Genomic DNA, 116,347 nt, shown 5'->3' with positions numbered 1-116,347 from the left:
TTTTGCATGAATGCCCCCGAAGCATTATCCAAGGCTTTCTCCGCATCCATCAAGATCAGGGCTGCCTTTTTATCTGGACTCATTTCTAGGTATTCTATTGTATCTACTACCAACCTTACGTTGCTGTGAATTTGTCTTCTGCGTAGGAAGCCTGACTGATCTTTCTTTATTAATCTTGCCAGGATCTTTTTTAATTTATTGGCTAAAACTTTTGCTGGTAAAATGCGGTCTTGACTATGCTACCACTCAGTGGATTTGTAACTGGCTGACTGACCGAACCCAAAGGGTGCTCATCAATGGTTCCTCTTCGTCCTGGAGAAGAGTGACTAGTGGGGTGCCACAGGGTTCTGTCTTGGGCCCCGTCTTATTCAACATCTTTATCAACGACTTGGATGATGGACTCAAGGGCATCCTGATCAAATTTGCAGATGACACCAAACTGGGGGGGTGGTGGCTAACACCCCAGAGGACAGGATCACACTTCAAAATGACCTTGACAGATTAGAGAACTGGGCCAAAACAAACAAGATTAATTTTAATAGGGAGAAATGTAAAGTATTGCACTTGGGCAAAAAAAATGAGAGGCACAAATACAAGATGGGTGACACCTGGCTTGAGAGCAGTACATGTGAAAAGGATCTAGGAGTCTTGGTTAACCACAAACTTGACATGAGGCAACAGTGTGACGCGGCAGCTAAAAAAGCCAATGCAATTCTGGGCTGCATCAATAGGAGTATAGCATCTAGATCAAGGGAAGTAATAGTGCCACTGTATTCTGCTCTGGTCAGACCTCACCTGGAGTACTGTGTCCAGTTCTGGGCACTACAGTTCAAGAAGGACACTGACAAACTGGAATGTGTCCAGAGGAGGGCAACCAAAATGGTCAAAGGCCTGGAAACGATGCCTTATGAGGAACGGCTAAGGGAGCTGGGCATGTTTAGCCTGGAGAAGAGGAGGTTAAGGGGTGATATGATAGCCATGTTCAAATATATAAAAGAATGTCACATAGAGGAGGGAGAAAGGTTGTTTTCTGCTGCTCCAGAGAAGCGGACACGGAGCAATGGTTCCAAACTACAAGAAAAAAGATTCCACCTAAACATTAGGAAGAACTTCCTGACAGTAAGAGCTGTTCGACAGTGGAATTTGCTGCCAAGGAGCGTGGTGGAGTCTCCTTCTTTGGAGGTCTTTAAGCAGAGGCTTGACAACCATATGTCAGGAGTGCTCTGATGGTGTTTCCTGCTTGGCAGGGGGTTGGACTTGATGGTCCTTGTGGTCTCTTCAAATTCTATGATTCTATGATTCTATAATTTTTAATTTACTCTAAATTGGATCCATATTTCAATACCAATGTAATTAGGGCCTCTTGCCATGATTCTGGCACTTGTCCTCCTAAAATTTTGTTCATTATTTTTTCTAACACCGGTAATATGGTCTCTTCCAATTTTTTGTAATTCATTATAGATATACCATCTGGACCAGGGACTTTACCATTCTTAGAAGTCACAATTCCTTCTTTTATTTCCTTAATATTAATAGAGGCATTTAAGTATTTCTATTCTTTCTCTTATTTTTGCCAGTCTATTGTTTATTTTAAAAAAATCCTATTTTTTCGTCAAGTTCTTCCAGCTCATTTCCATTTCTGTAGATACACTGGGGATTGTTCCATGAAAGTTCTCACTTGCTGACAATGCAGAAGGAGGCCACCTTGGTGCACCCAGAAGATACCAGATATTGGTTGTAGTTTGTTGTTGTTTAGTCGTTTAGTCGTTTCCGACTCTTTGTGAACCCATGGACCAGAGCACGCCAGGCACCCCTGTCTTCCACAGCCTCCTGCAGTTTGGTCAAACTCATGTTCGTAGCTTCGTGAACACTATCCAACCATCTCATCCTCTATCATCCCCTTCTCCTTGTGCCCTCCATCTTTCCCAACATGAGGGTCTTTTCCAGGGAGTCTTCTCTTCTCATGAGGTGGCCAAAGTATGGGAGCCTCAGTGTGATGGCCTGGGAATCTGATTCAGAAGCTGAACCGGAGGGATCCCAGCCTGCACAGGAGTCCCCGCCTCCAGGGCCGGCTGAGCTGGGGCAGGGCCTTGAATCTGAAGCACCTGCACCTGTGCCGGATCCTCAGGAGCAGACACCAGATGAATCCACTCTGGCTCCGGAGGTGATTGAGGACCCATTGCCTACAGGTGCGCCTCTCCCAGCCCTGTCAGGGGAAGGTGAGCCTCCCCCTGGGTCCAGTAGCCCTCCAGCCTCTCCTGAGCTGCAGAGGCTCAGGGCAGAGAGGCGGAGGGAACTGGGTTCTCTCAGGAGGAGTGCTTGCCTTAAGACCAGGAGAGGCAGGTCACCTGTGGGCCGGGACCGCACCTGGCCTCAGAGGAGATAAAGGCCAGTCAGCCTGGTCCCAAATTGTGGGAGCAAGGATGTTGGAAACCTGTTTCTGCCAGCACCCAGACCTGTCTTTCCGGAGTTCCCGACCACGCCCGGCTTTTTGCTTTGAACCCAGCTTCCCCCTTGGTGGACAATCTCCAGGCCCTCGACCCAGGACCGGACTTTGACCACGCCTCACGGTAACTCCTCCCCCCCCCGGGACCAGCACACTCAGCTTTATGATCTATCCTTCCAGTGAGCACTCAGGGCTGATTTCCTTAAGAATGGAGAGGTTTGATCTTCTTGCAGTCTATGGGAGTCTCAAGAGTCTCCTCCAGCACCATAATTCAAAAGCATCAATTCTTTGGCGATCAGCTTTCTTTATGGTCCAGCTTTCACTTCCATACATCACTACTGGGAAAACCATAGCTTTTACTATATGGACCTTTGTTGGCAAGGTCTTTGCTTTCTCTGCTTTTTAAGATGCTGTCTAGGTTTGTCATTGCTTTTCTCCCAAGAAGCAGGCGTCTTTTAATTTCATTGTTGCTGTCACCATCTGCAGTGATCATGGAGCCCAAGAAAGTAAAATCTCTCACTGCCTCCATTTCTTCCCCTTCTATTTGCCAGGAGGTGATGGGACCAGTGGCCATGATCTTCGTTTTTTGATGTTGAGCTTCAGACCATATTTTGCGCTCTCCTCTTTCACCCTCAATAAAAGGTTCTTTCATTCCTCCTCACTTTCTGCCATCAAGGTGGTGTCATCTGCATATCTGAGGTTGTTGATATTTCTTCCGGCAATTTTAATTCCGGCTTGGGATTCATCCAGTCCAGCCTTTCGCCTGATGAATTCTGCATATAAGTTAAATAAGCAGGGAGACAATATACAGCCTTGCCGTACTCCTTTCCCAATTTTGAACCAATCAGTTGTTCCATATCCAGTTCTAACTGTAGCTTCTTGTCCCACATAGAGATTTCTCAGGAGACAGATGAGGTGATCAGGCACTCCCATTTCTTTAAGAACTTGCCATAGTTTTCTGTGGTCGACACAAAGTGTTTGCATAGTCAATGAAGCAGAAGTAGATGTCTTTCTGGAACTCTCTAGCTTTCTCCATAATCCAGCACATGTTTGCAATTTGGTCTCTGGTTCCTCTGCCTCTTCTAAATCCAGCTTGCACTTCTGGGACTTCTCGGTCCACATACTGCTTGAGCCTACCTTGTAGAATTTTAAGCATAACCTTGCTAGCGTGTGAAATGAGTGCAATTGTGCGGTAGTTGGAGCATTCTTTGGCACTGCCCTTCTTTGGGATTGGGATGTAGACTGATCTTCTCCAATCCTCTGGCCACTGCTGAGTTTTCCAAACTAGCTGGCATATTGAGTGTAGCACCTTAACAGCATCATCTTTTAAAATTTTAAATAGTTCAGCTGGAATACCATCACTTCCACTGGCCTTGTTATTTACAGTGCTTTCTAAGGCCCATTTGACTTCACTCTCCAGGATGTCTGGCTCAAGGTCAGCAACCACACTACCTGGGGTTTGTGAGCCATCCATATATTTCTGGTATAATTCCTCTGTGTATTCTTGCCACCTCTTCTCAATGTCTTCTGCTTCTGTTAGGTCCTTTCCACTTTTGTCCTTTATTATGGTAATCTTTGAACGAAATGTTCCTTTCATATTTCCGATTTTCTTGAACAGATCTCTGGTTCTCCCCATTCTGTTGTTTTCCTCTATTTCTTTGCATTGCTCGTTTAAGAAGGCTTTCTTGTCTCGCCTTGCTATTTTTTGGAAATCTGCATTCAATTTCCTGTATGTTTCACTATCTCCCTCGCATTTTGCTTGCCTTCTCTCCCCCACTATTTGTAAGGCTTCGTTGGACAGCCACTTTGCTTTCTTGCATTTCTTTTTCATTGGGATGGTTTTCGTTGCTGCCTCCTGTATAATGTTGCGAGCCTCCACCCATAGTTCTTCAGGCACTCTGTCCAGCAAATCTAAATCCTTGAACCTGTTCCTCACTTCCACTGTGTATTCATAAGGGATTTGAAGCTGATGATCTGAGCCACAGTCAGCTCCAGGTCTTGTTTTTGTATAGAGCTTCTCCATCTTTGGCTGCAGAGAATATAATCAATCTGATTTCGATGCTTCCACCCAGTACGGCTTTCGCTACTCTTTTGTTAACTATAAGGGCCACTCCATTTCTTTTACAGGATTCTTGCCCACAGTAGTAGATATGATAGCCATGATAAATTCGCCCATTCCCGTCCATTTTAGTTCACTGATGCCCAGGATGTCAATATTTATTATTGCCATCTCATTTTTGACCACATCCAACTTACCCAGGTTCATGGTTCTTACATTCCAGGTTCCTATGCAATATTTTTCTTTACAGCATTGGACTTTCCTTTCGCTTCCAGGCATATCCGCAACTGAACGTCCTTTCGGCTTTGGCTCAGCCGCTTCATCAGCTCTGGATCTACTTGTACTTGTCCTCTGCTCTTCCCCAGTAGCATGTTGGACACCTTCCGACCTGAGGGGCTCATCTTCCAGTGTCATAACTTTTATATGCCTGTTGTCTTTGTCCATGGAGTTTTCCTGGCAGGGATACTGGAGTGGCTTGCCGGTTTCTCCTCCAGGTGGAACACGTTTGGTCAAAACTCTCCACTATGACCTGTCTATCTTGGGTGCCCTGCTCAGCATAGTTCATAGCTTCTCTGAGTTATTCAAGCCCCTTCACCACGGCAAGGCAGTGATCCATGAAGGAGTTGTAGTTACATCTATACAAAGTGCATAGCCTTTGACCCTCCATAGAGAAATGGGGAGGAATGAGGAGCCTGAATAGCTGAACAGAAGGAAATGTACTCTGGTAAGCTTCTGTCGATTCTTGAGGGGGCTTGATATCATTTAACTTCAAAATGTGGGAAATGTTTGTGGGGCCTCCCCCTCCCCCTGTTGCTGCTGCTGAGTGGGGCCCTGGATATGTGCCCCAAACGTTTGCCTTGATGGTAGCAGGATGGGAGAGGTCAAGTGCCCAGAATAAAAAAGAAAAAGTATTTTCTGCATCTTTATTGAACGAAATGGAAGGTCTGAAACCTCAGACTAAGTTCATGTTGACAGTATCAAAACTGTTATTCATAACCCAGTTAATATACTATATATATTTATTACTGCTGATACAAAGAGTCTATCCTTCAGAGAAATAAGGTGATTTTGCATACAATATAATGCTGTCCCAAACAAACACTTTAACCAGAAAAACCTGCCTTCTGGGAGGTGGGGTAAGATGCTGAAGGAATCTATTCTATCTGGGGGGGGGAGCTCAGTGTGAAGCAGGTTCTGGAGGAATTTTACCCTTTCATATAACCAGTTATCCAGTTAATCAGTTATTAATATATTCACATATAACCAGAGATTTTTACAGTGATTTTATAATCCATGTTTGAATCATGAAAGCTTCTGCTTAGCCTAACAGCAAATTGCCTAAATCTGCAAAGCTTAGATGAACTCTGTCCCACTGCTTTCTTGCTCTCTACGAGAGGGGAAGCGATAAATCAGGAGATGCTGGTACATCTCTCCCCCCCCCCCCCCGTCCAGACTAAGTCTGTACACGAAACAGGAAGGTGCTAACCGCAAATGTCCTTAAATGAACAGATGGTCGTTGGGGAGTAGCAATCAGAGTTCCTCCTTGCCTTAAGTTTCTATTCTGCACCGATAAAATCTGGGGGAAAGGTTGGCAGACGTACAGACTGAGAAAAGCAGAAGTTGGGAGAAGAACTCTTTGTACGGTCAGTTTTCACCCTGGCCACTCAGGTCCATGTCAGTCAATTTAGGCGGGAAACCCACGGTGGTTGTTGTTACAGTGTTGACAGCCAGCTGCCTATAAAAGCGTGCCGGCCAAGCTGTTTGCTGTTCAGTTCAGTTCCAGCTTACTATAAAGAACCACTTGGAGAAATCTCTGTGGCGTCTGCTATGTCCACCCACAATTTAATACTAAGTGAGATTGGAGTAGAACCATGTTTGCATGAACATGAGAAGGTAAAATATGTTCTCCATTTCAATATTTATTAAAATAATTTATTCAGTTACTCAGAAGAGTTATTAGGCTTTTTTGCTATAAGCTACTTCATACATTGTAAGAAGTGGGTCTAGAGAACCCTGGATCCCCTTCCTTAAAATACCATCTGAAGAATATTGGAGAAGCAAATAAAGAGTTTATTGAGGACAATAGGTAAAGGTAAAGGGACCCCTGACCGTGAGGTCCAGTCATGACCGACTCTGGGGTTGCGGCGCTCATCTCGCTTTACTGGCCGAGGGAGCCAGCGTGCAGCTTCCGGGTCATGTGGCCAGCATGACTAAGCCGCTTCTGGCGAACCAGAGCAGTGCACGGAAACGGCATTTACCTTCCCGCTGGAGTGGTATGTAATAAAAAAATTTAAGGTCTTATATATATAATAAATGTACCAACCAAGCACATACATAGATATGTGGACCACATGTCTGGAGCAGCACAGGAAAAGCAACAACATTCAAACTTCTGTTGTAGACCGCCTTTTCTGTGATGTATGTGATGTATGGAGGGGTGGTCTTGAGCTCCAGCGCAGGGAATTTAAAAGGGCTATATAAGGGCAGGCACACCTTTGTTCTGGGTCCCTCCTCTCTCCTGCGTGTGAGGGGAGCACCCTGTTGCAACAGTTCAATAAAGATCAGGCTTACTAGCTGCTTTGCTTCTCAATATTCTCTGGTTGGCCTCTGTTATTTTCTCCAACTGATGCAGAACCTACAAAGGACTCTACAACGGCTCTTGTGTCCCCCCCATAAGGGAATAAGGGCAGATTTTATGTTCTTGCACTTTGTACCTATTTATGTTCCTATTTATGTTCTTGCACTTTGTGCTTTCGAATTGCTAGGTTGGCAGGAGCAGAGACAGAGCAACGGGAGCTCACGTCATTGCAGGGATTCAAACTGCCAACCTTCTGATCGGCAAGCCCTAGGCTCTGTGGTTTAACCCACAGCGCCACCAGCGTCCCTTACTGAGAACAATATGGGGCTCCAAAACAGGCACAGTCCAGCTGGGGCAAAGAATGAGTTTATAATCCCTCTGCACACGTTCCTTCCCTCGTCTCCCCATTGGTTGGGTGCTGCAAGGTTTTCCTTCCCCCGATTATCAAATAACAGACAAGAGGCTGAGCGTGGAAACAAACTTCTTCCTCCTCCGAGTTGCCTCCACTTCCGGCTTCACCAGCAGAGATAAATTGGGGCTTGCAAAGGAGCGAGGGGAGGAGGCGGGAAGCGGGGCTGCATCCTGCGGAGGCGGAGGAGGGGGCTGCTTCCTAATCAAGGCTCCTAATTAAGCGCCCTCACTCCCTGCCTCCCACGCGGGGGCTCCCATTCCCGCCCCCGCTGCCCGGGATTTCGGGTGAGTGCAAAGCCAGTGGCGGGGAAGGAGGGAAGGGGCTTTGCGAGGGGGTCCAGGATGAGAAGCCCCCGGATGGGGAGAGGCGGCCCTGCACGAGATCCGGGCGGGGAGAAGAGAAGGGAGGGAAGGGAGCTGTTTTCTTGAAGGGGGCCTGGAGGGGAGGGGGGGGGAGAAGCTTCCTCCTGCAGGGATCTGGTGCAAAGGGAGTTGCAGGGAAGGAGGCGGGAAAGGGGAGAGGGGTGGGCATTGCTGGCCACGATTGCCTTAATAAAAGTATTAATTTTAATTTTAATAAAGGCCCCTCGGAGGAGGACCTTATCATTGGGCAACAGGCGAAAGCAGGGGTTTGGCTCATTAAACAATCTATGGACTTCACAACTGAATTGGGGGGGGCGGGAGGGTTGTCGTTTTTTATTTCTTATTCTGCTATGCATCTCTGTGTTTTTCTCTTGTAAGCCGCCCTGTGATTTTTGGAAGAAGGGCAGTATAGAAATGTGAAGAATAGCTGTAAAAATAGGAAGCCCTCTTGCGGTCAAGGGGGGTGGGTGGGACAAAGTCATTGATCAGCATGCATAACAGGATGGGCTTAGGAGGGAATAATACTAATAAGAATAACAATAAATAATTCATTACTTGCCCCCTGCCCATCTGACTGTGTTGCCTCAGCCAATCTGGGTGGCTTCCAACAAAAACACCCCAAAATTTAAAACATTGAAAACTTCTGCCAGCAGAAGACTTCCATTTTGTAGAAATGGCCTTTGAATTTAAAGAAACGCCCTCTTTAAGGAACCACGTGGTGTAAACGTGTATGTTGTCCTCTAGGTCCAAACACATAGTAAGAGCAAGCAGTGCTCCAAAGCGCTTCTCTGGTGAACTTGCCTTCTAAGTTCTTTACTCCTGACCAAAGTTCCTGTTTCCGAAAAGGACTGGAGGGGGGGTCTCCTCACCACTTTTAACCCCCCCCTCACACTCCCACCGCATGGAAGGCAGAGGACATGTTCATTCACAATCCCAGTAAACCATGTGTGTATCTGCAGTGAACCAGGCGCTGCAGCTCCTTCCCCTCTCACTGGGCTGCTGCAAGAAAAGACAGCAGAGGAGGAAAGGGATGGGTTTGAAGGCTCTTCCTGCCTCTCTCCCCTGAGGAACAAGAGCAAAGGGTGTTTGCAAGGCAGGAGGGCAGAGGAGGAGTCAGCGAGGGCAGAGGGAGCAGTGGGCAGATCCCCCGCCTCTCCCAGGGGGTCCAGATGCAAGCAAGGGGCTTCCTTCTTCTCCATGCAAGGGCCACCCATGTATTCAGAGCAGTCCTTTGCAGATTAACTCTTAAGTTCCATGGGATCTACTCTTAGGCCACTAATGTCATACCATCCCAGCCTTAGGAAGGGAGGTGGGACAGGCAGGTGAAAGAAATTGCCAAAGGTGTTTGAAAATGAGTGGGGGCTCCTGGGAATTGGTCTTTTTGTATGCAACAACTGCAGTAAGGATGCTGATTGGCAAGGGATAGAAAGGAGATAAAATTCCATCAGAAGAGGAGTGGCAAGTAAAAATCCTTCAATATATAGAAGTAGCATAGATGATGGAAAAGATAAGAAATCGATCGACCCAAAAGTCTAAAAGGGAATGAGAAAGCTATAGATAATATTTAAAACAACAGTGTCCTCTTATAAAAACTTTAGAATGCTTCAAATAACTCTCATAATTGAATAAGGTACAAAGAATTCAGACAAGATTTAACAAAGATAAAGTTTATTGAAAAATATAGGCAAGTAATTAAGAAAATTGCCAACCTACAGTTTGAAAGAACGTCAAAGTGCAAGTAGATAAATAGGTACCACTCTGGAAGGAGGGTAAATGGCGTTTCCATGCGGTACTTTAGTTCACCAGAAGCGGCTTAGTCATGCTGGCTACATGACCCGGAAGCTGAGTGCAGACAAACGCCGGCTCCCTCCGCCAGTAAAGCGAGATGAGCATTGCAACCCCAGAATCATGTGTGACTGGACCTAATGGTCAGGGGTTGTTGTTTAGTCGTTTAGTCGTGTCCGACTCTTCGTGACCCCATGGACCAGAGAACGCCAGGCACCTCTGTCCTCCACTGCCTCCCGCAGTTTGGTCAAACTCATGCTGGAAACCTCGAAAATGGTCAGGGGTACCTTTACCTAATTAAGAAAATAAATAACCTATATCAAAGAAGTCGGAAGTAGATGGCTGGAATAATTTTGTGCATTAGTGATGTATTGTTCTATTTCTTTTTGTAAAAAATGTATTGTGCTTTTTTGTTTTGTTTCTTTTCCTTTTTATAAGCTTTTGTTGTGTGTGTGTGTGTGTGTGTTGATTTTAAACCTATAAAGATTGAATAAACAAAATAAATAAAAAAGGAAGGGAGGTGATGAAAGGAATTGCCAAAGGTGATCGAAAATGGGTGGGGGCTCTTGCGAAGGGGGTGCCCAGTTGGGGCTTCTCCAGGGGCAGCAGAATGTCTTGGGCAGGAGAATCCCTGCAGGGGCTCTCAGACTCCCTTGGCTTCTTCTTCTTCCCTCCCTCCCAGGAAGCTGCAACTTGCTCTGGCTTCTGCGCTCCTCAGGAAGCTGAACCTGCAAACCTAGCTGAGACTGAACCTGCAAGCCTGGCCAGGATGGAAGGAGGAAGATGGACGGGTGACCTGGTCAGGCTGTCTCCCGTATCCCTCCCCACAACCTCTGAGCATTCCCTCCCAGGACCCTTCAAGAAATCTGGTGAGTTCCAAGGGAGAGGAGATGGGGACAGGGATAGATGGGTGGTGGAGGGAGGAAAAGGAAAAGATGGAGAGGAGACAAATGGAAGGAAGTTCCTGACATTAAGGAGGGGGGGGGGTGAGGCCTTCTGCAAAGCAGCTCCTTGTTTCTTGTATCCCTTTCATAAAGTGGTCGGGGCAGATTTTCTTCCTCCAGGATTTTAAATCTTAGGAGTTACAGTGGTTTTGGAACCACTGGTACCATTATGGTACTCAAGAATAATCGGTTCCGAAAGTCTTCCGAAACTAAAGTGTTCCAAAACCAAGGAGCGCTTTCCCATAGAAAGTAATGCAAAATGGATTAATCCGTTCCAGACTTTTAAAAACAACCCCTAAAACAGCAATTTAACATGAATTTTACTATCTAACAAGACCATCTTTAAATCTTAGGCGTTACAGTGGTACCTCGGTTCTCAAACTTAATCGGTTCCAGAAGTCTTCCAAACCCGAAGCGTTCCAAAACTAAGGCGTGCTTTCCCGTAGAAAGTAATGCAAAATGGATTAATCAATTTACTATCTAACAACCATTGATCCATAAAAAGAAAGCAATAATCAATGTTCTGTACCATAAAATAAATAAGGCAGCTTTGTAGATGATAAAAATTAAAACTAATTTTTTTTTTGTAACTGTACTGATGATAGTCAGTGTTTGAATGGGGAGCTTTTATCCCTTTCCACAGTCAATTAATCAATAAATCAATCATAAAACAAAAAAACAAGCCTCAGTCAAAAATGAAAAAGCCACAAAAACACAAAAAATAGGAAAAAAACTAAAGCAGCAAATGTCACCTCAGAACACTGCAACCAGAAACGGCTTTAATATTGATGGGGGGGGAGCTTAAATTAGCTGTGCAGGGGAACAAATGGGATGAAAAAAGCCTTGATTACGATGGAGACGACTTAAATTAGGTGCTCAAGGGTAAAAAGGAATGAAAAAAAGCCTTAATTAGGATGGGGGGCACTTAAATTTACTGCCCAACAGTAAAAATGGAGCTCAGGAGCACGTTCGGTTTCCGAGGCAAACCTCAAAAACAGGAGCACCTATTTCTGGGTTTGCAAATGATGAATCAACAGAAACATAGTGAATCTGTGGACTTCCCTTTTTTTGAAATATTTTTATTGGTTTTGACAAATACAAGTTTATATCAAAAGACATTTATATAATCATTTCATGAGATTCTCTGAATCACATGACTTCGCTCCATCCCTTTCATGGGTCCTTATATTAATTTTTCCAAAACTACATACAGTGGTACCTCCGGTTGCAAACAGGATCTGTTCCGGAGCTCCAGATGGATCCCAAGGTTTTTGCAAACCGGAGGACTGCTTCTGCACACGCACGCAGCGCAATAGAGTGCTTCTACGCATGTGAGTGGCAAAACGCGGAAAAATACCAGAGGGTTACGTAACACGAGGTACCACTGTATAGATACATCTCCACAGTTTTCATTTATCTAAATTGACCATAAACTTATTTACAAGAGATTCCTAAAGTCCAGCTAACGTTTTGATTTGCGTGCAGTAATCTCATAGGTCAATTATAAATTTTCCCCATTCTTTTTTAAAGTCCTTGTTTTCTTGATTCCTGAGTCTCACGGCTAATTTTGCCATTTCGGCAGAGTCCAGAAGTTTGGCTTGCGATTCTTCCCTAGTTGGGATTATTGCATCTTTCTATCGTTGGAATAATAACATCTGTGCAGCTGTTGCCGCATACATAGTCTTTCCTGGTCTTTTGGGATCTCAGTACCTGTACTTCCAAATAAATAAGCTTCTAGGTTCTTAACAACTTTTATTTTAAACATTTTTTAAAAATTCATTATATACCATTTCCCGAAATGATACTGTTATCTTACATAACCACCACATATAGCAAAAGGTACCCACTTCTTCTTTACATTTCCAGCATATATTTGAACTTATTAGGAGTCAAATACCACCAGTACATCATTTTCATGTAGTTTTCTTTCAATGTACAGCAAGCTGTGAATTTCAGATTTGTTTTCCAAAGCCTCTCCCAATCTGCCATTTGTATGTTATGTCCTAAGTCCCTTTCCCATTTCGTCATAACTGATTTGACCTGTTCATCCTTTGTATACCATTCTAGGAGCAAGTTATACATTTTAGACAGATCTTTTTATGTTACTTGCTAAGAGTTCTTTTTGAAATTGTGATGTCTCATAATTAAACCTTTCTTTTTGTCTATCTTAAAGATATCGTTTAGTTGATGGTACTGTAACCAGTCGGTTACAGCTTCCCTTATCTCTTCAAAATCTTTTAATTTCAGTTGGTTTTCAACTTCAGTTAACAGCTCTGTATAAGTCGGCCGATTACTTCTCATATTCAATTTTTTTCAGAGATATTGCTTCCAAGGGAGAAAGCCACCAGGGTTTTTTACTAAAGCAAATTTTTATACTTCTCTCATACCCTACAAATTGTTTTTCTTACTATATGGTTCTGAAAAGCTCTATACACCTTGGCCTTTTCCTACCATAAATATGCATGCTATCCATTATTTGTGTCCTTCCAGATCTAAAATACAGTATCTGTGTTTTCCAATGTAATCCATTCCTGGTTCTAGCAGATACAGGATGTTTCATAATAAAGTTTCAAACCCGGCAGGGCAAAATCTCCTCTGTCTCTTACATCTCTTAATAATTTATTTTTAATCCTTGATTTTGTCCCTTGGATAGCTTGAAAAAGAGGATTAGACTGATGTCTGTGCTCTGCCCTTGTGGTCCTAGGCAATAATTCTTCTTAATACTAGTTCCTGGAAAGCACAGGAAGGCAGAGGGCTCTTGTACTCAAATCCTGCTTGCTGGTGTCCCACAGGCATTTAGTTGACAACTGTGAGACCAGGATGCTGGACTAGGTGGGCCTTTGCCCAATTGAACAGGCTCTTCTTATGTTCTAATACAGACATCCCCAAACTTGGCCCTCCAGATGTTTTGGGACTACAACTCCCATCATCCATAGCTAACAGGACCAGTGGTCTGGGATGATGTGAATTGTAGTCCCAAAACATCTGGAGGGCCAAGTTTGGGGGTGCCTGTTCTAAGATATTGAAATATTTCTACAGTTACATGTGGCACAGTAATACGAAAATTTGACTTCTTAGTCATAGGAGAGACTGCTACTTGAGCCTCTGATCCTTTCCTCCCTGGACAAAGAGAAATACAGAGATGTGTCTAAGAAGCCAATTCCACCACAGATTATAAAATAATGTAGTTTATTAAGTGTGAATGATCATGTGTTTTTCTTGCCATTATCTCATCTGCATTCCTAAAAGTTTGGAACATAGAGAGGACAGTGGAGAAAGGGGACAGTGTTAAAATAAGAGAAGGTGCATACTGGGATTGAAATGTGTTCAGTTCCTTTCTTGTCTTTCCTGAAAGTCTTAACAGGATTCTCTTCCCCCTCCCCCACTCCCAAACAGGTGAGGAAGACGATGGCCAGAATTCTATGGAGCCATCTGTGACTTCATTGGGAAGAACAAAGAAACAGTTTAAATGCATGGAATGTGGGATGTGTTTTAGTCACAGTGGAAGACTGAGGACACATCAACGAATTCACATAGAGGAGAAACCATTTAAATGTAAGGACTATCAAAAGAGATTCAGGGAAAATGGAACTCTTAGAAAACATCAACAAACTCACACAGTGGATAAACCATTTGAATGTATTGAATGTGCAAAGTGCTTCAGTCGAAATGGAAAGCTTAGAATACACCAACGAACTCACACGGGGGAGAAACCATTTCAATGTATTGAATGTGGAAAGAGCTTCAGTGAAAGTAGAGCACTAAGAAAACATCAACGAACTCACACGGGGGAGAAACCATTTAAATGTATAGAGTGTGGAAAGAGCTTCAGTAGAAGTGAACACCTTAGAATACACCAACGAACTCACACGGGGGAGAAACCATTTGAATGTATTGAATGTGGAAAGCGCTTCAGTGTAAATGGAAACCTTATAAATCATCAACGAACTCACACGGGAGAGAAACCATTTGAATGTATTGAATGTGGAAAGTGCTTCAGTCGAGATGGAACACTTAGAATACACCAACTAACTCACACGGGGGAGAAACCATTTAAATGTATTGAATGTGGAAAGTGCTTCAGTCGATATGGAACACTTAGAATGCACCAACGAACTCACACAGGGGAGAAACCATTTAAATGTATTGAATGTGGAAAGAGCTTCAGTGAAAGTGGAGCACTAAGAAAACATCAACAAACTCACACGGGGGAGAAACCATTTAAATGTATTGAATGTGGAAAGAGGTTCAGTAGAAGTGAACATCTAAGAATACACCAACGAACTCACACAGGGGAGAAACCATTTAAATGTATTGAATGTGGAAAGAGCTTCAGTCACAATGGACACCTTAGAAGCCATCAACTAACTCACACGGGCGAGAAACCATTTAAATGTACTGAATGTGGAAAGAGCTTCAGTGAAAGTGGAGACCTTAGAGTACACCACCGAACTCACACGGGGGAGAAACCATTTGAATGTACTGAATGTGGAAAGAGCTTCAGTGAAAGTGGAAACCTTAGAAGACACCAACGAACTCACACGGGGGAGAAACCATTTGAATGTATTGAATGTGGAAAGAGCTTCAGTCGAAATGGAACACTTAGAATACACCAACAAACTCACACAGGGGAGACACCATTTAAATGTATTGAATGTGGAAAGAGCTTCAGTCAATATGGACACCTTAGAATACACCAACGAACTCACACAGGAGAGAAACCATTTAAATGTATTGAATGTGGAAAGAGCTTCAGTCAAAATGGACACCTTAGAAGCCATCAACTAACTCACACAGGGGAGAAACCATTTAAATGTACTGAATGTGGAAAGTGCTTCAGTCAAACTAGAACACTTAGAATGCACCAACGAACTCACATGCGGGAGAAACCATTTAAATGTATTGAATGTGGAAATAGCTTCAGTCGATATGGAAACCTTAGAATACACCAACGAACTCACACAGGGGAGAAACCATTTAAATGTATTCAATGTGGAAAGAGCTTCAGTCGATACGGAAACCTTAGAAGCCATCAACTAACTCACACGGGGGAGAAACCATTTGAATGTATTGAATGTGGAAAGTGCTTCAGTCAAAATGGACACCTTAGAAGCCATCAACTAACTCACATGGGGGAGAAACAATTTGAATGTATTGAATGTGGAACGAGCTTCAGTGAAAGTGGACACCTTAGAAAACACCAAAAAATTCACACGGTGAGAAACCATTTAAATGTATTGAATGTGGAAAGTGCTTCAGTCAAAATGGAACACTTAGAATACACCAACGAACTCACACAGGAAAGAAACCATTTAAATGCATTGAATGTGGAAAGAGCTTCAGTGAAAGTGGAGACCTTAGAGGACACCACCGAACTCACCCAGGGGAGACATCATTTAAATGTATTGAATGTGGAAAGAGCTTCAGTGAAAGTGGACACCTTAGAAGACACCAAAAAAATCACACGGTGAGAAACCATTTAAATGTATTGAATGTGGAAAGTGCTTCAGTCAAAATGGAACACTTAGAATACACCAACGAACTCACACAGGAAAGAAACCATTTAAATGCATTGAATGTGGAAAGAGCTTCAGTGAAAGTGGAGACCTTAGAGGACACCACCGAACTCACCCAGGGGAGACATCATTTAAATGTATTGAATGTGGAAAGAGCTTCAGTGAAAGTGGACACCTTAGAAGACACCAAAAAAATCACACGGTGAGAAACCATTTAAATGTATTGAATGTGGAAAGTGCTTCAGTCAAAATGGAATACTTAGAATACACCAACGAACTCACACAGGCAAGAAACCATTTAAATGCATTGAATGTGGAAAGAGCTCCAGTGAAAGTTGACACCTTAGAAGACACCAACGAACTCACACGCGGGAGAAACCATTTAAATGTACTGAATGTGGAAAGAGCTTCAGTCAAAATGGACACCTTAGGAAACATCAACGAACTCACACGGGAGAAACCATTTAAATGTAAAGAATGTGGAAAGAGCTTCTTTCCATATCGACACCTTATAAGACACCAACTAACACATGGGGAAGAAACCATTTTGTATGGCATGTGGAAGGAGCTGCAGCAAAAGTAGAGCACTTAGAACACACCAACTAACTCATACAGGGGAGAAACCATTGGAACGTATTGAATGTGGGAAGAGCTTCAACAGGGAGGATAAACTTACATTACACTGGCGAACTCCCAAAGGGGAGTAGCTTAAGTCAATATGGAACCTTAGGAAACATCCGCTGACTCACATAGGGAAAACTAGATTTATGGAACGTGGGAAAAGCTTCAGAGGGAGTGGAGAACTTAATATTCATAAGATAATTCACATAGGCGAGAAACCATTTAAAAAAAAGAGAGAGAAACCATAAAAATGTATGGAGTTTTCCACTCAGGTTTCCCAGATTTCCTGGAAAGTGAAGATGATTGTCAAGTCTCTGGATGTACGGAAAAGAATTTCAATAATAAAAAATAATTTCAATAATAATAATAATATTTTGTATTTGTACCACGCCCATCTGGCTGGATTTCCCCCGCCAATCTGGGTGGCTTTCAACAAAATATTGAAATACAATAGTCCTTCAGATATTAAAAGCTTCCCTAAACAGGACAGCCTTCAGATGTCTTTTAAAGTCTGGTGGCACATCTGGTGGGAAGGTATTCCACAGGGAGGGCACCACTACCGAGAAGACCCTCTGCCTGGTTCCCTGTAACTTCGCTTCTCACAGTGAGGGAACCGCCAGAAGGCTTTTGATACTGGACCTCCATGTCCAGGCAGATCGATGGGGGTGGAGACTCTCCTCCCGTCACCAGTCTAGCTGCCGCATTCTGGATTAGTTGTTGTTTCCGGACCACTTACAAAGGTAGCCCCACGTAGAGTGCATTGCAGTACTCCAAGTGGGAGATAACTGGAGCATGCACTACTCTGGCAAGACAGTCTGCGTGCAGATAGGGTCTCAGCCTGCGTACCAGATGGAGCTGGTAAACAGCTGCCCTGGACACAGAATTGACCTGTGCCTCCATGGACAGCTATGAGACCAAAATGACTCCCAGTCTGCGCACCTGGTCCTTTAGGGGCACAGTTACCCCATTCAGGACCAGGGAGTCCTCCACACCTGCCTGCCTCCTGTCCCTCCAAAACAGGACATCTGCCTTATCAGCATTCAACTTTAATATGTTAGCCGCCATCCATCCTCCAACCGCCTCCAGGAACTCACACAGGACTTCCACCATCTTCACTGGTTCTGATTTGAAAGAGAGGTTGAGCTGGGTATCCGCATACTGATGAACACCCAGCCCAAACCCCCTGATCTCTCCCAGTGGCTTCATATAGATGTTGAAAAGCATGTGGAGAGGACGGAACCCTGAGGCACCCCACAAGTGAGAGCTCAGGGGTCTGAACACTGAACCCCCAACACCACTTTCTGAACATGCCCCAGTGTATAACAGTGCCTCTAGCTCCCAGCCCCTCTAGACGGTCCAGAAGAATGTTATGGCCGATGGTGTCAAAAGCCTCTGAAAGATCCAGCAGAACTAGGAAACGGCTCTCACCTTTGTCCCTAGCCCGCCGGAGATCATCGACCAGCGTGCCCAGGTCTGTTTCAGTCGCATGATGAGGCCTGAATCCCAACTGGAAGGGATCCAAATGGTCCACATCTTCCAGGCTTCCCTGGAGTTGTTCAGCAACCACCCACTCAATCACCTTGCCAAAGAATGGAAGATTTGAGACTGGGCGATAGTTGGTCATATTGGCTGGGTCTAAAGATTTATTTTTTTTTAAGAAGCAATTTAATACAGTGGTTCCTCGGGTTAAATACGCTTCAGGTTACATACTCCGATAACCCAGAAATATTACCTTGGGTTAAGAACTTTCCTTCAGGATGAGAACAAAAATCGTACAGCGGCAGCAGGAGGCCCGATTAGCTAAAGTGGTGCTTCAGGTTAAGAACAGTTTCACGTTAAGAACAGACCTCCAGAATGAATTAAGTTCTTAACCAGAGGTACCACTGTAACTGCCTCTTTGAGTGTGTCTGGGAAGGCTCCCTCACAGAGAGAAGCATTCACCACCCCACAGAGCCCATCGCCCAGCCCTTCCCAGCTAGCTTTTATGAGCCAGGATGGGCAAGGATCAAGGAGACAGGTGGTTGGTTTCACTCGTCCAAGCAGCCTGTCCACATCCTCGGACGTAACAGATTGGCATTGATCCCACGCAACCTTACTAGACAGGACTCTAGCACTCCCCAGCCCCCGCCCTGCTCCCACGGGGGAGTCTACCTCTCTGAATCTGAGTGACTTTATCTGCAAAAAAACTTTGCAAAATCATTGCAGGAGATCATGTGCCCGTGCCAGGCCCCATTGCATCAGATGGTTCCATTAAATTGCAAACCACCTGAAAGAGTCTCCTGCTGCTGTTTTCTGCAGATGCAATAGAGGGGGTGAAGAAGGTTTTCTTCACCTTCGCTATCGCCATTTGGTAGGATCAACGTTGAGCTCTAACCCATGTCCGGTCAGATTCAGAATGAGGTTTCTGCCACTGGTGCTCTAGCCGTCTCGTTGCCCTCAGATCCATGGAAAACCATGGGGCTGTCCGGGCTCCATGCAATCGGAGAGGGCGCTTTGGAGCCAGACAGTCAATAGTCCTGGTTAACTGCACATTCCAATGTGCCACCAGGGAATCAGCTGAAAGGCCATCAGCATGGGATAAAACATCACCTACCACTCTCTGGAAACCATTTGGATCCATTAAGTGGCAGGGGCGGACCATCCAAATCGGTCCCATGTCCCTGCAGAGGGGAAGGGTTCTGGAGAAGTCCAGTTGCACCAGGAAGTGATCTGACCATGGCACTTCTTTAGATTCGCTTTTACTTAGTGTCAGATCACCAACATCCATAGAGGTGAACACCAGGTCTAAGGCATGTCCGCGGCTATGAGTTGGGCCAAACTTACTCAGGGACAGCCCCATGGAGGCCATGTTTTCCACAAAGTCCCAATCGGCCCCTTATAAGGTTGTGTCGGTGTGAATGTTATAATTCCCCTGGACAACCAAACTAGGTGTCTCCAGGAGAACATCTGCCACAACCTGAAGCAGTTCAGGCAGGGAATTCTTGGTGCAGCGGGGAGATCGGTACACCAAAAGGAATCCTGTACTGCCCCTATTGTCCAACTTCAAGAACATGCACTCAGAGAACTGGGTCTTCCCAATAGGATGCCTGGTGCAAATTAATGACTTCCTACAAATCACTGCAAACCACCACCCCCTCCCTGCCCACATGACTTGGGTTGCTGTGCGTAAGAGAAACCTGGTGGACAAGCAGCGGCAAGGACAGGTCCATTACTGCATACAAAAATATTCTTTTGGGATGTCTGTTAATAGCCCCCCAAAAAAATTTCTGGTTTTTTGGGGAAAGTATGTCATAACATTTTATTTAATTCTTCATTAATGGTATCCCAAATTTATTTAATTTTAGGGCACGTCCACCACTAATGGGAGAAATTCCTTTCTTTAAGTTTGCACCTCCAACACTTTCCACTGGTGTTTTGGTACATTTTAGCCAATTTCGAGGGTTTAAGATACCATCTGTACATCATTTTTTTTTAAAAAAATTATTTTATTGTATAACATGCTGTAAATCTTATGTCTCTTTTCCATAAGTTTTCCCATTTTTCTAAATCAATTGTATGACCAAAATCTTGAGCCCATTGACCATGACACCTTTAACCCCTTTGTCTTTTAGGTGCCAATTTAATAATAGTTTATACAATTTGGATAAATTTTTATCATCATTTATAATCAATTCTTTGTCTATTTCAAATAATTTTGTATCAAATCCATTTACTTTCTTGTCTCCCTCAAAAATTGCATTTAATTGATGGTATTGAAACCAGCCTATTCCTGTATGTCTTATTGTTTCAATTTTTTTTCATTTGTAATCTATTACACTGGTCAACAACAAATTTGTTGTCTGCATTTTTTCAGTTGATTTAAGACGAATCTGATGTGCTGAATCCAAAAATCACATTGGTTTTGCTGAATCAGATCAAGTTTTTGAGCTATGGCCACGTCATTTTTTTACGTTTTTGTTCACATGTACGCTTGTGTGGAGCATTTTAGAAGAAATTGGTGGGGGTAAAATGCCATGTCGAATAATTGTTTTGATTGGAAATGATTATTTTAATGACAAGAAGTTTTCAGGTCCAATAGTTCTTGGTGATTATGTTGAGAAGGGATCAGTTTGAAGTCATAAAACCTTGAAATCTTCCATAAATTGGTGCGGCAAAGCATAAAGTTGGGGGATCAAAACTAAGTTAATCCTGATATTCAATCAGCACGTTGTCCTGTAGCTCATTGTTATGAAATTCCAGTGCCTATCTTCTGAGAACTTCCTGACATTAGTGACAAAGATGCCTCCAGTGTTGAAGGACATGAAGAAGAAGTGGTTCTTGAAGATGATGCTCCACATCCATTTTCCCAAAAGGAGTTGAATGATCTAGTTCGCGACCTCAGCTTGTGAAAGGACTCTGCCGAACTGTTGGCATCCAGATTGAAGGGAAAAAAACCTCCTCTCTGACAGTGCTCACATCAGCTTCTTCCGCAACAGGCATCAAGAGTACCTCCGTTTTTTTCTCAGAAGAGAAGGACTTGGTGTACTGTGCAGAAATTGCGCAGCTTCTGCTCAAGCTTGGAGTGCCACAGTACGAACCCAAAGATTGGAGACTGTTCATTGACAGCAGCAAGCGATCACTGAAATTTGTTCTGCTACACAACGGCAACCAGTTTGCCTCTATACCCCTGGCTCACTCGAGTACACTGAAGGAGAACTATGAAGCGGTAAAGTATGTGCTGGAGAAAATTGGTTATGATCAGCATAAGTGGTTTATTTGTGTTGACCTGAAGATGGTGAACTTTTTGTTGGGACAACAGTCTGGCTTCACCAAGTACCCATGTTTTCTGTGCATGTGGGATAGTAGGGACCGTGCTCAGCATTACACGAAGAAGGACTGGCCTGTGCGGGAGGAATTGGTGCCTTGCAAAGAAAGGAACGTCATCAACGACCCTCTGGTGGACAGAGACAGAATACACTTCCCACCGCTGCACATCAAGCTCAGCTTAATCAAGCAGTTCACCAAGGCTCTGGACAAGGATGGTGACTACTTCACTTACTTGTGCCAGGCTTTTCCAGGATTGACCATGGAGAAGTTGAAAGTTGGCATCTTTGATGGTCCTCAGATCTGTCAGCTCATCAGAGATCCAGAGTTCGGAAACTCAATGAACGAAGTGGAACTGGAAGCGTGGAAGGCATTTTGTTCTGGTAGTGAAGAACTTTCTTGGCAACAATAAGGCCAGAAACTACGCAGAACTTGTCAACAACATGCTGACTGCTTTCAGGAACCTGGGCTGCAACATGAGGATCAAGATGTACCACCTATTTTCACATATGGACCGGTTTCCTGAGAACCTGGGTTCAATGAGTGACGAGCAGGGGGAGAGATTCCATCAGGACATGAAAGAGATGGAGACCAGGTATCAGGGTCGCTGGGACGCAGTCATGATGGCTGACTACTGTTGGACTCTGAAGAGAGACCTCCCTGCTGCTGAGCATTCCAGGAGTTCCAAGAAATGGAAGTTCAAGCCCTTAAGTTTGAAAAATATTGAAGCAACATGCAATTTACGTGCACTTACCTTTATCAATGCCCACCATTCAGTTTACAGTAAACCTGACCTGATGGAGAGAAACGGATGCCATTTCCTGATTCTGCAGTGCAAAAATACCCTAAATCAGTTGTAGAAATCTAGACAACATTCAAAAAGTAAAAAATTGTTGCCCAGTGTTATTTACTTCCTCTAAAAGATCTTTATACGTCAACCAATTTGAATCCATATTTTTTCTTTTTACTGCCTCTGCCTCCATTGGTGACAACCACCATGGGGTTTTTGGTTCTAATAATTTTTTGTTCCTTTTCCAAACTTCATATAAGACTTTCCTAATAATGTGATTTAGAAATCCTTTGTGGATTTTTGTTTTATTATAATCCAGGTAGCTGTGCCACCCCACTATATTATCCCAGCCCTCAATATCCAATAATTTAGTATTCTTCAAGATCATTCCTTAAGCCAGAACAGGCAGGCAGCTTCGTAGTAGATGCTAAAATCGGGCATTCCTAACCCTCCTTTGTTTTTGGTTTCTGTTAATTTAAATTTAATTCTGGTTTTTTTGCCCTGCCAAATGTATTTTGCCAAATAGCTGTGCCACTCCTTAAAACAATTTAAGCCATTAAGAACAAGAATTGATTGAAAAGGGAACAGCGTTTTTGGTAAAACTACCATCTTGATTGTAGAAATTTTCTCCACAATGTGAGTTTTAATTTACTCCAGGTTTCTAAGTCTTTCCTAATTTTGTTCCATACCTTAATATAAATGTCTTTCTATAAATTAATGTTTCTCATGGTTATCCAAATTCCTAAATACTTTGCTCTGTTAGTAATTTTAAGTCCTGTTTCTATTTCTAACTTTCCTTCTTGTTCTATTAGTAATTCTCTGTATGTTGGCCGTATTCCTTTCATTGTTGACATGTTAAGTGATAGTGCTTCAATGGGTGATAGCCACCATGGAGTTTGGGGTTCCAATAATTCTTTGTATTTTCCCCATACCTTTATTAAAAACTTATTATAGTATTGTCGAGTCCTTTGTGTACTTCCCCCCCCATACCACAAATATGCATGCCAACCAAATATGCTGTCATGTCCTTCCAGTTCTATTGCCTCTTCTTTCTCCAGTTTAATCCAATCCCAAATCCGAGTAAGACAAGCTGCTTCATAGTAAATTTTGAGATCTGGAAGGTAAAAGCCTCCCCTTTCTTTTAAGTCTGAGTTTTGTATTTTATTCTTGGCCTTGTTTTTTCCAATATTACTACAATACTCTAGAGCAGCCTTTTTCAACCTGTGGGCCCCCAGATGTTGCTGAACTACAACTCCCATCACCCCTAGCTAGCAAGGCCAGAGCTCAGGGATGATGGGAATTGTAGTCCAACAACATCTGGGGACCCACAGGTTGAGAACCGCTGCTCTAGAGGGTTTTCTGGTGTAAATATTAGATTGTCTGAAAAGGCTCTGACCTTATAGGCCCTTTGTCCAACTTTAATTCCTTCTATTCTAGGGCCTTCTCTTACTGCTTTCAAATATACTTCCAGAAGCGTGATAAAGAGGAGAGGAGAAAGAGGGCAGCCCTGTCTTGTTCCCTTAGAGATATTAAAACCTTCTGATGTTTCACCATTTATAATTAGTCTGACCTTTTGGGAATTATAAATCGCTTTTATACCACTACATATTTTCTCACCGAAACTCATCATTTCCAACGTTTTTTGCATGAATGCCCCCAAAACATCCAATGCTTTCTCCGCATCCACCAAGATCAGGGCTGCCTTTTTATTAGCTGGTATCATTTCTAGGTATTCTATTGTATCTACTACCAACCTTACGTTGCTGTAAATTTGTCTTCTGTGTAGGAAGCCTGACTGATCTTTCTTTATTAATCTTGCCAGGATCTTTTTCAATTTATTGGCTAATTTTTTTGCAAATAATTTATAATCTGAATTTAGAAATGAGATTGGTCTATAATTTTTAATTTACTCTAAATTGGATCCATATTTCAGTATCAATGTAATTAGAGCCTCTTGCCATGATTCTGGCCATTGTCCTCCTTCTAAAATTTTGTTCATTATTTTTTCTAACACCGGTAATATGGTCTCTTCCAATTTTTTGTAATTCTTTATAGAAATACCATCTGGACCAGGGACTTTACCATTCTTAGAAGTCATAATTCCTTCTTTTATTTCATTTATATTAATAGGGGTATTTAAGTATTCTTTCTCTTATTTTTGGCAATCTATTGTTTATTTTAAAAATTCCTATTTTTTCGTCAAGTTCTTCCAGCTCACTTCCATTTCTGTTGTTGTTTTGCAGCAGATTTAGTTAATGTGAAAGCACAAAACAACCACAAAGAATCTTGAGGCAGGTTACACATTTATTCCAGTTCAGTCTTTGGTTACTGACATTTCTATCCCACAACCCTATCCACCTAGCAGACCGCCTCTGTCCCCTGGCCCTACAAGCCCATCAGTAACATTTTCTGCAGAGACACTGGGGATTGTTCCATGACAGTTGTCACTTGCTGACAATGCAGAAGGAAGCCACCTTGATGCACCCAGAAGATACCAGGTGTTGGTTGTAGTTACGTCTATACAAAGTGCATAGCCTTTGACCCTCCATAGAGAAATGGGGAGGAATGAGGAGCCTGAATAGCTGAGCAGAAGGAAATGTACCCTGGTAAGCTTCTGTCGATTCTTGAGGGGGCTTTGTATCATTTAACTTCGAAATGTGGAAAATGTTTGTGGGGCCTCCTCCTCCCCCATGTTGACAGTATCAAAACTGCTATTCATAACCCAGTTAATATATTTATTATTTCTGATAATAAAGAATCTATCCTTCAGAGAAATAAGGTGATATTCCATACAATATAATGCCGTCCCAAACAAACACTTTAACCAGATAAATTTGTTTCTGGGAGGTGGGGCAAGATGCTGAAGGAATCTATTCTATCTGGGGGGTGGGGAGGAACCTCAGTGCACCCAGAAGATTCCAGTTGTGGGTTGTAGTTTCATCTATACAAAGTGCATAGCCTTTGCCCCTCCATAAAGAAAGAAATGGGGGGGGGGGGAGAAAAGCTGGAATAGCTGACCAGAAGGAAAGGTAACCTGGGAACTTCATGTAGATTGACCACTCCAGCTCCCTGACCCCAAGAAAAGACCAGTCCAGGGAGGCAGGTGAGCATTACAGCTAAACCCCACATTATGCTCTCCAGTACCTATTCCTTCAGACAGGCCTATTTCATTCAGTCTCCAGTGTGTCCATGGGTGGGTGTGTTTTACGTTTCATTTCCCCCCTTCCTTACAGTCTTGACAAAAATCAAACCTCCACGCCAATGCTTTCAGCCCCAGAAGAAGGGGTCCTCTTGGTGTCAAGGTAGGGGGAGGTTACGGAAAAATTCTGGGTGCGGAGTTACCCTTGCCACCCGGCTCGTCGGACGAAGTCCACGGGTCCTAGCGGAAGAAATGAGCTCAGCCGGAGACAGGAGCAATAAACGGAGATCCAAAGTTTATTGTGCAACAGGTTCAAAATGGAATTGAACCCTGAGAATGGGCGACATAAACTTTTAAAAGTTCCCTCCAAGTCCCAGAATACAGTGCAACAAACATCATGAATACATTATGGGAAGGTTGGGTTTCACAGATTACATCATGAATATATTACAGAAAGGTGGGGTTACATGGATTAGCATTTTAAGGAAGGGAGGGGGAAATATGCAGAGTAAGAGATATGCATAGATAAACATAGATAAATGCTTCCTGAGTACAGGTGATGGCAAGACAATGGTGTAGATATGCATCGTCTGCCACCTGGCATTGCCCGGAGGAAGGGTTTGGCAGAACGATCCGACAGGATTAGGGTCTTCCTGAGTACGTGACTCGCCGCTCTGGGGATCATGGAGGTAGGGGCAGCATCATGGAGTCCAGAGGGAGCCGAGTAGAATGACGTCAAGATGGAGAAAATCAGAGCTTTGGTTGATTTTATATCATTTTCCAAAGTTTCGGCACTTTGCCGGTCAAGTGTATGTTGTTGTTTAGTCGTTTAGTCGTGTCCGACTCTTCGTGACCCCATGGACCAGAGAAACGCCAGGCACCTCTGTCCTCCACTGCCTCCCGCAGTTTGGTCAAACTTATGCTGGTAACCTCGAAAACACTATCCAACCATCTCGTCCTCTGCCGTCCCCTTCTCCTTGTGCCCTCCATCTTTCCCAACATCAGGGTCTTCTCCAGGGAGTCTTCTCTTCTCATGAGGTGGCCAAAGTACTGGAGCCTCAGCTTCACAATCTGTCCTTCCAGAGTTCTCGGTCCACATACTGCTTGAGCCTTCCTTGTAGAATTTTAAGCATAACCTTGCTAGCGTGTGAAATGAGTGCAATTGTGCGGTAGTTGGAGCATTCTTTGGCACTGCCCTTCTTTGGGATTGGGATGTAGACTGATCTTCTCCAATCTTCTGGCCACTGCTGAGTTTTCCAAACTTGCTGGCATATTGAGTGTAGCACCTTAACAGCATCATCTTTTAAAATTTTAAATAGTTCAACTGGAATACCATCACTTCCACTGGCCTTGTTATTTGCAGTGCTTTCTAAGGCCCATTTGACTTCACTTTCCAGGATGTCTGGCTCAAGGTCAGCAACCACGCTACCTGGGGTATACGAGACATCCATTTCTTTCTGGTATAATTCCTCTGTGTATTCTTGCCACCTCTTCTTGATGTCGTCTGCTTCTGTTAGGTCCTTTCCACTTTTGTCCTTTATTATGGAAATCTTTGTACGAAATGTTCCTTTCATATCTCCAATTTTCTTGAACAGATCTCTGGTTCTTCCCGTTCTATTGCTTTCCTCTATTTCTTTGCATTGCTCGTTTAAGAAGGTCTTCTTGTCTCTCCTTGCTATTCTTTGGAAATCTGCATTCAATTTCCTTTATCTTTCACCATCTCCCTCGCATTTTGCTTGCCTTCTCTCCCCCGCTATTTGTAAGGCCTCATTGGACAGCCACTTTGCTTTCTTGCATTTCCTTTTCATTGGGATGGTTTTCGTTGCTGCCTCCTGTATAATGTTATGAGCCTCCATCCATAGTTCTTCAGGCATTCTGTCCACCAAATCTAAATCCTTAAACCTGTTCCTCACTTCCACTGTGTATTCATAAGGGATTTGACTTAGATTGTATCTTACCGGCCCAGTGGTTTTTCCTACTTTCTTCAGTTTAAGCTTGAATTTTGCTATAAGAAGATGATGATCTGAGCCACAGTCAGCTCCAGGTCTTGTTTTTGCTGACTGTATAGAGCTTCTCCATCTTTGGCTGCAGAGAATATAATCAATCTGATTTCGATGCTGCCCATCTGGTGATGTCCATGTGTAGAGTCGTCTCTTGTGTTGTTGGAAAAGCGTGTTTGTGATGTTGGGTTCTGTTGAGGTCATCGCCTTGGGCCCCTTCTCAGGAGGTGGAGGGGTGAGGAAGGGTACCCCCCCTCTCCTTCCGTATCAGTCCCCCATTCGGAGATAGATTTGCATTAAAGTTCTGTAAGAACTTGCAAATCTTTTCTCCGCACCCTATACCCCTGTGATTTCGTACTCTCCTTCCCCCAGGTGTCTCATTTGCACGTATTCGGGCAAGACGGGGGCGCTGTGGGAGCGGGAGTAGGCTCGGAGAGAAAGAGGGGTGGATTGAGCAGGACAGCGGAGAAGAGAGCAACAAGGAGAGACACAGTGTATAGTACAGGAGAGCACAGAGATGCAAAGGACAACAATAAGGGCAGTAAGCAATATCACCTTAAGCAACTGTCGGAGCCATCCGAGCTTGGGCAACCATCCCCACAAGTCTATGTCGGATAGTCCTTCATGTCGTATCTCATCTAGCTTCCCTGCCAGTTCATGAATATTGTTCAAGTGTCCGGTAATATTCAAAGTCTGATCAGTCACCCTCCTTGACTGGACAGGAGAAAGTCCGTTGCAATCCGGGTCTGTAAACTTAGTTGCCTTACCTTTGACAGCTCCAACATCAGAGAGTCTGTGATTTGGGTTGCCTCTTGCATGAATTTCAGAAGGATGTCGGTAAGTCGGAGGATGTCCACATGATTAGAGCCGGCCCCATAGGCAGGGAAGAGTGCTCGGCCGACAGTCTCTCCGTTGGCAGCGACATCGGACAGGTCTGACAGTCCCTTTTGTTCTCTTTTATTCCTCTGCCTCCCAGGGGGTAGATGTGGGACTACTCTTATGCCGGGGACAATGTACCCTACGAAGCAAGATCCTGACATATGTGGGCTCACCCAGGTATATGCGCGATGGCCACATACCCAAAACAAGCCGCTGAGGTAGGACTCCATTCTTCCGGAGGCAAAAGCTTGCAGCAACATGGAGTCAGCGGGCTGAGGCTGCCAGGCTGGAGGGTGTCCGATGACGGTGGCCCAAGCAAGGGTGAGATTTGGGAAAGTTCGGGACCCGGTCATATCGGTGACAGTGACATGGCCGGTGGGTAAAAGTTCTAAGTTGGAGGTGCAGGTACTGGACCCAATGAAAGTTCCTTCTCCAGTAAAAATGCGGCAGAGGGGTCCCTTTGTAGGGCCAGTAAGGTAGAGGTATTGGTGAGTCAAGTTCAAGGCAGTTAAATTCCAAGAAGCGACGTCTCCCGATCGGAACTGTTCAGTGGTCACGGGTACCGGAACAAGGGGAAGACTTTGTTGGAGGTGGCTGGGTGCATGTGCGCATATCCAGCATTCAGGATAGGGCGCCTCTTTAGCCACCTGGCCAAGGAGTTTGATGTAAAAGTTCTGTTCCCAAGAGGAGAGGAAATCCTCCCCCGGGAGGGAGGGATCAGTGCCGAGCTGGCAAGGTGCCGTGCCGAGTGGATGAAGTGGGTCGGTGGTATTGAGGAGTCGCCTGTCCTTGGCTATGCCCCCGCATCTCAAAGGTCCAACATTCTCCCAAGTGGGGGAGCGTGAGGGATGTGCCGGGTGATACCACCCTTCTAAATATTCTGCCCCTCTCCAGTCGTGGGTGACCCCAAGGTTCCAGAGGCAGCAAAACCCTCTCAGGCAAAGTCCTTGCAGTTGGGGTTTTCAGGGTTCCGGGGTCATGAGGAGACATTGGAATCCGAAAATCAAGTTGTCAGAGGGGTTTGTTGCGTCGGTGTAGGACAGTGTGGCCCCTCCCTTTTCGACTTCGGTCCAATTTGGGTTCCTCAAGAGTTCCCCATTGCCGTAAAGGAAATGAGTCCCGTTCTTACAGTTGAGGCGGTAGTAGGAATGGTCAAGGGTGACTGCTGCTGACCCAATTCGGTGTAGCTGCTTGTCTCGGATGAAAAGTTCCCAGTATTCGTTGTCAGTTAGTCGGGGCACGAGGGAATGGCGTAACAATGTTCGAGACTCAGGGAGGCAGAAGTCAAAGTCCCCCATTCGGGCAGGATTTGACTTTCCGCCGGTTTCGACTCGATGGTAGTCCAGGAAATGGTAATCCGTGGCTAATCCGGTGCAATGATCCGTTGGTGTGGCTGAAGATTGGGTCAAAGTCCTGTAGACAAGGATGAAGGAGAAATTCATAATCAGAGTCCGGGGATGGCAAGGCATTGTCAGACGGAAAGAGTTGTCAAACGTGCTGTTGAAGGAACTGTCAAAGGTGCGCTGTCAAAGGAGCTGTCAAGGCGCGCTATCAAAGGAGCTGTCAAAGCGCACTGTCAAAGGAGCTGTCAAAGGCGCGCTGTCAAAGGAGCTGTCAAAGGCGTTTCAAGCGTAGTTTGATAGTGTTGGGATCTGGGATGATCTTAGATGTCCAATTGGGTGGAACTGTGCCTGTTCCGGTCTGTTGGGCCCGATTCTGACCCTGATCTGGTCCGGTCTGTTGGGCCCGATTCCGACCCTGATCTGGTCCGGTCTGTTGGGCCCGATTTTGACCCCGATCTGGTCCGGTCTGTTGGTCGTTGTCGTTGTCGATGTACGAAGTTGGTGGAGTGGGGGGAGTCGAAAAGGTGATGTCGTCTCTGAGGTCTCCTCCCGTCTCTGGAGGGGGGGTGCCGACTTACACCTTGTGTGGTGTAACCATGAGTTCTTTTCACCTACTTTCACGGCGGTTGGCGATGTCAGGAGGATTTGGTAAGGACCTTCCCATGCAGGTTGAAGGGGTGCCCTCTGGTAGACCTTGACGAGGATCCAATTGCCTGGTTGGAAGGAGTGGGCTTGGACGTTGATGGGCAGGTTTTGTCCCTCGATGGCCGCGTAGTGGTGGAGGCGTTGCAGTTGTGTCTGGAGCTGAATGATATAGTTAGTAAGTTCTGTCTCCCCCACCTCAAGTTCTGAGAGGGGGAATAAGGTGTTATATACGGGAGGAGGTCTCCCAAATAGAAGTTCGAACGGAGAGAGTTTCAAACGTCCTGTTGGGGCACTCCGTATATTATGGAGAACCAGTGGGAGTGCGTTTACCCATTTTAGCCCTGAAAGGTTACAAAGTTTTCCCAGCTGTATTTTTATCTCTTGGTTCATGCGTTCTACTTGGCCAGAGGATTGTGGATGGTAGGGTGTGTGGAGGTCCCATTTTATTTGAAGAGCCTTGGCTACTAGTTGTACTATTTCATCAGTAAAATGGCTCCCTCGGTCACTGTCTAGTCGTCGGGGCATTCCATATCGGGGAATAATGTCTTGAGGAGAGCTCTAGCAACCACTGATGCAGTGGCCTTTCGACAAGGAAATCCCTCTACCCAGGAGGAAAATTGGTCTATTATGATCAGAACGTGTCTGAAGCCCTGACATGGGGGCAAGTCAATAAAATCTAGTTGTAAGCTCTCAAAGGGGACGAAAGCCCGTGGTCTAGCTCCTGGTGGTTTTCTGGGCTCACGTTTGGGATTGAAGTTGTGGCAGGTAATACAGTTCTTTGATGCCGCAGTGGCAGCGGCAGCGATCCCTGGAGCGTACCATGACCTTATAACATGCTCCATTAGCCTCCCCTTTCCCCAATGTGTTCGCTGGTGAAGGATTCTCACCAATTTTGGAATCCAGGCTTTTGGAAGGACAGGTCTACCATCGGGGAGAGTCCAAATACCATTCTGTTCAGTGGCGCCTATAGATTCCCACAAGGTTCTTCTTCTGGGGTGGATTTATATATTTGGGTAGGGTCTAGATCGGTAGGTATCTGTAGGGCTTGGAACTCAGACTCGTTGTTGGGGTGACGCAGGGCAGCTGCTTGGGCAGCTTTATCAGCTCGTCTATTACCCTTTGAGACTGGGTCTCTCCCTTTGGTGTGTGCTTTACAGTGGACGACTGCTATTGCGGTAGGTAGATGAATAGCTGTGAGGAGTCGCTCTACTAAGGCGGCATGTGAAATTTGGGAGCCAGCCGCAGATAGGAAGCCTCTCTGGAGCCAAATTTGGCCGGTTGTATGTACTAGTCCAAAGCAATATTTGCTGTCAGTGTAAATAGTGACCCTTTTCCCTTAACTAATCTCGCAGGCACGTATGAGCGCAATTAATTCTGCGGCCTGGGCGCTATATTGCGGATTAATTGGGTTTGACTCTAAAACTTCAAAGTCGGAGACAACTGCATACCCGGTTTTTCTTTCCCCTTCAATGACTATTGAACTGCCATCTGTGTAAAGTATCAGATCTGGATTTTCTAGGGGAAGGTGGTCTAAATCTTCCCGGGGTTTTTCTGCTTAGCGGACTATGGTCGCGCAGTCGTGGTGTGGGGTCCCATCGTCGGGGAGAGGCAGAAGGGTGGCTGGGTTGAGGAGTTGACTCGCTTTATGGTGACGTTTGATGGGGTTAATAGGAGGGCTTCGTACTTATTTAGTCGGGAGTTGGAGAAATGATGACAGCCTCTCAGAGTTAGGAGGGTGGAGACGGAGTGGGGAACGTGGATGGTGATTTCGTGTCCTAGGACGGTCTCTTGAGCTTTCTCAAGGAGGATCGCTGCGGCAGCTATAGCTCTGAGACAACTCACTGTGCCTTTTGCGGTAGTGTCTAGTTGTAGACTGTAGTATGCCATAGGTCTCTCTTGGTTTCGGAAAGGCTGAGTTAGTACCCCCGAGGCTACCCCCATTTGTTCGTGGATAAACAAGTTAAAGGGGATTCTGTAGTCCGGTAAGCCTAGGGCAGGAGCGGATCTTAGTTCTCGTTTTAATCGCTCAAAAGATTTGTATGCCTCTTCTTCCCAAACTAGGGTGTCTGGATGGTCTTGGCGGGTCATAGCAGACAGTGGTTTTGTTATTTCGCTGTAACCCGCGATCCAGGCTCTGCAGAAGCCAGCCATTCCTAAAAATCCCTGCAGTTGTCGCTTTGTTTTGGGAAGGGGAATTTTAGTTACTGCTTCTATTCTATCTGTAGCTAAGCTTCGGGTGCCTACTCCTAGGATATGCCCAAGGTATTTTACTTCTTGTTTGCAGTATTGGAGCTTTTTTGGTGACACCTTGTGTCGCTTTCTGGCTAGTTCCGTGAGGAGGTGTTTAGTGTCCGTTTTACATGCTTCCTCACTGGTGGAACAGAGGAGAAGATCATCTATGTAAAGCAAGAGGGCGGAGCTTGCAGGGAGATGGATATCCTGTAAATCTTGGTGTAAGATGGCTGAAAATATTGCAGTTGATTCCACGTATCCCTGGGGTAACCTTGTCCAAGTTAATTGACTGGGTCCCCAGGTAAAAGCGAAAAGGAATTGGCTAGCTGGGTCCAGAGGAATACTAAAGAAGGCGGAACACAGGTCTGCAGCAGTGTACCATTTGGTTTCTGCAGGTATGGCGTTTAAGAGGGAGTTTGGGTTGCCCACCACTGGGTGGCGGGGTATTACAAATTGATTCACTAGCCTCAAATCCTGGACAGAACGGTACCGGACTGGGGATCCTTCTGCCGATGGTTTCTTTACTGGGAGCACTGGAGTATTGCATGGGGATGCACAAGGGACCAGGATCCCTTTCTCGAGAAAGTCCTCTATTATAGGGGTTAGTCCGTCGATAGCTTCTTTCGGTAAGGGGTATTGTTTTGTACTTGGGAAGGGTAAATCAGTTCTGTAGGTAATTTTTACTGGGACTGCTGATATTAGGAGACCCACTGAGGTTGACTCCGTGCCCCATAGGGAAGGGGGTAAGTCGTTTTCCAGTTCAGGAGGTAGTTCCGGAAATTGCCTGTCTGTTTTTGCCTCCTCAATTATTCCCTGAAAGGTGGGGATGGATTCCTCAGGGATGTGTAAATAAATGCCTTCCTGAGAACACTTAATTGTCGCATTTAACTTACAGAGTAAATCCCTTCCCAAGAGATTTACCAGGCTGCTGGTCAGGAGGAAGGTATGCTCGGCCAGTAAGGGTCCAAGGGTAACTTTAGTAGGACGTGATAGTGGACAAGTACGGGGTATCCCATCCAGACCCATAACTTTCCTGGTCTCTGTGCCTGGCTCCAAGTGGCTATCGGTTAAAGTGGAGTAAGTGGCTCCGGTGTCTAATAGGCATTGGTATGGATGGCTGTCTATCTCTATGGTGCAAAATGGCTCTTCGGAGGATAACGTTAAGACTGGGCAGATGGTTTGGGTTCGGGCGGGATCCCCTTCTAATTGTCAATAGGCCTCTTGATCGTCCGGAGGGGGTTGGTTAGGGGGGTGTAAGGGAGGTGCTGTGGCGTTAGTCCATGGGTGGGTGGATGTGGTAACTGCGGGCATTTGAGTCCTCGGTCCTGGTAGGGGTCTTTGGTTTTGAATGGACGCATTCGAAGGCAGTTGCGGTTTGAAGGGGGCAGGGGCTGCTTGAGGGTTATATGTGTTGGGTGGAGGGTTTCCATACCCATGAGTTGCGTTGGGATGCGGTGCTCCGTAAGCCATGTTATTGAGGTAGGGGCAAAACCTCTTAATGTGTCCCTCCTCCTGACAGTAGAAACATCCAGTAGTGGTGGGCCCCCAAGGCCAGTGGGGATTGGGAGGTCCCCCTCCCCAGATCCCTTTCCCTCGATTGAAACCCCTGCCCCTGTTGGAGTTTAATTCCATGCTCAGGGCAAGGATCTGCTCAACTTCAGGTTTGGGGTCCTTTCTTTTTCTCTTGTCTCGTGAATTATAGACGGATTTTGCGATGGAGAGGATTTCACTAATGCTTTTTCCATCGTACCCTATTTGTAAGTTTAGCGCTTTTCTAATATCAGGGCAGGCTTGATCCTTAAAGAAGCCTTTCACTATGACTTCGTGCTGGGAGTTCTCTGGATCGATCCCTCCCCAGGTCTTGATGGCCGATACGAGTCTGGTATAATAGTCAGACGGGTGTTCATTTGCCCCCTGTAGCATAGTCTGGACTTTCGTCCAGTTGACGGTGCGTTGTCCGGCGGCCTTGATGCCGTCTAAGATTGCCTTTTTAAACAAATTTAGGCACCAGATCCCATTAGTGGTGTTATAATCCCATGTTGGTTCGGTGCGTAGGCATTGGGCCGTGAGTGCCGCTAACCCTGCCGGGCGACCTGCCTGGTAGTCTGGAAGTTCAATCGCTTCTCCGGCTTTGGCTAAAATATCTGCTTTCTCAGCCTCGTTGAAAAGTGCGTTCAGGAGAACGTGAACATCCGGCCAGGTCGGCTTATGAGTTGAAAATATTGCGCTGGCCTGACGGTGACATTTATCTGGATCATCTCTTAATGATGGCATTTGGTTCGACCAAGTTACCAGGTCTGCCATATAGAATGGTTGGTGGGTATATACCATTCGGGGGGGGGGTCCGTTTGGTTGCAACGGTGGGATTGGCAAAGCCCTTAAGGGCATCTGGATGGCTGTAGAGTCCGATTGCCTGGGCGTTTCTCGGGCCCCTTCGGGTCTTTCTAAGGAGTTCGTGCCTTCTAGGGTAGCACTCTGTACTTCCCTGGCTAAGGAGTTGATGTTCTCTGCAATAGCATTCTGTATCTCTCTTGCTCGTGCTAAGGGGCTAAGGTTCTCTGAGATAGCACCCTGCATCTCCCTGGCTCTTTGCCTGGTCATTCTTTGATTCGCCCCCCCCCGTGCCCCTTGTTCCTCTGTCTCTTCGCCGCTATCGTTATTTGGGTCATTGTTTGGGGCGGGTGGAGCAGTTTGTCTATAGTAGAAAGGAATGAGCGCTTGTTCCACGGAGTCATCTATAGGGTGCCCTTCGTAAGGGGGGGGCAGAGGCGGCCTTCCATGATTTAAGATAGGCAGTTGGTAGGTCGCAGCTCCTTTTGTTACTTGGAGCAGTCCTCTGACTGTTTCAAAAGCGGCTAGGTACTCTAATTGACGGGGTTTTTCCTCCATCAAGTATTTCCTCAGATGTTGCAGGCGGTCTTCGTTAAAAGAGCCTCCTGTTGGCCAACGTAACTCTGGTTTCGTGGAGGCAGTTCCAGCCGGCCAAGTTTCTCTTCAGAGATCTTCTAATTTCTGCCTCGATAGCAAGTTGTGCCCGGGAATAGACTTCCAATATGAGATGACAAATTCAAGAGGGGAGTCGGGGTCTCTCTGGGATTCAGATGGCTTTCTAGAAGCCTTCTTCCCAGAGCGAGCCCGCTCATGCTTGGAAGCTTGGGTACCCATTTTATTCACGCGTGTCTGGGTAAAGAGAAGGGAGAGGGAGGTCGTTAAGGTGATTAGGGTTCTTTCTGTCTTCAGCTGCTTGGCAACTTTCTAACGGGGTCTTTAGAGAGCTCTTCCTACCTATTTCCTTCCTTTCCTACTTTTCAATTTCCTGGGGTTTCCTTTCCACTCTGCCAAGTCCCGCCCAATCCTCCCTGGGCTATCCCTCCTGGCAACCTCCTACCTATCGTCACACTCTCAGGAAAAGGGGCCCTACGGAACGCCCGCGCCGTGCGGTGCCAGATCGGGTGATCCCTGGATAGAGTTTCGGGTCGAAAATCCCCCTTGCTTTCGGAAGCGGGCTCACGATACGTGTTGTTTGTGGCTCCGACCGGTGCGGCTGGGATTAGGATAGAAAGCAAGACCACTTCCTGCCCCCTAGAAAGGACACTCGGGAAGTTTGGAAAAAGAGCTCCAACCCCTTGCTTTCAACTGAGATACCCGTTGCGGGGAGTCGGCTATCTTTCAAGCCGGGTCTCTCCGTCTTACTTTCGGGCTCTCAATTGGTGCGGCTGGCCGGAGAATTATAGAGAAAGAGATAGAGCTCAGAACCCCCTTTTGGGTCGAGCGAAGGTCCACGATCTCTCTTGCTAAATGGACCGAGAGAAAGGTAAGAAGGATCGATAGAGAGGAGGGCAGAGAATTCAGTTGCCAGGAGATTTCCACCCCCTTTTCCCACGCGTCTTCAACGTTGATCCCGGGATCGATGAATGAGCCGGCCGGATTCCCTTTGCTCCCCGGCTGAACCCTTGGGACGTTTGATTACCGCCCGGAAGATGGCCGGAGGTCCTAAGGATCTTCCCAGGCAAATGGCCAGGAGCCGGCTGAAGATTTCGGGGCCCCCGGTCAGCAACACAGGAGAACCGCCCGCCCCACGTTGGGTGCCAAATATTATGGAAAAATTCTGGGTGCGGAGTTACCCTTGCCACCCGGCTCGTCGGACGAAGTCCACGGGTCCTAGCGGAAGAAATGAGCTCAGCCGGAGACAGGAGCAATAAACGGAGATCCAAAGTTTATTGCGCAACAGGTTCAAAATGGATTGAACCCCGAGAATGGGGCGACATAAACTTTTAAAAGTTCCCTCCAAGTCCCAGAATACAGTGCAACAAATGTCATGAATACATTATGGGAAGGTTGGGTTTCACAGATTACATCATGAATATATTACAGAAAGGTGGGGTTACATGGATTAGCATTTTAAGGAAGGGAGGGGGAAATATGCAGAGTAAGAGATATGCATAGATAAACATAGATAAACGCTTCCTGAGTACAGGTGATGGCAAGACAATGGCGTAGATATGCATCGTCTGCCTCCTGGCATTGCCCGGAGGAAGGGTTTGGCAGAACGATCCGACAGGATTAGGGTCTTCCTGAGTACGTGACTCGCCGCTCTGGGGATCATGGAGGTAGGGGCAGCATCATGGAGTCCAGAGGGAGCCGAGTAGAATGACGTCAAGATGGAGAAAATCGGAGCTTTGGTTGATTTTATATCATTTTCCAAAGTTTCGGCACTTTGCCGGTCAAGTGTATATTGAATATCAAAAGCGGAAACAAAATGGATACATTGTAACAAGACTTTGACAGTTTTACAAGGTCGCTGGTTTCGGTTCCATTGTTCTCGCAGCGGGGAGCTGTCAACAGCTTGCCAGGAGGTTAAATGAGCTCCCTGAGCTAGCTCCTGCAGGGGAATGCATGGTCCTGATTGGCCGAGCCGCGGCCATTATAGTCAATGGAGAATACAGTTCGATACGGTCTACCCATGTTAAAATAGGGCGAAAGGAAGGCTTAAGAAAGAAGGGCTTATTTCGCTCGTATATAGAAGGAAAAGGACATTAGTTTATAAGGCCAAGGGGTATAGTGTGGTGCTTGTGCAACAGTGTGGGGACTGAGGAGTCACGGCAGAGTTGGGCGCTGTCGTGGTCATCGCCTCGGGCCCCTTCTCACGAGGTGGAGGGGTGAGGAAGGGTACTCCCCTCCTTCCGTATCAGTCCCCCATTCGGAGATAGATTTGCATTAAAGTTCTGTAAGAACTTGCAAATCTTTTCTCCGCACCCGGAATTTTTCCGTAACAGGGGGTCCAAGGGAGCATCTGGAGCCCTGCCATTCCTTCTGTCGCTGGGCCCTTCCCCTCCTCTCTCTGCCATCCCTCGGCCACTCTTGACTCCCCAGCAGGAGACGGGATCTGTATGTGATGGTGAGATGTCCTGGGTGGTTGAAGGACCACTTCCTGTTTCCTGGAGCTCCTTCCTTCTTTCTCATGTAAGGTGGAGTTATGGAGCAGGTGAAGACTGAGCACACCTAAGGGCGACATGGGTGGGTTCTGCTTAACCTTTCCCCGTCTGCTCCTTTTCTGGATCAAAATCACCAGCTAATCTGTCTAGCTCCTGCTGCTGCTGCTGCTGCTGCTGCTGCTGCTGCTGCTGCTGCTGCTGCTGCTGCTGCTGCATGTCACTGTTCCTGTGTCTCTGGAGTGTTTCTTTGAGGAGAATACAGGACGCTGCAAAAGACATTGTGTGTAATGAGTGTGCAATAAGGTAGACAGAGGCTGAGCCCTCCCTGTAATGTAAACAGGGAGACTTATGCCCAGGAGATTTCTGTATAAAAAATTCTTTGCTGAGGTGGAAGTGGGGACTAAGTGTTATGTATTGAAGTTCTCACCCTGGCCACCAGGGGTATTGTGTGTATAGTTTTCACTCAGGTCCACGTCAGTTAATTTAGGTGGGAAACCCTGGGTTGTTGTTGTTACAATGTTGACAGCCAGCTGCCTATAAAAGCAGGCCGGCTTAGCTGTTTGAGCTCAGTTCAGTTCCAGCTTACTATAAAGAACCACTTGGAGAAATCTCTGTGTTGTCTGCTATGTCCACCCACAATTTAATACTAAGTGAGGTTGGAATAGAACCATGTTTACATGAACATGAGAAGGCAAAATATGTTCTCCATTTCAATATTTATTAAAATAATTTATTCAGTTACACAGTGTTATTAGGCTTTTTTGCTATAAGCTACTTCATACATTGTAAGAAGTGGGTCCAGAGAACCCTGGATCTCCTTCCTTAAAATACCATATGAAGAATATTAGAGAAGCAAATAAAGAGTTTATTGAGGACAATAGGTAAAGGTAAAGGGACCCCTGACCATGAGGTCCAGTCGTGACTGACTCTGGGGTTGTGGTGCTCATCTCACTTTACTGGCCGAGGGAGCCAGCGTACAGCTTCCGGGTCATGTGGCCAGCATGACTAAGCCGCTTCTGGCAAACCAGAGCAGTGCACGGAAACGCCGTTTACTTTCCTGCTGTAGCGGTAAGTATTAAAAAAATAATGAAAGTCTTATATATATATAAAATGAATGTTCCTAAATGTACCAACCAAGCACGTACATAGATATGTGGACCAGATGTCTGGAGCAGCACAGGAAGACCGTCCTGAAACCATTTTGACTCCCAAACTGACCAAATGTTTTCCCTGCAAGGAGGGAGGGGGTGAAGGAACCTTCCCGTTCTCTCAGAAATTGGGTAATCACCGTCTCAAAAATGGCCAGACTACCAGGAAAGGCATTATCTGATAACCTGGCACACAGGAAAAACAACAACATTCAAATTTCTGTTGTAGATCGCCTTTCCTGTGATGTACGTATGATGTTTGTGGGGGGTGGTCTTGGGTTACACCTCTTTTGTGATGTATGTATGATGTATGGAGGGGTGGTCTTGAGCTCCAGGGCAGGAAATTTAAATGATGTGTATAAGGGCAGGCACACCTTTGTTCGGGGTCCTCCTCCATTCTCCTGCGTGTGAAGGGAGCACCCTGTTGCAACAGTTCAATAAAGATCAGGCTTACTAGCTGCTTTGCTTCTCAATATTCTCTGGTTGGCCTCTGTTATTTTCTCCCACTGATGGAGAACCTGCAAAGGACTCTACAAAGGCTCTTGTCTCCCCCATAAGGGAATAAGGACAGATTTTGTTTACAACAGGTGCCTATTTATCTTCTTGCACTTTGTGCTTTCGAATTGCTAGGTTGGCAGGAGCAGAGATACAGCAAAGGGAGCTCACCCCTTTGCGGGGATTGGAACTGCCAAACTTCTGATCGGCAAGCCCTAGGCTCTGGGGTTTAACCCACAGCGCCACCAGCGTCCCTTATTGAGGACAATACGTTCTTGCAAAAGCGGGGGTCCAAAGCAGGCACAGTCCAGCTGGGGCAAGGAATGAGCTTATATTCCCTCTGCACACGTTCCCGCCCTCGTGTCCCCATTGGTTAGGTGCTGCAAGGTTTTCCTTCCCCCAATTATCAAATAACAGGCAAGAGGCTGAACGTGGGGAGAAATTTCTCCTTCCTCCTCCGAGTTGCCTCCACTTCCGGCTTCACCAGCAGAGATAAAATCGGGGCTTGCAAAGGAGGGAGGGGAGGAGGCGGGAAGCGGGGCTGCGTCGTGCGGAGGCGGAGGAGGGGGCTTCTTCCTAATCAAGCCTCCTAATTAAGCGCCCTCACTCCCTGCCTCCCACGCGGGGGCTCCCATTCCCGCCCCCGCTGCCTGGGATTTCGGGTGAGTGCAAAGCCAATGGCGGGGAAGGAGGGAAGGGGCTTTGCGAGGGGGTCCAGGATGAGAAGCCCCCGGATGGGGAGGAGGGAAGGGAGGGAAGGGAGCTGTTTTCTTAATGGGGGCCTTGAAGGGGGGGGAGAAGCTTCCTCCTGCAGGGATCTGGTGCAAAGGGAGTTGCAGGCAAGGAGAGGGGAGAGGGGTGGGCATTGCTGGCCAGGATCGCCTTAATAGTATTAATTTAAATTTAATATCTATACTCCAGCAGAAGACCCCTCGGAGGAGGACCTTATCTTTAGGCAGCAGGCGAAAGCCTTGCTCTTCTCCCAGGCGTTTGGCTCATTAAACAATCTATGGACTTCACAACTGAATTGGGGGGGGGTGTTGTTTTTATTTTTTACTCTGTTATGCATCTCTGTGTTTTTCTCTTGTAAGCTGCCCTGTGATACAAATGTGAAGAATAGCTGTAAAAATAGGAAGCCCTCTTGCGGTCAAGGGGGGGGGGGTTGGGACAAAGTCATTGATCAGCATGCATAACAGGATGGGCTTAGGAGGGAATAATACTAATAAGAATAAGAGTAAAATAAAAATAAATAATTCATTGCTTGCCCCCTGCCCACCTGACTGTGTTGCCTCAGCCACTGGGCGATTTCCATCAAAAACATCAAAAAATGTAAAACATCGAAAACTTTCCTGTACAGGGCTGCCATCAGAAGACTTCCATTTTGTAGAAATGGCCCGCAAATATAAAGAAATGCCCTCTTTAAGGAGTCCTGTGGTGTAAACATGTATGTTGTCCTCTAGGTCCAAACACATAGTAGGAGCAAGCAGTGCTCCAAAGTGCTTCTCTTGTGAACTTGCCATCTAAGTTGTTTACTCCTGGCCAAAGCTCCTGTTTCCCAAAAGGACGGGGGGGGGTGTCTCCTCACCACTTTTAACCCCCCCACTCCCACCGCATGGAAGGCGGAGGACGTGTTCATTCACAATCCCAGTAAACCATGTGTGTATCTGCAGTGAACCAGGCGCTGCAGCTCCTTCCCCTCTCACTGGGCTGCTGCAAGAAAAGGCAGCAGAGGAGGAAAGGGATGGGTTTGAAGGCTCTTCCTGCCTCTCTCCCCTGAGCAACAAGAGCAAAGGGTGTTTGCAGGCCAGGAGGGCAGAGGAGGCGGCAGCGAGGGCAGAGGGAGCAGTGGGCGGATCCCCCGCCTCTCCCAGGGGGTCCTGATGCAAGCAAGGGGCTCCCTTCTTCTCCATGCAAGGGCCACCCATGTATTCAGAGCAGTCCTTTGCAGATTAACTCTTAAGTTCCATGGGATCTACTTTCAGGCCACAAATGTGCGTACCATGCCAGCCTTAGGAAGGGAGGCAGGACAGGCAGGTGAAAGAAATTGCCAAAGGTGTTTGAAAATGGGTTGGGACTCTTGGGAAGGGGGCGCCCAATTGGGGCTTCTCTGGGGCAGCGGAATGTCTTGGGCAGGAGAATCCCTGCAGGGGCTCTCAGACTCCCTTGGCTTCTTCTTCTCCCCCCCTCCCAGGAAGCTGCAACTTGCTCTGGATTCTGCGCTCCTCAGGAAGCTGAACCTGCAAACCTAGCTGAGACTGAACCTGCAACCCTGGCCAGGATGGAAGGAGGAAGATGGACGGTTGACCTGATCAGGCTGTCTCCCGCATCCCTCCCCACAACCTCTGAGCATTCCCTCCCAGGACCCTTGGAGAAATCTGGTGAGTTCCAGGGGAGAGGAGATGGGGACAGGGATAGATGGATTGTGGAGGGAGAAAGAGGAAAAGATGGAGAGGAGACAAATGGAAGGAAGTTCCTGACAGGAAGAAGGGAGGGGGGTGAGGCCTTCTCCAAAGCAGCTCTTTGTTTCTTGAATCCCTTTCATAAAGTAGTGGGGGCAGATTTTCTCCCTCCAGGATTTTAAATCTTAGGAGTTACAGTGGTACCTCGGGTCTCAAACTTAATCGGTTCTGGAAGTCTTCCAAAACCAAAGCGTTCCAAAACCAAGGCGTGCTGTCCCGTAGAGAGTAATGCAAAATGGATTAATCCATTCCAGACTTTGAAAAACAACCCCTAAAACAGCAATTTAACATGAATTGTACTATCTAACAAGACCATTGATCTATAAAAAGAAAGCAATAATCAATGTTCTGTACCATAAAATAAATAAGACAGTATTGTAGATGATAAAAATTAAAATTATATATATTTTCATACCTGCATTGATGATAGTCATTGTTTGAATGGGGAGCTTTTATCCCTTTCCACAGTCAGTCAATCAATCATAAAACAAAAAACTAAGCCTCAGTCAAAAATGAAAAAGCCACACAAACAAAAAATGCAAAAAATAGGAAAAAACTAAAGCTGCAAATGTCACCTCAGAACACTGCAACCAGAAACAGCTTGAATATTGATTGGGGGTGGGCCTTAAATTAGCTGTCCAAGGGAACGAATGGGATGAAAAAAACCTTGATTACGATGGAGACGACTTAAATTAGCCGCTTAAGGGTAAAACGGAATGAAAAAAAGCCTTAATTAGGATGGGGGGCACTTAAATTTGCTGCGCAACAGTAAAAATGGAGCTCAGGAGCACGTTCGGTTTCTGCAGCAAACTTCAAAAACAGGAACACCTATTTCTGGGTTTGCAAATGATGAATCAACAGAAGCATAGTTTTTATAGCATTTTAAATGACAGGTCCCGAGGTTTTTGCAAACCAGAGGATCGCTTCTGCGCACGCACACGGCGCAATAGAGTGCTTCTACGCGTGCGAGTGGCGAAACCCGGAAAAATACCAGAGGGTTACGTAAAATGAGGTACCACTGTATAGATACATTCTCCACAGTTCTCATTTATCTAAAGTGTCCATAAACTTATTTACAAGTGATTCCTAAAGTCCAGCTAACGTTTTGATTTGCGTGCAGTAATCTCATAGGTAAATTATAAAATTTCCCCATTCTTTTTTAAAGTCCTTGTTTTCTTGATTCCTGAGTCTCGTGGCTAATTTTGCCATTTTGGCAGAGTCCAGCAGTTTAGCTCACCATTCTTCCCTAGTTCGGATTATTGCATCTTCCCATCTTTGAGATAATAACATCTGTGCAGCTGTTGTTGCATACATAGTCTTTCCTGGTCTTTTGGGATCTCAGTACCTGTAATTCCAAATAAATAAGCTTCTAGGTTCTTAACAAAATTTATTTTAAACATTTTTTTCCAATTCATTATATACCATTTCCCAAAATGATACTGTTATCTTACATGACCACCACATATAGCAAAAGGTACCCACTTCTTCTTTGAAGTGACCTGTTCATCCTTTGTATGCCATTCTAGGAGCAAGTTATACATTTTAGACAGATTTTTTTTTATGTTACTTCCTAAGAGTTCTTTTTGAAATTGTGATGTCTCATAACTAAAACCATTTTTATTTTAATTTTTTTTAAAAAAAATATTGTTAAAATAGGTCATCATTAATCCACATATATTTCAGATATACAAGCATACAAACATACATTTCATACAATCCTTAAAAGTGTTCAAACATACGGTACTTACACTCAATCCCACAAATAATTCCTTTTCCCATCACCACCCACCACCCCTCACCCCACCTTTGTGTTAGACTTCCAATCTACTCAATTGCAATTTCTTTCCACTTCTATTACTTTCTTTCACACACCTTTAGCCTAATTTCATAGAATCATAGAATAGAATCATACAGTTGGAATAGACCACAAGGGCCATCGAGTCCAACCCCCTGCCAAGCAGGAAACACCATCAGAGCACTCCTGACATATGGTTGTCAAGCCTCTGCTTAAAGACCTCCAAAGAAGGAGACTCCACCACACTCCTTGGCAGCAAATTCCACTGTCAAACAGCTCTTACTGTCAGGAAGTTCTTCCTAATGTTTAGGTGGAATCTTCTTTCTTGTAGTTTGGATCCATTGCTCCGTGTCCGCTTCTCTGGAGCAGCAGAAAACAACCTTTCTCCCGCCTCTATGTGACATCCTTTTATATATTTGAACATGGCTATCATATCACCCCTTAACCTCCTCTTCTCCAGGCTAAACATGCCCAGCTCCCTTAGCCGTTCCTCATAAGGCATCGTTTCCAGGCCTTTGACCATTTTGTCCTTCTTGAATTGTGGTGCCCAGAACTGGACACAGTACTCCAGGTGAGGTCTGACCAGAGCAGAATACAGTGGCACTATTACTTCCCCTGATCTAGATGCTATAATCCTATTGATGCAGCCCAGAATTGCATTGGCTTTTTTAGCTGCCGTGTCACACTGTTGGCTCACTCTTCTCCAGGATGAAGAGGAACCACTGATGAGCACCCTTTGGGTTCGGTCAGTCAGCCAGTTACAAATCCACTGAGTGGTAGCATAGTCAAGTCCGCATTTTACCAGCTTCTTTACAAGAATATCATGGAGCACCTTGTCAAATGCCTTGCTGAAATCAAGATAGGCTACATCCACTGCGTTCCCTTCATCTACCAGGCTTGTAATTCTCAAAAAACGAGATCAGGTTAGTCTGACATGACTTATTTTTCAGAAATCCATGCTGACTATTGGTGATCACAGCATTCCTTTCTAGGTGCTCACAGACTGTTTGCTTAATGATCTGCTCCAGAATCTTCCCTGGTATTGATGTCAGACTGACTGGGCGATAATTATTTGGGTCCTCTCTTTTCCCCTTTTTGAAAATAGGGACAACATTTGCCCTCCTCTAGTCTGCTGGGACTTCGCCTGTTCTCCAGGAATTCTGGAAGATGACTGCCAGTGGTTCTGAGATCACATCTGCCAGTTCTTTTAATACTCTTGGATGCAGTTCATCTGGCCCTGGAGACTTGAATACATCTAAACTAGCCAAGCATTCTTGTACTATCTCCTTAGTTATTCTGGGCTGTGTTTCCTCTGCTGAATCATTTGCTCCAAATTCTTCAGGTCGGGCATTGTTTTCTTTATTGGAGAAGACTGAGGCAAAGAAGGCATTGAGGAGTTCAGCCCTTTCTGTGTCCCCTGTTTGCATTTCACCATCTTCTCTGAGTGACCCCACTGTTTCTTTGTTCTCCCTTTTGCTACGGACATACCCATAAAAGCCTTTTTTGTTGCTTTTAACCTCTCTAGCAAGCCTGAGTTCATTCTGTGCTTTAGCTTTTCTGACTTTGTGTCTACACGTGCTGGCTATTTGTTTGAATTCCTCTTTGGTGGTTTCCCCCCTTTTCCATTTTTTGTCCACATCCTTTTTAAATCTTAACTCAGTTAAAAGTTCTTTAGATAGCCACCCTGGTTTCTTTAGGCACCTTCCATGTTTCCGTCTCTTTGGTATTGCCTGAAGTTGTGCTTTTACTATCTCCCTCTTAACAAACTCCCAGCCATCATGAACTCCCTTTCCTTTTAGTATTACTGTCCATGGGATCTCACCCAGCACTTCCCTAAGTTTTATGAAGTCGGCTTTCTTAAAGTCAAGAAATTGAGTCCTAGTGTGCTTGGCTGCTCCTTTCCGCTGTATAGTAAACTTCAGAAGAGCATGATCACTCGCGCCTAATGATCCTTCCACTTCTACCCCACTAACCAGGTCATCAACATTGGTTAGGACCAGATCTAAAATGGCTGTTCCTCTTGTTGCTTCTCCCACTTTCTGGACAATGAAGTTGTCTGCAAGGCCAGTGAGGAAGCTGTTTGACCTTATGCTCTTGGCTGAGTTTGACATCCAACAAATATCCGGGTAATTGAAGTTCCCCATTACTACTATCTCCCTTCCTTTTGCATGCTTGGCCATCTGTTCCAGGAAGGCATCGTCTATGTCCTCCGTTTGGCTTGGGGATCTATAGTAAACTCCCACAATGAGGTCTCTGTTATTCTTCTCTCCCTTAATTTTGACCCAAATGCTCTCACTTTTGCTTTGAGGTTCTAAATCTTGGATCTCTTCACAGGTATACACATCCCTGACATATAACGCCACTCCTCCTCCTTTCTTGTCTGGTCTGTTTCTCTGAAATAGATTGTATCCCTCCATTATTACATTCCAATCGTGGGACTTCTCCCACCAGGTTTCAGTGATGCCTATTATGTCAATATTTAGCTTGCTGTACCAAGAGCTCAAGCTCATCTTGTTTATTTCCCATGCTTTGCGCATTAGTGTACAGACATTGAAGTCCATTAATCATTCCCCCGTGTCTCTTATTTAAGGATTTTTTTCCTCCCACCACTAGGTCTGCGTGCTGTTTGGTATATGACATTTGGATGATCATCTTCATCAATTGATAGACTCCCACCTTCAGGAGCACTGTCTCCCTCCCCCACATTAGTCAGTTTAAAGCCCTCCTGATGAGGTTTCTGAGATTTTTGGCAAAAACATTCCTCCCAACCGTTGTGAGGTGCAGCCCATCGCTTGCCAGAAGTCCATCTTCAAGAAACTGCAGTCCGTGATCTAAGAATCCAAACCGTTCCTGTTTACACCATTTGCGAAGCCAGCTGTTCACTTCCACTATTTTTCCCCTCTCTCCCTGAGCCACGTCGTTCAACTGGGAGGACAGATGAGATGACAATTTGTGCATTTAATTGCTTCAATTTCCTGCCCAGAGCCTCGTAGTCTCTTTTGATCTTCTGGAGGCTATTGCTTGCAGTGTCATTGGTTCCCACATGAACCAAGAGGAAGGGGTATTTGTCAGTGGGTTTTATGATTCCTTGCAGTCGTTCAGTTACATCTTGGATCTTAGCCCCGGGGAGACAGCACACCTCCCGAGACATCTTGTCAGGCCCACAGATCACTGCTTCTGTTCCCCTCAGTAGGGAATCCCCTATCACCACTACACGCCTCCTCTTAGGTTTGGACGGGGTTCTTCCGTGAGCTGTCCATTCCAAGGTCGCCTGCACATTCCCTGAGGACTGACTTTGCTGCTCGTCTTCATATACCTGATCGACTGTAATGAGGGAGAGATCCTCAAATGGAGTCTGTTCTTCGTCTTCCATGCTAGGGGAGAGGACTTCAAAGCGATTGTGTATTTCTAAACAATCAGAGCGAACCCTGGGCCTCCTACTTCTTTGAGTCACGTTTCTCCATATATCTGGCACCTGTGTTGGTGAACTAGCCTCCTTCTCAGGGGTGTTCCCTGTCTCCTCCTTGGTGGAGACGGTGTTCTCTGTTGCTTCCAAGAAGAGCTCCAGCTCTCTAATTCTTTGGAGCGTAGCTACACGTTCCTCCAGTTGCTGGACTTTGTCTTCTAAGAGGGCAATCAACATACAATTGCTGCAGGTAAAGCTGCCTGCAACCTTTGGCAAGATGGCAAACATTGCGCAGGAACTTCTTTTTCTATTACACATTGTTTGGTTTTTTTTTGTTTTTGGTTTTTTTAAGTACTTTTTTTTTATTAAGGATTTTCTTGTTTTACAGAAGTGTAGTGCCTCGTATTTTTTTTTCTTCTTCTTCCACGTAGCGCTTTTACAAATCTGTTTCATTTGTTGAGGCATTAGGGGGAGAAGAAAAAAGAAAGAAAAAAGAAAGGGGGTGGAGAGAGGGAAGATGGATGGGGGTGGGGTCGGGTGGCGGTGTTTCTATTATGTTTAATGTATGTGGAGTTTGGTGTCAGCGTTGCCTGTGTTGTTCACTTGTGTTCCTTTGGTGGTGAGAGAGGTTGGGGTTGGCCTAGGGTGTGATTGTTTGCTTGTGATTGGCTGTGGTGATCTTTGTTTTCGTGTGTGAGTGAGGTGGGTGGGTGTTTTGGATCAGGTTAGCCATATTGATTTGTATGCTGTTGGTGGATTATTGTCATTGTCCTGTTGGGCTGTGTATGTGATAAAGGGGAGCCATACCGGGGTGAAGGCGTCTTCTTCTGTTTGTCCCCGTGTCAGTTTCAGTTTATTAGTTAATTTTTCTAGTAGGGCTGTTTCCCATACTATTTGGAACCATTGGTCCATGCTTACTCCTGACAGGTCTTTCCAGTGTCTGGTTATGATGTCTCTGGCTGCTGAGAGCAGGTGGGTTATGAGTTCTTTGTGGTGTAAATGGACATTGTTGTCTTGGAAGATGTTTAGTAGGGCCAATTCTGGGGTGATGTCTATTACTTGCTTAGTTATTTTACATATTTCTTGTATGGCTGTTGTCCAGAATAGTTGAATTTTGGGACACTCCCACCACATGTGGAGGTATGTGCCTGTGGAGGTGCACCCTCTCCAGCATTTTGGTGAGGTTCCTGGGTGTATTAGCGCTAGTTTCCTTGGTGTTAGGTACCACCTGTAGGTGAGTTTCAGTGTGAGTTCTTTTCTTTTCGTTGATATGGATTTAAAGGGGGGTTTAGACCACATTCTGGTCCATTGAGTGGGGTTAATCTCATAGCCTATGTCATTCTCCCATTGTTTTTTGATTGCGTCTAGGGGATTTGCGGGATTTTGGAGTAGTATTTTGTATATTGCGGATACCGTCCCTTTACCGTTTCCCTTTGTTGTTACGAGGAGGTTTTTCGAAGGTTGTCAGGGGCCTAGTTCCTGCTGATTTTACTGTTGGGTTGTTTAAGAGGGCATGTAGTTGGTGTTGTGTTAACCAGGTCATTTGGGTGTCTTCTAGTTTGTCTTGTATTTCTTGTGTTGGCAAGGGTTTGTTATTTTTATAAAAGTCTATTAGGCGATATAAGCCTTTGGTTCGCCAGGTTTTTGTCTGGAGGTTTTGTGCTGCATGGTAGAATAATGGGTGGTGCGCCAGGGGGATTAGTGGGGATGGGCTTGGGGATAGTTTGCCTATTTGTGTTTTCCATGCTTTGAGCATGGTCTGTGTGTACCTGTTAAGCGTTGTGGGAATTTTCTTTAGTTTGTTTGGGAGGAGTGGGTATGTTGTGGTGCAGGTGTTTTCAATTGTGTCCCTCTCTAGGTGTACCCATTGTTTTGTCTCATCTTCTAGTATATATGGGATTATATGGCGTATTTGGTTGGCATTGTAATATGCTTCTATGTTGGGGATTCCCCATCCTCCTTCTGAGGTGGGGAGGTGCAGGTATTTGGAGCTTATTCTTGGTTTTTTATGTGAGAAGATGAAAGAGTGTAGTTTTCTCTGCCAACTGCGAAGTTGGGTTGAGGGGATCCAGATTGGGAGGGTTTGGAATAGGTAGGTTAGTTTTGGGAGTGTGATCATTTTGATCATGGCTATTTTGTCTGAGAGAGTGAAATTCATGTTATTCCATCTCTTTAGGTCTTTGTTAATTTGTCGCCACAGGGGCTTGTAGTTGTGGAGGTACAATTTATTGAGGTTTCTGGTTATTTATACCCCTAGGTATCTGAACTTGGTGTGGCAAAGTTTTATTTTGGTGACCTTCATGAGTTCTTTTTGGGTGTGAGGAGGGGTGTTAAAGCACATAGCTTCTGACTTTGTAAAATTTACCTGTAGGCCCGACACCATTACAAATGTGTTGAGTTCTCTGATTAGGGAGGTTGCTGTGCTTATGGGGTCTGGTGTTGTGACCATTAGGTCATCTGCAAAGAGCCCTAATTTATAGGTTCTGCCTTTTATTTCCACTCCCTTGATGTCTGTGGCTGCTCGGATGCGGATTGCTAAGGGTTCCAGAGCCAGGATAAATAAGAAGGGAGACAGTGGGCATCCTTGTTTCGTGCCTCTTTGGATAGCTATAGTATTAGAATCCATATTATTAGTTCTGCATTTTGCTGAGGCTTGGGAATATATTTGTTTGAGGATTTGTAGGAAGTTGGGGCCAAATTTCATGTTAGTTAGTACTGCTAATATGTATTTCCACTCCAAGCAGTCAAAGGCTTTGAGGATGTCTAGGGACATAATTGTCAATGGGAGTTTGGTTGCCTTGCTGTGTTCGATCAGGTTCAGTAGTTTCCTGATGGGGTCTGTTATATTGCGGCCAGGGACAAAGCCAGTCTGGTCTGGGGCTATTAATTTGTGTAGGAAGGTTTTTAGGCGGTTGGCCAAGATTGATGTGAATATCTTGTAGTCTTGGTTTATTAATGAGATTGGGCGGTATGATTCTACTTTGAGGCTATCTTTTAGTGGTTTTGGGATGGAGACTATTTTGGAGTGGGTCCAGGTTTTGGGGATGGGGCCCCCTTTTATGATGTCGTTGAATAGGCGGGTCATGTAGGGCATCAAGGGTTCTTTGAGTTTCCTATAGAATTCTGCTGTGAAGCCATCTGGGCCTGGGGCTTTGTGTGGTTTCAGGTTTTTGAGGACCGCATCTATTTCCTCTGGGGTGATAGGGCTGTCCATGAATTCCTGTTCCTCATCAGTTAGGGTAGGCATGGTCAGTCCTGCTAGGAATGTTCTGATTTCCTTCTCTGGTGGGTTATGAGAGGTGTATAGGTTGGAGTAGAATTCTGCAAATTCTGAGGTTATTTCTTCGGGGGAGAATGTTATGTTGCCGTCTTTTTTGGTGATGCAGTGTATTCTTGTTTTGAGTGCTTTTTTGCTACATCTATTTGCTAGTAATCTGGAGTTTTTCCCTCCATATTCGTAGAAACGTTGTTTAGAGTATAGAATGTTGATCATTGTTTTGTTAATTTCTAGGGAGTCTAGTTCTCTCCTTTTTTGTTCTATAAGTTTGAGGAGTTTTTTAGATCCTGTTTGTTTATAGCGTGATGAGAGGGCTGTGATGTCTTGTTCTATTTTGCTAATTTTTGAGGAGGTTTGTTTTTTAAGGAATGTTTTCTCTTTTATGCAAGCTCCTCTGGTGACCGCTTTCATTGCGTCCCATAGGAGGGGGGTTGTTATATTGTTTACATCGTTTTCCTTGAAGTAGTTTTGGAGGGTTTTTGTGAGACTCTCTCTAATTTGTTTGTTTGTAGTTAGGATGGGACTGAAGGACCATGAAGGGGTGGTTTGTGTTCCTTCTCCTATTTTAACAATGACTTCTACTGGGGCGTGATCTGTGATTTTAATGTTACCTATGTTTGTTGATTCTACTGAGGGGATCAGACCCTGTGTGAGTAGAATGCTGTCCAGTCTGGACACTGTATCATGGCGTCCCGATTGGAATGTATGGCTGATGTCTCCCGGGTTTTGCTCACCCCAAATGTCGTAGAGACCCCTGTTTTTTAGCATTTTTAGTAACTTGTAAGAGTTCCTAGTTGTTGGGGGTTTCCTTCGGAGGAAGGTTGCCCATGGGGTTGTGGGGTGGATATCTTTCAGGGATAAACCTTTCATATTTAGATTGAGGTCCCCTCCTAGGATTGCTTCCCCTTCAGAGAAGGAGAGGAATTTGTTTAGTATCTTCTGGAAGAATTCTAATTGTTTCGTGTTTGGGGCATATATGGAGCCGATTGTCAGTTTGATTTTGCCATCTAGTGTCCCTTTAGCAAAAATGAATCTGCCTTTTTTGTCCTTGAGGACTGTTGTGGCAGTGAAGTTCAGGTCTCTACTGAGTATTATGGCTACACCACGAGCTTTCCCTGAGCCTTATGCGACCCACTGTTGATTGAAGCGGGGGTCGCTCAGGAGTTTGCTGCCTTTGGGTGGGTTGTGTATTTCTTGTAGGAAGGTGATGTGTGGTTTCATGGTGTTTATGTATGAGGTGATGCGTTTTCTTTTGATGGGGTTTCCCAGCCCCCTCACATTTAATGTAATTGCTTTTAGGCTAGCCATCTTGCTTATCTATTATGTGGGGCGATTCCCTGCCAACCCGTTCGGGTTGTCTTGTGTCTCTCTCTTCGTGTTGTTTAAAGAACCAGTGGGGTTGCGCTGACCTAGGGTGTGGAGGGTGGGGGGCTAGTGGGATTAGAGTGAGATTTGGGTTAAAGAGTAGGGGCTAAGTGGTAGGGAGTTTCCTATATGTAGTCATATAGGTGTTTGTTTGGGGTATTTTGGGCCATCTGGCATTTAGCCGGTTGGTCCTAGGTCTCAGCTGGTGTGGAAGGCCATGTTCAAGGACAGGCCATCCCCCCTGTTGTTTGCGATGGGGGGTGATCAGTGAGACAGTGTGAAGTGACTTTGTAACGTCGCTATCAGGTATAAGGTTCGTAAGCAATGTTGCCAATGTTATGAGCAACATTGTTGGTGTGTTGGGGTGGGGATGTGGGTGCTGGTATGCTCTGGTGCCACCATATTGCTGGTTGGGTATCAGATTTTAGCCTGATTGTGGGTTGTGTTATTAAGGTTGGAGTTGTTTTTCCTTAGTATGGAGTATGATGTTGAAGGTGTGGGTGATGGGGAATGTGGTTGAGGTCGTCTGGACTGGTGTTGGGGTGGGGGTTTCTGTGGGGGTGCGGGGCTGGGGGGATGTTGATGGTGTTAACTAAATCTATGTTTTGGGGGGGGGAGAGGGGGAAAGGGGGGGAGAAATCACCAGTCCTTCGGTTTGTGGTTTTTTCCTGGTTGCTTCATTCAGCTGCGGTTGTTGTTGTTATTGTAGGGTTGTCCGTCTACAATGAATTGGTTTGGTTAATCTTGGTCTGGTTTCTTGTGTCGTATGGCCGGCGGGACGGTTCTGAGCATGCTTGCCTGTATTGGTTTGCGTTGTTCTGCCGCTTCTGTTGATTCTTTTTCCTCTGTACCGTCGTCCAGTTGTTTGCTGTTGTTTCCTCCTGGTTGGGGCTGTCATTTGGTGGGTTTGTCGGTTGCCATTCCGGTGGGAGGTCGAGTTCAAGGTTCTTTAGTAGTTGCAGGGCCTCAGGTATGTTGGTAGCCATGTGTTGTGTTGTATTGGTTGTTGCAATGAGGCGGAAGGGGAAGCCCCATCGGTATTTGATCCCTGCTTGTTGGAGACGCTGGGTGCATGGGCGCAGGCTTTTCCTCCGGTTTAGGGTATCCTGAGATAGGTCTTGTAGGGCCAGAATGGGGGTTTCTCCGTATCGAAGGTTGCTTGAGTTTCTGAGGTGGTGCCATATCTCTTCCTTCTTTTTGTAGCGTGTGAAGCATACAATGATGTCTCTTGGGGGGGCGCTGGGTTTTGGCATAGGTTTTAGGGCTCTGTGTGCCCTCTCCAAGTCATCCGCCTCGAGTTTCAGGCTTGGGATTGTGTTTTTCAGCCAGCGTATAATTAGGTCTGCTGGGCTTTTCTCCTCTGTTTTTTCAGGAAAGTTGCGGAAGCGGATGTTACAACGTCTATTGCGATCTTCAAGGTCAGCTTGTTTAATTTTCATCTCTCTGTGTTCTGCTTCCATTTGGTTTACCAGTTCGTCCAGTTTCTTGTTCACACGTGCGTTCTCCTCCCGGTATTGCTCTATTATTTTTTCTTGCATTTGGTTTTTGTTCTCTAGAGCTTCCACTTTGGAGGTTAGATTGTTGATTAGTACCTGCATGGGAGCCATTGTGGCCTTCAGTGTTTCTTCTAATCTTGCTTCCATTTCCCTCAGATCTCGTTTCGTTATTGGGTGGTCATCATCTTGAAGGGGAGTTGCCATCTTAGCATTGTTTGCCATCTCCCTGGTTGGTGTCATCTCAGTCTCCTTGATAGTTTTGGTTTGAGGTTGGCTTGGCTTCCACTTGGGGTAGGGCGTGTGGTGGTTAGGAGTTGTGGCAGTGGTGATTCCTGGGTATTGTTGGGTTGTTGAGCTGATCAGGCTTTGTTGGCTGGTGGCTTTTACAGAGCGTTTGGATTAGGTGGTCATTTGTGTCACTTCTAGCCTGTGTTTTAAGAACTTCTCTTGGGTTTTCTGTAGTTGCCTCAGCGATGCCGCCGAGGCTGGGGGGGAGGGCAGGTAAGCAGAGATGGGTAGACTAACGGACAGACAGTTCATATAAAGGGAGGGGGGTTAGCAGGTAGAGATGCAAGAGATTAGAGGGGTGGGGCCAGGGGAAATATGTGTTTAGGAGGGGGTTGTATATATCCAAAAGGGGTACTGGGGTCCAGTTAAGGTGGAAATTGGGGTTGGGAGTGCGCTTAGAAACAGAGACAGACAAATAGGCTATATGTAAAGGGTGGAGGGAGAAAAGGGAAGAAGAGGAAGAGGAAGAGGAGGAAGAAGAAGAAGAAGAAGAAGAAGAAGAAGAAGAAGAAAGAGAAAGAAAGAAAGAAAGAAAGAAAGAAAGAAAGAAAGAAAGAAAGAAAGAAAGAAAGAAAGAGAGAGGCGGGGGGAGAGAGGGGAGATTGGAGTAAGAGAGGAGAGAGAGAGAGAGAGAGAGAGAGAGAGAGAGAGAGAGAGAGAGAGAGAGAGAGAGAGAGAGAGGAGAGATAGTACAGTAATATCAGTGGTATTAGATTGCAGCAGTAATTTTAGCTATAGTATGAGGGGGCAAATTATGATAGGGTGATATGAATGTGTGTATGTGTTTCCTTTAGGGGAAGGGGGGATGGAGAGAGGGAGGAGGGAGAGAAAAGGAGAGGAGGAGGGGGAAGGGTGGGAGAGGGAAGGAGAAGAAAAGAGAGGGGGAGAGGGGAGAAGGGAGGGAGGGAGGGCGAGCTGCTGCAATGGTATGGGGGAAAGTCTTATTTTAAAAGAGGGGGTGGGGGAAGGGCTCCCCTCTCAAAAACAAACTGACAGACAGGCTAAAACGGGGGGGGGGTTTGATTTTTTTTTAAAAATAAAAGGGATAGAAAGCAAAATTGGGGATGAAAAATGAAAGGTGGGATAAAGGGAAAAAATGAGGAGTGGTGAAGAGAGAGAGGGGAGAGAAAAAAGGGAGAGAAAAATAAAAGGGGGGAGTTGAGGGGGGGAGTATCAATAACAATAACAGTGACATAGAGGAAATTTTTGTTTTAAAAGAGAGTGGTGGTTGTAGCTGGGGGTGAAAGATTCCCCCCTCAAGAACAAGCCAACAAATAGAAAAGAAAGGGCTTTAAAAAGAGGGGGGGGAAAGTGTGTGTGTGTGTGTGTGTGTGTGTGTGTGTTGTTGTTTTTTTAAAAAAATAAAAAAATAAAATAAAATAAATAATAATATTTCCCCCTAATTATTGTTCTTATTTTTTGTTTGTAAAAAAGTAATTAAAATTGTACGGGTAAAAGATAAAAATGAGAATTAAAGGTAAAAAAAAGAAAAAGAAAGGGGGGTTGTCTTTAGATAGATAGGTAGATAGATAGAGCTTTTTATTTAAAAATAAAAATAAAAATGAGTAAGGTATAGGTAAAAGAGAGTGGAAAGTCTGGGGCGAAGTGGCAGTCCCAGGAAACGGCCTGTGATGGTTCAGGGCTGTTTTCTGGGTACTGCCATTTTAATTCTTAAGAGGGGAGTTTGAGGTGAAAATAAAATGAGGTTTAAATTGAGGGTGTGTGTGTGTGGAAAAGTGTGTCTTTAAATAGTGTGTAGAAAAGATAGAAATAAAAATAAAGATTCAATTAAAGGGTGGCTGCAGCAGCAGTGGCCCCTCTTTTAAAAAGAAAAATGATAAAAGTAGGTATATGGGGGGGGAATAAAAAAGTATTTCTTTTTTAAAAAAAAGGGAAGGGGTAGGGGTCGGAAGGGGTTAAAAAAAGGATTTTGTTTGTTTTTAGAAAAAAGGAGAGAAAAAAGGGGGTAGTTTCTTCCTTTCTGCGATCTCCTTTGTCATGCGGCTTTGCATGGAGAGGTAGGCTCCGGTCCGCTCAGCCACGTGTTTTCGCAGCGTCTTTTGCCTTCCCGTGTTCACCTACCTCCCCTCTTTGTCGGCAGAGATGGGGGCAGCAGCGGTAAAGTTAAAGTTAGGGCTCCTTTTTCTTTCTTTCTTTCTTCTTCTTTCCCTCTTTTCTTTTTCTCCCTCTCTGCGTTGGCTCCACTGTCTTCCTGGGTTTGGAGCTCCTCTCGGCTGTTGGGGGGGTGGTCGGGTGCCTTTCCGGCTCAATCAAGGTCGTGGGGGGGTGTTTTGGCTCCTTTGAAAGACACCCCCGATTCCTCTCCGTTGGCAGTGTGGCAGCAGCAGACCTGGGAGCCCGGGGATCGGCCAGACAGAGCCTTTTACTCTGGCTGGCTTCAGGAGCTCTTTTCTGCTGCTGCTGCTGCAGCCGCCATGCTGCCTAGGCGGAAGTCTCTATTACACATTGTTATCCATCTTATTTAGTATTTCAGTGTTTGAAACTGAACTTGTTTATTCCAATAGGAGTTCTGATTTTTCGATATGGTTTTGCAAGTATCTTTTAAACACCTTCCAGTCCCTATCTATCTACTCTTTTGAGATCCTTCCAATTTCTCCCATTGTTTTGGATATATTGTAGGACTCCAATAATTTGGCAAGCCACTCTATTTTTGTCTGTACAATACCACTTTTCCAGTTTTTCGCACTCAATAGCCTTGCGGCTACTGTTGCGTATAAATATAAGGTCTTGTCTTCTTCCTTTAGGCTTCCTGGTACTATTCCCAATAGAAAATCTTCTGGTGTTTTCCTAAATGAATATCTAAACATTTTTTTTCATTTCATTATATATTATTTCCCAAAATTGTTTGATGTTTAAACAATTCCACTATATATGTATCATAGTGTTGTTGTTGTTGTTGATTAGTCGTTTAGTCGTGTCCGACTCTTCGTGACCCCATGGACCAGAGAACGCCAGGCACCTCTGTCCTCCACTGCCTCCCGCAGTTTGGTCAAACTCATGCTGGTAACCTCGAAAACACTATCCAACCATCTCGTCCTCTGCCGTCCCCTTCTCCTTGTGCCCTCCATCTTTCCCAACATCAGGGTCTTCTCCAGGGAGTCTTCTCTTCTCGTGAGGTGGCCAAAGTACTGGAGCCTCAGCTTCACAATCTGTCCTTCCAGTGAGCACTCAGGGTTGATTTCCTTCATAGTACCTTTTCCAGTGTTGCATCGCCAACAGACATCGCTACAATTTTTATTCGTTTTTGTTATTCTTTCAGGTGTTAAATACCATCTATGTTGTACTTTGAGGTAATTTTCTTTCAGTATATAACACATCGGGAATTTCATATCTTCTTTCCACAATTTTTCCCATTGTTCAAACATAATATTTTCCCCAATATCTTGCGCCCATTTAATCATTGATGCTTTAACCAATTCATCCTTTGTTTCCCACTCTAAGATCAGATTATACAATTTAGATATATTATTTGATTTTTCTTGTATTAAATATTTATCGAATTTTGATATTTCTTTTTCAAATCCTAGCTTTTTGTCTTTCGGTAATCTATACTTAATTTGAATATATTGGAACCAATCACTAATATGAGCTTTAATTTCTGTATAATCCTTTAATTCCAATTCTCTGTTTGTTTCCTTTAATACAGTTTTATAGGTAACCCAATTTTATTTCATATTTAATTTTTTCACTGCGACAATTTCTGCTGGCGATGCCCACCAGGGAGTTTTTGGTTCTAGGAGTCTTTTATATTTCTCCCATATTTTATATATAGACTTTCTGACTATATCCCCTAGGAAGCCTTTATGTACTTTGACTTTTTTATCTATTAGATAGGCATGCCATCCAAATCTCGTCTCTACTCTGTCTAAATCCAATACATCCGAGTCATCTAATTTGATCCATTCTTTTAGCCAGGTCAGACCCACCGCATCATGATATAACTCCATGTCTGGGAGACCAAATCCTCCTCTCTCCTTCTTATCTATCATTATTTTGTGTTTTATTCTTGGCTTTTTCCCTGACCATACGAATTTAGCCAAATCTCTTTTCCACTTATTAAAACATTTATCTCCTCCTAGTATTGAGATACTTTGAAATAAAAACATCATCCTTGGTAATATGTTCATCTTTATTACCGATATTTTCCCTAGTAAGGAAAGATTTAATTTCCCCCATACTTGCAAGTCATTTTTTATTTCATTCCATGTGTTCCTATAGTTCTCATTACTTAAGTCTATAGTGTTTGTTGTTAAATTTATTCCAAGATACCTTATTTTCTTTTTAATTTCCAATCCTGTAATTTATTGTAATTTCACTTTATCTTTTTCTTCCATATTTTTCACTAGTATTTTGCTTTTCCCATAGTTTAATTTGTATCCTGCTAGTCTGCCATATTCGTTTATGCATTCCAATATTCTAGGTGTACATTGTAGGGGATTTTCTGTTGTGATCATAACATCATCTGCAAAGGATCTTAACTTGTATCTTTTTTCACCAACTGCTATTCCTCTTATTGGTTGTCCTGCCTTATTTTCTTTAATAGAACTTCTAATACTATTGTAAATAACATTGGGGATGGGGGCATCCTCGTCTTGTACCTTTAAAGATGTTGATTTCTTCTCCAAACTCTCCATTAATAATAATTTTTGCTTTCTGTTGGTCATATATTGCATTTATACCTTTTTGGAATTTTTCACCTAGACACAATTCTTTTAATAGTTTTTTCATGTCTATCTTAAAGATATTGTTTAGTTGATGGTACTGTAACCAGTCAGTTACAGCTTCCCTTATCTCTTCAAAATCTTTTTATTTCAGTTGGTTTTCAACTTCAGTTAAGAGTTCTCTATAAGTCAGCCAATTACTTCTCATATTCAATTTTTTTCAGAGATATTGCTTCCAAGGGGGAAAGCCACCAGTGTGTTTTTTACTCAAACAAATTTTTATACTTCTCCCATACCCTAAAAATTGATTTTCTTACTGTATGATTCTGAGAAGCTCTATGCACCTAGGTCTTTTCCTACCATAAATATCCATAATTCATGTCCTTCCAGGTCTAAAATACAGTCTCTGTGTTTTCCAATGTAATCCATTCCTGGTTGTAGCAGATACAGGATGCTTAATAATAAAGTTTCAAATCCAGGAGGGCAAAACCTCCTCTCTCTCTTACATCTGTTAATAATTTATTTTTTATCCTTTGTTTCTTCCCTTTCCAGATAAACCTAGATATATCTCCTTGCCATTTTTCAAAGCATCCTGTGTTGCCTATTGCCGGGACTGATTGGAATAAAAATAACATTTTTGGCAATACATTCATTTTTATTACTGATATTCTTCCCCAAAATGATAAATCCATTCTTCCCCATATCTCTAAAGCTCTTTTTATTTCTTTCCACTCATTCTTGTAATTGTCTTTAAAAATATTAATATTCTTAGCTGTCAAACAAATCTCTCAGAATTTGACTTTGTTATGTATAACTAACTCTGTTTTCTGTTGTAATTCCTTTTGCCCTTGCTCCATTGTGCTTTTTACCAAAAACGTAGTCTTATTCTTGTTTACTTTAAAGCCTCCGGCCTGCCCGAAGTCCTGTATCTTTTTTTACTACCTTTGGTGGAGTATTTATGGGATCCTTTACTGTAATTACAAGGTGAACTGTAGAAGCTTTTAATTTATATGCTTTATTTTCTATTGTTATTCCTGTAATTAATTTCTCCACTTTTTCTCTCTCACCAGGGCCTCTAATACCAAAATAAATAATAATGGTGATAGGGGATATCCTTGTCTTGTCCCCTTCGTTATTTTACACTTTTCTTTTATAACCTTATTAACAATCAGCATAGACTGTTGGTAAAAATAAATTGCATCAATTCCTCTCCCAAATGCTTCCCCAAAATTCATTTTTTCTTTTATCTTTTTCATAAAAGCCCATGAAACATTATCAAAAGCCTTTTCAGCATCAATAAACATTAAGACCGCTTTTTTCTCATTTCTTACTTCCAAATATTCAATAATATCAATTATATTCCTTCATCTGACGTCCTGGTAGAAAGCAGGCCTGCTTGTCATGATTTTTTTCTGCTAAAACACCTTTCATTCTATTGCCCAAGATATGAGCAATACTCTAAATGGACTTCTATGGACTTCCATCCTACAGGAGTGATGGCCAACAACTTGGATAGCTTGAAAAAGAGGATTAGACTGAAAGCAGAGGAAGGCAGGGGGTTCTTGTACTCAAATCCTGCTTGCTAGTTTCCCGCAGGCATTTAGTTGACAACTGTGAGAACAGGATGCTGGACTACGTGGGCCTTTGCCCAAATGAGCAGGCTCCTCTTATATTCTAATACAGGCATCCCCAAACTTGGCCTTCAAGATGTTTTTGGGACTACAACTCCCATCATCCATAGCTAACAGGATCAGTGGTCAGGGATGATGGGAATTGTAGTCCCAAAACATCTGGAGGGCCAAGTTTGGGGGTGCCTGTTCTAATATATTGCAATATTTTAACAGTTACATGTGGCATAGTAACAAAAAGTTTTACTTCTTAGTCATAGGAGAGAGTGCTACTTGAGCCTGTGATCATTTCCTCCCTGGAAAAAGAGAAATACAGGGATGTGTCTAAGAAGCCAATTCCACCTTCGATTATAAAATAATGCAGTTTATTAAGTGTGAATCGAGTTATTAAGTGTGAATCATGTGTTTTTCTTGCCATTATCTCACCTGCATTCCTAAAAGTTTGGAACATAGAGAGGACAGTGGAGAAAGGAGACGGTGTTAAAATAAGAGAAGGTGCATACTGGGATTGAAATGTGTTCAGTTCCTTTCTTGTCTTTCCTGAAAGTCTTAACAGGATTCTCTTCCCCCTCCCCCACTCCCAAACAGGTGAGGAAGACGATGGCCAGAATTCTATGGAGCCATCTGTGAATTCATTGGGAAGAACAAAGAAACAGTTTAAATGCATGGAATGTGGGATGTTCTTTAGTCACAGTGGAAGACTGAGGACACATCAACGAATTCACACAGGGGAGAAACCATTTGAATGTATTGAATGTGGAAAGTGCTTCAGTAGAAGTGAACACCTTAGAAGACATCAACGAATTCACACAGGGGAGAAACCATTTGAATGTATTGAATGTGGAAAGAGCTTCAATGATAGTGGAAACCTTAGACAACATCAACAAACTCACACGGGGGAGAAACCATTTAAATGTATTGAATGTGGAAAGTGCTTCAGTCAAAATGGAAAACTTAGGAAACATCAACGAACTCACACGGGGGAGAAACCATTTAAATGTATTGAATGTGGAAAGAGCTTCAGTCAAAATGGAACACTTAGAATACACCAACAAACTCACATAGGGGAGACACCATTTGAATGTATTGAATGTGGAAAGAGCTTCAGTCGAAATGGAACACTTAGAAGACATCAACGAACTCACACAGGGGAGAAACCATTTGAATGTATTGAATGTGGAAAGAGCTTCAATGATAGTGGAAACCTTAGACTACATCAACAAACTCACACGGGAGAGAAACCATTTAAATGTATTGAATGTGGAAAGTGCTTCAGTCAATATGGACACCTTAGAAAACACCAACGAACTCACATGGGGGAGAAACCATTTGAATGTATTGAATGTGGAAAGAGCTTCAGTGAAAATGGAACACTTAGAATACACCAACGAACTCACACGGGGGAGAAACCATTTAAATGTATGGAATGTGGAAAGAACTTCAGTGAAAATGGAACACTTAGAATACACCAACGAACTCACACGGGGGAGAAACCATTTAAATGTATGGAATGTGGAAATAGCTTCAGTCACAATGGAACACTTAGAAGACACCAACGAACTCACACGGGGGAGAAACCATTTAAATGTATGGAATGTGGAAATAGCTTCAGTCACGATGGAACACTTAGAAGACACCAACGAACTCACACGGGGGAGAAACCATTTAAATGTACTGAATGTGGAAAGAGCTTCAGTGGAAGTGGAGACCTTAGAAAACATCAACGAACTCACACGGGGGAGAAACCATTTTAATGTATTGAATGTGTAAAAAGCTTCAGTCAAAATGGACACCTTAGGAAACATCAACGAACTCACACGGGAGAAACCATTTAAATGTACTGAATATGGAAAGAGCTTCCATCCATATAAACACCTTATAAGACACCAACTAACACATGGGGAAGAAACCATTTTAATGTATGGCATGTGGAAGGAGCTGCAGCAAAAGTAGAGCACTTAGAATACACCAACTAACTCATACAGGGGAGAAACCATTGGAACGTATTGAATGTGGGAAGAGCTTCAACAGGAAGGATAAACTTACATTACATTGGCGAACTCCCACAGGGGAGAAGCTTAAGTCAATATGGAACCTTAGGAAACATCCGCTGATTCACATGGGGAAAACCAGATTTATGAAACGTGGAAAGAGCTTCAGAGGGAGTGAAGACCTTACTATCCATAAGAAAATTCACACAGGCGGGAAACCATATAAATGTATGGAGTTTTCCACTCAGGTTTTAGCAGATTTCTGGGAAGTGAAGATTACTGTCAAGTCTCTGGATGTACAGAAAGGAATTTGGCAGTGTTTGTTTTCAATAATAATAATAATAGCAACAGCAACAATAATAACAATAATATAATTTATGCCACACCGATCTGGCTGGCTTTCTCCTGGGTGAAAGCCTGGGTGGCTTCCAACAAAATATTGAAATACAATAGTCCTTCAGATATTAAAAGCTTCCCTAAACAGGGCAGCCTTTAGATGTCTTTTAAAGTCTGAACAAAAAAAAAATCCTTCCAGTAGCACCTTAAAGACCAACTAAGTCAGTTCTTGGTATGAGCTTTCGTGTGCATGCACACTTCTTCAGATACCCCTTCCAGTAGCACCTTAAAGACCAACTAAGTCAGTTCTTGGTATGAGCTTTCGTGTGCATGCACACTTCTTCAGATACCCTTCCAGTAGCACCTTAAAGACCAACTAAGTCAGTTCTTGGTATGAGCTTTCGTGTGCATGCACACTTCTTCAGATACCAACACAGCTACCTGTCTGTAACTTTTAAAGTCTGGTGGCTGTTTTTTCCTTTGACATCTGGTGGGAGGGTATTCCACAGGGAGGGCACACTACCGAGAAGGCCTTCTGCCTGGTTCCCTGTAACTTCACTTCTCACAGTGAGGCAACCGCCAGCAGGCTCTTGGTGCTGGACCTCCATGTCCAGGCAGAACGATGGGGGTGGAGACTCTACTTCAGGTATACAGGATCGAGGCCGTTTAGCACTTTAAAGGTCAGCACCAACACTTTGATTTGTGCTCAGAAATGCAATGGGAGCCTATGTTGGTTTTTCAATACCAGTGTTATGTGGTCTTGGCGGCTGCACCCCGTCACTAGTCTAGCTGCTGCATTCTGGATTAGTTGCAGTTTCCAGACCACTTACAAAGGTAGCCCCATGTAGAGCGCATTGCAGTAGTCCAAACAGGAGATAACTGGAGCATACACTACTCTGGCAAGACAGTCTGAGGGCAGATAGGGTCTTAGCCTGCGTACCAGATTGAGCTGGTAAACAGCTGCCCTGGACACAGAATTGACCTGTGCTTCCATTGACAGCTGCAAATCCAACATGACCGCCAGGCTGTGCACCTGGTCCTTTGGGGGCACAGTTACCCCATTCAGGACCAGGGAGTTCTCCACACCTGCCTGCCTCCTGTCTCCCAAAAACAGGACATCTACCTTGTCAGCATTCAACTTTAATATGTTAGCTGCCATCCATCCTCCAACCGCCTCCAGACACTCACACAGGACCTTCATCTTCACTGGTTCTGATTTGAAAGAGAAGTAGAGCTGGGTATCCGCATACTGATGAACATCCAGCCCAAACCCCCTGATCTCTCCCAGCGGCTTCATGTAGAAATCTGAAAAGCATGGGGAGAGGACGGAACCCTGAGGCACCCCACAAGTGAGAACTCGGGTCTGAACACTTAACCCCCAACACCACTTTCTGAACACGGCCCAGTGTATTACAGTTCCTCCAGCTCCCAGCCCCTCTAGTTGGTCCAGAAGGATGTTATGGCCAATGGTGTCAAAAGCCTCTGAAAGATCCAGCAGATCTAGGAAATAGCTCTCACCTTTGTCCCTAGCCCGCTGGAAATCATCGTGTCCAGGTCAGTTTCAGTGCCATGATGAGGCCTGAATCCCAACTGGAAGGGATCCAAATGCTCCACATCTTCCAGGCGTCCCTGGAGTTGTTCAACAACCACCCACTCATTCACCTTGCCAAAGAATGGAAGATTTGAGACTGGGCGATAGTTGGCCGTATTGGCTGGGTCTAAAGATATTTTTTTAAGAAGCAGTTTAATCCAGTGGTGCCTTGGGTTACATACGCTTCAGGTTACAGACTTCACTAACCCAGAAATATTACCTTGGGTTAAGAACTTTGCTTCAGGATGAGAACAGAAATTGTACAGCGGCAGCAGGAGTCCCGATTAGCTAAAGTGGTGCTTCAGGTGAAGAACAGTTTCACATTAAGAACAGATCTCCAGAACGAATTAAGTTCTTAACCTGAGGTACCACTGTAACTGCCTCTTTCAGTGTGTCTGGGAAGGCTCCCTCACAGAGAGAAGCATTCACCACCCCATGGAGCCCATCGCCCAGCCCTTCCCGGCTAGATTTTATGAGCCAGGATGGGCAAGGATCAAGGAGACAGGTGATTGGTTTCACTCATCTAAGCAGCCTGTTCACATCCTCGGACATAACAACTTTACTAGACAGGACTCTAGCACTCACCAGCCCCCGCCCTGCTCCCATGGGGGAGTCTTACCTCTCTGAATCTGAGTGACTTTATCTGCAAAAAACTTTGCAAAATCATTTCAGGAGATCATGTGGCCTGTACCGGGCGCCATTGGAGAGATGGTTCCATTAAATTGCTAACCACCTGAAAGAGACTCCTGCTGTTTTCTGCAGATGCAATAGAGGGGGTGAAGAAGGTTTTCTTCACCTTCACTATCGCCATTTGGTAGGCTCAATGTTGAGCTCTAACCCGTGTACGGTCAGATTCAGAATGAGGTTTCTGCCACTGGCGTTCTAGCCGTCTCGTTGCCCTCAGATCCTTGGAAAACTTTGGGGCTGTCCGGTCTCCATGCAATCGGAGTGGGATTTTTGGAGCCAGATACTCAATAGCCCTGGTTAACTCCACATTCCAGCGGGCCACCAGGAAATCAGCTGAAAGGCCGTCAACATGGGATAAAACATCCCCTGCCACTCTCTGGAAACCATTTGGATCCATTAAGTGGCGGTGGCGGACCATCCAAATTGGTCCCGCGTCCCTGCAGAGGGGAAGGGTTGTGGAGAAGTCCAGTTGCACCAGGAAGTGATCTGAACATGGCACTTATTTAGTTTCGCTTTTACTTAGTGTCAGATCACCAGCATCCATGGAGAAAAAATAGGTGTAAGGCATTTCTGCAACTATAAGTTGGGCCAAACTTATTTAGGGACAGCCCATGGAGGCCATGCTTTCCACAAAGTCCCAATCGGCCCCTTGTAAGGTTGTGTCTGCGTGAATGTTAAAATCCCCCAGGACAACCAAATTAAGTGTCTCCAGGAGAACATCTGCCACGACCTGAAGCAGCTTGGGCAGGGAATCCTTGGTGCAGCGGTGTGGTTGGTACACCAAAAGGAATCCTGTACTGCCCCTATTGTCCAACTTCAAGAACATGCACTCAGAGAACTGGGTCTTCCCAATAGGACGCCTGGTGCAAATTAACGACTTCCTACAAATCACTGCAAATCACACCCCCTCCCTGCCCACATGACCTGGGTTGCTGTGCGTAAGAGAAACCTGGTGGACAAGCAGCGGCAAGGACAGGTCCACCTGCTTCATCCCACCAAGTCTCTGTTACACATGCCAGGTCAAGTACTCCATCCACGATCAAGTCATGGATGGCGGTGGTCTTATGAATCATTGACCTGGCATTGCATAGCAGCACCTTCGGGTCATGTGGGTCTCCCTTGCTGATTTCAATATCCATCCAAATGACACCAGACCCGGAGGCAGGGATAGTCCTCAAACTAAAATGGGGGGCCATGCTATTTGGTGACCCTTTTTTATTCATTTATACTTCTATATCACACAAACAAGCATTGAATAAAATGAACAAACAATAGAAAAGAGAAGAAAATGCCAAAACAAAATTACAAGGATCTAAACATAATATGCAATCAAAAATACAAAACATTATATTCTCCCCCAAAAAAAAGAAAAAGAAAGGGGGGGAATGACTTCTAATTACCGTATTTTTTGCACCATAACACTCACTTTTTTCCTCCTAGAAAGTAAGGGGAAATGTCTGTGCGTGTTATGGAGCGAATGCCTGCGGGTGGCGGGGGGGATCTGCTGCAGTTGTGAGCAGAGGATCCATGGTTCCCCTTCCTTCCCTCCTCTGTGGTTACAAAGCATGGATCCACATGGATCCTCAGGATTTTTGCATTGGGGTACTCCAAACTCACTGTCAGATCACATGTCTGTGGCCACAGCATGAACCACAAAAATCATATATCCACTATTTCGTTTAGAATATTTTTTTCTGGTTTTCCTCCTCTAAAAACTACGTGCGTGTTATGGTCCGGTGCGTGTTATAGAGCGAAAAATACGGAAAAATAATGATTGATTTTTTTTGGAGAATTATTCTAATTACCTGTGAGATTTTTATTCTAAACTAATCAAGTAAGAATCTGGAAATCTGACAATTTAAGAACTCTTCCTTCTTTTGTTGGTGTTATGTTACTTTACCAATTTTTGGCAATTACTATCCTGGCCATTACTGCATACAAAAATATTCTTTTGGTTTCTCTTGGGATGTCAGTTGTTAATAGCCCCAAAAAAACATTTCTGGTTTTTGGGGAAAAGTATGTCTTAACATTTTATTTAATTCTTCATTAGGGGTATCCCAAAATTATTTAATTTTAGGGCACGTCCACCACATATGTAAGAAATTCTCTTCTTTAAGTTTGCACCTCCAACACTTTCAACTGGTGTTTTGGTACATTTTAGCCAATTTCGAGGGTTTAATATACCATCTGTACATCATTTTTTTTAAAAAAATATTTTATTGTATAACATGCTGTAAATCTTATGTCTCTTTTCCATAAGTTTTCCCATTTTTCTAAATCAATTGTATGACCGAAATATTGTGCCCATTTGACCATGACATCTTTAACCTCTTTGTCTCTTAAGTGCCAATTTACTAATGGTTTATACATTTTGGATAAATTTTTATCATTTATAATCAATTCTTTGTATATTTCAAATCATTTTGTATCAAATCCATTTACTTTCTTGTCTTCCTCAAAAAACTGCATTTAATTGATGGTATTGAAACCAGCCTATTCCTGTATGTCTTATTGTTTCATATTTTTTCCCATTTGTAATCTATTATTTACTTCCTCTATTATTTACTTCCTCTAAAGCATTTGCTCCATATGACGCACAGAAATTTCCCCTTACTTTTTAGGAGAAAAAAAGTGTGTCCTATGGAGCAAAGAATACGGTACTTCCTATAAAAGGTCTTTATACGTCAACCAATTTGAATCCATATTTTTTCTTTTTACTGCCTCTGCCTCCATTGGTGACAACCACCATGGGGTTTTTGGTTCTAATAATTTTTTTGTTGCTTTCCCAAATTTCATATAAGGCTTTCCTAATAATGTGATTTAGGAATCCCTTGTGGATTTTTGCTTTATTATAACCCAGGTAGCCGTACCACCCCACTATATTATCCCAGCCCTCAATATCCAATAATTTAGTATTCTTCAAGATCACACATTCCTTGAGCCAGACCAGGCAGGCAGCTTCATAGTAGATCCTAAAATTTGGCATTCCAAACCCTCGTTTGTTTTTGGTTTCTGTTAATAATTTAAATTTAATTCTGGTTTTTTTGCCCTGCCAAAGGTATTTCACCAAATACCTGTGCCATTCTTTAAAACATTTTAAGCCATTAAGAACCGGAATTGATTGAAAAAGGAACTGCATTTTTGGTAAAACTACCATCTTGATTGTAGAAATTCTTCCCCACAACGTGAGTTTTAATTTACTCCAGATTTCTAAGTCTTTCCTAATTTTGTTCCATACCTTAATATAAATGTCTTTCTATAAATTAATGTTTCTCATGGTTATCCAAATTCCGAAATACTTTGCTCTGTTAGTAATTTTACGTCCTGTTTCTATTTCTAAGTTTACTTTTTCTTGTATATCTAATTACTTTACCAGGAGTTTTGTTTTTTCTTTATTAATTTTGAATCATGATAATTGTCCAAACGCCTTTCTTTTTCCTTTCCTTTCCTTTTATTATAATATTTTTTACTGATTTTCTTTCTTACAGCAAATATCCATCACCATCACTAAACATTCCTTTATCTCATCATAGTCTTTCAATTTTAACTTTCCTTCTTGTTCTATTAGTAATTCGCTGTATGTTGGCCGTATTCCTTTCATTGTTGGCGTATTAAGTGATAATGCTTCAATGGGTGATTGCCACCACGGAGTTTGGGGTTCCAATAAATCTTTGTATTTTCACCATATCTTTATTAAAGACTTTCTTATTAGAGGATTGTGGAATCCTTTGTGTGCTTTTGTTTTCCGATACCACAAATATGCATGCCAAGCAAATCTGTTGTCATGTCCTTCCAGTTCTATTGCCTCTTCTTTCTCCAATTTAATCCAATCCTGAATCCAAGTAAGACAAGCTGCTTCATAGTAAATTTTGAGATCTGGAAGGGAAAAGCCTCCCCTTTCTTTTAAGTCTGTAAGTATTTTGTATTTTATACTTGGTCTTGTTTTTTCCAATATTACTACAGTGGTACCTCGGGTTAAGTATTTAATTTGTTCCGGAGGTCTGTTCTTAACCTGAAACTGTTCTTAACCTGAAGCACCACTTTAGCTAATGGGGGCTCCTGCTGCTGCCCCGCCGCCGGAACACGAGTTCTGTTCTCATCCTGAAGCGAAGTTCTTAACCCAAGGTACTATTTCTGGGTTAGCGGAGCCTGTAACCTGACACTTATGTAACCTGAAGCGTATGTAACCCGAGGTACCAGTGTATAGTACTCTCTAGAGCAGCCTTTTTCAACCTGTGGGCCCCCAGATGTTGCTGAACTACAACTCCCATCACCCCTAGCTAGCAAGACCAGAGCTCAGGGATGATGGGAGTTGTAGTCCAACAACATCTGGGGACCCACAGGTTGAGAACTGCTGCTGTAGAGGGTTTTCTGTTGTAATTATTAGATTGTCTGCTTAGGCTCTGACCTTCTAGGCCCTTTGTCCAACTTTAATTCCTTCTAGTCTAGGGTCTTCTTTTATTACTTTCAAATATCCTTCCAGAAGTGTGCTAAAGAGGAGAGGAGAAAGAGGGCAGCCCTGTCTTGTTCCCTTAGAGATGTTAAAAGCTTCTGATGTTTCACCATTTATAATTAGTCTGACCTGTTGGGAATTATAAATCGCTTTTATACCACTACATATTTTCTCACCCAAACTCATCATTTCCAAAGTTTTTTTCATGAATGCCCCTGAAACATCAAATGCTTTTTCCGCATCCACCAAGATCATTGATGCCTTTTTATCCGGTCTCATTTCTAGGTATTTTATTATATCTACTACCAATCATAAAGGTAAAGGGACCCCTGACCATTAGGTCAAGTCGTTGCCGACTCGGGTTGCGGCGCTCATCTCGCTTTATTGGCCGAGGGAGCCGGCGTACATTTTCTGGGTCGTGGCCAGCATGACTAAGCCGCTTCTGGCGAACCAAAGCAGCGCATGGAAAGGCTTTTTACCTTCCCGCTGGAGCGTTATGTAATAAAATAAAAGGTCTTTTATATATAATAAGTTCATAAATGTATCAGCTAAGCACGTACATAGATACGTGGACCACGAGTCTGGAGCAGCACAGGAAGACCGTCCTGAAACCATTTTGACTCCCAAACTGACCAAATATATTCTCTGCAAGGAGGGAGGGGGTGAGGGAACCTTCCCATTGTCTCAGGAATTGGGTAATCACCGTCTCAAAAATGGCCAGACTACCAGGAAAGGCAATCAGATAAGGCATTATCAGATAACCTGGGAACAACAACAGTCAAATTTCTGTTGTAGACTGCCTTTTCTGTGATGTAGGTATGATATTTGTGGTGATGTTTGTTTGTCTTAGGTTACACCCCTTCTGTGATGTATGTATGATGTATGGAGGGGTGGTCTTGAGCTCCAGGGAAGGGAATTTAAAAGGTCTATATAAGGGCAGGCACACCTTGGTTCTGAGGTCCTCCTCCTTTCTCCTGCCTGTGAGGGGAGCAACCTGTTGCAACAGTTCAATAAAGATCAGGCTTACTAGCTGCTTTGCTTCTCAATATTCTCTGGTTGGCTTCTTTGATTTTCTCCAACTGATGGAGAACCGGCAAAGGACTCTATAAGGGCTCTTGTGACCCCCATAAGGGAATAAGGGCAGATTTTATTTACAACAGGTACCTATTTATCTACTTGCAGTTTGATGTGATTTCGAACTGCTAGGTTGGCAGGAGCAGAGACAGAGCAATGGGAGCTCACCCCTTCGCGGGGATTCGAACAGCCAACCTTCTGATCGGCAAGCCCTTAGTGAGGACGATATATTCTTGAAGGAGCTGGGAGCCAAAGCAGGCACAGTCCAGCTGGGGCAAAGTATGATCTTATATTCCCTATGCACACGTTCCCTCCCTCCTCTTCCCATTGGTTGGGTGCTACAAGGTTTTCCTCCCCCCAATTATCAAATAACAGACAAGAGGCTGAACGTGGGGAGAAACTTCTCCTTCCTCCTCAGAGTTGCCTCCACTTCCGGCTTCACCAGCAGAGATAAAATTGGAGCTGGCAAAGGAGGGAGGGGAGGAGGCGGGAAGGGGGGCTGCATTGTGCGGAGGAGGGGGCTTCTTCCTAATTAAGCCTCCTAATTAAGCGCCCTCACGCCCTGCCTCCCGCGCGGGGGCTCCCATTCCCGCCCCTGCTGCCCAGGATGTGGGGTGAGTGCAAAGCCAATGGCGGGGAAGGAGGGAAGGGGCTTTGCGAGGGGGTCCAGGATGAGAAGCCCCGGGACGGGGAGAAGAGAAGGGTGGAAAGGGAGCTGTTTTCTTAAGGGGGCCGGGGGGGGGGGGAGAAGCTTCCTTCTGCATGGATCTGGTACAAAGGGAGTTGCAGGGAAGGAGGGGGGAGAGGGGTGGGCATTGCTGGCCAGGATCGCCTTAATAGTATTACAGTGCTACCTCGGGTTACATACGCTTCAGGTTACAGACCCTGCTAACTCAGAAATAGTACCTCGGGTTAAGAGCTTTGCTTCAGGATGAGAACAGAAATCACGCAGCAGCAGCGCGGTGGCGGGTGGTCCCATTAGCTAAAGTGGTGCTTCAGGTTAAGAACAGTTTCACGTTAAGAACGGACCTCCAGAACGAATTAAGTATTTAACCCAAGGTACCACTGTAATTTAAATTTAGTATCTATACCCCAGCAGAAGACCCCTCAGAGGAGGACCTTATCTTTAGGCAACAGGCGAAAGCCTTGCTCTTCTCCCAGGGGTTTGGCTTATTAAACAATCTATGGACTTTACAACTGAGTTGGGGGGTGTTGTTTTTATTTCTTACTCTGCTATGCATCTCTGTGGTTTTTCTCTTGGGTAAGGTAATTGAGAGAGCGGTTGCCGAACAGCTTGGTTGGTTTCTGGAGGAAACATCGGCTTTAGATCCATTTCAGTCCGGTTTCCGTCCTAGTTTTGGGACCGAGACGGCTCTGGTTGCCCTAACAGATGATCTCCGTAGACAACTGGATCGAGGCGGGTCAGGACTGGTGATCCTTCTAGATTTGTCATGGTCGATCATTATCTTTGCCTTTGACATGGTCGATCATGATCTTCTGGACCACCGCCTCGCAGACGTGGGGATACAGGGCATAGCCCGTAACTGGCTGTGCTCTTTTATCTCTGGTCGGGGACAGAGGGTGGCACTAGGGAGGGAAATGTCGTCACACCACCCCTTGGTGTGTGGAGTGCCACAGGGCACAATTCTCTCCCCAATGCTTTTAAACATCTTTATGCGCCCCCTTGCCCAGATTATCCGGAGCTTTGGGCTGGGCTGTCACCACTCTGCCCCGAACACACTGACCAGATGCTTGGAAGCTGTGGCTGGATGGTTTCGTGGGAGCCGATTGAAACTAAATTCTTCGAAGACAGAGGTCCTATGGCTGGGTCGGGATGGCATGGGGATGAGGGACCAACTCCCTTCTCTTGTGGGGGCCCAATTAGTGCCATTGCCTTCCGTTAAGAGTTTGGGTGTAATCCTTGACGCCTCCCTTTCCAGGAAGGCGCAGGTTACAGTAACAGCCAAGGTGACATTTTTCCACCTTCGCCGCATCAAGCAGTTGGTCCCTTACCTTTCCCGCCCCGACCTGGCCACAGTGATCCATGTGACAGTCATCTCCAGGCTTGACTACTGTAATTTGCTCTACGCGGGGCTGCCCTTGAAGCTGTCCCAGAAACTCCAGCGGGTGCAGAATGCTGCAGCAAGGCTCCTCATGCGGTCTCTGCCATGGGAGCATATTCATCCAGTGCTTTTCAAGCTGCACTGGCTCCCGGTGGAGTACAGGGTCAGATTTAAGGTGCTGCTTTTGACCTTTAAAGCCCTTCACAGCCTAGGACCCTCGTACTCATGGGACCGCCTCTCCCGGTATGCTCCATGGAGAGCCTCAAGGTCCATAAATAGCAACACCCTAGTGGTCCCGGGCCCTAAGGAAGTTAGATTGGCTTCAACCAGAGCCAGGGCCTTTTCAACTCTGGCTCCGGCCTGGTGGAACGCTCTGCCTCATGAGACCAGGGCCCTGCAGGATCTGATTTCTTTCCGCAGGGCCTGTAAGACAGAGTTGTTCCGCCTAGCCTTTGGCTTGGTGCCAAATTGATTCCCTCCCCCTCTTTCTTTTCCTTTTCCTTTCTCTTCCTGCGATGAGGCTACATTTTAATATTTTAATTTTTCAATATTCTAATGTATTTTAATTTTGTGTTTAAGTTGTAATCCTTCAACTTGTTTTTATTATTGCTTGAAAGCCGCCCTGAGCCCGGCCTTGGCTGGGGAGGGTGGGGTATAAAATTATTATTATTATTATTATTATTATTATTATTATTATTATTATTGGAAGCTGCCCTGTGATCTTTGGAGGAAGGGCAGTATAGAAATTTAAAGAACAGCAGTAAAAATAGGAAGCCCTCTTGCGTTCAAGGGGGTGGGGTTGGGACAAAGTCTCTGACCAGCATGCATAGCAGGATGTGCTTAGGAGGGAATAATAATAGTAGTAATAATAATAATAATAATAATAATAATAATAATAATAATAATAATAAATAAATAAATAAAAACTGTGTTGCCTCAGCCACTCTGGGCGGCTTCCAACAAAAACACCAAAAATTTTAAAACATCGAAAACTTCCCTATATAGGGCTGCCATCAGAAGACTTCCAATTTGTAGAAATGGCCTTTGAATTTAAAGAAGTGTCCTCTTTAAGGAACCACATGGTGTAAATGTGTATGTTGTCCTCTAGGTCCAAACACATAGTAAGATCAAGCAGTGTTCCAAAGTGCTTCTCTTGTGAACTTGCCATCTAAGTTGTTTACTCCTGGCCAAAGCTCCTGTTTCCCAAAAGGACGGGGGGGGGTGTCTCCTCACCACTTTTAACCCCCCCACTCCCACCGCATGGAAGGCAGAGGACATGTTCATTCACAATCCCAGTAAACCATGTGTGTATCTTGTGATGGGACGATGAGCTGCTTGTGCGTAAAATGCAAGTCCCTCAGAGTTTGATCAGGTTTTCAAACCTCTGCCTGTGACGGAGCCCCTCCAGCATGGCTGCGTCAATCACTAGTAGAATCCGAAAGTGGCTGCTTTCGGAATCGTTTCCAACATAAAAGCTCTTTAACGGAAACACGTCGTCTGGCCTCTCGGCGTGACAGTTTCCGGCGAGGTGTGGGTGTCCCTATAGGAGGTCCTGAGACCTCCCTACTGTTTTCGCTGGAAGCGTCTCTGAGCCATCCCTCCGACTCACTTTCCCTTGGAGTTCTTGCTCGCCCTCTACTGGTTCCCTCTTCCGCTGCTACTCCTCTCTCAACCTCAGTGAGCCTTTGCGCCCCCGGCGCTTTAGATGGCAGTTCCCTGACATCCACCTCCCCTCCAGGGCCCCCTTCACCCCCTCCCGTCTCCTCCCCTACTGGCGGTGAGGAGGTAAAACCCCTGAAAGAACCTCCCTCATCTTCCGACGTCGCAAACACTTCCCTCCACTTGTTGCTGTTCCTACTCTCTCGGTACTCTTCGTCATCGGAGTCCACTCCCTCTTCCAACTCCGACTCCGCGAACCCTTCCATTTCCTCTTCCTCATCGGTGGTGCCGAAATACTCCCTCCTAAACCTTGCTATCGGCTGAGGTTTCCTCGGGAACCTTTGGTGGAACGTTTCTGTTAAAACCTCGTCATTGACTTCCTCTGCACTTACCCAGGTGTTTTCTGACTCCGGTTCCCCTTCCCACGCCACCAAATACTCCACCTGATTTCCCTTCCACCTGGAATCGAGGATTTCCGCTACATGGTTGCGGCGTTCCCTCTCTTCCAAGGCTGGTCCCCTGACGTACTCCCCTTCACGTCCCCCCCTGTATGGTGACAGTAACGACCTGTGGAACACTGGGTGCAATTTCATGTGGTTGGGTAATCGGAGTTTGAAAGCTACCGGGTTGACCTGCTGAATGACCTCAAAGGGTCCCAATCTTCTGGGCCTCAATTTCTTACAACCCCCTTTGAACGGCAACCCTTGGGTTGACAACCACACTTGATCCCCCACCCTTATGGTTTCACCTTCCCTTCTGTTCTTGTCTGCCTGCTTCTTATATTGTGCCTTAGCCCTTTCTAAGTTGAGCTGGAGCTGATGATGGATCGCTTCCATCTCTTCTACAAAATGTTCAGCCGCTGGGACGCTCCATCTCTCCCCTCCTTCCCCTGGAAATGCCCTGGGGTGACACCCGTAATTAGCCAAAAAGGGACTCATCCCTGTGGACACATTCTCCGCATTATTGTAGGCAAATTCTGCCAACGCCAACTTTTCGACCCAATCGTTCTCTCTGTCATTGACATAACACCTCAGATATTGTTGAAGAATGCCATTTGCTCTTTCCGCCTGCCCGTTGGTTTCAGGGTGCCGGGCAGTTGAAAAATTGACTTCCACGTGCAGCAAGCTCATGAGCTTCCTCCAGAACCTGGAAGTAAATTGTTTGCCGCGATCTGAGATCACCCTCAAGGGAGCCCCGTGCAACCTAAAGATGTGTTCTACAAACAACTTCGCTGTTTCTTCCGCTGTGACTGCATGTGAGCATGCTACAAAGTGGCACATCTTAGTTAACAGGTCTACTACTACCATGATGGCTGTTTTCCCCTTGGACTTTGGCAGATCCGTCATAAAATCTATTGATACCGCTTCCCAAGGCCGTTCTGGTGTGGGTAATGGTTCTAATAACCCTGCCGGCGCCCTTCTTTCCCCTTTGGCTCGCTGACATTGGTCACACCCTCTTACATACTCCCTTACATCTTCCCTCACCTTAGGCCACCAAAATTCCCTGGTAACCAACCACATGGTCTTGTGTTGTCCAAAATGTCCCGCCGTGGGGCTATCATGCAACTGCTTGAGTACTCTCCCCCTCAATTCACCTTCGGGTATATACAGTGCCCCTTTGTAATACAATGCCCCATTTCTTTCCTCAAAACCTCCGGGGCTCTCGCCCTCCCCCCTGAGACCTCTGAGCTTATCCTGGGCATATTCATCACTTTCCGTTTCCTCTACCAGTTCTCGTTGCCCCACCAGCGCCGCCCCACACACCCAGCGGTCCTCAGGGATGACATGTCTCTCTTCGATCACCCCCTCCCCTTCCCAATACTCTGGTTTGCGTGAGAGCGCGTCCGCCCTGACGTTTTCTGGGCCTGGCACATAACAAATTTCAAAGTTGAATTTGGAGAATTCCTGTGCCCATCTCACTTGTCGTTGGTTGAGCACTCGAGCTGTTCTCCAATACTCTAAATTCTTGTGGTCGGTGCACACTTGCACCTTGTGTTGTGCCCCAATTAATAAATGTCTCCACCTCCGGAATGCTTCGTGAATGGCAAGTAGTTCCCTGTCATACACCGTGTAATTCCTCTCGGATTTATTCAGCTTCCGCGAGAAGAAGGCACACGGTCTCCACTCCGACGCACTCCTCCCCGGTTGAAGAAGTACCGCCCCTACCGCCCGGTCGGATGCATCGGTTTCCACTCTCATGGGTTTTCGTAAATCCACATGCAGAAGTTGTTCTTCCGAGGCGAAAGCCCTTTTCAGTTCTTCAAAGGCTCGATCCGCCTCTACCATCCAAACAAATTTCTTCTTGCTGCTGAGGCAGTCGGTGATGGGCGCCGTCAAGTGGGCAAAGTTCTTGATGAACTTCCGATAAAATTTCCCAAACCCCAAGAATATTTGCACGTCCTTCTTGGTCTTCGGTGTCTTCCATTCCAGTACCGCTTGGACCTTACCTGGATCCATGGCCAATCCCTTGTCTGACAAGCGGTACCCCAGGAATTCCACCTCCTTGGTATGAAACTGGCACTTCTCCAGTTTCACCCACAGCTGGTTGGCTTGCAGCCTGCCCAACACTTCTCGAACGTCCCTCACATGCTGTTCCTCATCTTCCGAATACACCAACACGTCGTCTAAAAAGGCCACACAATTCTTGTAGAGCAAAGGTCCCAGAACGTGGTTTATAAAAGCTTGAAAACACGCGGAGCCGCCTTGTAGACCGAAGGGCATAACGAGGTATTCAAAGGCTCCCAAAGGGGTAAACATGGTGGTCTTCCATTCATCTCCCTTCCTTATGCGTATCAGATTGTACGCCCCCTGCAGGTCCAGCTTTGTAAAAATCTTTCCCTTCCTTACTCTGGTCAAAATGTCATCAATTCGGGGCATAGGGAAAGCCAGGGGTTCCGACACTGCATTGAGGGCCCTAAAGTCACACACAAGTCTCGGTTTATCTGTGTTCTTTTTGTCCACAAAAAACACTGGGCTGCCCCCCACCGCTCGGGACTCTCTGATGAAACCTCGCTTCAGGTTTTTGTCAATGAACTCCCTCAGCTCCTGCATCTCCCTGTCTGACATGGCGTACAGCTTGCCTACTGGGAATTGGGCCCCAGGGAGTAGGTTGATTTGACAGTCAAAGGGTCTATGCGGTGGCAGTTTGTCTGCTTCCCTTTCGCTGAATACGTTGCTCAGATCTGCGTATTGCGGGGGCACCTTCCCTTTGTCCATTACTTCCATCCCGGCTAGGGTGACTCTGTCTCCTCCCGAAACCTTCCCCTCCTTGCAGTGTTCTAGGCAATGCGCTGACCCAAAGGAGACCACCCTCTGATGCCAGCCCACTAGCGGATCGTGTAGCGCCAGCCAGCTCATCCCCAAAATGATGGGCGCTCCTCCCAGGATGGCCACATTAAACGCTATCTGTTCGGTGTGCCTTGCCACCCTCATTATCATCGGGACAGTCTGTTGGCTAACTTCTCCCCCCAACAGCTCTCTGCCGTCAATCGTAGTCACCTGCAAGGGGTTACTTAAAGGGATGGTCTGTATCTGGTGCTCAGCTGCAAACTCCTTACTCATGAAATTACAGGAGCTGCCTGAATCCAAAAGCGCCTTGATCTTTAGTGGGTGTCCGTTTGGCAGTTCTAGTAACACCTCTATCACTAAAGCGGGTCTGGGAGGTTCCGGCGTGGGCACTTTCACTGCTCTTTGGCCTGGCTGCTGTGCCCCGACGGTGGCAGCCAGGCGTTGGCTTTTACTTGCTCCTTGCCTTCCTCTTCCTTTCCCCCAACAGCTCCTGCCATCCCTTGCCATTCCTTTCTTTGTGGGCAGACTCTGGCAAAGTGCCCTGGCTGTTGGCAGAGATAACATCTCTTGGCGCTCTTTCCCTCCTTCTTCCGCCCTTCACTGGGATTTGAAACTGCGCGCGCCCGCGCTGTTCCAACTTCCATCGGCTCTGCCGGCGGGAAAGGTGGCTCTGGAATGTCTGGAATGCGGAACTCCCTCCAACGGTCTCCTTTCCCTTCCCGCTTTTCCAAAGCCCTCGCCTCCTGGCGCGCTCCTATGGACAGCGCAGATTTGGTTAGCTGATCCATAGACTCCGCCCTGGGCCCCCGGGAAAGCTCATCTTTGACGGTTGAAGAAAGCCCCTCTTCGAAAAGCATTTGGATGGGCTCCGCCGATAGGTCCCACCCCAATTTATGAATCAGCATAGTAAACTCAGTCCAGTACTCACGGACAGATCTGCTTCCTTGCTGGCAAGCCATTAACTGCCTTCGCACCACCCCCTGCTCAATATCGCTGGAAAACATCAGGTCCATGGCACGAAAAAACTTCCTCGTGTCCTTTAGGATCTCATTATTCGCTGCCATCAGGGGTCTAACCCAATCCTTCGCCCCGGATTCGAGATGGCCAATCACAAAAGCCACTCGCGATTCCTCGTCGGGGAAGTCATCAAACTGCAAGTTTAGAGCATATTGCATCTCTGTTCTAAAGGCATGATAGTTCCTGGGATCCCCCCCGAATTTCTGCACCAATCCTGGCACCTTTCTGGCGAGCGGGGTGGTTTTCTCCTTTCCCTTTTCTGCATCCTGAGCCCTCCTCTCCTCAAGCCTCGCCGTTTGCAGCGCCAACTGGATCTCCAACGCCCTGTACCTTTCTTCCAGGCTTGGACCCCCTCCAGCTGCTCCTGCTCCTCCGGTTCCGGCTGGGTTGCTCATGATGCTTCTCCCTGCACAAGCTGGCTTTCGGTGACTTTCGGATTGCTGTGATGGGACGATGAGCTGCTTGTGCGTAAAATGCAAGTCCCTCAGAGTTTGATCAGGTTTTCAAACCTCTGCCTGTGACGGAGCCCCTCCAGCATGGCTGCGTCAATCACTAGTAGAATCCGAAAGTGGCTGCTTTCGGAATCGTTTCCAACATAAAAGCTCTTTAACGGAAACATGTCGTCTGGCCTCTCGGCGTGACAGTTTCCGGCGAGGTGTGGGTGTCCCTATAGGAGGTCCTGAGACCTCCCCACTGTTTTCGCTGGAAGTGTCTCTGAGCCATCCCTCCGACTCACTTTCCCTTGGAGTTCTTGCTCGCCCTCTACTGGTTCCCTCTTCCGCTGCTACTCCTCTCTCAACCTCAGTGAGCCTTTGCGCCCCCGGCGCTTTAGATGGCAGTTCCCTGACATATCTGAAGTGAACCACGTGCTGCAGCTCCTTCCCCTCTCACTGGGCTGCTGCAAGAAAAGGCAGCAGAGGAGGAAAGGGATGGGTTTGAAGGCTCTTCCTGCCTCTCTCCCCTGAGGAACAAGAGCAAAGGGTGTTTGCAGGGCAGGAGGGCAGAGGAGGGGGCAGTGAGGGCAGAGGGAGCAGATCCTCTGCCTCTCCCGGGGGGTCCAGATGCAAGCAAGGGGCTTCCTTCTCCATGCAAGGGCCACCCATGTATTCAGAGCAGTCCTTTGCAGATTAACTCTTAAGTTCCATGGGATCTACTTTCAGGCCACAAATGTGCATACCATGCCAGCCTTAGGAAGGGAGGCAGGACAGGCAGGTGAAAGAAATTGCCAAAGGTGTTTGAAAATGGGTGGGGGCTCTTGGGAAGGGGGTGCCCAGTTGGGGCTTCTCCAGGGGCAGCAGAATGTCTTGGGCAGGAGAATCCCTGCAGGGGCTCTCAGACAGCCGTGGCTTCTTCTTCCCTCCCTCCCAGGAAGCTGCAACTTGCTCTGGATTCTGCGCTCCTCAGGAAGCTGAACCTGCAAACCTAGCTGAGACTGAACCTGCAACCCTGGCCAGGATGGAAGGAGGAAGATGGACGGTTGACCTGGTCAGGCTGTCTCCCGCATCCCTCCCCACAACCTCTGAGCATTTCCTCCCAGGACCCTTGGAGAAATCTGGTGAGTTCCAAGGGAGAGGAGATGGGGACAGGGATAGATGGTGGAGGGAGAAAGAGGAAAAGATGGAGAGGAGACAAATGGAAGGAAGTTCGTGATATTAAGGCGGAGGGGGGTGAGGCCTTCTCCAAAGCAGCTCCTTTTTCTTGAATCCCTTTCATAAAGTATAGTGGTACCTCGGGTTACATACGCTTCAGGTTACACACTCCGCTAACCCAGAAATAGTACCTCAGGTTAAGAACTTTGCTTCAGGATGAGAACAAAAATCGTGCTCCTGCGGTGCAGCAGCAGCAGGAGACCCTATTAGCTAAAGTGATGCTTCAGGTTAAGAACAGTTTCAGGTTAAGAACGGATCTCCGGAACAAATTAAGCACGTAACCAGAGGTATCACTGTAGTGGGGGCAGATTTTCTTCCTCCAGGATTTTAAATCTTAGGAGTTACAGTGGTACCTTGGTTCTCAAACATAATCGGTTCCGGAAGTTTTCCAAAACCAATGCATTCCAAAACCAAGGCGTGCTTTCCCATAGAAAGTAATGCAAAATGGATGAATCCGTTCCAGACTTTTAAAAACAACCCCTAAAACAGCAATTTAACATGAATTTTACTATCTAACAAGACCATTTATCCATAAAATGAAAATAGTAATCAATGTTCTGTACCATAAAATAAATAAGACAGCATTGTAGATGATAACAATTAAAATTAAAACAAAAAACACGCCACAGTCAAAAATGAAAAGGCCACACAAACAAAAATGAAATAATGGGAAAAAACTAAAGCACCAAATGTCACCTCAGAACACTGCTACTAGTAACGGCTTTAATATTGATAAGGTGGGGGGCTTAAATTTGCTGCTCAAGGATGCAAGTGGGATGAAAAAAACCTTAATTACGATGGGGGGGGACTTAAATTTGCTGTGCAGCAATCGGAAAGGATAAAATTTAAGCAATCAGCAGCAAAAAAACTCTTATACACAAATCCTGCTTGCTGGATTCCCACAGGCATCTAGCTGGCCACTGTGAGAAGAGGATGCTGGACTAGATGGGCCTTTGCCCAATTGAGCAAGCTCTTCTTATCTTCTAATACAGGCATCCCCAAGCTTGGCCCTCCAGATGTTTTGGGACTGCAACTCCCAACGTCCGTAGCTAACAGGATCAGTGATCAGGGATGATGGGAATTGTAGTCCCAAAACATCTGGAGGGCCAAGTTTGGAGATGCCTGTTCTAATATACTGCAATATTTTTACAGTTACATGTGGCCTAGTAACACTAAAGTTTTACTTCTTAGTCATAGGAGAGACTGCTACTCAAGCCTGTGATCATTTCCTACCTGGGAAAAGAGAAATACCGAGATGTGTCTAAGAAGCCAATTCCACCGCAGATTATAAAATAATGCAGTTTATTAAGTATGAATGGAGTGATCATGTGTTTTTCTTGCCATTATCTCACCTGCATTCCTAAAAGTTTGGAACATAGAGAGGACAGTGGAGAAAGGAGACAGTGGAGAAAGGATACTGGGACTGACATGTGTTCAGTTCCTTTCTTGTTTTCCCTGAAATTCTTAACAAGATTCTCTTCCCCCTCCCCCACTCCCAAACAGGTGAGGAAGATGATGGCCAGAATTCTATGGAGCCATCTTTGAATTCATTGAAAAGAACAAAGAAACAGTTTAAATGCATGGAATGTGGGATGTTCTTTAGTCACAGTGGAAGACTGAGGACACATCAACAAATTCACATAGAGGAGAAACCATTTAAATGTAAGGACTATCAAAAGAGCTTCAGTCGAAATGGGCAACTTAGAAAACATCAACGAACTCACACGGGGGAGAAACCATTTGAATGTATTGAATGTGGAAAAAGCTTCAGTGGAAGTGGAGACCTTAGAAAACATCAACGAACTCACACGGGGGAGAAACCATTTAAATGTATTGAATGTGGAAGGAGCTTCAGTGAAAGTGGAAACCTTAGAAAACATCAACGAACTCAGACGGGGGAGAAACCATTTGAATGTATTGAATGTGGAAAAAGCTTCAGTAAAAGTGGAACACTTAAAATACACCAACGAACTCACACGGGGGAGAAACCATTTAAATGTATTGAATGTGGAAGGAGCTTCAGTGAAAGTGGAACACTTAGAAGACACCAACCAACTCACACGGGGGAGAAACCATTTAAATGTATTGAATGTGGAAAGTGCTTCAGTCGATATGGAACACTTAAAATACACCAACGAACTCACACGGGGGAGAAACCATTTAAATGTATTGAATGTGGAAAGGGCTTCAGTGAAAGTGGACACCTTAGAATACACCAACGAACTCACACGGGGGAGAAACCGTTTAAATGTAGTGAATGTGAAAAGAGCTTCAGTCGATATGGAAAACTTAGAAGACACCAACGAACTCACACGGGGGAGAAACCATTTAAATGTATTGAATGTGGAAGGAGCTTCAGTGAAAGTGGAACACTTAGAATACACCAACGAATTCACACGGGGGAAAAACCGTTTGAATGTATTGAATGTGGAAATAGCTTCAGTCAAAACGGAACACTTAAAATACACCAACGAACTCACACGGGGGAGAAACCATTTAAATGTATTGAATGTGGAATGAGCTTCAGTGTAAGTGGATACCTTAGAATACATCAACGAACTCACACGGGGGAGAAACCATTTAAATGTATTGAATGTGGAAATAGCTTCAGTAGAAGTGAACACCTTAGAATACACCAACGAACTCACACGGGGGAGAAACCATTTAAATGTATTGAATGTGGAAGGAGCTTCAGTAAAAGTGGAACACTTAAAATACACCAACGAACTCACACGGGGGAGAAACCATTTAAATGTATTGAATGTGGAAAGTGCTACAGTGATAGTGGAGCACTTAGAAGACACCAACGAACTCACACGGGGGAGAAACCATTTAAATGTATTGAATATGGAAGGTGCTTCAGTGATAGTGGAGCTCTTAGAAAACATCAACGAACTCACACAGGGGAGAAACCATTTGAATGTATTAAATGTGGAAAGAGCTTCATTCAACATGAACACCTCAGAAGACACCAACAAACTCACACGGGAGAAACCATTTAAATGTACTGAATTTGGAAAAAGCTTCGGTCGATATAGACACCTTATAAGACACCAACGAACACACGGGGAAGAAACCATTTTAATGTATGGCATGTGGAAGGAGCTTCAGCAAAAGTAGAGCACTTAGAATACACCAACAAACTCATACGGGGGAGAAACTTTTGGAGCGTATTGAATGTGGGAAGAGCTTCAACAGGGAGGATAAACTTACATTACATTGGCGAAGTCCCACAGGGGAAAAGCTTAAGTCAATATGGAACCTTAGGAAACATCCGCTAACTCACATGGGAAAAACCAGATTTATGAAATGTGGAAAAAGCTTCAGAGGGAGTGGAGACCTTAATATTCAGAAGATAATTCACACAGGCGGGAAACCATATAAATGTATGAAAAATTGGCAGTGTTTTCAATAATAATAATTTTTATTTGTACCACGCCCATCTGGCTGGATTTCCCCAGCCACTCTAGGTGGCTTCCAACAAAATATTGAAATACAATAGTCCTTCAGATATTAAAAGCTTCCCCAAACAGGGCAGCCTTCAGATGCATTTTAAAGTCTGGTGGCTGTTTTTTCCTTTGACATCTGGGGGGGGAGGTATTCCACAGGGAGGGCACCACTTCCGAGAAGGCCCTCTGCCTGGTTCCCTGTAACTTCACTTCTCACAGTGAGGGACCTGCCAGAAGGCTCTTGGTGCTGGACCTCCGTGTCCAGGCAGAACTTTGGGGGTGGAGACTCTCCTTCAGGTATACTGGATTGAGGCCGTTTAGCGCTTTAAAGGTCAGCACCAACGCTTTGATTTGTGCTCAGAAATGCAATGGGAGCCTATGTTGGTCTTTCAATACCAGTGTTATGTGGTCCCGGCGGCCACTCCCAGTCTAGCTGCCGCATTCTGGATTAATTGCAGTTTCTGGATCACCTTCAAAGGTAGCCCCACGTAGAGCGTATTGTAGTAGTCCAAGTGGCAGATAACTGGAGCCTGCACTACTCTGGCAAGACAGTCTGGACAGATAGGGTCTCAGCCTGCGTACCAGATGAAGCTGGTAAACAGAATTGACCTGCGCTTCCATTGACAGCTGCAAGTCCCAAATGACTCCCAGTCTGCATACCTGGTCCTTTAGGGGCACAGTTACCCCATACAGGACCAGGGAGTCCTCCACACCTGCCTGCCTCCTGTCTCCCAAAAACAGCACATCTGCCTTGTCGGGATTCAACTTTAATATGTTAGACGCCATCCATCCTCCAACCGCCTCCAGGAACTCACACAGGACCTTCACCATCTTCACTGGTTCTGATTTGAAAGAGAGGTAGAGCTGGGTATCCGCATACTGATGAACATCCAGCCCAAACCCCCTGATCTCTCCCAGCGGCTTCATGTAGATGTTGAAAAGCATGGGGAGAGGACGGAACCCTGAGGCACTCCCCAAGTGAGAGCTCAGGGGTCTGAACACTCATTCCCCAACACCACTTTCTGAACACAGCCCAGGAGGAAGGAGCGGAACCACTGTATAACAGTTCCTCCAGCTCCCAGCCCCTCTAGATGGTCCAGTAGGTTGTTATGGCCGATGGTGTCAAAAGCCTCTGAATGATCCAGCAGAACTAGGAAACAGCTCTTACCTTTGTCCCTAGCCCGCCGGAAATCATCGTGTCCAGGTCAGTTTCAGTGCCATGATGAGGCCTGAATCCCAACTGGAAGGGATCCAAATGCTCCACATCTTCCAGGCGTCCCTGGAGTTGTTCAGCAACCACCCACTCAATCACCTTGCCAAAGAATGGAAGATTTGAGACTGGGCGATAGTTGGCCGTATTGGCTGGGTCTAAAGAATTTTTTTTTAACCCAGAAATATTACCTCGGGTTAAGAACTTTGCTTCAGGATGAGAACAGAAATCGTACAGCGGCAGCAGGAGGCCCAATTAGCTAAAACAGTGCTTCAGGTTACGAACAGATCTCCAGAACGAATTAAGTTCTTAACCAGAGGTACCACTGTAGCTGCCTCTTTCAGTGTGTCTGGGAAGGCTCCCTCACAGAGAGAAGCATTCACCACCCCACGGAGCCCATCGCCCAGCCCTTCCCGGCTAGCTTTTATGAGCCAGGATGGGCAAGGATCAAGGAGACAGGTGGTTGGTTTCGCTCGTCCAAGCATCCTCGGACGTAACAGATTGGAATTGATCCCATGCATCTTTACTAGACAGGACTCTAGCACTCGCCAGCCCCCGCCCTGCTCCCACGGGGGAGTCTACCTCTCTGAATCTGAGTGACTTTATCTGCAAAAAAACTGCAAAATCATTGCAGGAGATCATGTGGCCCGTACCAGGCTCCATTGGAGAGATGGTTCCATTAAATTGCTAACCACCTGAAAGAGTCTCCTGCTGCTGTTTTCTGCAGATGCAATATAGGGGGTGAAGAAGGTTTTCTTCACCTTCGCTATCGCTATTTGGTAGGCTTGATGTTGAGCTCTAACCCGTGTCCGGTCAGATTTAGAATGAGGTTTCTGCCACTGGCGCTCTAGCCGTCTTGTTGCCCTCAGATCCATGGAAAACCATGGGGCTGTCCGGGCTCCATGCAATCGGAGTGGGCTCTTCATTGCCAGACAGTCAATAAAGGTAAAGGTAAAGGTACCCCTGCCCGTACGGGCCAGTCTTGACAGACTCTGGGGTTGTGCGCCCATCTCACTTAAGAGGCCAGGTGCCAGCGCTGTCCGCAGACACTTCCGGGTCACGTGGCCAGCGTGACATCGCTGCTCTGGCGAGCCAGAGCCGCACACGGAAACGCCGTTTACCTTCCCGCTGGTAAGCGGTCCCTATTTATCTACTTGCACCCGGAGGTGCTTTCGAACTGCTAGGTTGGCAGGCGCTGGGACCGAGCAGCGGGAGCGCACCCCACCGCAGGGATTCGAACCGCCGACCTTTCGATCGGCAAGTCCTAGGCGCTGAGGCTTTAACCCACAGCGCCACCTGTGTCCCCTGGTTAACTCCACATTCCAACGGGCCACCAGGGAATCAGCTGAAAGGCCATCAGCATGGGATAAAACATCCCCTGCCACTCTCTGGAAACCATTTGGATCCATTAAGTTGCAGGGGCTTTCCACCCAAATCGGTCCCACGTCCCTGCAGAGGGGAAGGGTTGTGGAGAAGTCCAGTTGCATCAGGAAGTGATCTGACCATGACACCACTTTAGATTCGCTTTTACTTAGTGTCAGATCACCAACATCCATAGAGGTGAACACCAGGTCTAAGGCATGTCCGTGGCTATGAGTTGGGCCAAACTTACTCAGGGACAGCCCCATGGAGGCCATGCTTTCCACAAAGTCCCAATCGGCCCCTTGTAAGGTTGTGTCGGCGTGAATGTTATAATTCCCCAGGACAATCAAACTAGGTGTCTCCTGGAGAACATCTGCCACAACCTGAAGCAGTTCAGGCAGGGAATTCTTGGTGCAGGGGGAGATCGGTACACCAAAAGGAATCCTGTACTGCCCCTATTGTCCAACTTCAAGAACATGCACTCAGAGAACTGGGTCTTCCCAATAGGACACCTGGTGCAAATTAATGACTTCCTACAAATCACTGCAAACCACCACCCCCTCCCTGCCCACATGACTTGAGTTGCTGTGCGTAAGAGAAACCTGGTGGACAAGCAACGGCAAGGACAGGTCCATTACTGCATACAAAAATATTCTTTTGTTTCTTTTGGGATGTCTGTCGTTAATAGGCCCCCCAAAAAATTCTCGTTTTTTGGGGAAAGTATGTCGTAACATTTTATTTAATTCTTCATTAATGGTACCCCAAATTTATTTAAGGGCACGTCCACCACATATGGGAGAAATTCCCTTCTTTAAGTTTGCACCTCCAACACTTTCCACTGGTGTTTTGGTACATTTTAGCCAATTTCGAGGGTTTAAGATACCATCTGTACATCATTTTATTGTATAACATGCTGTAAATCTTATGTCTCTTTTCCATAAGTTTTCCCATTATTCTAAATCAATTGCATGACCGAAATCTTGTGCCCATTTGACCATGACATCTTTAACCCCTTTGTCTTTTAAGTGCCAATTTAATAATAGTTTATACATTTTGGATAAATACAATTTGGATAAATTTTTATCATCATTTATAATCAATTATTTGTCTATTTCAAATAATTTTGTATCAAATCCATTTACTTTTTTGTCTTCCTCTAAAATTGCATTTAATTGATTGTATTGAAACCAGCCTATTCCTGTATGTCTTATTGTTTCATTTTTTTCCCATCTGTAATCTATTACACTGGTCAACAACAAATTTGTTGTCTGTATTTTTTCAGTTGATTTAGGACGAATCTGATGCGCTGAATCCAAAAATCACATTGGTTTTGCTGAACCAGGTCAAGTTTTTGAGCTATGGCCACATGTCATTTTTTTACGTTTTTGTTCACATGTACGCTTGTGTGGAGCATTTTAGAAGAAGTTGGTGGGGGTAAAATGCCATGTCGAATAATTGTTTTGATTGGAAATGATTATTTTAATGACAAGAAGTATTCAGGTCCGATAGTTCTGGGTGATTATGTCGAAAAGGGATCAGTTTGAAGTCATAAAACCTTGAAATCTTGGTGCGGCAAAGCATAAAGTTGGGGGATCAAAACTAAGTTAATCCTGGTCTTCAATCAGCACGTCGTCCTGTAGCTCATTGTCATGAAATTCCAGTGCCTATCTTCTGAGAACTTCCTGACATTAGTGACAAAGATGCCTCCAGTGTTGAAGGACATGAAGAAGAAGTGGTTCTTGAAGATGATGCTCCACATCCATTTTCCCAAAAGGAGTTGAATGATCTAGTTCGTGACCTCAGCTTGTCAAAGGACTCTGCCGGACTGTTGGCATCCAGATTGAAGGAAAAAAACCTCCTCTCTGACAGTGCTCGCATCAGCTTCTTCCGCAACAGGCATCAAGAGTACCTCCGTTTTTTTCTCGGAAGAGAAGGACTTGGTGTACTGTGCAGATATTGCACAGCTTCTGCTCAAGCTTGGAGTGCCACAGTACAAACCCAAAGATTGGAGACTGTTCATTGACAGCAGCAAGTGATCACTGAAATTTGTTCTGCTACACAACAGCAACCAGTTTGCCTCTATACCCCTGGCTCACTCGAGTACACTGAAGGAGAACTATGAAGCGGTGAAGTATGTGCTGGAGAAAATTGGTTATGATCAGCATAAGTGGTTTATTTGTGTTTACCTGAAGATGGTTAACTTTTTGTTGGGACAACAGTCTGGCTTCACCAAGTACCCATGTTTTCTGTGCATGTGGGATAGTAGGGACCGTGCTCAGCATTACACGAAGAAGGACTGGCCTGTGCGGGAGGAATTGGTGCCTTGCAAAGAAAGGAATGTCATCAACGACCCTCTGGTGGACAGAGACAGAATACACTTCCCACCGCTGCACATCAAGCTCAGCTTAATCAAGCAGTTCACCAAGGCTCTGGACAAGGATGGTGACTGCTTCACTTACTTGTGCCAGGCTTTTCCAGGATTGACCATGGAGAAGTTGAAAGTTGGCATCTTTGACGGTACTCAGATCCGTCAGCTCATCAGAGATTCAGAGTTCGGAAACTCAATGAACGAAGTGGAACTGGAAGCGTGGAAGGCATTTGTTCTGGCAGTGAAGAACTTTCTTGGCAACAATAAGGCCAGAAACTATGCAGAACTTGTCAACAACATGCTGACTGCTTTCAGGAACCTGGGCTGCAACATGAACATCAAGATGCACTACCTATTTTCACATATGGACCGGTTTCCTGAGAACCTGGGTTCAATGAGTGACGAGCAGGGGGAGAGATTCCATCAGGACATGAAAGAGATGGAAACCAGGTATCAGGGTTGCTGTGACGCAGTCATGATGGCTGAATACTTTGCTCTGTTAGTAATTTTAAGTCCTGTTTCTATTTCTAACTTTACTTTTTCTTGTATATCTAATTATTTTACCAGGTGTTTTGTTTTTTCTTTATTAATTTTGAATCGTGATAATTGTCCAAACGCCTTTCTTTTTCCTTTCCTTCCCATTTATTATAATTATTTTTATTGATTTTCTTTCTCACAACAAATATCCATCACCATCACTAAATCTTCCTATATCTCATCATAGTCTTTCAATTTTAACTTTCCTTCTTGTTCTGTTAGTAATTCTCTGTATGTTGGCCGTATTCCTTTCATTGTTGACATGTTAAGTGATAGTGCTTCAATGGGTGATAGCCACCATGGAGTTTGGGGTTCCAATAATTCTTTGTATTTCCCCCATACCTTTATTAAAAACTTATTATAGTATTGTTGAGTCCTTTGTGTACTTTTCCCCCCCCCATACCACAAATATGCATGCCAACCAAATATGCTGTCATGTCCTTCCAGTTCTATTGCCTCTTCTTTCTCCAATTTAATCCAATCCCAAATCCGAGTATGACAAGCTGCTTCATAGTAAATTTTGAGATCTGGAAGGGAAAAGCCTCCCCTTTCTTTTAAGTCTGAGTTTTGTATTTTATTCTTGGCCTTGTTTTTTCCAATCTTACTACAATCCTACTAGCAGCCTTTTTCAACCTGTGGGCCCCCAGATGTTGCTGAACTACAACTCCCTTCACCCCTAGCTAGCAAGGCCAGAGCTCAAGGATGATGGGAGTTGTAGTCCAACAACATCTGGGGACCCACAGGTTGAGAACCGCTGCTCTAGAGGGTTTTCTGTTGTAAATATTAGATTGTCTGAAAAGGCTCTGACCTTATAGGCCCTTTGTCCAACTTTAATTCCTTCTATTTTAGGGTCTTCTCTGGTTGCTTTCAGAATCACTTCCGGAAGTGTGATAAGGAGGAGAGGAGAAAGAGGGCAGCCCTGTCTTGTTCCCTTAGAGATATTAAAAGCTTCTGATGTTTCACCATTTATAATTAGTCTGACCTTTTGGGAATTATAAATCGCTTTTATACCACTACATATTTTCTCACCCAAACTCATCATTTCCAAAGTCTTTTGCATGAATTCCCCTGAAGCATTATCCAATGCTTTCTCCGCATCCACCAAGATCAGGGCTGCCTTTTTATCTGGTCTCATTTCTAGGTATTCTATTGTATCTACTACCAACCTTACGTTGCTGTAAATTTGTCTTCTGCGTAGGAAGCCTGACTGATCTTTCTTTATTAATTTTGCCAGGATCTTTTTCAATTTATTGGCTAATTTTTTTTGCAAATAATTTATAATCTGAATTTAGAAATGAGATTGGTCTATAATTTTTAATTTACTCTAAATTGGATCCATATTTCAGTATCAATGTAATTAGGGCCTCTTGCCATGATTCTGGCACTTGTCCTCCTTCTAAAATTTTGTTCATTATTTTTTCTAACACCGGTAATATGGTCTCTTCCAATTTTTTGTAATTCATTATAGATATACCATCTGGACCAGGGACTTTACCATTCTTAGAAGTCACAATTCCTTCTTTTATTTCATTAATATTAATAGGGGCACTTAAGTATTTCTATTCTTTCTCTTATTTTTGCCAGTCTATTGTTTATAAAAAAAATTCCTATTTTTTCATCAAGTTCTTCCAGCTCATTTCCATTTCTGTTGTTGTTTTGCAGCAGATTTAGTTATTGTAAAAGCACAAAACAACCACAAAGAATCTTGAGGGAGGTTACACATTTATTCCAGTTCAGTCTTTGATTATTGACATTTCTATCCCACAACCCTATCCACCTAGCAGACTGCCTCTCTCCCCTGCCCCTACAAGCCCATCAGTAAAATTTTCTGTAGATACAATGGGGATTGTTCCATGACAGTTCTCACTTGCTGACAATGCAGAAGGAGGCCACCTTGGTGCACCCAAAAGATACCAGATATTGGTTGTAGTTTGTTGTTGTTTAGTCGTTTCCGACTCTTCGTGAACCCATGGACCAGAGCACGCCAGGCACTCCTGTCTTCCACATCCTCCCGCAGTTTGGTCAAACTCATGTTTGTAGCTTCGTGAACACTATCCAACCATCTCGTCCTCTATCATCCCCTTCTCCTTGTGCCCTCCATCTTTCCCAACATCAGGGTCTTTTCCAGGTAGTCTTCTCTTCTCATGAGGTGGCCAAAGTATTGGAGCCTCAGTGTGATGGCCTGGGAATCTGATTCAGAGGCTGAACCGGAGGAATCCCAGCCTGCACAGGAGTCCCCGCCTCCAGGGCCGGCTGAGCTGGGGCAGGGCCTTGAATCTGAAGCACCTGCACCTTTGCCGGATCCTCAGGAGCAGACACCAGATGAATCCACTCTGGCTCCGGAGGTGATTGAGGACCCATTACCTACAGGTGCACCTCTCCCAGCCCTGTCAGGGGAAGGTGAGCCTCCCCCTGGGTCCAGTAACCCTCCAGCCTCTCCTAACCTGCAGAGGCTCAGGACAGAGAGGCGGTGGGAACTGGTTTCTCTCAGGAGGAGTGCTTGCCTTAAGGCCAGGAGAGGCGGGTCACCTGTGGGCTGGGACCGCCCCTGGCCTCAGAGGAGATAAAGGCCAGTCAGCCTGGTCCCAGGATACGGGAGCAACGACATTGGAAACCTGTTTCTGCCAGCACCCAGACCTGTCTTTCCGGAGTTCCCGACCACGCCCAGCTTTTTGCTTTGAACCCAGCTTCCCCCTTGGTGGACAATCTCCAGACCCTCGGCCCTGGACCGGACTTTGACCACGGCTCACGGTAACTCCCCCCCCGGGACCAGCACACTCAGCTTTACTATCTATCCTTCCAGTGAGCACTCAGGGCTGATTTCCTTCAGAATGGATAGGTTTGATCTTCTTGCAGTCCATGGGAGTCTCAAGAGTCTCCTCCAGCACCATAATTCAAAAGCATCAATTCTTTGGCGATCAGCTTTCTTTATGGTCCAGCTTTCACTTCCATACATCACTACTGGGAAAACCAAAGCTTTTACTATATGGACCTTTTTTGGCAAGGTCTCTGCTTTCTCTGCTTTTTAAGATGCTGTCTAGGCCTGTCATTGCCCTTCTCCTAAGAAGCAGGCGTCTTTTAATTTCGTTGCTGCTGTCACCATCTGCAGTGATCATGGAGCCCAAGAAAGTAAAATCTCTCACTGCCTCCATTTCTTCCCCTTCTATTTGCCAGGAGGTGATGGGACCAGTGGCCATGATCTTCGTTTTTTGATGTTGAGCTTCAGACCATATTTTGCCCTCTCCTCTTTCACCCTCAATAAAAGGTTCTTTAATTCCTCCTCACTTTCTGTCATCAAGGTTGTGTCATCTGCATATCTGAGGTTGTTGATATTTCTTCCGGCGATCTTAATTCCGGCTTGGGATTCATCAAGTCCAGCCTTTCGCCTGATGAATTCTGCATATAAGTTAAATAAGCAGGGAGACAATATACAGCCTTGCCGTACTCCTTTCCCAATTTTGAACCAATCAGTTGTTCCATATCCAGTTCTAACTGTAGCTTCTTGTCCCACATAGAGATTTCTCAGGAGACAGATGAGGTGATCAGGCACTCCCATTTCTTTAAGAACTTGCCATAGTTTTCTTTGGTCGACACAGTCAAAGTGTTTGCATAGTCAGTGAAGCAGAAGTAGATGTCTTTCTGGAACTCTCTAGCTTTCTCCATAATCCAGCGCATGTTTGCAATTTGGTCTCTGGTTCCTCTGCCTCTTCTAAATCCAGCTTGCACTTCTGGGAGTTCTCGGTCCACATACTGCTTGAGCCTACCTTGTAGAATTTTAAGCATAACCTTGCTAGCGTGTGAAATGAGTGCGATTGTGCGGTAGTTGGAGCATTCTTTGGCACTGCCCTTCTTTGGGATTGGGATGTAGACTGATCTTTTCCAATCCTCTGGCCACTGCTGAGTTTTCCAAACTTGCTGGCATATTGAGTGTAGCACCTTAACAGCATCATCTTTTAAAATTTTAAATAGTTCAGCTGGAATACCATCACTTCCACTGGCCTTGTTATTTACAGTGCTTTCTAAGGCCCATTTGACTTCACTCTCCAGGATGTCTGACTCAAGGTCAGCAACCACACTACCTGGGGGGTACGAGACATCCATATATTTCTGGTATAATTCCTCTGTGTATTCTTGCCACCTCTTCTCAATGTCTTCTGCTTCTGTTAGGTCCTTTCCACTTTTGTCCTTTATTATGGTAATCTTTGAACGAAATGTTCCTTTCCTATCTCCAATTTTCTTGAACAGATCTCTGGTTCTCCCCATTCTGTTGCTTTCCTCTATTTCTTTGCATTGCTCGTTTAAGAAGGCCTTCTTGTCTCTCCTTGCTATTTTTTTGGAAGTCTGCATTCAATTTCCTGTATCTTTCACTATCTCCCTCGCATTTTGCTTGCCTTCTCTCCCCCACTATTTGCAAGGCTTCGTTGGACAGCCACTTTGCTTTCTTGCATTTCTTTTTCATTGGGATGGTTTTCGTTGCTGCCTCCTGTATAATGTTGCGAGCCTCCACCCATAGTTCTTCAGGCACTCTGTCCAGCAAATCTAAATCCTTGAACCTGTTCCTCACTTCCACTGTGTATTCATAAGTGATTTGAAGCTGATGATCTGAGCCACAGTCAGCTCCAGGTCTTGTTTTTGTATAGAGCTTCTCCATCTTTGGCTGCAGAGAATATAATCAATCTGATTTCGATGCTTCCACCCAGTACGGCTTTCGCTACTCTTTTGTTAACTATAAGGGCCACTCCATTTCTTTTACAGGATTCTTGCCCACAGTAGTAGATATGATAGCCATGATAAATTCGCCCATTCCCGTCCATTTTAGTTCACTGATGCCCAGGATGTCAATATTTATTATTGCCATCTCATTTTTGACCACATCCAACTTACCCAGGTTCATGGTTCTTACATTCCAGGTTCCTATGCAATATTTTTCTTTACAGCATTGGACTTTCCTTTCGCTTCCAGGCATATCCGCAACTGAACGTCCTTTCGGCTTTGGCTCAGCCGCTTCATCAGCTCTGGATCTACTTGTACTTGTCCTCTGCTCTTCCCCAGTAGCATGTTGGACACCTTCCGACCTGAGGGGCTCATCTTCCAGTGTCATAACTTTTATATGCCTGTTGTCTTTGTCCATGGAGTTTTCCTGGCAGGGATACTGGAGTGGCTTGCCGGTTTCTCCTCCAGGTGGAACACGTTTGGTCAAAACTCTCCACTATGACCTGTCTATCTTGGGTGCCCTGCTCAGCATAGTTCATAGCTTCTCTGAGTTATTCAAGCCCCTTCACCACGGCAAGGCAGTGATCCATGAAGGAGTTGTAGTTACATCTATACAAAGTGCATAGCCTTTGACCCTCCATAGAGAAATGGGGAGGAATGAGGAGCCTGAATAGCTGAACAGAAGGAAATGTACTCTGGTAAGCTTCTGTCGATTCTTGAGGGGGCTTGATATCATTTAACTTCAAAATGTGGGAAATGTTTGTGGGGCCTCCCCCTCCCCCTGTTGCTGCTGCTGAGTGGGGCCCTGGATATGTGCCCCAAACGTTTGCCTTGATGGTAGCAGGATGGGAGAGGTCAAGTGCCCAGAATAAAAAAGAAAAAGTATTTTCTGCATCTTTATTGAACGAAATGGAAGGTCTGAAACCTCAGACTAAGTTCATGTTGACAGTATCAAAACTGTTATTCATAACCCAGTTAATATACTATATATATTTATTACTGCTGATACAAAGAGTCTATCCTTCAGAGAAATAAGGTGATTTTACATACAATATAATGCTGTCCCAAACAAACACTTTAACCAGAAAAACCTGCCTTCTGGGAGGTGGGGTAAGATGCTGAAGGAATCTATTCTATCTGGGGGGGGGAGCTCAGTGTGAAGCAGGTTCTGGAGGAATTTTACCCTTTCATATAACCAGTTATCCAGTTAATCAGTTATTAATATATTCACATATAACCAGAGATTTTTACAGTGATTTTATAATCCATGTTTGAATCATGAAAGCTTCTGCTTAGCCTAACAGCAAATTGCCTAAATCTGCAAAGCTTAGATGAACTCTGTCCCACTGCTTTCTTGCTCTCTACGAGAGGGGAAGCGATAAATCAGGAGATGCTGGTACATCTCTCCCCCCCCCCCCCGTCCAGACTAAGTCTGTACACGAAACAGGAAGGTGCTAACCGCAAATGTCCTTAAATGAACAGATGGTCGTTGGGGAGTAGCAATCAGAGTTCCTCCTTGCCTTAAGTTTCTATTCTGCACCGATAAAATCTGGGGGAAAGGTTGGCAGACGTACAGACTGAGAAAAGCAGAAGTTGGGAGAAGAACTCTTTGTACGGTCAGTTTTCACCCTGGCCACTCAGGTCCATGTCAGTCAATTTAGGCGGGAAACCCACGGTGGTTGTTGTTACAGTGTTGACAGCGAGCTGCCTATAAAAGCGTGCCGGCCAAGCTGTTTGCTGTTCAGTTCAGTTCCAGCTTACTATAAAGAACCACTTGGAGAAATCTCTGTGGCGTCTGCTATGTCCACCCACAATTTAATACTAAGTGAGATTGGAGTAGAACCATGTTTGCATGAACATGAGAAGGTAAAATATGTTCTCCATTTCAATATTTATTAAAATAATTTATTCAGTTACTCAGAAGAGTTATTAGGCTTTTTTGCTATAAGCTACTTCATACATTGTAAGAAGTGGGTCTAGAGAACCCTGGATCCCCTTCCTTAAAATACCATCTGAAGAATATTGGAGAAGCAAATAAAGAGTTTATTGAGGACAATAGGTAAAGGTAAAGGGACCCCTGACCGTGAGGTCCTGTTGAGGATGACACTGGGGTTGCGGCGCTCATCTCGCTTTACTGGCCGAGGGAGCCAGCGTACAGCTTCCGGGTCATGTGGCCAGCATGACTAAGCCGCTTCTGGCGAACCAGAGCAGTGCACGGAAACGCCATTTACCTTCCCGCTGGAGTGGTATGTAATAAAAAAATTTAAGGTCTTATATATATAATAAATGTACCAACCAAGCACATACATAGATATGTGGACCACATGTCTGGAGCAGCACAGGAAAAGCAACAACATTCAAACTTCTGTTGTAGACCGCCTTTTCTGTGATGTATGTGATGTATGGAGGGGTGGTCTTGAGCTCCAGCGCAGGGAATTTAAAAGGGCTATATAAGGGCAGGCACACCTTTGTTCTGGGTCCTCCTCCATCCTCCTGCGTGTGTGGGGAGCACCCTGTTGCAATGGTTCGATAAAGATCAGGCTTACTAGCTGCTTTGCTTCTCAATATTCTCTGGTTGGCCTCTGTTATTTTCTCCAACTGATGCAGAACCTACAAAGGACTCTACAACGGCTCTTGTGTCCCCCCCATAAGGGAATAAGGGCAGATTTTATGTTCTTGCACTTTGTACCTATTTATGTTCCTATTTATGTTCTTGCACTTTGTGCTTTCGAATTGCTAGGTTGGCAGGAGCAGAGACAGAGCAACGGGAGCTCACGTCATTGCAGGGATTCAAACTGCCAACCTTCTGATCGGCAAGCCCTAGGCTCTGTGGTTTAACCCACAGCGCCACCAGCGTCCCTTACTGAGAACAATATGGGGCTCCAAAACAGGCACAGTCCAGCTGGGGCAAAGAATGAGTTTATAATCCCTCTGCACACGTTCCTTCCCTCGTCTCCCCATTGGTTGGGTGCTGCAAGGTTTTCCTTCCCCCGATTATCAAATAACAGACAAGAGGCTGAGCGTGGAAACAAACTTCTCCCTCCTCTGAGTTGCCTCCACTTCCGGCTTCACCAGCAGAGACAAAATTGGGGCTTGCAAAGGAGGGAGGGGAGGAGGCGGGAAGGGGGGCTGCATTGTGCGGAGGCGGAGGAGGGGGCTTCTTCCTAATCAAGCCTCCTAATTAAGCGCCCTCACTCCCTGCCTCCCACGCGGGGGCTCCCATTCCCGCCCCCGCTGCCCGGGATTTCGGGTGAGTGCAAAGCCAGTGGCGGGGAAGGAGGGAAGGGGCTTTGCGAGGGGGTCCAGGATGAGAAGCCCCCGGATGGGGAGAGGCGGCCCTGCACGAGATCCGGGCGGGGAGAAGAGAAGGGAGGAAAGGGAGCTGTTTTCTTGAAGGGGGCCTGGAGGGGAGGGGGGGGGAGAAGCTTCCTCCTGCAGGGATCTGGTGCAAAGGGAGTTGCAGGGAAGGAGGCGGGAAAGGGGAGAGGGGTGGGCATTGCTGGCCACGATTGCCTTAATAAAAGTATTAATTTTAATTTTAATAAAGGCCCCTCGGAGGAGGACCTTATCATTGGGCAACAGGCGAAAGCAGGGGTTTGGCTCATTAAACAATCTATGGACTTCACAACTGAATTGGGGGGGGGGGCGGGAGGGTTGTCGTTTTTTATTTCTTATTCTGCTATGCATCTCTGTGTTTTTCTCTTGTAAGCCGCCCTGTGATCTTTGGAAGAAGGGCAGTATAGAAATGTGAAGAATCGCTGTAAAAATAGGAAGCCCTCTTGCGGTCAAGGGGGGGGGGTGGGACAGTCTAATAAGAATAACAATAAATAATTCATTACTTGCCCCCTGCCCATCTGACTGTGTTGCCTCAGCCAATCTGGGTGGCTTCCAACAAAAACACCCCAAAATTTAAAACATTGAAAACTTCTGCCAGCAGAAGACTTCCATTTTGTAGAAATGGCCTTTGAATTTAAAGAAACGCCCTCTTTAAGGAACCACGTGGTGTAAACGTGTATGTTGTCCTCTAGGTCCAAACACATAGTAAGAGCAAGCAGTGCTCCAAAGTGCTTCTCTGGTGAACTTGCCTTCTAAGTTGTTTACTCCTGACCAAAGTTCCTGTTTCCGAAAAGGACTGGAGGGGGGGTCTCCTCACCACTTTTAACCCCCCCCCACTCCCACCGCATGGAAGGCGGAGGACGTGTTCATTCACAATCCCAGTAAACCATGTGTGTATCTGAAGTGAACCAGGCGCTGCAGCTCCTTCCCCTCACTGGGCTGCTGCAAGAAAAGACAGCAGAGGAGGAAAGGAATGGGTTTGAAGGCTCTTCCTGCCTCTCTCCCCTGAGCAACAAGAGCAAAGGGTGTTTGCAAGGCAGGAGGGCAGAGGAGGAGTCAGCGAGGGCAGAGGGAGCAGTGGGCAGATCCCCCGCCTCTCCCAGGGGGTCCAGATGCAAGCAAGGGGCTTCCTTCTTCTCCATGCAAGGGCCACCCATGTATTCAGAGCAGTCCTTTGCAGATTAACTCTTAAGTTCCATGGGATCTACTCTTAGGCCACTAATGTCATACCATCCCAGCCTTAGGAAGGGAGGTGGGACAGGCAGGTGAAAGAAATTGCCAAAGGTGTTTGAAAATGAGTGGGGGCTCCTGGGAATTGGTCTTTTTGTATGCAACAACTGCAGTAAGGATGCTGATTGGCAAGGGATAGAAAGGAGATAAAATTCCATCAGAAGAGGACTGGCAAGTAAAAATCCTTCAATATATAGAAGTAGCATAGATGATGGAAAAGATAAGAAATCGATCGACCCAAAAGTTTAAAAGGGAATGAGAAAGCTATAGATAATATTTAAAACAACAGTGTCCTCTTATAAAAACTTTAGAATGCTTCAAATAACTCTCATAATTGAATAAGGTACAAAGAATTCAGACAAGATTTAACAAAGATAAAGTTTATTGAAAAATATAGGCAAGTAATTAAGAAAATTGCCAACCTACAGTTTGAAAGAACGTCAAAGTGCAAGTAGATAAATAGGTACCACTCTGGAAGGAGGGTAAATGGCGTTTCCATGCGGTACTTTAGTTCGCCAGAAGCGGCTTAGTCATGCTGGCTACATGACCCGGAAGCTGAGTGCAGACAAACGCCGGCTCCCTCCGCCAGTAAAGCGAGATGAGCATTGCAACCCCAGAATCATGTGTGACTGGACCTAATGGTCAGGGGTTGTTGTTGTTTAGTCGTTTAGTCGTGTCCGACTCTTCGTGACCCCATGGACCAGAGAACGCCAGGCACCTCTGTCCTCCACTGCCTCCCGCAGTTTGGTCAAACTCATGCTGGAAACCTCGAAAATGGTCAGGGGTACCTTTACCTAATTAAGAAAATAAATAACCTATATCAAGGAAGTCGGAAGTTGATGGCTGGAATAATTTTGTGCATTAGTGATGTATTGTTCTATTTCTTTTTGTAAAAAATGTATTGTGCTTTTTTGTTTTGTTTCTTTTCCTTTTTATAAGCTTTTGTTGTGTGTGTGTGTGTGTGTGTGTGTGTTGATTTTAAACCTATAAAGATTGAATAAACAAAATAAATAAAAAAGGAAGGGAGGTGATGAAAGGAATTGCCAAAGGTGATCGAAAATGGGTGGGGGCTCTTGGGAAGGGGGTGCCCAGTTGGGGCTTCTCCAGGGGCAGCGGAATGTCTTGGGCAGGAGAATCCCTGCAGGGGCTCTCAGACTCCCTTGGCTTCTTCTTCTTCCCTCCCTCCCAGGAAGCTGCAACTTGCTCTGGATTCTGCGCTCCTCAGGAAGCTGAACCTGCAAACCTGGCTGAGACTGAACCTGCAACCCTGGCCAGGATGGAAGGAGGAAGATGGATGGGTCACCTGGTCAGGCTGTCTCCCGCATCCCTCCCCAAAACCTCTGAGCATTCCCTCCCAGGACCCTTCAAGAAATCTGGTGAGTTCCAAGGGAGAGGAGATGGGGACAGGGATAGATGGGTGGTGGAGGGAGAAAGAGGAAAAGATGGAGAGGAGACAAATGGAAGGAAGTTCCTGACATTAAGGAGGAGGGGGGTGAGGCCTTCTGCAAAGCAGCTCCTTGTTTCTTGTATCCCTTTCATAAAGTGGTCGGGGCAGATTTTCTTCCTCCAGGATTTTAAATCTTAGGAGTTACAGTGGTTTTGGAACCACTGGTACCATTATGGTACTCAAGAATAATCGGTTCCGAAAGTCTTCCGAAACTAAAGTGTTCCAAAACCAAGGAGCGCTTTCCCATAGAAAGTAATGCAAAATGGATTAATCCGTTCCAGACTTTTAAAAACAACCCCTAAAACAGCAATTTAACATGAATTTTACTATCTAACAAGACCATCTTTAAATCTTAGGCGTTACAGTGGTACCTCGGTTCTCAAACTTAATCGGTTCCAGAAGTCTTCCAAACCCGAAGCGTTCCAAAACTAAGGCGTGCTTTCCCGTAGAAAGTAATGCAAAATGGATTAATCAATTTACTATCTAACAACCATTGATCCATAAAAAGAAAGCAATAATCAATGTTCTGTACCATAAAATAAATAAGGCAGCTTTGTAGATGATAAAAATTAAAACTATTTTTTTTTTTTGTAACTGTACTGATGATAGTCAGTGTTTGAATGGGGAGCTTTTATCCCTTTCCACAGTCAATTAATCAATAAATCAATCATAAAACAAAAAAACAAGCCTCAGTCAAAAATGAAAAAGCCACAAAAACACAAAAAATAGGAAAAAACTAAAGCAGCAAATGTCACCTCAGAACACTGCAACCAGAAACGGCTTTAATATTGATGGGGGGGGAGCTTAAATTAGCTGTGCAGGGGAACAAATGGGATGAAAAAAGCCTTGATTACGATGGAGACGACTTAAATTAGGTGCTCAAGGGTAAAAAGGAATGAAAAAAAGCCTTAATTAGGATGGGGGGCACTTAAATTTACTGCCCAACAGTAAAAATGGAGCTCAGGAGCACGTTCGGTTTCCGAGGCAAACCTCAAAAACAGGAGCACCTATTTCTGGGTTTGCAAATGATGAATCAACAGAAACATAGTGAATCTGTGGACTTCCCTTTTTTTGAAATATTTTTATTGGTTTTGACAAATACAAGTTTATATCAAAAGACATTTATATAATCATTTCATGAGATTCTCTGAATCACATGACTTCGCTCCATCCCTTTCATGGGTCCTTATATTAATTTTTCCAAAACTACATACAGTGGTACCTCCGGTTGCAAACAGGATCTGTTCCGGAGCTCCAGATGGATCCCAAGGTTTTTGCAAACCGGAGGACTGCTTCTGCACACGCACGCAGCGCAATAGAGTGCTTCTACGCATGTGAGTGGCAAAACGCGGAAAAATACCAGAGGGTTACGTAACACGAGGTACCACTGTATAGATACATCTCCACAGTTTTCATTTATCTAAATTGACCATAAACTTATTTACAATAGATTCCTAAAGTCCAGCTAACGTTTTGATTTGCGTGCAGTAATCTCATAGGTCAATTATAAATTTTCCCCATTCTTTTTTAAAGTCCTTGTTTTCTTGATTCCTGAGTCTCACGGCTAATTTTGCCATTTCGGCAGAGTCCAGAAGTTTGGCTTGCGATTCTTCACTAGTTGGGATTATTGCATCTTTCTATCGTTGGAATAATAACATCTGTGCAGCTGTTGCCGCATACATAGTCTTTCCTGGTCTTTTGGGATCTCAGTACCTGTACTTCCAAATAAATAAGCTTCTAGGTTCTTAACAACTTTTATTTTAAACATTTTTTAAAAATTCATTATATACCATTTCCCGAAATGATACTGTTATCTTACATAACCACCACATATAGCAAAAGGTACCCACTTCTTCTTTACATTTCCAGCATATATTTGAACTTATTAGGAGTCAAATACCACCAGTACATCATTTTCATGTAGTTTTCTTTCAATGTACAGCAAGCTGTGAATTTCAGATTTGTTTTCCAAAGCCTCTCCCAATCTGCCATTTGTATGTTATGTCCTAAGTCCCTTTCCCATTTCGTCATAACTGATTTGACCTGTTCATCCTTTGTATACCATTCTAGGAGCAAGTTATACATTTTAGACAGATCTTTTTATGTTACTTGCTAAGAGTTCTTTTTGAAATTGTGATGTCTCATAATTAAACCTTTCTTTTTGTCTATCTTAAAGATATCGTTTAGTTGATGGTACTGTAACCAGTCAGTTACAGCTTCCCTTATCTCTTCAAAATCTTTTAATTTCAGTTGGTTTTCAACTTCAGTTAACAGCTCTGTATAAGTCGGCCGATTACTTCTCATATTCAATTTTTTTCAGAGATATTGCTTCCAAGGGAGAAAGCCACCAGGGTTTTTTACTAAAGCAAATTTTTATACTTCTCTCATACCCTACAAATTGTTTTTCTTACTATATGGTTCTGAAAAGCTCTATACACCTTGGCCTTTTCCTACCATAAATATGCATGCTATCCATTATTTGTGTCCTTCCAGATCTAAAATACAGTATCTGTGTTTTCCAATGTAATCCATTCCTGGTTCTAGCAGATACAGGATGTTTCATAATAAAGTTTCAAACCCGGCAGGGCAAAATCTCCTCTGTCTCTTACATCTCTTAATAATTTATTTTTAATCCTTGATTTTGTCCCTTGGATAGCTTGAAAAAGAGGATTAGACTGATGTCTGTGCTCTGCCCTTGTGGTCCTAGGCAATAATTCTTCTTAATACTAGTTCCTGGAAAGCACAGGAAGGCAGAGGGCTCTTGTACTCAAATCCTGCTTGCTGGTGTCCCACAGGCATTTAGTTGACAACTGTGAGAACAGGATGCTGGACTAGGTGGGCCTTTGCCCAATTGAACAGGCTCTTCTTATGTTCTAATACAGACATCCCCAAACTTGGCCCTCCAGATGTTTTGGGACTACAACTCCCATCATCCATAGCTAACAGGACCAGTGGTCTGGGATGATGTGAATTGTAGTCCCAAAACATCTGGAGGGCCAAGTTTGGGGGTGCCTGTTCTAAGATATTGAAATATTTCTACAGTTACATGTGGCACAGTAATACGAAAATTTGACTTCTTAGTCATAGGAGAGACTGCTACTTGAGCCTCTGATCCTTTCCTCCCTGGACAAAGAGAAATACAGAGATGTGTCTAAGAAGCCAATTCCACCACAGATTATAAAATAATGTAGTTTATTAAGTGTGAATGATCATGTGTTTTTCTTGCCATTATCTCATCTGCATTCCTAAAAGTTTGGAACATAGAGAGGACAGTGGAGAAAGGGGACAGTGTTAAAATAAGAGAAGGTGCATACTGGGATTGAAATGTGTTCAGTTCCTTTCTTGTCTTTCCTGAAAGTCTTAACAGGATTCTCTTCCCCCTCCCCCACTCCCAAACAGGTGAGGAAGACGATGGCCAGAATTCTATGGAGCCATCTGTGACTTCATTGGGAAGAACAAAGAAACAGTTTAAATGCATGGAATGTGGGATGTGTTTTAGTCACAGTGGAAGACTGAGGACACATCAACGAATTCACATAGAGGAGAAACCATTTAAATGTAAGGACTATCAAAAGAGATTCAGGGAAAATGGAACTCTTAGAAAACATCAACAAACTCACACAGTGGATAAACCATTTGAATGTATTGAATGTGCAAAGTGCTTCAGTCGAAATGGAAAGCTTAGAATACACCAACGAACTCACACGGGGGAGAAACCATTTCAATGTATTGAATGTGGAAAGAGCTTCAGTGAAAGTAGAGCACTAAGAAAACATCAACGAACTCAGACGGGGGAGAAACCATTTAAATGTATAGAGTGTGGAAAGAGCTTCAGTAGAAGTGAACACCTTAGAATACACCAACGAACTCACACGGGGGAGAAACCATTTGAATGTATTGAATGTGGAAAGCGCTTCAGTGTAAATGGAAACCTTATAAATCATCAACGAACTCACACGGGAGAGAAACCATTTGAATGTATTGAATGTGGAAAGTGCTTCAGTCGAGATGGAACACTTAGAATACACCAACTAACTCACACGGGGGAGAAACCATTTAAATGTATTGAATGTGGAAAGTGCTTCAGTCGATATGGAACACTTAGAATGCACCAACGAACTCACACAGGGGAGAAACCATTTAAATGTATTGAATGTGGAAAGAGCTTCAGTGAAAGTGGAGCACTAAGAAAACATCAACAAACTCACACGGGGGAGAAACCATTTAAATGTATTGAATGTGGAAAGAGGTTCAGTAGAAGTGAACATCTAAGAATACACCAACGAACTCACACAGGGGAGAAACCATTTAAATGTATTGAATGTGGAAAGAGCTTCAGTCACAATGGACACCTTAGAAGCCATCAACTAACTCACACGGGCGAGAAACCATTTAAATGTACTGAATGTGGAAAGAGCTTCAGTGAAAGTGGAGACCTTAGAGTACACCACCGAACTCACACGGGGGAGAAACCATTTGAATGTACTGAATGTGGAAAGAGCTTCAGTGAAAGTGGAAACCTTAGAAGGCACCAACGAACTCACACGGGGGAGAAACCATTTGAATGTATTGAATGTGGAAAGAGCTTCAGTCGAAATGGAACACTTAGAATACACCAACAAACTCACACAGGGGAGACACCATTTAAATGTATTGAATGTGGAAAGAGCTTCAGTCAATATGGACACCTTAGAATACACCAACGAACTCACACAGGAGAGAAACCATTTAAGTGTATTGAATGTGGAAAGAGCTTCAGTCAAAATGGACACCTTAGAAGCCATCAACTAACTCACACAGGGGAGAAACCATTTAAATGTACTGAATGTGGAAAGTGCTTCAGTCAAACTAGAACACTTAGAATGCACCAACGAACTCACATGCGGGAGAAACCATTTAAATGTATTGAATGTGGAAATAGCTTCAGTCGATATGGAAACCTTAGAATACACCAACGAACTCACACAGGGGAGAAACCATTTAAATGTATTCAATGTGGAAAGAGCTTCAGTCGATACGGAAACCTTAGAAGCCATCAACTAACTCACACGGGGGAGAAACCATTTGAATGTATTGAATGTGGAAAGTGCTTCAGTCAAAATGGACACCTTAGAAGCCATCAACTAACTCACATGGGGGAGAAACAATTTAAATGTATTGAATGTGGAACGAGCTTCAGTGAAAGTGGACACCTTAGAAAACACCAAAAAATTCACACGGTGAGAAACCATTTAAATGTATTGAATGTGGAAAGTGCTTCAGTCAAAATGGAACACTTAGAATACACCAACGAACTCACACAGGCAAGAAACCATTTAAATGCATTGAATGTGGAAAGAGCTTCAGTGAAAGTGGAGACCTTAGAGGACACCACCGAACTCACCCAGGGGAGACATCATTTAAATGTATTGAATGTGGAAAGAGCTTCAGTGAAAGTGGACACCTTAGAAGACACCAAAAAAATCACACGGTGAGAAACCATTTAAATGTATTGAATGTGGAAAGTGCTTCAGTCAAAATGGAATACTTAGAATACACCAACGAACTCACACAGGCAAGAAACCATTTAAATGCATTGAATGTGGAAAGAGCTTCAGTGAAAGTTGACACCTTAGAAGACACCAACGAACTCACACGCGGGAGAAACCATTTAAATGTACTGAATGTGGAAAGAGCTTCAGTCAAAATGGACACCTTAGGAAACATCAACGAACTCACACGGGAGAAACCATTTAAATGTAAAGAATGTGGAAAGAGCTTCTTTCCATATCGACACCTTATAAGACACCAACTAACACATGGGGAAGAAACCATTTTAATGTATGGCATGTGGAAGGAGCTGCAGCAAAAGTAGAGCACTTAGAACACACCAACTAACTCATACAGGGGAGAAACCATTGGAACGTATTGAATGTGGGAAGAGCTTCAACAGGGAGGATAAACTTACATTACACTGGCGAACTCCCAAAGGGGAGTAGCTTAAGTCAATATGGAACCTTAGGAAACATCCGCTAACTCACATAGGGAAAACTAGATTTATGGAACGTGGGAAAAGCTTCAGAGGGAGTGGAGAACTTAATATTCATAATATAATTCACATAGGCGAGAAACCATTTAAAAAAAAGAGAGAGAAACCATAAAAATGTATGGAGTTTTCCACTCAGGTTTCCCAGATTTCCTGGAAAGTGAAGATGATTGTCAAGTCTCTGGATGTACGGAAAAGAATTTCAATAATAAAAAATAATTTCAATAATAATAATAATATTTTGTATTTGTACCACGCCCATCTGGCTGGATTTCCCCCGCCAATCTGGGTGGCTTTCAACAAAATATTGAAATACAATAGTCCTTCAGATATTAAAAGCTTCCCTAAACAGGACAGCCTTCAGATGTCTTTTAAAGTCTGGTGGCACATCTGGTGGGAAGGTATTCCACAGGGAGGGCACCACTACCGAGAAGACCCTCTGCCTGGTTCCCTGTAACTTCGCTTCTCACAGTGAGGGAACCGCCAGAAGGCTTTTGATACTGGACCTCCATGTCCAGGCAGATCGATGGGGGTGGAGACTCTCCTCCCGTCACCAGTCTAGCTGCCGCATTCTGGATTAGTTGTTGTTTCCGGACCACTTACAAAGGTAGCCCCACGTAGAGTGCATTGCAGTACTCCAAGTGGGAGATAACTGGAGCATGCACTACTCTGGCAAGACAGTCTGCGTGCAGATAGGGTCTCAGCCTGCGTACCAGATGGAGCTGGTAAACAGCTGCCCTGGACACAGAATTGACCTGTGCCTCCATGGACAGCTATGAGACCAAAATGACTCCCAGTCTGCGCACCTGGTCCTTTAGGGGCACAGTTACCCCATTCAGGACCAGGGAGTCCTCCACACCTGCCTGCCTCCTGTCCCTCCAAAACAGGACATCTGCCTTATCAGCATTCAACTTTAATATGTTAGCCGCCATCCATCCTCCAACCACCTCCAGGAACTCACACAGGACTTCCACCATCTTCACTGGTTCTGATTTGAAAGAGAGGTTGAGCTGGGTATCCGCATACTGATGAACACCCAGCCCAAACCCCCTGATCTCTCCCAGTGGCTTCATATAGATGTTGAAAAGCATGTGGAGAGGACGGAACCCTGAGGCACCCCACAAGTGAGAGCTCAGGGGTCTGAACACTGAACCCCCAACACCACTTTCTGAACATGCCCCAGTGTATAACAGTGCCTCTAGCTCCCAGCCCCTCTAGACGGTCCAGAAGAATGTTATGGCCGATGGTGTCAAAAGCCTCTGAAAGATCCAGCAGAACTAGGAAACGGCTCTCACCTTTGTCCCTAGCCCGCCGGAGATCATCGACCAGCGTGCCCAGGTCTGTTTCAGTCGCATGATGAGGCCTGAATCCCAACTGGAAGGGATCCAAATGGTCCACATCTTCCAGGCTTCCCTGGAGTTGTTCAGCAACCACCCACTCAATCACCTTGCCAAAGAATGGAAGATTTGAGACTGGGCGATAGTTGGTCGTATTGGCTGGGTCTAAAGATTTATTTTTTTTTAAGAAGCAATTTAATACAGTGGTTCCTCGGGTTAAATATGCTTCAGGTTACATACTCCGATAACCCAGAAATATTACCTTGGGTTAAGAACTTTCCTTCAGGTTGAGAACAAAAATCGTACAGCGGCAGCAGGAGGCCCGATTAGCTAAAGTGGTGCTTCAGGTGAAGAACAGTTTCACATTAAGAACAGACCTCCAGAATGAATTAAGTTCTTAACCAGAGGTACCACTGTAACTGCCTCTTTGAGTGTGTCTGGGAAGGCTCCCTCACAGAGAGAAGCATTCACCACCCCACGGAGCCCATCGCCCAGCCCTTCCCAGCTAGCTTTTATGAGCCAAGATGGGCAAGGATCAAGGAGACAGGTGGTTGGTTTCACTCGTCCAAGCAGCCTGTCCACATCCTCGGACGTAACAGATTGGCATTGATCCCACGCAACCTTACTAGACAGGACTCTAGCACTCCCCAGCCCCCGCCCTGCTCCCACGGGGGAGTCTACCTCTCTGAATCTGAGTGACTTTATCTGCAAAAAAACTTTGCAAAATCATTGCAGGAGATCATGTGCCCGTGCCAGGCCCCATTGCATCAGATGGTTCCATTAAATTGCAAACCACCTGAAAGAGTCTCCTGCTGCTGTTTTCTGCAGATGCAATAGAGGGGGTGAAGAAGGTTTTCTTCACCTTCGCTATCGCCATTTGGTAGGATCAACGTTGAGCTCTAACCCATGTCCGGTCAGATTCAGAATGAGGTTTCTGCCACTGGTGCTCTAGCCGTCTCGTTGCCCTCAGATCCATGGAAAACCATGGGGCTGTCCGGGCTCCATGCAATCGGAGAGGGCGCTTTGGAGCCAGACAGTCAATAGTCCTGGTTAACTGCACATTCCAATGTGCCACCAGGGAATCAGCTGAAAGGCCATCAGCATGGGATAAAACATCACCTACCACTCTCTGGAAACCATTTGGATCCATTAAGTGGCAGGGGCGGACCATCCAAATCGGTCCCATGTCCCTGCAGAGGGGAAGGGTTCTGGAGAAGTCCAGTTGCACCAGGAAGTGATCTGACCATGGCACTTCTTTAGATTCGCTTTTACTTAGTGTCAGATCACCAACATCCATAGAGGTGAACACCAGGTCTAAGGCATGTCCGCGGCTATGAGTTGGGCCAAACTTACTCAGGGACAGCCCCATGGAAGCCATGTTTTCCACAAAGTCCCAATCGGCCCCTTATAAGGTTGTGTCGGTGTGAATGTTATAATTCCCCTGGACAACCAAACTAGGTGTCTCCAGGAGAACATCTGCCACAACCTGAAGCAGTTCAGGCAGGGAATTCTTGGTGCAGCGGGGAAATCGGTACACCAAAAGGAATCCTGTACTGCCCCTATTGTCCAACTTCAAGAACATGCACTCAGAGAACTGGGTCTTCCCAATAGGATGCCTGGTGCAAATTAATGACTTCCTACAAATCACTGCAAACCACCACCCCCTCCCTGCCCACATGACTTGGGTTGCTGTGCGTAAGAGAAACCTGGTGGACAAGCAGCGGCAAGGACAGGTCCATTACTGCATACAAAAATATTCTTTTGGGATGTCTGTTAATAGCCCCCCAAAAAAATTTCTGGTTTTTTGGGGAAAGTATGTCATAACATTTTATTTAATTCTTCATTAATGGTATCCCAAATTTATTTAATTTTAGGGCACGTCCACCACTAATGGGAGAAATTCCTTTCTTTAAGTTTGCACCTCCAACACTTTCCACTGGTGTTTTGGTACATTTTAGCCAATTTCGAGGGTTTAAGATACCATCTGTACATCATTTTTTTTAAAAAAAATTATTTTATTGTATAACATGCTGTAAATCTTATGTCTCTTTTCCATAAGTTTTCCCATTTTTCTAAATCAATTGTATGACCAAAATCTTGAGCCCATTGACCATGACACCTTTAACCCCTTTGTCTTTTAGGTGCCAATTTAATAATAGTTTATACAATTTGGATAAATTTTTATCATCATTTATAATCAATTCTTTGTCTATTTCAAATAATTTTGTATCAAATCCATTTACTTTCTTGTCTCCCTCAAAAATTGCATTTAATTGATGGTATTGAAACCAGCCTATTCCTGTATGTCTTATTGTTTCAATTTTTTTTCATTTGTAATCTATTACACTGGTCAACAACAAATTTGTTGTCTGCATTTTTTCAGTTGATTTAAGACGAATCTGATGTGCTGAATCCAAAAATCACATTGGTTTTGCTGAATCAGATCAAGTTTTTGAGCTATGGCCATGTCATTTTTTTACGTTTTTGTTCACATGTACGCTTGTGTGGAGCATTTTAGAAGAAATTGGTGGGGGTAAAATGCCATGTCGAATAATTGTTTTGATTGGAAATGATTATTTTAATGACAAGAAGTATTCAGGTCCAATAGTTCTTGGTGATTATGTTGAGAAGGGATCAGTTTGAAGTCATAAAACCTTGAAATCTTCCATAAATTGGTGCGGCAAAGCATAAAGTTGGGGGATCAAAACTAAGTTAATCCTGATATTCAATCAGCACGTTGTCCTGTAGCTCATTGTTATGAAATTCCAGTGCCTATCTTCTGAGAACTTCCTGACATTAGTGACAAAGGTGCCTCCAGTGTTGAAGGACATGAAGAAGAAGTGGTTCTTGAAGATGATGCTCCACATCCATTTTCCCAAAAGGAGTTGAATGATCTAGTTCGCGACCTCAGCTTGTGAAAGGACTCTGCCGAACTGTTGGCATCCAGATTGAAGGGAAAAAACCTCCTCTCTGACAGTGCTCACATCAGCTTCTTCCGCAACAGGCATCAAGAGTACCTCCGTTTTTTTCTCAGAAGAGAAGGACTTGGTGTACTGTGCAGAAATTGCGCAGCTTCTGCTCAAGCTTGGAGTGCCACAGTACGAACCCAAAGATTGGAGACTGTTCATTGACAGCAGCAAGCGATCACTGAAATTTGTTCTGCTACACAACGGCAACCAGTTTGCCTCTATACCCCTGGCTCACTCGAGTACACTGAAGGAGAACTATGAAGCGGTAAAGTATGTGCTGGAGAAAATTGGTTATGATCAGCATAAGTGGTTTATTTGTGTTGACCTGAAGATGGTGAACTTTTTGTTGGGACAACAGTCTGGCTTCACCAAGTACCCATGTTTTCTGTGCATGTGGGATAGTAGGGACCGTGCTCAGCATTACACGAAGAAGGACTGGCCTGTGCGGGAGGAATTGGTGCCTTGCAAAGAAAGGAACGTCATCAACGACCCTCTGGTGGACAGAGACAGAATACACTTCCCACCGCTGCACATCAAGCTCAGCTTAATCAAGCAGTTCACCAAGGCTCTGGACAAGGATGGTGACTACTTCACTTACTTGTGCCAGGCTTTTCCAGGATTGACCATGGAGAAGTTGAAAGTTGGCATCTTTGATGGTCCTCAGATCCGTCAGCTCATCAGAGATCCAGAGTTCGGAAACTCAATGAACGAAGTGGAACTGGAAGCGTGGAAGGCATTTTGTTCTGGTAGTGAAGAACTTTCTTGGCAACAATAAGGCCAGAAACTACGCAGAACTTGTCAACAACATGCTGACTGCTTTCAGGAACCTGGGCTGCAACATGAGGATCAAGATGTACCACCTATTTTCACATATGGACCGGTTTCCTGAGAACCTGGGTTCAATGAGTGACGAGCAGGGGGAGAGATTCCATCAGGACATGAAAGAGATGGAGACCAGGTATCAGGGTCGCTGGGACGCAGTCATGATGGCTGACTACTGTTGGACTCTGAAGAGAGACCTCCCTGCTGCTGAGCATTCCAGGAGTTCCAAGAAATGGAAGTTCAAGCCCTTAAGTTTGAAAAATGGTGAAGCAACATGCAATTTACGTGCACTTACCTTTATCAATGCCCACCATTCAGTTTACAGTAAACCTGACCTGATGGAGAGAAACGGATGCCATTTCCTGATTCTGCAGTGCAAAAATACCCTAAATCAGTTGTAGAAATCTAGACAACATTCAAAAAGTAAAAAATTGTTGCCCAGTGTTATTTACTTCCTCTAAAAGATCTTTATACGTCAACCAATTTGAATCCATATTTTTTCTTTTTACTGCCTCTGCCTCCATTGGTGACAACCACCATGGGGTTTTTGGTTCTAATAATTTTTTGTTCCTTTTCCAAACTTCATATAAGACTTTCCTAATAATGTGATTTAGAAATCCTTTGTGGATTTTTGTTTTATTATAATCCAGGTAGCTGTGCCACCCCACTATATTATCCCAGCCCTCAATATCCAATAATTTAGTATTCTTCAAGATCATTCCTTAAGCCAGAACAGGCAGGCAGCTTCGTAGTAGATGCTAAAATCGGGCATTCCAAACCCTCCTTTGTTTTTGGTTTCTGTTAATTTAAATTTAATTCTGGTTTTTTTGCCCTGCCAAATGTATTTTGCCAAATACCTGTGCCATTCCTTAAAACAATTTAAGCCATTAAGAACAAGAATTGATTGAAAAGGGAACAGCGTTTTTGGTAAAACTACCATCTTGATTGTAGAAATTTTCTCCACAATGTGAGTTTTAATTTACTCCAGGTTTCTAAGTCTTTCCTAATTTTGTTCCATACCTTAATATAAATGTCTTTCTATAAATTAATGTTTCTCATGGTTATCCAAATTCCTAAATACTTTGCTCTGTTAGTAATTTTAAGTCCTGTTTCTATTTCTAACTTTCCTTCTTGTTCTATTAGTAATTCTCTGTATGTTGGCCGTATTCCTTTCATTGTTGACATGTTAAGTGATAGTGCTTCAATGGGTGATAGCCACCATGGAGTTTGGGGTTCCAATAATTCTTTGTATTTCCCCCATACCTTTATTAAAAACTTATTATAGTATTGTCGAGTCCTTTGTGTACTTTCCCCCCCCCATACCACAAATATGCATGCCAACCAAATATGCTGTCATGTCCTTCCAGTTCTATTGCCTCTTCTTTCTCCAGTTTAATCCAATCCCAAATCCGAGTAAGACAAGCTGCTTCATAGTAAATTTTGAGATCTGGAAGGTAAAAGCCTCCCCTTTCTTTTAAGTCTGAGTTTTGTATTTTATTCTTGGCCTTGTTTTTTCCAATATTACTACAATACTCTAGAGCAGCCTTTTTCAACCTGTGGGCCCCCAGATGTTGCTGAACTACAACTCCCATCACCCCTAGCTAGCAAGGCCAGAGCTCAGGGATGATGGGAATTGTAGTCCAACAACATCTGGGAACCCACAGGTTGAGAACCGCTGCTCTAGAGGGTTTTCTGTTGTAAATATTAGATTGTCTGAAAAGGCTCTGACCTTATAGGCCCTTTGTCCAACTTTAATTCCTTCTATTCTAGGGCCTTCTCTTACTGCTTTCAAATATACTTCCAGAAGCGTGATAAAGAGGAGAGGAGAAAGAGGGCAGCCCTGTCTTGTTCCCTTAGAGATATTAAAACCTTCTGATGTTTCACCATTTATAATTAGTCTGACCTTTTGGGAATTATAAATCGCTTTTATACCACTACATATTTTCTCACCGAAACTCATCATTTCCAAAGTTTTTTGCATGAATGCCCCCAAAACATTATCCAATGCTTTCTCCGCATCCACCAAGATCAGGGCTGCCTTTTTATTAGCTGGTATCATTTCTAGGTATTCTATTGTATCTACTACCAACCTTACGTTGCTGTAAATTTGTCTTCTGTGTAGGAAGCCTGACTGATCTTTCTTTATTAATCTTGCCAGGATCTTTTTCAATTTATTGGCTAATTTTTTTGCAAATAATTTATAATCTGAATTTAGAAATGAGATTGGTCTATAATTTTTAATTTACTCTAAATTGGATCCATATTTCAGTATCAATGTAATTAGAGCCTCTTGCCATGATTCTGGCCATTGTCCTCCTTCTAAAATTTTGTTCATTATTTTTTCTAACACCGGTAATATGGTCTCTTCCAATTTTTTGTAATTCTTTATAGAAATACCATCTGGACCAGGGACTTTACCATTCTTAGAAGTCATAATTCCTTCTTTTATTTCATTTATATTAATAGGGGTATTTAAGTATTCTTTCTCTTATTTTTGGCAATCTATTGTTTATTTTAAAAATTCCTATTTTTTCGTCAAGTTCTTCCAGCTCACTTCCATTTCTGTTGTTGTTTTGCAGCAGATTTAGTTAATGTGAAAGCACAAAACAACCACAAAGAATCTTGAGGCAGGTTACACATTTATTCCAGTTCAGTCTTTGGTTACTGACATTTCTATCCCACAACCCTATCCACCTAGCAGACCGCCTCTGTCCCCTGGCCCTACAAGCCCATCAGTAACATTTTCTGCAGAGACACTGGGGATTGTTCCATGACAGTTGTCACTTGCTGACAATGCAGAAGGAAGCCACCTTGATGCACCCAGAAGATACCAGGTGTTGGTTGTAGTTACGTCTATACAAAGTGCATAGCCTTTGACCCTCCATAGAGAAATGGGGAGGAATGAGGAGCCTGAATAGCTGAACAGAAGGAAATGTACCCTGGTAAGCTTCTGTCGATTCTTGAGGGGGCTTTGTATCATTTAACTTCAAAATGTGGAAAATGTTTGTGGGGCCTCCTCCTCCCCCATGTTGACAGTATCAAAACTGCTATTCATAACCCAGTTAATATATTTATTACTTCTGATAATAAAGAATCTATCCTTCAGAGAAATAAGGTGATATTCCATACAATATAATGCCGTCCCAAACAAACACTTTAACCAGATAAACTTGTTTCTGGGAGGTGGGGCAAGATGCTGAAGGAATCTATTCTATCTGGGGGGTGGGGAGGAACCTCAGTGCACCCAGAAGATTCCAGTTGTGGGTTGTAGTTTCATCTATACAAAGTGCATAGCCTTTGCCCCTCCATAAAGAAAGAAATGGGGGGGGGGAGAAGAGCTGGAATAGCTGACCAGAAGGAAAGGTAACCTGGGAACTTCATGTAGATTGACCACTCCAGCTCCCTGACCCCAAGAAAAGACCAGTCCAGGGAGGCAGGTGAGCATTACAGCTAAACCCCACATTATGCTCTCCAGCAGCTATTCCTTCAGACAGGCCTATTTTCATTCAGTCTCCAGTGTGTCCATGGGTGTGTGTGTTTTACGTTTCATTTCCCCCCTTCCTTACAGTCTTGACAAAAATCAAACCTCCACGCCAATGCTTTCAGCCACAGAAGAAGGGGTCCTCTTGGTGTCAAGGTAGGGGGAGGTTACGGAAAAATTCTGGGTGCGGAGTTACCCTTGCCACCCGGCTCGTCGGACGAAGTCCACGGGTCCTAGCGGAAGAAATGAGCTCAGCCGGAGACAGGAGCAATAAACGGAGATCCAAAGTTTATTGTGCAACAGGTTCAAAATGGAATTGAACCCTGAGAATGGGCGACATAAACTTTTAAAAGTTCCCTCCAAGTCCCAGAATACAGTGCAACAAACATCATGAATACATTATGGGAAGGTTGGGTTTCACAGATTACATCATGAATATATTACAGAAAGGTGGGGTTACATGGATTAGCATTTTAAGGAAGGGAGGGGGAAATATGCAGAGTAAGAGATATGCATAGATAAACATAGATAAACGCTTCCTGAGTACTGGTGATGGCAAGACAATGGTGTAGATATGCATCGTCTGCCACCTGGCATTGCCCGGAGGAAGGGTTTGGCAGAACGATCCGACAGGATTAGGGTCTTCCTGAGTACGTGACTCGCCGCTCTGGGGATCATGGAGGTAGGGGCAGCATCATGGAGTCCAGAGGGAGCCGAGTAGAATGACGTCAAGATGGAGAAAATCGGAGCTTTGGTTGATTTTATATCATTTTCCAAAGTTTCGGCACTTTGCCGGTCAAGTGTATGTTGTTGTTTAGTCGTTTAGTCGTGTCCGACTCTTCGTGACCCCATGGACCAGAGAAACGCCAGGCACCTCTGTCCTCCACTGCCTCCCGCAGTTTGGTCAAACTTATGCTGGTAACCTCGAAAACACTATCCAACCATCTCGTCCTCTGCCGTCCCCTTCTCCTTGTGCCCTCTATCTTTCCCAACATCAGGGTCTTCTCCAGGGAGTCTTCTCTTCTCATGAGGTGGCCAAAGTACTGGAGCCTCAGCTTCACAATCTGTCCTTCCAGAGTTCTCGGTCCACATACTGCTTGAGCCTTCCTTGTAGAATTTTAAGCATAACCTTGCTAGCGTGTGAAATGAGTGCAATTGTGCGGTAGTTGGAGCATTCTTTGGCACTGCCCTTCTTTGGGATTGGGATGTAGACTGATCTTCTCCAATCTTCTGGCCACTGCTGAGTTTTCCAAACTTGCTGGCATATTGAGTGTAGCACCTTAACAGCATCATCTTTTAAAATTTTAAATAGTTCAACTGGAATACCATCACTTCCACTGGCCTTGTTATTTGCAGTGCTTTCTAAGGCCCATTTGACTTCACTTTCCAGGATGTCTGGCTCAAGGTCAGCAACCACGCTACCTGGGGTATACGAGACATCCATTTCTTTCTGGTATAATTCCTCTGTGTATTCTTGCCACCTCTTCTTGATGTCGTCTGCTTCTGTTAGGTCCTTTCCACTTTTGTCCTTTATTATGGAAATCTTTGTACGAAATGTTCCTTTCATATCTCCAATTTTCTTGAACAGATCTCTGGTTCTTCCCGTTCTATTGCTTTCCTCTATTTCTTTGCATTGCTCGTTTAAGAAGGTCTTCTTGTCTCTCCTTGCTATTCTTTGGAAATCTGCATTCAATTTCCTTTATCTTTCACCATCTCCCTCGCATTTTGCTTGCCTTCTCTCCCCCGCTATTTGTAAGGCCTCATTGGACAGCCACTTTGCTTTCTTGCATTTCCTTTTCATTGGGATGGTTTTCGTTGCTGCCTCCTGTATAATGTTATGAGCCTCCATCCATAGTTCTTCAGGCATTCTGTCCACCAAATCTAAATCCTTAAACCTGTTCCTCACTTCCACTGTGTATTCATAAGGGATTTGACTTAGATTGTATCTTACCGGCCCAGTGGTTTTTCCTACTTTCTTCAGTTTAAGCTTGAATTTTGCTATAAGAAGATGATGATCTGAGCCACAGTCAGCTCCAGGTCTTGTTTTTGCTGACTGTATAGAGCTTCTCCATCTTTGGCTGCAGAGAATATAATCAATCTGATTTCGATGCTGCCCATCTGGTGATGTCCATGTGTAGAGTCGTCTCTTGTGTTGTTGGAAAAGCGTGTTTGTGATGTTGGGTTCTGTTGAGGTCATCGCCTTGGGCCCCTTCTCAGGAGGTGGAG

At 44.7% G+C, this 116,347-nt stretch overlaps 3 protein-coding genes across 3 annotated transcripts; all 3 read left to right on the top strand.

Annotated features, from left to right (window-relative positions):
• Nucleotides 1-7,402: 7,402 nt before the first annotated feature.
• Nucleotides 7,403-111,927, top strand: LOC309363223 (uncharacterized protein). The gene is made up of 7 exons (XM_081899329.1): nucleotides 7,403-7,779; nucleotides 10,325-10,511; nucleotides 13,983-15,417; nucleotides 103,089-104,790; nucleotides 106,820-106,850; nucleotides 109,854-110,558; nucleotides 110,600-111,927. Coding segments are annotated over exons 2-7 (3,975 nt in total). The 5' UTR covers nucleotides 7,403-7,779; nucleotides 10,325-10,411; the 3' UTR covers nucleotides 110,602-111,927.
• On the top strand, nucleotides 40,232-72,738 carry LOC309365127 (uncharacterized protein). The gene is made up of 2 exons (XM_081903298.1): nucleotides 40,232-40,294; nucleotides 71,427-72,738. Exon 2 carries the CDS (start codon nucleotides 71,640-71,642, stop codon nucleotides 72,693-72,695), a length of 1,056 nt encoding a protein of 351 aa, XP_081759424.1. The 5' UTR covers nucleotides 40,232-40,294; nucleotides 71,427-71,639; the 3' UTR covers nucleotides 72,696-72,738.
• LOC309364748 (uncharacterized protein) lies at nucleotides 41,977-83,237 on the top strand. The gene is made up of 3 exons (XM_081902605.1): nucleotides 41,977-42,010; nucleotides 79,555-79,741; nucleotides 81,339-83,237. Exons 2-3 carry the CDS (start codon nucleotides 79,642-79,644, stop codon nucleotides 82,835-82,837), a joined length of 1,599 nt encoding a protein of 532 aa, XP_081758731.1. The 5' UTR covers nucleotides 41,977-42,010; nucleotides 79,555-79,641; the 3' UTR covers nucleotides 82,838-83,237.
• Nucleotides 111,928-116,347: the final 4,420 nt, after the last annotated feature.

The sequence above is a fragment of the Podarcis melisellensis genome (assembly GCF_964234715.1).
Source record: "Podarcis melisellensis genome assembly, chromosome: 2".
NCBI lineage: Eukaryota > Metazoa > Chordata > Lepidosauria > Squamata > Lacertidae > Podarcis > Podarcis melisellensis.
The sequence above is the reverse complement of the archived record's forward strand: the minus strand, read 5'-3'. Positions and strand labels throughout refer to the sequence as shown.

Excerpts from the sequence above, each read along its gene's own strand:
- LOC309363223 (XM_081899329.1), top strand. The coding sequence starts at position 10,412 with ATGGAAGGAGGAAGATGGACGGGTGACCTGGTCAGGCTGTCTCCCGTA. Across the intron at positions 15,418-103,088 it reads AAATGTACTGAATGTGGAAA|AAAACATCAACAAACTCACA; the intron begins GTGCTTCAGTCA and ends TGGAACTCTTAG. Across the intron at positions 104,791-106,819 it reads ACACCAACGAACTCACACAG|CCCGCCGGAGATCATCGACC; the intron begins GCAAGAAACCAT and ends CTTTGTCCCTAG.
- LOC309365127 (XM_081903298.1), top strand. The coding sequence starts at position 71,640 with ATGGTCGATCATGATCTTCTGGACCACCGCCTCGCAGACGTGGGGATA.
- LOC309364748 (XM_081902605.1), top strand. The coding sequence starts at position 79,642 with ATGGAAGGAGGAAGATGGACGGTTGACCTGGTCAGGCTGTCTCCCGCA. Across the intron at positions 79,742-81,338 it reads AGGACCCTTGGAGAAATCTG|GTGAGGAAGATGATGGCCAG; the intron begins GTGAGTTCCAAG and ends ACTCCCAAACAG.